This window comes from Trachurus trachurus (assembly GCF_905171665.1).
Source record: "Trachurus trachurus genome assembly, chromosome: 8".
In the NCBI taxonomy this organism is placed as follows: Eukaryota; Metazoa; Chordata; class Actinopteri; order Carangiformes; family Carangidae; genus Trachurus; species Trachurus trachurus.
Genome location: NC_139905.1, coordinates 21,509,553 through 21,633,444, shown reverse-complemented (window position 1 = coordinate 21,633,444; position 123,892 = coordinate 21,509,553). Strand labels below are relative to the sequence as shown.

Genomic DNA, 123,892 nt, shown 5'->3' with positions numbered 1-123,892 from the left:
GCCTGTTCTCATGACTGATGGATGTTTTAAAGAGACATTATGAAGTAACTAGTAATATCTTTACCCTGTCAACGTCCCTCACCATGATTGGGTCATGTTCATGATTTTGTTTTCGTTTTGTGATTTCATTTGGAGTGAATTTTTTGCCTTCAATAGGATATGGGGATATGAATGTATGATATGTATGTTCCACAACCCTATTCATTATGTTTTTTATTGTTCGGTCCGGTATGTATGGTGCTGGCCCACTCATGTGGGTCAAGCTAAAGTTCTGATCAAATGAGACACAGTTTATGGGTTAAATAACCATTACTGGGTCATCAGTAGTATTGTTATGTGATAGACTTGAAAAAGTATGAATGTGTCCTTTAAGTCAAATTTAAACAGAATTGTGCACAAAAGTCCAGTAGCTATAATGGTCCAATAAACTCAGAGGTATAGCTGCAACACTATAAACATAGTATATATACTGTATGTAGCAGTATTACACAACCTTTCCTTCACTTGGAACTTGTAAGCTCAACATTCAAGGTCAAGAGCTGGTTGTTATTCAGGTGGTAAGTAAGTCCTTAAGATTTTGAAACTTTTCTCTTGTTGCAGACCTCCAAACACAGCTGCATTACCAAAGATCTTCATCTGCAGATTCCGTCAAGGACTTCAGTCTGAAAGCACATTTCAGTTATGTCTGAGATGTCCGTTATATATATATATACTGCCTGCCTATTGATTCTTATAACATAAAAATATTTGTATGTTTCATATTCAGTTTCAAGATTAAGTTTTATTTGGAGAAAGTTATCCAAGTACAGTATGAATAAACATAATTTCCTACACAAGCAATATCATATACGTTTGACAGTAAACACAAGAAATGACTCAGGATTTAAAAGTGATAGGTTCATTTCCAAAAAGAAATATCAACAACTGGGGAAGAAAAGAGCACAGACTCTCGTCACTTACAGTCTGAGTGCTGGCATTGAAAGCAAGCACAGTTGCTGTGTTCTGACTCATCTTAAGACTTTTGCTTTCAAAAGGATTTTGGAGGATCATCTTTTGGATGAATTTCATGTCACAAAGTTTTCCAAGATATATTTAAGGTATTTTTGGAACGAAACCTATCAATTACATGACTCTGAGTCATTTGATTAGTGAATATGATGTTTCATAGAAAGAGTCTAGTAACACCTGCATCTCTCAGTATAGTAAATGCAGAGGGATGTATATGTGACGCAGTAACTGATGAAGATTCCTACAATGAATGCAAAGCAGGGTATCAATATTAATTAAATGAAAACTAAAAGAAATAAAAACATACCATAATAACCACTGTGATCATGGTATTGATCTCCCACCTGTTTTAAGGCCACAGAATCTAATTTTAGGACAGTGACAAAAGTAGTCCCAACTGATTCAAACTGTACACACACACATGCTTGCACACACACACAAATGATGGCAGTCAGCTGGCAGTGAATGACCTAGATGAGATTGATTTAGCTGCAGGACAGATAACAGCGTGTGCAGCTCATCCTGGACTCATCAATAGAAGGTTTACTGTAGATTCAGCTACCAACTTGAATCTCAATTTTTTTTCAACCTTTTTGGTTCCTCTTAGGCTTATCACATATTAATTCATACAACCTCTAATATTAGAAGTGCACATACCTGCATTGTTACATAATCTGTCTCAACAGCCAGCAGACTCAAATGACAAGAACTCTTCATTTGCAACGGTAACAGACATCAAGAGACATTGGTTGTGATGTAACCATACCTTGCCTGTATGAGTACCTGAATTGGCCTATGTCTATACAGTATAGACTGTGACACAATGACTCATCATTTTGTACATAAACGACTGATCTCTTTCATTTTCATCAATATACAGGATCTGATGTAACTATTCCCCAGGGCTACTGAACTAGGGCGAGAATCTATGCTCGCAAGTCAGACGTTGGATTCGCTGTGGACAAGAGAAGGTATGTCACTGCTGTTACCATCACCAAAGTCACATCACATCACTTAAAAAATATTGTTACATTCGTTTAACTACTGTCTAAAGTCATATGCTAATAGCTGTGTGAGGTTGCATGTGAGCTTTCAGCTGCATCCTCACATGAGTATTCTGGCACGTCGCAATGACAATGCTGATAGCAGGATAGCATTTTTACCAAGTCCACTTTTGAGCACAAAAGTACAGCTCAGACTAACACTAGCCTACTTGTCACAACCTAAAATGGTGAACAAGCTAACTATCCACAGAAAATTGCTGTTAGGATGTTAAAAAATAACACTTCCACTTTCACGTGGGTTGAATTAAAATACAGTCAGACAATGTGCTGACACAGGACTGTGACAGGAATGTTATATTTATCCAGTCTTTAACATTAGTCCTCAATATCATGTTTTTTTTGTTTTGTTTTCTTACCAGTATTTCAACACGTACCACTTGAACTTCCAGCTGCATCATAGAAGAGGTAGAGCACACGTGACACTAACCTTTTCTCACAGTGGGGAATCACAGGTGTAGCTAATTAGACTAACGATGGCTGTGGTTATCGGTTATTTGTTACACCTGTGCCTTCCCTGCGGTGAGGAAAAATGCAATGCAGCCACAAGATATATGTAATTCAATTCAATTCAAATAACTTTATTCATCCCTGAGGGGCAATTCAAGAGCGTGCCGAGCAGTTCAAGAGCACACGTAGAGACATGAAAACCACAAGCATGAAATAAATACAGCTTTAAAGTGCAGTGTATTAATATAGTGTTATTCATAGGATTTAGACAGGGCAGTGAGTAATTAATGTAGAATACACAGGCATTAGCACACTTGAATGGAGCCAGTGGATTTTGTTGTTGTTGTTATTTCTCGTGTGTGTGTGTGTGTGTGTGTGTGTGTGTGTGTGTGTGTGTGTGTGTGTGTGTGTGTGTGTGTGTGTGTGTGTGTGTGTGTGTGTGTGTGTGTGTGTGTGTGTGTGTGTGTGTGTGTGTGTGTGTGTGTGTGTGTGTTAAAGCTACTGCAATGAGAAAGGTCTGTGTATTGGCTTTGCGCTTTGCATTTTGGGAAATGTAGAGTGGATGTGGATTTCTAACAGTGAAGGAAATTAAGTAATAAAATTTAAACTATATTTAGGTGCGGTGTTTCTTTTGTCCTTCCTCAACAGTCTTTTTTTTGTAGCGTGTCACCTCTTTCTTATCGTCTTCTTCCTCTCTTTTTCCACCATCTCCTTTGTCTCTTTCTCCACTGATTTCCATCTCGTAATTTTCTGTTTCAGCGCTCCATCATCTGCCTCTTTCTGTCTCTGAGCATCTTTCCCCTCTAATCCATGCTCTTTTTTCTCATCCTTTTCTTCCTCAAAGGGAGGGAGCTGTTATATAAACCTGTTGTTTCCTTCGTCATCTACTGACTACAGCACAGAATGCACTGTGACGCACAAATGCAAGAACATTACACTTACACGCTTAGTATTCCGCTTTAGGAGTTTTGATCGGTTTCCTTGACTCAGTTTTCTTATTTTACCTTCAAGTGATAGGTTACATTATTATATTGTACACTGCAGTTTATATGAGTGCACACAAACTCACACACATTGCCAGCCATTAACATAAGTACAGCACTACAAAGCTATAACCTGAACACATTTTGTCCACCTACTCCCACACACCTGATGTACCGCACACACACGCACACACACTCACCCCAGAAAAGGTAGAATAAATATTCAGATGCTGTAGATGTCTAACATGGTGTTCTGAAATCCAATCCAGTTCCATTAGCTGTTATATAAATATTATCAAATGGCATTGTTGTTTTTATGTAAAGTACATTTTTGTTATCAGCAGGGAGACCTGGGTGTTAGGTGTTAATGTTCAATTCAATTCAATTCACCTTTATTTAAAGTGTAAAATCACCAAAACATGGTCTCAGAACACTTTACAGGACAACACACACAGAAGAGAGAATTAGAGATGACAATTAGGCCAACATGACAGAACAGCAACAACAACAGCAACAACAACAACAACAACAACAACAACAGAAACAGTGACGATAGTGACACGAAACAAAGAACAAAAATGAAGCAAAGACAAACAACAGAACAGAAATAAAACGTGCTATCAGGGTATACCGTATGTTTGAGAAAATAGATGGGTCTTTAGTCTGGATTTGAAAATGGTTATGGAATCTGCATCTCTAACTGATTGCGGGAGCCTGTTCCAGAGGAGTGGGGCACGGTGGGAAAATGCTCTTCCGCCTGCTGATTTTTTGTTGACTTTGGGGACCATTAGGTAGTTACCATTCTGTGAGCGGAGGGCACGTGTGGGAGTGTATGGGATGAGTAGGTGTGACAGGTATGGAGGTGCAAGTCCATGTAGGGATTTGTAGGCCAGTAGGAGTAATTTGAAATCTGATCTGGATTTGATTGGGAGCCAGTGTGAGATTAGAGCTGGGGTTATATGATCAAATTTCCTAGTTTTGGTGAGTATTCTGGCAGCTGTATTTTGGACAAGTTGTAATTTGTGTGTGCTACGGTGTGGTAGGCCGGAAAAGAGAATATTACAGTAGTCTAATCTGGATGAAACAAAAGCATGAACCAAAATCTCTGCGTCTGAGGTACTTAGGAGAGGACGGATCTTTGAAATGTTACGGAGATGAAAAAATGCTGTCTGGGTGATTTCCCTGATGTGTCTGTCAAAAGACAAGGTGGAATCAAAGGTCACGCCGAGGTTTTTAACTGTATGGTGTGGAGTGATAATACAGCCATCAATGTTTAGCCTAAGGTCGGTGAGGAGTGGTAGTTGGTTGGTCGGGCCTACGACTAATATTTCAGTTTTGCTTGCATTCAAACGTAAGAAGTTTTGTGACATCCAGTCAGTGACAGCAGCTAAGCAGGATTCAAGATTTGCAAGATGGGAGTGATCGTCGGGTGTAATTGGTATGTAAATCTGCGTGTCATCTGCGTAACAGTGGTAGTTAATGCCAAATCTACGAAATACTTCACCAAGGGGGAGTAAGTAAATGCCAAAAAGCAAGGGACCCAAGACAGAACCTTGTGGAACACCAAACTGCACTGAGGAGGATTCGGATGTAGTGTTGTTATATGAGACACAATGCCTTCTGTCGCTCAGATATGATTTTAACCAGGAGAGTGCAGTACCGTGGATGCCTACGTAGTTGGATAAACGGTCTAATAAAATGGTATGATCAACAGTATCGAACGCTGCGCTTAGATCCAGGAGAATGAGGAGGGAAGAAGAATTGGAGTCTGATGCAAGGAGAAGGTCATTGGTTACTTTAGTGAGAGCGGTCTCAGTACTGTGAAGTGATCTAAAACCTGATTGAAAAGGGTCACAGAGGCTGTTGTGTGAAAGGTGATCAATTAGTTGACTTGAAACTATCCTTTCAAGAACTTTGGAGATGAAAGGTAGGTGTGAGATTGGTCTAAAATTATTCAAAACTTCAGGGTCTAGGGAAGGTTTTTTGAGTAGTGGTTTGATCACGGCAGCTTTGAGAGTGTTAGGGACAATGCCAGATGACAGGGACATGTTTATAATGTTGAGTATGGGGGTGCCTAGAATAGGAAGAAGTACTTTAATTAATTTTGTAGGTAGTGGGTCATATAAACAGGTTGTTGGTTTAGATGAAAGCACTATCCTAGAAAACACATCTAGAGAAAGGCTCTGGACCCTTCCTGAGTAGATGGCTGCCAATTTCATCTCTAATACAGGAGATTTTGCCATTAAAGAAGTGAAGGAAATCGTCAGCAGTAAATGAAGAGCTATTTTCTGGAGGTGGTTGGCGAGTGAGGCTTGCAACAGTGTTGAATAAAAATTTCGGATTATTTTTGTTATTGTTAATAAGAGATGACAGATAAGATGTTCTGGCAGCGGAGAGCATGCGTTTGTAGTCCTGAAGACTGTCACTCCAAGCTAATCGGAAGACCTCAAGTTTGGATGAGCGCCATTTGCGTTCCAGTTTTCTACAAATGCGTTTTTGTGCACGAGTGGTATCATTGAACCAGGGAGAAGGTTTTCTGGAGCGACGCGTTTTTATGCGGAGGGGCGCAACAGAGTCAAGTGTGGTACTGAGGATTGAATTAAAACCATTTGTGAGGTCATCAAGAGAAGCAGATTGTTCTGGCAGAGAGGCAAGAGAGACGGGGAGCAGAGCAGCAAGCTTGTCAATGGTGGAATCATCAATTCGGCGGCTACTAAAGGTGTCAGTATGGTTTGATCGCTGATGAAACAGGTCAACTCTGAATTTAATAAGGCAGTGATCCGAAAGTGCTGAAGGATATGACAGAACTGACAGGTCTGAGACGCTAATACCACGTGTGAGTACACGTTGTTGTAGTGTTGGCTAAAAGTAGACATACAATTCCTCTGTACTGATTCTTTTTCATGTTAACTTCATAACACCATTACACATTGCTCCTAGGAAATACCCACATATTCATCTTGACAAAATCTCTCACCCTCCACCCACTCAGCTCTTATAGCCTATGTTATCCAACTTCCAGTCTTATAAATGGAAACATACAACCTTAAATAATGCCTTGAGAATGAATCCATTCAAATGTTTTACAGAGCAGCCACAGTTTGATTACCATTACAGTATGTTAAAGAGTTTCTGGGACTGTAATTGAACAGACACAGCTAACCAAATAGCTAACTGATAAAGTTATGAACTGCTGCCACTGACAACCAGCTCCATTACCTTTGGTTGTTTATTTTAATTTCACATAAAAATTATGTGTTCCTGTTGAGAACAGTTTTTTTCTAGATGTGCTCTTCTCACAGACTCTATGAATGGACTACACTACACATTGTCTGCCATTTTTGTACTGTTAACAGTCATCGTATGAATGGTAAAAGGTGATACTATTTTGACTTCACACTTGAAAATGTTACCCAACTATTTCATCAGTCCAGTGATCTGGCTGATAAGCTTCCTCATTCAGTTTGGAGAATGATTTTGCACAAAGTGCTGAGAGAAAACCACAAGTGTGTGTAGTGTCAGGAGATACAAACCTTTATCTGGGCCCTTTTAGATGTCGACCTGAGACTGGACCACTCGCCTGACCTTGTCGCCAGGTGGCAAAATTTGTAGCTGTACATGATGCATGTTTAGAATAAGATCACAGTGAAAGATTTAAAAACACAGTTACAGTTAATAATGAATTCACCTTAAGAGTGATTCATTCCCCCAAAATAATCCCTCTCAGTGATATCAGATTTCATTTGACCGGTAGTCAACAAAAAAAAAAACAGTGGCAGGGCCTGCTGTCTGGAGGTCCACCTGGTTTAAAAAAAATGCAAAACACCACAAAGTAAACTACACACTATCACAAATAGAGGTTCTCCCTTCATTATCATCTCAGACCAGGTTGGGGGTGAGCACAAAGGTTGGGGATAGCTTAGCAGCACATCATCCAGCGGAGGATGGATGACGACTGCATGCAGGGGTGGACAGGTGATGAGATTCTGGAGAGCTGTTTCCACCTGAACACTACATAATGCACTCTGCCTTCTTGCGCGTGAGTGGTGCTTGCGTGTTTATAAATCCAGAAAGGGCAAAGGATTTAACAGGAGAGACTCACGCATCAACATGCACATGTTGCCAGACCGGCTATGAAGACAAAGAACAGAGAAACTCAAGATTACAACATACAGAGAGGACATGTGGCTCACATTTCAGCTCAGGATGGTATCAATCCACTGTATCTGTGTCTCCACATAAAAAACAACTGTTTCTGTGATATTGTTGAAAATCTTCTCCATTTCATTTATTTTCTGAGAATATGCAATGGAGAACTGACAAAAACAAACAAAATTAGCTTGGTGCCTCTACTCCACTTTCTTTCTTACAAAATGCATTATGGAACCAACACACTTGACCCACATCTCAGGATCAATGTACAACAATGAGATAATCAGTCTCAACAAAACCTCATCCAACACACACTGATCACAAACAACGTAGCATTACAATAGTCTGCCACATAAGTCATTGGGGAATGAAATGAGATGCATCCCAGTTCATGCACTTTTTCACCCTTTTCTTTCAGTTCTTTTTAGAAAAAGCAAAATGGGGGAAATCACTGCTGGGTTTAAAACTTAAATTAAGCTGTTTTTCAAAATAGTAAACATGGGAAATTGACTATGTTTTGCTGGTGATTGAGTCTCAGTGAGAAAACAAATCCTGAATCCTGAAATGTGGTCACTTTTGTGTTCACTGAGTAAAAATTTGAAGGACTACTCTAGAAGCTGACTGTACTCAACAAATCAAATGATTTACTGTAAACTTGCTGAGCTCTGCACAGCACTCATGTTATATGGTCTCTGTCATACATACAGTAGACACAGAGACAGATTTGAACCTTTTTACTATGTTTGCATTCAAATAAATCATTTATGTAATTACTATGAGGCACATTATAAGAAGAAATAACAGCAGCTGACAAATTCATTTCCTGATACACACATATGCACAGGTGTTATTTGCAAAAGGTAAATGAAGAAACTGACTAAGCTTACAATTAGCTCACTTATGTAACTCTTGTTTATCCCTAATAATTAACCAAGTTCCTCTCTTACTTTCGGTCTCACTCACTATCGCTCCTCCTACTAGTCTTCTCTCTTCCCTTCTCTGCACCCCTCAACCCCCCTCTCTCATTTTTAAATTTGGCAGCTCGAACATCATTCGTCAGAAAAACCACAGAGAGTTCATTCTTCTGCTTTTACGCTGCTGCATTTGCATATACAGTAGCTGCTCTTCACTCCATCTCTTTCTTCTTTTCTTTCTTTAGCTCTGTGTGGTTGCATGAATGTGTTTATTTTGCATTACCTTTGAGTTTGAACGTTGTGCGATCGCGTCTGCATGTTTGTTTTATGTTTTAACACCTTTGGTACCACAGGCAGCTTAGGGCTGCTTACAGTAAGTGACCCTAAACTACCAAATAAGGAACCAGCATTTTATCTCTTTGCACTGAAATTTTACTTTTTTCTTTTATTTTCTTTTGTGTGTGCAAATGTTGGCAACAATAATGCATTATATATGTTATACAACCTTTGATGCACTTAAATATTATTAATACTAATCCCTTTTGTCCCATTAACACACTTGGCACTGCAGCTTTGAGGAATGTCATTCATGGTTTCAGAATGAATTTAATGGTTTGGTAAATTATGATTTGCAAAAATGACATCTGTGCATTCCCCAGTTTAGATGAATTAGCAAAGGATGACGGCTTCATTGCTAATGAGGTCAAAGGAATTCCTAGAATTCTTGCTGGCTCCCTCTGGGCAGCACAAACAGGTCGCTGTGGATCTGTACACAACAACTCTGAAATCACTCCATGTTTCTTGTCAGATAAGGTACAACATGAGGGATGGTCATTCACACACACACACACACACACACACACACACACACACACACACACACACACACACACACACACACACACACACACACACACACACACACACACACACACACACACACACACAGAGAGAGAGAGAGAGAGAGAGAGAGTGAGTGTGAGAGAGAGAAACACCCAAACATGCAAGCACACATCAAACCCAAGTGAGTGACAGTTCCACTCAGTAAGGACAGGGATGGTTTGTTGCTTATTTAGCTACTTGCATACAGAGTATTAAGTGTAATTATTAAATAGAAAATGTTACCATCTCAGAGAGTGTTTGCTTTTATGGTATAAGATATTACAAAACGTTTCAAGGCAAATTACAGGAACTGCAAAATTGCAAAACTGGTTTAAAAAATATCTTAAACAAATAAAGTTAAGCACATTAGGCGTGTTTAGGTCATGAGTCATGATATTACCTTTGCTTATATAACAACTGTCCTTATGAGGGTAGGAGCCTGTTTTGAGATACTGAGTGATGCGAAGTGAGTATCTTCTTCCATACAGGAGGCGCCATTAACTCTAACCCTCTACAAGAATTATAATGTTGTGCCATGTTTAATTCACTTACACCACCCTCCCCATTGTTTTCCAAGCACAATACTTACTACATATAACATCCACAACAACAACTACTAAAAAATACAAAATTATAAATGTTGAATCCTGTTACGCTCAGGCACTGAAACCATATTCTGTAAGAAACAAAAAGACAATGGGGATTTGACTGAATAAAATAAAACCAACAGTTAGTGATAGCTATTTGTGAATGTGTGTACATCTTAATGTTTGTGCACACCTTGTTGTTGGCAAACCTGGTAAAGCTAGAAGCAAACAAAGCAGTTTCTTAGAAGAGGAGCACATCTCACGTTCACCGTATTTTTCAGCATGTTTTCCCTTTTTGTCCCACAGTGGAGCAGCCAGTTCCCCTCACACTGTAGCTCATGTTACTGCTGACTCCCACTGTTGGCCCGGGGAGGGTGTAAACACTGTTTTGCTTTCTCTGATGCACATGGACCTCAGCCAGCTGCTTGTTTCACCTGTTGGAGAGAAGCTTCACCAGGAGAAAAATAACATGCACATTGTACTAGTCAAAAGTTTTAGATATTCTTAATTCTTACAGCTGATAGGGACTTTCAACAGCTTCAGAAGTGAAGGTAAATTATGCTTTATAGTTTACACAATTTCCCTCAGTGCAGATGCTCCAATCAACCTGTAGGAGTCACTAGTGTAATGAAGATCATTATCCCTCATTGGCACACTCAGTGTTCAGTGTGATACACTGTGACCTTTTACACACCTTGCAGAGCACCCACATAAAATCTAAATGCCAGAATGGTTCATCTGGCCTACAGGGCTAAATAGTTTTACAGGAAGTGATATTTACTTGTTACCTGCAGATCCTGGCGAGTAGATTTCTGGCAGCAGCTAGTTGAAAAGTAGGGATCATAGGCTACTCTGACTCACTGTTTGGTTGGGATGCCTATGTGGAGAGGGGACGTGACTGAGGGAGAAAGTGTGAGCCATGTATGCTTCGTTGTCAGCCTCTGTTGTTGCCAAGCTAGCTAGTGCAATGGTGCAACCTATATGTTACCATAAATCCAGCCTTCTTCAAATGTTCCATATTAAAATCAAAATGCAGATATTTCAGAAAGACAGTGTTACATTAACTGCTTATCTGACCACTTAACTTAGGAAGAGGTCACTGTGCAATGGTGGAAGGCAAATCTTCCATTACATCATTTAAATATATAAATGTGCATGCTAACATAATTACGGTACTATGCTGAAGAAATCATTTATCCCGAACATCAAATAAGCAAGAAACCAGGAGAAAAAGACTCATTACACTGTATGCAGCACTGCTATTTATATATGAAAGATTGTTTCTCATGGGAGACACAGAAGAAGAGAGTGAGAGCTGTAGATGGAGGGAAATAAAGTAAGAGAGGGGGAGCAGAGGAAGAAAATTGTGAGAGATTTTCTACCTCCAGCCTGGTGGCGATCTCCATTTCTCATCTAGCAAAACACACCCACACAGCACCTTGTTATGACCTCCCTCCAGGGCTGGACTGGGACAAAAATTCAGCCCGGGCATTTTCTGTCCAGACCGGCCCACTAGGCTACTGATCAGCGGACACAGCGTAGAAGTCCACAAATCTTGCAGCGTCTTCTCTAACGTATACTACAAAGGAGTCATATTCCTTGATGGCAGTTAACAAATAAAGCGTGTAGCTATGAACTCAAGGACTAAAATTGATCAATCAATACATCTTTATTCATTATAGTGTCAAATCACAACAGAAATTATGTCATGACTAGAGGTGGGCGCTACCTCTACCAATTGGAGCGAGAGAGAGAGACACAGGGAGATAAGGACAAACAGTGACAATAATAACAAAATATCCTGACAAATAATCTAAATAGAAACATATTACAGACAGTAGCAGCATTAGAGCTGAAACTCATTTGTATTAAAGGTGACTTAGTCATTATGAAACCATAGAGCATTGGGGAAAAAAAGTCTAAGAATTACAGGTCTAAATAGATATGCATTCTCATATGTGTATGTGCACAAGTATGTATTGCCCTACTTCCTCGTCTGCAGCCAGCCAGCTCCACTCTCACCAAATTTGTGACCTGCAAGAAACAGCAAACAGAACTTGTACTCAGTATTTGTGTTCTGACAAGTATATGTAGCCAAGTAGCCTTTTTGTGACGTGGTGACACCTAGTGAACAAATTTATCTGTCATTAAGGATGACTTAAAAGTCTCAAAAGAGGCCTAAGGCCTACTGCATTCCTGTTAATTGAACTTAAATGATATGCAGATGTTTGAATTTAAAATCATCATCTCTAATGCTTCAACAAGGATATACCGATAATCAAACCTTTTTTTCTTTTTTTAAAATCTGAGACAAAACAAGTTGCATAAACTCACAAAGTCAAGATGAAGGTCTCAGATGTATGATGGATGACTCACAGCCCTTCAACTAATGGGCTAATATGTTGTCACATGTTAATTTATCAAAGTTAGAAATCCCTGAGGAGCTACGTTAGCATTAGCGGCAGCTGCATTCACCAGTATGTAGTTAGTTATCACATTCAATGTAAAAACGTTTTTTGCTTTGTTTTGGACATGTCTCAAAAGTGTAGCCTAGCCAGCCCCAGGCTAATGTTACTTGCCTCCACTCGCTCATCATCATCGGGTCCTCCTCGCTCGTCTCCCGGCGCAGCAGCACCTGTGGCTGCTGGGGGGTGGGGGGGCGGCGGTGATCCCCGGCACAGACAAAATGATCAAGAGGGAGGGGAGGGGCGGGCCAACGAGAGCTGAGAGATTTCATTGGACTAGCCCAATGTCCTTCAAGAAACTCAACCAATGGGCCACGTTTAGTGTCTCAGATACCGTTGCGGTCGATAAAAAAACTATATCCTTTTTTTTTCTTCTTCTTTTTTTTTTTTTTTTTAAATTATGACAGTACTGGGCCGGCCCAAATATGTGCATCGGCCCACCGGGCATTGCCCGGTATGCCAGATGGCCAGTCCAGCCCTGCCTCCCTCTCTCTCTCCTCCATACTCACTGTCTCTCACTCATCTACTGCAAGTCCTTTTGCTTTCTCTCTCCAAAAAGCACATGGAGATTGAAGCAAAATGATAAAATGGTGAGCTCTAGTGGCTGTAACTTGAAGTTGTTTTTTTGTTTTTTTAAATCTTCAAGTCACTGTTATTTACGTTTATATAAATTTTCATATACTGCAGCTTTTTGGTATTTTTCCCACCATCTTTCTCTTTCAGTTTCTTTAGTTTGACACTTACACCATGCACCAACACTTCTTCCTGTTGTCATATATATATATATATTAGTGTGATTCTCTGAGAAGTGCTGTGGATAAGTCACAGCTGTAAAATTTCATAACAAGAGAGGAAATAAACTTAACTGATAAGTGTGTACATTAATATATGATCTGATAAGAGAGAGCATAATGAGAAGCATAATGCTACATTTTCACATACAATGACTTTTTAATGACTGGATTTGATCATATTTATTGTTTTATCATGTTTATTTTTGATGAATAACAATTTTTGAGACCAGTGCTTAGATTATGAGCTGCCACTAGAGGGTGGCAGAACTATGTTGTTGTCATTCCTGATGCTTCACTGTAAGCTAACACTGACTGTGCTCACTGACCTGCCAGCTGAACTGGCGTATAGAGTTGAGTCTTCTTAACCTTGATGTTGAGGAAACACAGGGGGTTACCCCATAAGCAGACTGACAAACTGACATTTATTTAACAGTGTGATAAGTTTCAGCAGTAACACTCCTGTATAAATCATTGGGGGCTCCCTCCATTATCTTTAACACAATCATATCAGCTGTAACATTAACTTTATAGCTCCATGAAAGACATATAGAAACCAAAGCATCATGGTCTGTAATATAATATGATGAAATAAGAAAAAATTTAAATGAGCAAAATGGCTTTTACCTTTGGCTCTGCAGCTTTTCTATTTATTTATTTTTAGCACCAGAAAAAATACTGATGCTTCTTTCCCAGGGCTCCACCCAAACTGTGAAGCATTAGGTGTGAGTTAGTAATTGTTAAGATCTATTTTCTTTTTTCCACCCAGTTCTAATTGAGGTGACTAAACAGAGCAGGTAACACTCCCACTGCACGTGTGCATGTCTGTTCTCAGAAATATAATCAGTATTGGATATCCCCAGTCTGTAATGTTCAAAATATTTTAGAGCTTGTTTTGTTGTCTTTGTCTGTAATTCTGCATCTTTCTCTCAACCTGTTTGTTTACTTTTACTCATTGGACTTTGGGATTTCCAGCATTAATCAGAGAGCTGTCACTCAGTGTACATCTCAGTATTTTTTTTTATATATATATAAATGCCAGTCTCTTTTTGTCTGCTTCACAGATCATTTCATCACTGAGAGCAGTGATTTAACCTTTATTTGACAACTGAAAACACACACACACACACACCTATGCACAGATTTCCTGTATAAAGGATTTTTTTAACACACCTCAGTGGAGTTATTCTGCACTGACCAGCAGCACTGACATGTGACCACACGTGAGCAAAGATAAAGAGCCTGATTGTTACAGGCCTTGTGTTGTCATTCCAACAAACCAGTAGAGCAGTTTTGATACCGCTGCTCTCAAAATGAAATCAAACCATAAAGGTTTATAAAATGTAAATTTTTATGCATATTTCATCAAAAAAGAAGGCAAAGGTGGACTACTGGTTGATAGAATAAAACAAAACAAAGTTGAGGCTCCTAAAAGAGCATGTGTTCTGTTCAATCCAGAGCAACAGTGCTGTGGCACCGAATGACATGTAGCTGTATGTGGAAAGGAGAAATTAGCTTTGTTTTGTTAGGTTGTCAGGTGATTGATACAAATTTGTTCATTATCATGGGACTCTCATTCATTCACCATTAACTGGATCTGTATTGTGTACAGCTGCCATATGCAGTTAATGAGGTGCACATTGTAACACAAGTGTTTTGTGCTTTGCTTCGAAGCAACATCTTAGCTAAGCACAAAGAAGATAACCCCAGGGTCAGGCAGACTGCCACAGTTTTTACTGGGTTTTCTGGCAACCTCATGGTGACTTCAGGAAACAACTGGACTCAGCCAAGAAATAATGCGACAAAGCTGTCAAAGATGCCCGAGTTTAGTGTTAGTGTTAGTGTTTGACAGGATAACTCTCAGTATGCTCAGTTGGGATAGTCTTGGGAGATTTTAACATTGATTGGTTGACTAAGGCCTCTGATTATTGAAAGGGGATTTCCCTTAGCCTCAATTTACCTCAAGTGATCAATGAGCCCACCAGGCATGATCTAAAGAACCCTTTATCTACACTAACTATCTAGTCTAATAAATTAAAGTTTCTCTGATACGCGTAATGGAAAATAGATTACACTATTGTGATTTTTTTTACTGTCATCAACCACTCAACCTGCTTCGCACTACAGACACCGCCCATGCTGTGCTCTTCTACCACAAACACCTGTGGTACATAAGGGGCCACCCCGGTGACTCAGGAGGTAGGGTTGACAAAACAATTGTAAACAATGTTTTAGAAATTAGTGATCACACAATTAGGAACACACACACCTGAAAAAAAAAATACATCAAAGGGTATTATAATAAGTAAGCTTTTCTAAACAGGGGCGTTTCTAGACACTGTGGAGGCCCCAGGCAAGAAGCACCTTGGATGGTCTGGGTGAAAGATGATGTGGCTCATTCACTTCCAGTTTCAAAGTAAATGCACATTCCCTGTGTGAAGAAATGTGGTTATTACTACTTGGTCTCTAGCTATTATTATGCAATCCTACAAAATCCAGGAATGTTTTACCAGCCATGAACACCACAAACTCAAAGTTCAGGACCATGTACAACAGTGTCTCTTACCATCTCTTACCATCTTGGTTGTCATTGATACTGTTGTTGCCTAAACAAAACATGGTACTCCCATCTGATACAGTTTTAACTGATGCGGTGAAACTGGGGAAGTGATGTCTTAAAGATGTAATATTTCTATTATAAATTGTAGTTTCTGTGTGTGTGTGTGTGTGTGTGTGTGTGTGTGTGTGTGTGTGTGTGTGTGTGTGTGTGTGTGTGTGTGAGAGAGAGAGAGAGAGAGAGAGAGAGAGAGAGAGAGACAGTCAGCGTCTGTACTTACTGTAAATGGTTTGCATAGATCCTCTTCTTCTGAAATAAAAAATAATTATAGAGAAGTCCCATTTCCTTCTTTCATGGCTCCACAGACCCAAACAAACTCTAACACACTGAGTATGAACAAACATGGACATCAGAAACATGATCACTTTAAAGGGTCATTGTTTTAGTCATTGTTCATTCCCGTTTTTTTGTAACATGACCAGCATTGACGCTGACTTTACTTTCATTTCATCATTTTGTTTCTTTGAAAGTGAAAAGTGTAATTCCAGAAGCATTACATGTAGGTTTCTGTGCAGACTCTTTTTTAGAACAGGACATCAAGTGGGTTCACATGATAAAACCAAAAGTGGGTGTCAAGTCTGACACCATTGTTTAACTATAACCCCACAGTCAGTGACAGTGGTTGACAGGATGACATGAGCTAAAGGCTAAAGCAAGGGAAAAAACCTTCCATGATGTAAATGAGAATATGTATCTGTCTGTCTGTTTTTCTTTTAACAGGCTTGAATGCAGAGATATCTATGAACAAAGTGCTAAATATGACCAAATTGACAGGACGTCACATGACTTCATAAAAGTGAGCCTCCGAAAGAGGGACAACCACAGATCTGTGGTGTGTGTGTGTGTGTGTGTGTGTGTGTGTGTGTGTGTGTGTGTGTGTGTGTGTGTGTGTGTGTGTGTGTGTGTGTTTGTGTGTGTGCATTAGCTTGTGTTTATTAAGAGTGAACTTATGACTGTTTAGAGGAAAGATTAAACTGACGATTAGGACTGTCTACGGTAAGCATGTAACTTGTGTGTGTTCCTGTAAGTCACTGGGTTTGATAGGTTTGGTCAGAGGCGGCGCTTGTGAATGCTACAAGATAGATCTCTGTCGTTATAAAATAACTTCAACGTCATCATCCAGCGATAAACACATAAAACAGTAGTAGTAGGATTCTTAGAAGTATTGTAATAACAGCCTGAGTACATGTGGTTGGTAGTGCACTAATATAAGGAGTAATGTGTAGCAAAGTAATCACTTCACATTTACTCATTTGACACTTCTTATCTCTTATAGTACTGGAACTAATAACCTGGTGGAGACTTTGCTACTAGTGATAGCAGCACCACCTCCTGTCACTGATGATGTGACTGATGCGATGCTGGTGGTGTGAGCTGATAATGCTGGTGGTGCACGATGGCACTGACTAACAGTCGCACTTCAGTCTGTGCATCTCGTAGGAATAAATTGCCATGTATTCTGTGTGAATTAAGACTAATTTTAAACTGGGAAACACCCTAACCTAATCACCTCCATTTATAGATAGCATGCGTAACAGTCAACGATCGTTGGTGTTACCTTTCCCTCTCAAATATTATTTCACTCACCCACCATCTCCATTTTAGTTTTATTGTCTGGACTCCGTGTTTGATAAGCCCCTCCTCCAGTTATCTTTTGTTTATGTCATTAGCCAAGGGATTCACATACTAATTCCAGCCTACATGGTGAATGTATGCCATATTCAGTATGGACAAGAACAGTACAATGATTTGAATGTATCACTTAAACCAACACTAAGTAACTTTTCAAACTTCATATACAGTAATATTTTCATAACTTTTATGATACATCGACTTACAACAAGTTGAATGACACCTCTGTCATGGCCTGAGGGGGTCTGTATCGCTTTCTCTGGCACTAAGCAGCTTTGAGGTGGATGGTAGGACACCAGCTCTCACTTAAGTTTCACTTTCACGACGAGGAGGGAGAAGGCAATGCGGCACGTTCCCGTCGGATTGTGTATGTGTGTTTACTGTGAAATGATCCACTGGAAACAGAAACTTAGTTTGGACATCTTCTGTTAATTTCCATGCGCCAGGAGATCAGAATGTTTACAGCGCTGTTCGCTGGTGCTCATGGGAGATGGAGTCCCCTTTCAGGCAAAACACTACCGCTTTGGTGCACTGGCGCCGCCAAACTCAACCATAACTGAAAGTTCTTTAGTACTGCTTTAAAACAGATAGAGTTTTCTGATCATATTTTAAGTAATGGCTGCAGTACAGGCAGCAGTGGTAGATTTCAGTAATAATAGATGATAGTGATGACTGAGGTGGTAGTAATACAGTGCCAATAGCACTGGTATTAAAGCAGAAGTAAGTGGTCCGGTCGTTTTCGCTAATGCTGCGTTCCAGGCAGGCTTTTGAAATCGTAAATTACAGCTTCAAGTCACAACTTACGACTTTGTAGCGTTCCAGGCAACCCACTCGTGTTTTTCCGACCTGTTTTACCGGTGAAAGTCACTATAACGGCCACTCGTAACTTCCGACCGGTGAACTCGTACCAGATCGAACTGGTACGACTTCACGGTCGGAAAAATACGAGTTTCCTTGAACGCACCATAACAGTCCTCGTCCCTACGTCACCACATTCACGGCGTTCCTTGGCTGCACACACAGCCCTGCATGCTGTTCTCTCTCCTCATTGGATAAAAACTGTAGGATACGATAAATGTTTTCTCCTTGGCTCAGAGCAGAGCAGAGGGACTGAGAGACCCGTGTTTCAGACCAAACACTCTATGTAAGTGATTGCTGTCGGAAGATATAACTATTTAAGACTTATATTAACACAAATATATCACTTACTTCTGCTTTAAGTAGAAGAAATTGCAGTAGCAACAGTAACAATGGGGTAGTGGTATACTGGTTGCCACTAAGGAGGGTCAGTTCTTCCACTCACAACAAACAAAATTAAAGAGAGTTTATCTCAGCAAATTACATTAGACACTCTTGGCAGGATGTTGACCATGATATTTGTAACTTCAGTGCTGCTATGACATAGCAGAGGTCAGAGCAGCAGCAGCACCCAACACCTCAAGACTGAGGGGCTCAGGAAATCCCCTGACCCCACTGCCATCAACAGCTCGGCCAAAGGAAGTGGCTTATGACCAGGACTAATTTAATTTAAAAAATATTAATTATAAAGTATCTGTATCTCCTCTGTTTGTGCTTCTCCCTTCTTCCATCACACAGACATGCAACCACAGCCGTTACAATGGAATATAACAAAGCACCTCACAGGAAAACAGGAAGAGGGAACTGCAATGTGGTCTTGGCTTTGTTACATTAATGTAAATCCAATCAAACTGAATTTAATGTGAGCCACTGAACAATACCAAGACAAAAGTGAGGAAACTGATAACATAATAACTCCTGGATTTTCCATGTAAGCAGGATAAAGACAGAACATGCACCATGGCTTTGGCCACTTATTCTCAGTTTGCTGGAGGAACAGGAACACAGGTCAGGTTCCTGCTATTAATGCATCTACCTCAGTAGGATGGTAGTTCATGTAAAACTAGTAATAACCTACATGCAAATTGCTTTCATTTCCATGAGCGTGCCTGAATGAACCAAACAAAAGAAAATTAAAACCAAGACGGCAGACTGTGTTTATGACCGTGCCCTCTTATTACAGATGAAGTACCTCTCTTTCACAAACTCGAATGGCCTCATGATCCATTGGCAATCAGTGGAGCAGATCCAGATTTGATCATGAGTGGGACTGTGTCCTTGTGTGTTTGCATGCATGTGCTTGCACGGCAGGGGACAATGCGTTGCAAAGTGTCTGGCAAGTATGTTATCGTGTTATCATTCAGACAAAGCAATGCAGGCAGCCAAGAGGTGAAATCATGTTCATGGCATTATGTTTTACAGTATGTTTTGATTTTGCAATGATGTCAGCAATGAATCACTGTAATGGTAAATAATATGTTGTTGTATGTTTAATGTTTAACACACACACACACACACACACACACACACACACACACACACACACACACACACACACACACACACACACACACACACACACACACACACACACACACACACCTGTATACATACACATCTTCAATATACTGTATACTATAATGTTGGCAAGTTAAAGCTGACTTAAATGCCACATAGTCAACTGCATCTTGCTTGCTTTTTCTCCAGCAGCGATCATTTGGCGCTGATAAACTACTCAGAGGTTGTCATGAGTATTAGGATTCCAAGAATTGGAAAAGAGGAACTATGTTGTTTGTTTGTGCTAATGTATTTTTCCTTGAAATAATGTTTGATAATGTTTTTTTTCCCTCATTTAACCTTTTTCTTCTGTTTCCCTTACTCCTGAGTATTTCAAATGAAATGCAGTTTCAGGACAACTTTCCCAAACTGAATTCCCGCCCTGTTCTTTGAACTTTTGCACAGACGTGACAAATCCCACAAAACTACCTCACTATTCCAGAAAAGACAAAAAGAAAATGGTGATGGTGTCTTTTCAATAGAAACAGCATTTCCCTTTGAGTCATGCTCTTAATACCAAACAAACAAACTTACACTGCAGAGGCAAAAGAACTGGCTAATGTCTCACCCCTGAGGCCGTTGTTGCTTTATTATCATGCATCTCCTCTGTGCTTTTGAATATTGTATGTAATTTACAACCCTTATGTATTTGCCTGTCTGTTGAAGGCAGCATAAAAAAGGGGGGCCAATCAGTGTCATGTGTCCTCATACGCTCCTGCGCTCCTGCGCATGCTTTGCTTTCACTTTCACATTCCTAGAAAAGAAGTGTTTCTAAGACAGCGCGGCTACTAAATTCGACACGGGCCATGAAACCGTCTGCAGAATGTGCAGGTGTGTCACATTGTTCTTTAAATATCATGTTTCTATATCATTATTATTTTTATGTTTGGGTGTTTATCCTGGTTAGAAGCTGTAAACAACAACACTCCTCCCAACAGCACTGCGTGGCTCAGTGCCAAAGCTGTCTTCCCAGAAAGTGGAGGGAGTACAGGAAACTACAACTCACTTTTTCTGGGCTCCTTATCACAACAAAGTGACAACCTTTGACCCACAAGCTTGTCAGCTAGTTAGTTTTCAGTTTCATTCTGAGCAGCACATTGATTACAGATGTACACACACATATTTTATGACTGTTATGTGGCTTATGTACTGTAGCTATGGAGGGAATATCTCATTTACAGACAAGGCAGGAGGCCAGGTTTTACAAAAATAAAAAACAGCAGTTCTGCTGACTGACCAGCCCAGCAAAGCCCTACAGGCTGAGCTGTTAGCAAGAAGATATGACTGCGAATTACTGCTGCTCCAGGCCTTTCAGAATTCCCATTGTGATGTAAAGCGTGAGCTGGATTGAACAGGACATTACGTATAAACCAGAGTCGGACTGGTTTGTTTTGGGATTCATTGCTGCACTCACTGCTAGCCAAACACAGTCTAGTGAGGATTAACCCTTAGTGTGGTGGAGCAGACTACAGAGCTTTGTTTTTCCACAAGGGCACTGTGCCATCACTAAGGAATCAGATGTTTCAAGTTGCCTTAAACCAATTATAACACCATTTAGCGATAGATTTATTGTTGTGTATTACTGCTAATTAAAAAAAAAAAGTTTTCTGGAATTGTTTCGTAAGATTCAAGATGTTTATTTGTCATATACATTGCATTGCCTCCCTTCACATTAGAAAAAGATAAGTACAAAGCAGATAACCAGAAGTTTTAACAGTAGTGGGAGAATGGATTTAAGAGCTGTGGAGGTGCTGGCACACCGTAGGAGTGGACTAATGATGAGCAAGGAGCTGGCTGAACATTTGGAGGAATACAGGAATAGTACAGTAAGAAACTTGACCAAGTTACAGGGAGTGGCCGACACATTGCTTTAAATAAACTGGAGCATTTGGGCGCCAAAATGTTTCTACCAGGACTGAGGATGAATGTCATCGTTCTATCTTTCCAGAGTTGTACCCTGTTACTTCATACTGTAACTTTATGAGCTGCTTTGTAATGTTTAGCACCTATACTAAGCCTTCAAAAAATATGGATTCATGGCTCAAACCAGGACAATCCAAGCCAAGAAAAGTTAAGGAGAAAATCTCAGTAGCTTTAAGCTGCTAAGGCACCAGCCATGACTGTAGGCCTGGAAGGATTAGCTGTGGACTCATGTCAGTTAACCTGGGTGATTGTCTGAAAGACCTGAAACACTTGATGACCCTCTGTTCTATCACTGCATTGATGCATAGTACATGCAACTGTCCAAGCTCTACAGTCATAATTTGTGATAAGCACAAATGAAACAATCATCATAAACACGGTGGGTGTGGTTTTCACTTCTTCACGATTCATTATGATTGCACTCATAAGGAAAAAGATTTTGCACAATGAGCAAAGGTTAGGTTTAATGCAACACTGCCACAGTATTATGTACTGTAAAGTTAGCAATGTGGCCAGTCACAATGAATCAGATGCCTAATTTATGATCATACCACATGTCATTTCTTGCTATTACGCAGAGCGCAGAATTTAACAACTCAATTAAAATGACATGGAGAGGGTGTCTGTCGCCTGGATACTGGATGATCCAACTGCCCATAAAGTGATGCAATGTTTTAACAATATATTTGTCTATAGATATACATCAGTGTATATATATCAAAATAACAAGTGTTAATATATTAATATTAACACTTGTTATTTTGATAATACCTCTTTTCTTGGGTATATGGTTTAAAATGTAGAACTTTTTACTAGGAGGGTTTTACAGTATGGTAATGGCACTAACTGTAAGTAACGACCTGAGCACCCCCTCCACGAGTGCTGTTGTAGAGACCAAAAAGTTCAAAATGAACTGACAAAATAAATTCATGTGTATTTCGGGCAGGATCACAAAGTAAAGTAAAGTGTATTAAAGTCTTCAAGCTGCAATGAGATGGTTAATTAAAATTCCATATCAGACACGTCTTTCCTCTTATGGTGTTCTCCATGATTTGTAATGCTGATGTCAGCCTGTGTGAACCCAAACAAAACACTCAGTGTGTCTCCTCGACAAGTCCAGAGCTGTTCACTTGGTTTTTCTTTTCTTTTCCTTGCCAGATGTGTCGAGTGATTCATGCAGATGAACTTGGCAAACACAGCAATTAGATATTCCCAGATCATTGAACGGTAATCTTGAACCTTGCCAGCAGAACCAGTGCATGTCTCATAATGTGTGAACCACATTAGAAAAGAAATGAATGAGCTCGGTGGCTGTGTGGTTCTCAAGTGGATGGTTGATCAGAGGTTTCATATCTTGATAGGGAAGCTCCAGTCAGACCTTTACCAAAACAGCTACTAGACTGGTTTTACAGAGACACTCTGGCTGTTCAAGGAAACATGCTCAATTGTTTTACTATAAACTGTTGAACATGTTGAATGACCTTTGTATCTTATCGGATAGGCTGCGCACGACAGCTCAGATTTGATTGTTTCAAAAACTTGAATGCATTTATAGTAAATGATATGTTGGGATTTCATGACAGAGAACCAAACCCAAAGAGTCTATGGGCAGTTTTCCTGCACAGAAGAGTAGAACAGTAAAATGTCATTGTTCTGTCAGAGAACATAAGAAACAAAGAGCCTTCAGTTACTAAAATGAATGAACAAATGAGAACAAACATAGTTTTTTGACTGAATTGATTTTCAGAACATGAAGTAAATTTGTTTAAATGATAGACATGGTGTTAAAAGCATCTAAAATCACTAAATGAGGCAGAAAAAATATATGTAAATAGCACATTTTAAAATGTTTTTTTATTTTGTTTTTTGTGTTTTTTTTTTTTTTTTTACTTTTTTCATGGAAACTACTGAAGCCAAACAGAGTTCCATAGCTAGTAGTAAATCTGAAATTGCTGAAACACTTCCCGTAAACATCAGGGATTCATGCAAGAGGCGTATACTTTCACATTTAGATGTGATTAAATTCAATGGTTCTTATCATACCTGCATATAGTCCAGATTGTACAACAGATAGCAGATTTATTGGACTGTGTTTTCCCCTCTGTGAATTAGAGATGAGTCATAAGTGCCCCCATGTGTTTCTAGAACCTCCTTATTATAAATCATAAAGATTCAGTGAAACATATTCCTCGTTTCACCTCTACTTCCACTTTCATTCCAGCTCATTGTGTTTTGACAGAAGGAAACAAGAATTACTGGATTAGATTGACTTGGATTGGAAATTAGTCAGGTGCTGCCAAGTTCCTCCTGGTCACACTATATGGTTGAACCATGAGGCTGAATTTGATATTCAGGTGTTTGGGTGGCTTGTCAGGATAGGTTTTGGCCCACTTAACAAAGAGACCAGGAAATGGCAAAACAAATAATCATTTACTCTTTCATGAGGCCTATGGAGGTTCCTTATGACAAAAAACACAATATGATAGGGGCACCGAGTGGCGCAGTAGATTGAGCAAGAGCCCCATGTGTAGAGGCTACAGTCCTTGCTGCAGGCGGCCCTGGTTCGAATCCTGCATCTTGCAGCCCTTTCCTGTATGCCATTCCCCCTCTCTCTGCCTCCCCATTTCCTGTCTCTCTTAACTGTCCTATCTAATAAAGGCATGGAAAGCTGAAAATATATATATTTAAAAAAAACAGATAAATCTAATGGAGCAAAAGCCTAATTTAACAATAAAAGCACAAAACGTTTTATTACAGATTTATGGTGAGAGATTACACATTATGATCCATTCATGCCTTATCAGCTGCAGTGATAACAGAAGCACCAAGACATAAAAATGAAATGGAAAGTGAAGACAGAAGACATGGCATGATAAAGAAATTCTGGATACATTCCCCTTTTTTTCAGATTGTCGTCAAATTGAAAGTACATTCTGCTATGGAGCAAGGTCTCACGACTGCATGACTGCATGACTGCATTGTGGACTTGAGTGTGTGTGTGTGTGTGTGTGTGTGTGTGTGTGTGTGTGTGTGTGTGTGTGTGTGTGTGTGTGTGTGTGTGTACCTGTGTCACAGCATGGGAAACTCAGTGGGGGTTCAAAGTGAACAAACACCACAGGCATTACTGTGGGAAACAGAAGACAGACAGAACTATGCAAAGGTTAGCACAGATAAATTGCATAAAACCATATAGATGTGATGTATTGAAGAACATCAGGTTCCTGTTTTTCATAAAGGGAAATGCAGAAATCTCTTTGCAGACGGTTGTGGGTTGATATCATGCCAAAGTATCCAAATTCTTCTGGGATGCAAAAGTTTCAATTTACCTGTAACAAAGTCACACATAAGGGCACGCACACAGACACGCAACCCCTATATGACCACTGGAACTCCTCGACTCTGCCTGCCATTGTTTGCCATATAGCTCCAGCAACCTGCAGTCTCACGGCTGATCACAATGTGGATCTACTGTACTGAGCTTTTGTAACTGAATGTTGAGGTTTCCAATGTAAAGCTAGTCGAGGTGATATCATAGCTCCATTGCATTGGTGCAGCAGAAAGAAAACTCACCCTGAAAAAGCCTCTCATCCCTGTATTTCCAATGCATACATGTAGAACCTGCATGATCTGGGTTTTCAGAAGCAACAACAATTGGAGACAATATCTTATCCCTCTTGCGTTTTTCCTCGATAATGTCGTGCTTTAGCTCCTTAGTCCATAAAGGTGTGATAGGGAGTGTTTTCAAAGATTATAAGAGTGAGTAGCAAGAGCCAGGTTGTTAAGTGGAATGTCCCTTTGCATAAATACAGTCTTACCAACCCCCTCTTACCAGAAATGTAATAGTAGCAATAGCTCTGCACATCCCAGAGTATAAATAACCCCATCAAAGCATCAACATGCTGGTGCAGAAACTTATTCAGTGCATGTGTTGTGTTGTGTCATGTTCATGTTGTCAATCATCTATTAAAACTACTGCTAATAATCAACAGTCAAGTCTCAGGATGCTCTAGAAGGAGTAACCATGCAACAATAAAAGAAGTCCAGACAGATTCCAACCAAGTTCATGTGGTTTACTATAAAAAGGACTAGAAACAATAAAAACGGATTTTCCCTGCTCTGCATTTTTCTCCCATCTGTAATCAATTGATTGACCGTGCAACACTGCACGCTCTCGTGCAAAAAAAAAAGTGAAAAGCATTAAGCAACAGTTACCAAAGTTCTCTGTGGTTATTGCAAAAAATAACCAATAATACCGTAATTGAAACTGACATAGTTAGATGGACATACTTTTGAGTGTTTGACATTCTCACATGCTCGCACATTCTATCTAACTATCTGCAGAAGCAAGGCACAACAGGCACTCTGTTGGGTTGGCTGAGTCTCTGCTCTCTCTCCCTGTTTCACAGAAATGAAACTCATGGAACGTGCGCACACGTGCAAACAAATACCCAGTGCACAACAAAATGCACACAAGATTCATGTCCACAAACTGCAAGGTACACTGATTCAAACTACAATACGCAGTATTTGACGACAATGTTATAGAATATGCACATAAGATATGCATGCACGTAACAAATGTCAGACGCACATGATGCAACACAAGCTGAGACAACAGTGGCAGACGTCCAGGGTTACAATTAGTGTGTTGATAACGTAACCACATTTGATTGTTTCTCTGTAAACTGTGCTTTAACATCAGAGTGGAGCCCATCAGAGCAGTAAACATTGTCCTCCACCTCCTGTCATCACTTGGATCAGGCCACACTGATAGAGTTCCATTCATTACTTCAACAGCCAAGTAACAGAAAAAAAAGATTATATTATATTTCAAAGCCACCCACAAAATACACAGATTAAAAACCATTTATATAAAAGTATAAACAAAGTGTCAGTATTTAAATGCTCATATGTGACAGATATCCTGCTGCCCAGTCTGCAGGACATTATGATAAAAAAAAAAAAAGTAAACAGTTTGTTCCACAGAAACATGACATCAGCTCCTAAAAACAACTGAGTAGCTGAACCAAAATGAAAACACGTTGATGGTTTAGAACATAACACACCTTCAACTCCAGGTCACCACTTGCATACAGCACGTTTACTATCTTAACAATGATCAGTTATGATAAACAATTCTCACACATGCATACCGCACAACAACCACACCCATGTTTTCAAGCTGGAAATGGGAAGAAAGGATGTTGTGTCTATCAGAAAGTCCAAGTTGGCACAATCAGCACCAGCAGCAGATACACATAATGGAACCATCGGGCTACTCTGAGTACAAATTGCGTCAGACTCGTCCTGCTAAAAATGAAACTAGCATGATACAACCTCTGACCTCAAACAGCTATCACCTGTCTGCCTGTTTGCTACTGCTACTGCTTCCTTAACAGCTGTCACCTGACTTTGTGTCTTTCCTTAACTTTCATTTTATATGTCCAGCCTTGTGTAATCAGGCTCCATCAGTCTCTCTCTAAATATGCTATGCTTTTTTATTTACTTGAGCTGTGATGCCCACACTTGCCGCCAGCAGACTGTTCATAACTTTCATTTCCCCTTTATAAAGCTCTATACTGTTGGCAATGCCAGCACGGTGTGTGTGCGCTCATAATTACAGGGCAGTGAACATGTGCAGATATTTTTAGGATTGGCTCTTTTTGTCTTTCATAACACCTGTTGCACAGCTATGCATCGAATACATGAACATTTGATGCACTGAACGTAGCATAGTCACGCTGCAAACAGAGATGTTGTGGGCATTGTGCACACAACTTTGTCAAATTCCGATGAAATGTTCTTGCGTCACAACTAATCACAAATCTATGTCACACATATTACAAAAATAAATAAATCAAGCTGAAGTGAGAAAATACCAACTTGAATGAAGCGTGCTAAATTAGTCTGCCGTTGTGACACGACCTGATTCAACTTGATATAATTAGAATTCACCATAATAGACTGGAGTTCATTTGTAAGCGCTACTGACTAACAAAAACAAACCTTCGTTATATTCGTGAATATAGTGAAGATAAGTCATGTAGCCACCACCACACAACCACGGCTTAATAAGAATATGATATATACTATGATTAGTCATCTGAATGCTATTAATATTTCACACTATATCATAAAAATGGGATTCGTGGTGGAAATGGCGGAGATGGAATAAAGTGTCAAAAACCAAAATAGTGAAATGACTGTGAGGAAGTTCTCTGATCTCTGAGATGAATCACCCCCATGAAAAACATTTTCTGCAGAAGAGCAGGCTACTGACAACAAATAAAGAAGTGCCCCTAGAGGCCCGGGCTGATTTCACTCTGATATGCTCACTACTGCTTTTTTCCCTCTTCTTTAAAAGACAAAACAAACATTTACTGTAAATAGAAATTTAACATTTCCATCAAATGCCATTTGATATTATGCATAAATAGCAACCATGGCTGATCCTTTCTCAACTTCTGTGTAATTGTTTGGCCACATAATCTCAGATGGAATGAAGATCATTATCTTAATGGGACTTGCCTGATTAAGTAAAGGGGAATTAATGTGGTGAGGCTGATCTTTATCAGCAACGTTATCTGCTTGTCAATCTGAGACAAAGGTCAGAGGTAAACAAGACAGACATTTAACTTGATGCCATTTGATTAAAAACTGTGAGGTCATCCCACATTATAAACTGAGCTCAACCCTGTGCTGTTTGTTGTGCTGCACCAAAAGAGATGTTCTTTGTTATTTTTCTCATAACAACAAGTCTGTTGAATTCATTACCAATTACTTAATTCTCTCCTGTAAATTCTTTATACACAAACACAGATTTCTCAAAACTAAACCGAAGTTTAAGGTGTTTCTACTTGAATTCAACTTTCATTTTAAGTCTCTCAGAATTATAAATGACAAAAAAAATGATCTATTTCTGCAGTATTACGACAGCCTGATGAATGTCTAATCTTAATATTATTTCTAATGACTTTATGGATTTTTGATGATCATAATCTTTGTGTACTCTGTATTCTATGCGTGACCAATGTATGTACCCTTTTTCTTTTTTTTTCTTTTTTATTTGTTTCTCTCCTCTTCTAATTGTTATTGTTTTGTTTTTTATTACCGTATCGCCTGACTTTTACCTTGTTCCATATCTATTTTTTGTCTTAAAACGATATTGTACTCTACTTGCTTGTCAATAAAGAAAAAGAAAAAGAAAAAAAAAAAAAAAAAAAAACCCTGTGCTGTTTTGCAATGACTGACATTTGATTGAACTTTTCAAAATGTTCCATACATTAACAATGGATGAAAAAAATAATGAAGAGAGAGTGAAAGAGTTTCAACTTGAAATGTAAAGAATTCAAAAATAACAACAACATAATAATATGAAGGATATTTAATAAGTGGCGCTATTACTCGAATCAGCCAGCTATATTTCTGTAAAAGTCCTATTGTCATGTGGCTTTGCGGTTTTCTTGTAATTCTACAAATTATATATGACTTCAAAGGAAGAAACCAGAGGGGACTCGTCATTGCGGATCTCTCTCTCTCTCTGCTAAGTTTCACTTTCGATTCATTCATTTATGAGAAACAGCAGCACTGCCGCGCAGCCTAGCTGTGCGGGCGACAGAGAGAGAGAAAGAGAAGGGGAGGAGCTGTAGAAGGCTAACCCCTATAAAAACGGTGTTTACCATGCTCCAGACAACACACAAGAGTATGATCTGACCGGTGGGAGTCACAGACAGCGGGTCCTACAATCACCTCGGCAGCTGTCAAACACGACCTCACCGCCCTGCACACCGCGCTACGACAAGGATTTATCTGCAGGAGACTCACTGGTCTGAGATCAGCGTCCGCGCTTTGGATTTAACACAGACACGGATCTTTAAAACGCCGCTGCTGTTAGAACAAAACGGTAAGAGGAAAAGAAAAAGAAAAAAAGCTGCTCTGCAACAGGCATGGCTGTTTTTTTTATGGTTAGCCTAGACCCAGGCCTTGGTGTAGCTGAAAAATAGATTTCTGGATGAACTGTGTTGAATAATGAATAAGGATAAGTGTACTGTATGTGAGTGCAGGGGCTGTGTTTTTGCACAGGGGGGATTATAGGAGGTGGTGTCCAGCTGACAGCTCAACAGCATCTTGGTTTGATTAGAAGTGAAACTTAAAGAGCCAGCACTTGTAAATGGACTCTATGGAGTTGATGTGGTCAGAAAATCAGATTGTATTCTGAATTGTAGGCCTATCCATGACGACCCACATGACACTGAAAAAACAAACAAACAAAGAAACAACTGCCAGAAATCAACCCACGTCATCATGACATGTTAATCATGACTTTTTTAGGGGAAGGGGACCACAACTGTTCCTGGAATCTAAAGCATTTCTGATAAACTTGTAGAACAAGTGTGAGGTAATTCACACTGAACTACATGAGTGAATCAGCACAAGGACACACAAGTCTGTTGACATTTCCTCACCTCAGCCTATTCTCTCAGGCTCAGTCAAGACACCAGGGGTCACATCAGTGTAGTATTTCAATCACCTCTAACCCAAAAAGTAAGAGAGCATGGAGTGTGCTTTATACGCTTGTTAACAACCAGGTGCAGCGGTCATTAGAATATTTGCACCATAAACTTCACTGTGTGACTGCGGTACTGATAGTGTGTAGCTGCAGCAATTTGGCTGCGGCTGACATCAGTGCTGAATTCCTGCCAAACCACTGATTCCAGTAACATCAAACAAAGAACCTCTCAGTGGAAACTGAAATGAATTTCTAACATGCCCACCACAGACATTCTTTTAAATCATGCACACTCACATACACAAAACCTTGCCTCTAATTTTAGACCTACAAGGCCTTACATGGTCCTTCTCTTCCACTTTCATTTCTCGGACAGTAAGGAGATAAGGAGACTGTAAAGTGTGACCTTTGTTGAAGCTGATTTAAAAGTGAAGGCACTGGCTTTAATAGTAGTAATCGATGGTTGTGTTCAAGGTACTAACGTGTCTTCTTCTTTGTCTCTCAGGATGACAGTGTGGTGGTTAGAGATGGGAGAGGGTTTGGGGCCTCTCTCCCCTGTAGGATGGTAGCCGACAGCACAGTGGAAGGCAATGGCAACGACAAGACTTGCCTCTCAAGCACATCGTCAGCGTCGTCATCCTCCTCCTCCTCCTCCTCCTCCTCATCATCATCATCTTCATCCTTCTCCTCATCATCTTCCTTGTCTTCATCATCCTCCTTGTCCTCATCATCGTCACTCCACACGGAGTCTGAGCGGCTTCAGCAGCGAGCCGCCCCGGAGCCGAACCCGAGGCGGGTGCCCTCTGTCTATCTCACCCACTTTCCCATCTTCTCCTGCAAGGAGGACTGCAAGATCATCACGGAAACAGCAGCCAAGCTCGAGCGCAGCGGCTTCTACTGGGGACCACTGGGAGTGGAGGACGCCCACCGCATGCTGCGGGACGCTCCTCTGGGCAGCTTCCTCATCCGAGACAGCCGGCAGAAGGACGTGTTCTTCACTCTGTCCTATCACGCCAAGAGCGGTCCGGTCAGCGTGCGCATCGACTACAAGCGGCAAAAGTTCTCACTGGCCGGCAACCAGCGCTCCTTCCCGTCGCTCTTTGCCCTGTTGGAGTATTACAGCACCTCTCCCAAGAAGAGCCTGAGCATCCCGTACAGGAAATGGGAGCCAACGCTGCAGGAACTGTGCAGGAAGCGCATCATGGAGTTGAGTGGCGCAGGAAAGATTTCAGAGCTGCCAGTCACCCATGTTGCCAAAGACTTTCTGATGGAATTCCCTTACAAACTGTGACCGGCTTGCTTTGCGAACTTCTGGCAGTTTTGTTTTTCATATCGGTAGGGCCGTTTTTACCAAGTAACAGCCAATCAGAGCGGTGGTCAAAGTCCGTCCCCAATGTACTGAAGGTTAAAACTGCATTTCCATTGTTGCCTACCACACCAGCTCCTTGTTTTGAGCTGAAACTGGAAGAGGAGGCAGTCTCCAGTTTGACAGGATTCACCCATAGAATTTCAACATACCTTACCTCTAGAGACTCAACTCCCACTTGCACATGGAAGGGGCAGCTATTAGTTTTGAGGACGCATGAAGAGTTGGAAAATGCTGCATTAAGAGAAAACTACAGAAGGAATGGAGCTATTACAGAGAGAAAACTGGAGGGATCTGCTGGTGCCTGCTTGTGGCCACTAAAGGCCCAGAAATATTTAAAAGTGGATTGTGGGACTATGAAAGCATCAACTGAATGGACTTATAGAAATATTAGAGGATGGAGGAGGGTACGGTTGAAACCACCACAATCGCTGGTGCCAGAGGGATTTATTTTTGTAGCAGATTTGAATACTCTAATGTTGTTTAAAGTTTACATCACACATGAATGTTTACCAGCACTGATGGCTCAATACCGGCTTGCATTAGAGAGCTCTGAAGTCATGCAGTCTGGTGTCAAGTTGTACTGTATGTAGACATATGTCACCTCACAGAGTTATAGATTTTTATATTTTATTTTGTGACATTATTTTTTGAATAAAAAGTATTTAACTGAACTCTCTGGATTTGTATGAAGTCACTTTTTAACTCAGGTGTTTCTGTTTCCCCAAAATCATGACATGGTGGGAGTGTAGGCGTGGAGTGAGGGGGAGGTACAAACACAAACACACACCCTTACAGACAATAGGACAGACAGACAGACAGACAGACAGACAGGAAATGTGACGAGGTAGTACAGTACTGTCGCCACAGTGAGTCATCCGTGTAGGGTAAAGTGAGAGGTGGGTGGGGTTACTTTGGTTGTAAATGGACTGTTACGCTTAGAAACACACACACTTACCAGAAACAGGGGCAGAGATGACACATAATGAAGCATGTGACTGTGTGTGTGTGTAGAGTTCTTATCTTGATGAGGACCCAGCACAGATTAAAATTTCTTAAAGAGGAAGTGGGAAATTCTTTGGGTTCGTGGTTAGACATAGGATTAGAGTCATATTTAACATTTAAATGTTGAGTTTTAAATAATAAATGAGGTGTATGTAGCACAGAAATAAAACAGTGATGTAAACAAGCAGAGTGGAATATTACAAAAAAAAAAAAAATCAAGTAAATGGAAAAATTACAGCTTTGTTCATTCATTCATACATTGAACTATCACCTGTCAGTATGGGTGCGGCAAAACTGAATCAGATTTGTATACCTGGTATAAGTGTGTGAGTCACACAGTAGAAATTTGTGTTTGACAAACATGCAGTACACATATTTTCCAAGCTGATGATAGATTTAGTCTTCATTGGTAATGAAGCGATGCTAAAAGTGTTGTAAACAATTACTGAACAGGAACCATACACACCTGTTACATTCTCTGACCGGGCTGGGTGCAGTAACTGCTGTCTTACACTTTCATTTTTGAACCATAAACAAATGAAATAGATTTTATTAACTTGTGAGCTTGGGGCGCTGTTTAGCTCAGTGGATTATAGTGAGGATATTATATATTATATATATATAGTCCTCGCTGCAGCCAGCCACATATCGAATTCCGACTCGGGCACCCTTTGCTGCATGTCATTCCCCCTCTCTCTGCTTCCCCGTTTCCTGTCTCTCTCTACTAGACTACCAGTTAAAGGAAAATAAGCCCCAAAAAATACTTAAAAACAAAACAAAGAAACAAGCTTTAGATGTTTGGCTGCTCCCAGTCTTCATGGCAAACTAAGCAGTAGCCTTTAGCTTCAACAATAACTTAGCACAAAAACATTGGAGTGGTATCAGTCTTTCCATATAAAGAACGGGAACGTGTTTGTGGACTTGGAGAAGTAATTCGACCGTGTGTCCCTCGTGGCATTCTGTGGGAGGTGCTTTGGCGGGAGTATGGGGTCCGAGGCCCCCTGCTAAGGGCTGTACGGTCTCTGTACGACTGGAGCGGGAGCTTGTTTCGCATTGCCGGCTGTAAGTCAGACCTGTTCCCAGTGCATGTTGGATTTCATCTCTGCTTTTCTTTCTTGTGGTCTTGTTCATGAGTGAGGGAAGGATGCAATGTGAGAAGTAGTGAATGTGTGTTTCCTTAATTGTGTCTTTTTAATTCAAACTTATCAGTTTGTATCAGTAAAGATTTGAATGCTGGTAAGGAAATGGTGAAGATAAAAGATTGAAACGACAACAGATATTACAGAATGTGCAGCAACTGTAAACATAATGGTGACAGATGAGCTGTGACTCTATCTTTAGTGAGCATCATAACTTGGTATAATTTTGCAGTTTCATGACATTTGTGAGAGTATGTGTCACTTTTTCAGGTGGTGTATGGTGTGCTTCTTTTCTACTCTGAGGTTGTAACCTGAACTAGCCTCCAACCCCTTCCTCAAACCTAACCAGAACTCCAACGCAAACAAAAACCAAACTTTACCATAAGGCTGTCTGATGTTAGTGGGGATTTTTTAAATTCTCTTGGGTCTAGACACATGTGGCTGCAAACACACAGCCTACTTGTACAGTACTTATATCTTTGCGAGGACACTCGTTGACAAAATGCAATAGCCCCTTACTCTTACCTTAACCATCACAACTGAACATCTAAGCCTACATCTAACTAGAAGCCAATGACAATCCTTAAAGTCTTAACCCCCAAACAGCCCGTTCAAGCTGTCTGAGTAGTAGTAGAGAAGTTAGTCTGTTGGGAAAATACTTGGTTCACACTTGGTAGCATTTACAAGTATACACACACGCACACACACACAGAAAATGTTGAGTCATACTGAGTATAATACCCTCATCTTGATTCAAGTAAAGCCTGACTAGTTAGAGAATATATTTATCTGAGCTAGAGCAAGAAGGTTATGAAGGTGTGGAGAACACACACACACACGCACCATACATGACATACCACATGAGTCAGTGATACAAACACTATGATTATAACATGTTGGGTGTTATCTATTCTTACTTGGTGAAGTTTTACCTAGAAATTCAGATCAGACAGATGTTGTGTAAGTGTGTGTGTTGAATCATATGTAGCAGTCTCATTCATAGCTTCTCAGTTTTCAGTACATTCCCAACTATTTTGAGAAGTGAAAGGTGAAGTGAGGTGTTTTGTGACTGTGTGCTTATCAGCTGATTTCCATAGAATCCTTAATTTGGAGTTTTCTGTCCTTTGTGTGTGTTGGGGGTGGGGGGCAACAACACACACACATACACAGACACAGGATAATCACATAAAAAACTTGCGACTCCTCATGAGAAGGATAAGAAGAGGACAAATTTGGTGTTTGGATAGATTCCGTGTTGTTTGGGATTTAAAGTGAAGATGACTGTTTTTGGCATTTTCTTTTATTTTACTACAGTTCATGACTCCTGTGGGGAAGACAATGGATTCTCCTCAGACTACTGGCTTAGATTGCAGCCCAGCTGGTTGCTGGTGTTCTCTTGGACAAGTCTTTCCTGTTACCAAAACTCTGGTTTGTGCGATTCTTGTAAACCAGTTCTCATAGAGATGTGATGTAGTGCACGTCCCTGAATCCTGTCATTAGTCACCATTTTTCTTTGTTTAGTTTTCTTGTTTAATCGCTGGATCTCTATTTCCACCAATTCTTCCCAGTGGGTTTGTCAGAATTTCGATCACAACTGATTTGCAGGAAATTTTGTGGAACTTGGTCATCGCGTAAAAAGCCTGTATCAGTTGCCAAATCAGTGCTGCGCCAAGAGGGTTAAAAAAAAATGTTGCAAAAACATCAAACAGCGTTTCTTCTTCTTCAGTGATGTGGAGGACAATAAAGCCGCCTTTCCGCTTTTGTCCAATCCCTCCAGGATTTCCCCAACTATTTTTAAACTCTGACATTAGCAATATCCCACACATTGTAAAACAGTTCATGTTTAAAGGAATAATTTGACATTTTGGGAATTTTGGTTTGATGAGAAGACTGGTCCCTGTTTGTTGTTTAAAAGGCTATAGCCTGTCAACAAGACCGGATACAACTGGATAACAATTAGCCTAGTAACCTAGCTCTCTGAAATGGCAACAAAATGGGCCCGTCAGCTTTCCCATCTACCTCACACAATTTAACATGTCATTTATTTAAAGCAGAAGTAAGCGATTCGATCGTTTTGGCTAATGCTGCGTTCCAGGCAGGCTTTTGAAACCGTAAATTACAGCTTCAAGTCACGACTTACGACTTTGTAGCGTTCCAGGCAACCCACTCGTGTTTTTCCGACCTGTTTTACCTGTGAAAGTCACTATATTGGCCACTCGTAACTTCTGACCCGTGAACTCGTACCAGATCGAACTGGTACGACTTCACAGGTCAGAAAAACACGAGTTACGGGTTGCCTTGAACGCACCATAACGTCTTGTCAGCCGATGGAGTTAGCAGCCCCCGCCCTCGTCATGGATCTATTGGTCCTCGTCCCTATGTCACCACATTCACGCGCATCCCTTGGCTGCACACACAGCCCTTCATGCCGTTCTCTCTCCTCATTGGATAAAACTTGTAGGATACGAGAAAAGTTTTCTCCTCGGCTCAGAGCAGAGCAGAGTGACTGAGAGACCCGTGTTTCGTTCCAAACACTCTATGTAAGTGATTGCTGTCGGAAGATATAACTATTTAAGACTTATATTAACACAAAAATATCGCTTACTTCTGCTTTAACTAGGCTATTGTGTTCGCCATTTTATTGATGTGCCCCTCTATTACTTGCTGGCAACTGCTCCCAACCAAATCCAAATGAAAAATTATCTAACACAATGGTTCCCAACCTTTTTTGGCTCGTGACCCCACCACACATTTCTGGCGACCCTCTCTTCTGGCGGCCGTCAATCAAGATGCGCCAGCTCAGATATTTTTATATGCTGCATTTTATTTGAACTCGATTTATATTTGGGAAAGTGAAAGTATAGAATACAGTTGTTTAGGATTGTGGGTGGTGTTTTTAGTCATAATTTTAAAAAGAATAATAAGGGTCCCGAACCCAAGGTTGAAAACCACTGATCTAACACGATCTTAACATCTTTGTTGACAAGCTTAGAGGCAGTTTAGGCCTATACCCTGGCAGGCAGCTTAGTGCTAGTTGACTCAAGCTAGTTGTTTTCCTTTGTTCTGTGTTTGCCCTAAGCTATTCTAAACTTTGTCTTGTATTTACTTTTTTTTCTTTCATTTTTCTTATCAAACTGTCTAAAAGTGTTTTTAAATGTAAGGTCTTCCTAACATATTCCAGGAGATAACAGAGGTAGCCGGTGCAGCTTTCAGCCAGTGGTGTCACTACGGAGTTATTGTTTTGATCAGTGAACCTCGTTTTGCTTTGTTTGTATCTTTGCTATCACGTGGACCAGGATGCACATGCATACGCACGAGCATTCAAGTGAAGCAGTACACAACCCTGACAAAGGTTTCATACAGGTGTTGGAGTCCACACAGCCAAAAAACAAAACAAACAAAACAAAACATAACAAGCAATGCACATAGGAAAATGTCTAGTCAGTGTGAACATTTACTGCATGTTGCAAAACACAACAAGAACCTCTAACACAACTATAGATTCAGATGTTATGAGGCTTATATGCAGAACTAACACACACTGGTTTTAAAATCTTCAGTGATCGTGACACAACTGCAGAGAGAAATGTTCAAATCCATCTACGATCTGTACCGTCAAAAACTTCAATTTGTTGCTGTGACTGTGGTTTGGTGCAGAAAAAAAACATCACACATACACACAACTATTTCGGTGTCGTTGCAGTACCAGGAACCCATTCACATGTTTACGCACACGCAACCAGACTTCCCTGAAGAGAGGAACCGCGATAAAAGAAACACGTACCGACCACAAGATGACAGAGGGCTCCTGCAGCAGCCACAGGAAAACAACGCAAAGGTAGAAAGTGTAAAGGCAACGTCATGATGATCTTAGCCTTTAGTTCTTCTGACACACACAAAAGAGGCTTTTAGGCCTGAGGCAAAATGCGTGCATCATATTTTACACTTGAGAAGTGCTTTCAAACTCAGGTCTGCACCTGATTGTAGAGCAGTGCAGGAAGTAACACATTCTGCTTCACAGAAATCCTTTATGGTGCAGTTTGAAGGTCACCATGTGGGTGTTTGTTCACCTGAGGCAGCCTCACTGTAGATCAGGGTCTTACTGCTTTCTTCTGTTTCTGTCTTCCATTCAACTTCCATAGAAATGTGAAGGAAAATATAGAAATGACAGCATTTCCAACCCATTTCTATTGTTGATGAAATTCCACCAAGCACCATTATCATCCTTAAAGATCTGTGCAAACCTTTAGCATGTGAAACTGTGAAACACTGGCCATCGAACACAATCAGTAACAGCCTGCACAACCTGGGTAATAATGGAGTAAACATGAGGCTGTGATGTGGGCCAACATAGCTGGGGCGTAACAATGGGGCTGGCAGCTCTTTTCTAATATTTCCTGTGGTTTTCTTGCTCGAGCACTAAGGAGAACCTCCTCTGCTGTTACTACGAGGGCGTGATTCTGTGAAGAAAGGAGAAAAAAAAATCACGAGGGGAAGAAAAAAAAAAAGGTGCAAACACAAGAACAAAGCAAATGCAGCAGTCTCGATGTTGTTATGTAGAATAATTTATTGCAGTTCTTTATTTATTCCTCTGTTTTAGTTCATTAACAATAATTACAGGTTTTAAAAGCCAAAAGCATTTACAGAGCATACAAACATATTACATACACACACACTACAATCAGAGACTTAATAATGGAAGCTTGTGATGGCATGTTTTGGTAGAGGTTGCCATGGTTATCAGGAACACGATGACATGTCGTCTTGTCATGGCGGCATGCTCCTCCAAACCATCACTACCAGCTCTACACATTGTGCCAAGCCTCTTCAGCATGTCAGTGATCATCGCTATCATTCTTCTGCTCTTTACAGCAGCAAGATGGAAATACTAAGAGACAGACTCAAAAAAAGAGAGTATTGCTCTGAATTTCTCATTTATAAATGTGTGGATGACTGTACAGAGTTAAAATATAAGAATGACCGAGCATTAAGACTTGAGCTGTGTGGCCAATGGCACAGAAAAGAAGGGAGTGAGTCGGAAAGCAAAGGGAGAAGAGAAAAACAGCGAGAATAAAAGCTTAAAAATTATTATTAGGACATGTGGAGAAATAATGATTTTAACTATCTTTGTGTGTGTGTGTGCTTTTTCCTAAGAGTTACAAATCAAGTTGAGGTTAAAATACACTGATCCCATTTTCTCAAAATGCTCAAACATCACGGCTGTTTGGAGTGATAACTTGTCTGTTACATTCGTCTCTCCCCTCATTGGTTAGCTCTTAAGATTATTGCAGCAGTAAAAACTTTACTCAGCTGTTGAAAGGAGGAGGGTGAGGAGGGAGGCTGGCCTCAGGACAGCATCTGGTCTCCAAAAACTCAACAGGAATCCTAATGTTTATTGTTCTTTTGGATTATGACTGCAGTAGTTAGAGGTTTCATCTCACTAAGACTAACATAACATAACTGAAACTTCATGTGTTGCCTTTAAAAAAAATGGTATCAACCACATCACCGTCCTTCTATTCTTTCCTTGTTCCATTGTTGTTTTTTTCACCCATTCATCCAGCTGCTGGTGAGTCACCAGCAGCTGGATGAAGCAGAAAAACAAAAAAACAGTAACTTGTCTTTACAGGTATCAGCTTATCAAAACTCAAAGGAAGTTCCCAACAGTTGGGTGGGTGGGTGGGAAACATTTAAGTTCTAGACATAGAGATTAAAACTGAGCTCAGGTCAGTGCCTGATGGGAAACCACTGTGATACATTCGACCAAGTGTTGCTGTGGTGATGTGCAGACCTGAAGACACACGTGTTGTCATATGAATTCTCATCACAGATCACTGTTATTCTGCATTACTATGAAGCACACAGTTTTGTTTTAACCATGCAAATTAACTTTTTGATCTATTTGTCTAAATATATCAAACAATCTAAAACACCTTTAATTCCTAAACTGGTAAAATAGCATGTTAGGTTTGAGTACAGCTGTGTTGCCATGGGCTGCAATGCTCAATGTGTAAAAAGAGTGAATGAACGGATCAATACATCGATCGACTCAAGATACTCACTTACAACCACTCAGTGAATGCTCTGCATTATGCATAACTGCTACACCCTGCTCGGCAGCCTCTGCTCCATTCAGACCTTTCCAACTGTTTACTCAGTCTGTGAAAGGTGAATGACTTCTGTGAATGAACGCACGGGATCTGATCCCCACACACGTCACTGCAAAATGTTTGGGAACTTTGAAACCAGGGACTGATCCGTAACGGAAGCCTGGACTAAAAGCCTGAATTTATTGATTTCTGTTGCATATCTTAAAATAAAACGCCTCTCCACGCTGCATTCAAGTACTGTAATACATTGACCCAACTTTCCTAAACTGTTAGCCCAGGACATTTACAACAACAATGGAGACTATCTGTGTGCTGGTTGTGATTGCAATACTTACTAATATACATTATAAAGCAGCTTTCACACTCCTCATGGATCAACCCCACACCAAGTCATCTAGATATTTACCAGTAGGGAATGAGATGAGAACTTTATAAAAACAAAAGGTTATGATTAAATGAATGTGTATAGTTTGACACCTGGGTGATTTAATACATATCATATTATCAGAAAATGGGAAATGAAGGGATTGTTACTTTAAATGTGGAAGAATGAAAACCAAACCAAATAAACAGAACACACACACACACCCCTACCCAGTGGCAGTTAGATTCGGCAGTAGCTGCTAATGGGACTCACATGCAGTGGATAAAAGGCTAGTGCAGCTGACTCAGTGTGTGTTTGTGTGTAAGCACAGTAGTGACCACCATTGCAAAACAGTGATGAACTGTTATGTGAACGAAAGACACGTAAATAGGGCAGGTCATTTCAAACCTTACAAGAAAGAGCTCACAACAGCAGCATGTGTGCGTGAAGATGTGTGTGTGTGTGTGTGTGTGTGTGTGAGCTGAGAAACAATCGATCAGAATGAGTAAAAAACGTTGCTGGTTGTGCGCGTTGACACACACACACACACGCGTGCTAAAAACACTTGCATACACACATGACCGGACACACTGGAGTGCACAAAAAAACCCAAATGTGCTTTGAGCCTTCCTTGAGTTGGACCAGTGTCTGTCTCGTCCTCTGTCCTCTGTCCTCTGTCCTCTCTGTGCGTGAGAAGAGTCTTTCTTCATGTGCAAACACAAATGTTGAGATGCCTCCAAAAGCCTCTGGGACTATCCACACCACACACACAAACCTACAGCTCGCAACATGAAAATATACTGCAGCCAAGCTGGATAGTTTCACTATCACACTTCACTGTCCTCTGTGTCAGTTAGAGACGACTTTAAGTGCATGAGCATGAATGTGTGTGTGTATATATGTGTGTGTGTGTGTGTGTGTGTGTGTGTGTGTTGTTTAATCCAGTTCGGGTGAGTCTGGTGTTTCAGTGTGTGTTTCTGTGTTTTCTACAGAGTCGTCTCTCTCCAGCAGGTCAATGTCCGCCTGTGGAGACGCGTCCTCACCCTCTGGCTCGTCTCCTCCCTCTGCTTCCTCCGTTGCCTCGTCGGTGGGCGTGATCAACTCCGTCGTCGTGGTTTCCTCTTTTACCGTCGCATCCGTCTCCGTTTCGTCCGTCGGCGACCCGTCCTCCTCCTGCAGTTCCTCCTCTTCTCTTTGTCCCGCTTCCCTATCTCCCTCCTCCTCCTCCTCTGCGATGGAGGCGTCTGGTCTCTGGAGGGAGCGCGTGGCGGGACTGTGGCTGGCGCAGGGATGCAGGTGCGGCGAGTCGGCGGGCGGCAGCAGCGTGAGCGACTCCACGGTGAGGGTGTCGGCGCTGTTGTCGGTGAGGAGGGAGATGGTGGGCTGGGAGGCGGGGGTGAGGCTCGGGGCCAGGGCTGGAGTCGAAGGAGTAGAGGAGACGAGCGTTACTTCTCCACCTCCTCCTTCCCCTTCTCCGCCCGAGGAGGAGGGCGGGGTGTGCTCCAAAAACGTACCGTCATCTAGTGGAAGGAGAGGACAGAGTGAGGCAGGTGAGCCAACGATCGCCATTGTGGCCTGATGCAGACTTATCTTAAAGGGATAGTTCAACATTTTTGGCAAATTGGCCCATTGCCATAATCCCTATAGTTTTAGGAGTAGGTTTGTTACCTTTAATTGTCGGTGCAAGCTGTTTTTAGAATGGCGGAGCAGAGCCGCGAGCTGCTCAGAGCTACGCTACGGAGGCTAATGGAATTTCTTGGTTTCCCTCATCAAACTCATCAAATACACAATCCAACAACTCCAAAACGCTCTCATGGACAAGTTCACGAGTTGTTTTAGAGGTAAATTCATGCAAAACTGTTGATGTGCGTTGCCTTCAGGGGCAGTTTTTCAGCAAGTAGCCTCTGCATTTGCCTCGAAAACAACTCTGTCTCGTAATGTTCACAACTTGTCCACCAGAGCGTTTTGGAGTTGTTGGATTGTGTATTTGATGATTTTGATGAGGGAAACCAAGAAATCCCATGAGCCTCCGTAGCGTAGCTCTGAGCAGCTCGCAGCTCTGCTCTGCCGTTCTAAAAATAGCTTGCACCGACAAATAAAGGTAACAAACCTACTGCTATGACTAGGGATCATGGCAATGGGCCAATTTGCCAAAATGTTGAACTATCCCTTTAATACAAACCCCCTTTACTGATTTTTCTGCACAAACAACATCTTTGAAAAAGGAAAAAAAGTCTGCTTTCCTAATACATTAATGCAAAATACATAATATTCCCTAAACTCAGTGGCAAATTTTATTACAGGAGAACTTTATGTAATACTAAGGATTTATGCAGGTAGGAGGCGACACACACGTGTTTAGACAGGTACATGCAATGATTGATGAGCAACAGTGCTTTCTATTCTCTGTGTACCTCCCTCTGTTTTTACTAATGACGTAACAAAGCTGAGCTTGTGCCAAATGTCTATTTGCTGCAGAGGGAGGAGAACACAGAGGAGGTAGAGGATGTTCACACTGCACAACTAGCCAGCGAAAACAGCTTCTAACAGTCCAGGGAGAACTACAAACTAACTAATAGTACGTCATACTTACATTGTAAGATTGGAAGAGTGCAGTGTGAAAGATGAAACATGTATGAAAAGTTAGACTGAATCCTGTGCTGTTCATTCTATAGTGGCGTAAAACTGAACTCATACAGTTCAATGTATTCTGAGTCAAATGGATAAAAACTGAGGGAAGAGTTTCAAACAATCCACATCAATTTACCTGTCATCCACAAGTCACACAGGTAATTAAATAAATTACATAGAATTTTGTAATGGGCAGTTATTATCATTGAGGGTGGAGAATAAATGTTACAAAGCCATTCAGATGAGTGACGCTTTGGAAAATCTACACATAGACACACAGATAAAACCCTGAGTGAGTCGCAACTTCTCATTTTAAATTAGTTTCTTACGCACTTAGTGCTGCTGGTGTGCAACCATTGAGTATATGTGCCATTATGTCAAAAGAAGACATGTTAAAACACATGAAACCATAGGAAACCCCTTACATCCTCATCAGAACGATCTGACCGAGAGCTGAACACTCCCTCAATGCACATTCCTTCTGGTGTAGCTTATACCTTCAACAAAGCCTGCTTGGTATACATCCTGCACCAATGATATGCTGTTCCTCTAAAACCAGCTGAACACAACCCTGACACAATGAAACGACCCACCCAGTGACCTCTATGACCCCGTCACAGAAGGAGCACAGGATGCAACCATATATACGTGCCCTATGCTACTTCTTAGATACTCATCTGACACCACTGGACGTCATTGTGGCTTTTGTGGTGTGTGTATACATGTAGTGGCGCTATAGCTGTTTTCAATCCTCTACACACGCATGTACGGTAACTGTAGTAGACATCGCCACGGTGATTTCATGACTTTTTGCCTGGGAGTTTTAACGCTCGGTGTATTACTGATTTATATCACAGTCCAGAATCTGTGTATCATAATGGACAATTATGTACGCTGTTCCTGTTTGTAAGGACTGTAGATGTAGTGAGCGTGCATGTGTGTATGTGTGTGTGTGTGTGTGTGTGTGCTACCTGTGGGACTCTGAGCTGATATAGTGCTTGCAGTAACAGAGTCACACCTTCCTGTGCTTCCACTCCCGCTGGAGGGAGGCGAGGGGGAGGAGAGGGGTGAGGGACTGTGCTGCGACACACAGTGAGCCACCGCAAAACCTGGGGATGGTGCACACGCACATAGACACACACACACACAAAAACGCACACTTCAGTAAAATGTGTAACAAATTTGTGTTTTTAGAGTCTGCGTTGACCTAATGAGAGCACCTTAATTTTTTAACCATTTATAACCTGATGTAATGATGTAAATTCCACCGAAAGAAAGGCAGTTACCATAGAAACTGGATACAAGGAAATACATGGTAACTTTTTAAGTTGCTTTGAATAAATTTCAATAGATAACAGCACAATAAAATCCCATGAACATTTTCACTGTGCTGGGACCTGGATTTTGGTGAGTTTCACATGTTAAAGCAACTTTCCAAGGAAACAGTTTCCTCGCTGAGACAAACAAGGAGCTCTATTCAGGAGCTGCAGCAGGTAATATAAACCTGTGACAGACAAGCCAACAGGAATGAACCTAACGTACAGCTATAGCAATACAACAAAGCACCTATTCACATTTAAAGACTTAAGTATTTTAAAAAACAACCCCGAGCAGAGTCAGCAGAGTTTTCGAGCGTATTCTGACAACGTCTATTCATTTGAATACCCTGGTAGAAACATGGCTGACTTACTGTCACACTGTCATACTCTCTAGATCAAATCACAAACCCATTTCCACCGCTCAGACTCTATCATGAGTTGGTTTGAAGATAAGGACAACTTTCTCTCTAAATTTTTTATCTATTTCACGTTCTCCGACTTTACTATAATATTTCCTCATAAAGCATCCAGTGTGTGTCAACCAGAACTCCCCTTCGGCTACTTTATTATGATCACAACATGGTTTGTGTAGGGTTAGGGTGAACCAATGAAAGTACAAAGTATAAAAAATGTGCTTATACAGTAGATCTCTCAAGCAGTGCATGTGCTAAAGCAAAACTGTGTGTGTATGCAGTGGACTCTGGTCAACTCTTTGTTACCTGGAACTTTATCAACTGTGGCAAAGACGGATCTATTTGCGGTTGGGTCGTTGGGAGCCCGCCTTGACTGCTCGTAGAATCTGAAAGGTAGGCCGCTGGGTGACGCGTTGGCTGTCTGACCGAAACCCAAAACCTCTGTTGCACTTGGCTGCACTGGCAGGTCCAGCAAAGCTGTATACACATGAAGCACAGAATTATAGAGAAATTACATAGAAAAATGTCTGCAGTATGTCTACAGTAACTGGGTATCTGGTTTGACTACAGTATGACTGAATTCCATAGAAGAACAATTATTGACTGTAATGCGAATGACTGATGTTTGTGAGTGCAGTGGCTATTTTGGCAGGGGCCACATCCACTTTGACTTGGCCGCATTGACAAGACTCCAGTTATAGTATATCTCATTACTTCTTAGTAATTCTAAGGAATCAGACCAAGAGGAGGGGGAAGTACAATGACTAGTGGGTAAATACATCAGAATTTACAGTAGAAAAGCATTCTCAATTATTTTGGTGTGCAAATGTACATGGGTGGACTGGACTACAGATTCGCCAGAAGTAGCTGTTGAGCTGCAGTTGTGTGTTACAGGTCATTGTTATATTTCATATAAATTCTGTTGTACATTCTTTCACTTTCTGTGATTTATACCAAATAATAGTTTTGATGTACCGGTAGCTTCTGTAACACTACACACTTAAGGACCAGTGGTCATGTTTACGGTTTCATTCCTAGTCACTCACCGGCGATCCTCTGCATCTTCATGCGTCTAGCCTGGATGCGACCTTTGGCGAGCCGCTGCTTGGCGATGATGCAGCGGATGTGGTCGGCGAAGATGAAGTTGGCCTGCAGGATGGGCAGGGGCTTGGCGTGGGGGTTGGAGCTGGGCTTATGGATGACGATGTTCAACGCTCTGCTGTCGTCCTCAACGCCAGACACTTGCATGTCCTGTGGAAAGAGGCAAATAGGAAAAAATGGAATGAACGATGCACATGGACTGTAACTGAGTTGAAAGACACATAAATAATACATGAGTTTTAACGTCAGTTATGATCATAAACTTAAACTCAATAACAGCAGTTCACATTACATTCATAAGGAAGAAGGATACCTTATAATTGCGTAGTTTCACAAGAACATATTATATTGTATTCTGCAATTCAGATTTCATAATTTCTTCGAAGAACGGAATGTACCACCACTGGAACTAATTTAGACATTGCAGAACACACAGTATCCTGTTCACATCACAACCACAGATGCTTATCTGAATGAAGTAATGGAGTTAAAGAGAACAGGAGAGAAACAGAAAGGAAATAAATGTGGTACTGCAGGGGGGGTGAGGTTAGGAAACATACGGCAGCAGAAAACAAAGAAACACACAGACACAGACACACAAACGTGCAACTTTTCTCTTACTTGCAGAAGTCCAGCAAACTTGACGACACCCCATCCGAGGCGTTTGGTTTCTGGTTCGACCAGACTCATCTGGTACACATCTACAGCGAGGAACCTCTGGGCCTGGCCTCCATCTTTACTGACTACCATACAGGCTATTAGGTCACTGTTATCTGAAAAAGATGAGTAACATGAAGGTGAATGTACTGCTATGTAATGCTATGTAATGCTGGTCAGGCTTTGACCATAGGGGCATTTCAAGTCGTGTATACACCATGGATGAATGTCATTTTTTGAGTTGTCCTAGTCTGAACATAATCATTGGTTGCAGAGATATACATGGTGTAACTGAGAGAACTTGCAAAGTATAATAAAGAATCAATATACGATACACAGTACACATAGACAACATATCCAAAACAACATAAAAGGAGGATTAATAGTGTACTTCTTCGTCTGTTACAAATGGAAGACAAATTATTCATCTTCATCAGAAAAACGGTGCAAAACATAAAAGTCCAGTATGACTAATTTAGATGGAGGAGAAAAAGGGACGCCGCGTAGCGGTGTTACAGGCTGTTGGCATTCAACCTAGTAGGAAGCTGCATTTATTTTGTGATATAGTGACTGAAACTCCGCTCAGACTACGTGTTAACCAGCAGACACTTCCAAGACACGTTCAAGCTGAGCTGCTGCTCTGTCTTATATCGTCGGACGAAATCACCCAACGCCAGGCATCGTGATCTTTATGAAGTTGTTTAGACTGCATTTGTTAGCTGGGTGTTATATAAAGAGTATATATATAAACATAACACTGTATACAGGCAGACACAAGTCAGACTAGACACTGCAACAGTGATGAAATGCTGTGCTCAGCATTGTCACTTTAATTTACCACAAAACGGAATGGGAAGTAAACATGAAATATGGAAGTGATCATGATCTGATTTGACGTCACCAGTTTTGGTTGAAATTATCTCATAGCCTGAATGACTTCAGTGTAAAGAATTAAAACCACACGGACGTACAACTCTTGCCTAACTCATTAAGTTCACTCTTTCTCTCAATTTTTCTTCTTCTTTGTTCCATAACAATCCAGCTTTAAACCTGTGATCCACGGGGACTGGCTGGATGTGTGTAACTGAGTACACTCAGCTCTTTGTTTGCTTAATCAGCCCCTATAGCAGTGTGTGTGCTTTGAGAGAGCACCATTCTTACTCTACTTTCACTATTCTGCGTTCTTCCTAAGTGTCAGACAGATGTTGGTGTACAGACGGCCGCTCTTGGTAAATCATACATGTGGTTTTCTGTTTACAAGACTTTCTTTCTAACCAATATTAAAAGATCAATGGGGGTTACCAGGAACTTGACTCTACACACTGAAACTGTGAAGAGTGTAAAGTACCTACAGGTGGAAAGGTAGTCCCCAAACCTGTAGCAGCAGTGGGGCATCAACTGCTAAATGGTCAGAGAAATTAGGGGAACTCTTACAGGCTGAATCCCCAGGCCAGCCGGGAAAAAACCTTCCCACCCCCAACTTCAACTTAACTTCTGATCAACTTGTCTGGTCAAAAAGTGAGACAATAAATAGATAGTGACATCAATCCCACAGCACCTTTCGTGATCACTGGAGCAGTGACAGTTTCAGCCACTGAATTTATTTTCAGACAGACACATTGTAGAGAAACACATTTCTATGAATGATTTGGTTTCAGGATGTAGTGTGTGTTTCTAAGTATTAGTCAGGTTTTTAAGAATCACTCCCTTTCCCAGAGGACGGATGTTGAGAAAAGACATCTTTGTTTAAGCAAACAAATTAACACCAACATAAGAGTGTCAGGAGTCTTATAAGGTCAGCTTCTTTTTAGCTTTCATCATTACGCATCGTTCATCATTGAGCAAAGTCATTGAATGTTATTTTTTATTTCATGAGGTCGTAGAAATAACCTATTAATAAATGTTTGACCTACTACTCCTTCCCCCGCTGTTATCAGCACCCAAACAAGCCAAGAAGATGAGATACGAACAGTGTTCAGTGACAAGCACCGAACAACAGTGCAGTGAGCGGCTGACTGCTCTACCTGCCTGTGTGCACTCAGCACTACGTGTCCCTGAAAGTATGTGACCAGCAAATTCTCAGGAAAACAACAACAAAGTATCTTGGCCACATGCTGGCTGATGAGTTTTCTCTGTAGGACTAACAGCTTCATAAAATCTTTTATCCAATTTCTTCTCTTAAATTGCTTGTAATCATTTATTCATTTGATCTCGCTTGCTTTTTTTTTCTTTCTTCTTTTACTGTATTTATCAGACCCTTGATCCCACTATATTCCTCGGTATTTTACACTATTTTATTGTTATGGTACTCTTTTTATTGTATGCATCAACTGCTTGAACCAATTGCCCCTGTTGGGATCAATTAAGATGTATTGTATTGTATTCCCTAAAGCTATCAGTGTCCCTTGTTAAGCTGCCGAGTTCTAAATGACTAACTGCTGGTAGACAATGTGCTGACTTTATCCACTGGTATAAGAGAAAAACAAGACCAAGTCAAAACCTGGTTGAGACTGGAACGCTTCCCCCCTCCTTTCTGTCCTCGCATATCCAGTATTTTGATACTCTGCATCAGAATTTAATCTGATTTGCATGTTTGAGTCCAAGGAGGTGCTAATATATTTAATAATGTACACGACAGCCACTGTAAAAAGTTTGTGCTGAAAAATGTCTGTCGTGTAACATCCAATAAATCATCCAATACATATAAATACAGACTTCTCATGTCAAGGTATCACTGTGCATTACTGTTTCTGCTTCTTTAAATCATGTGTATGCAACCAAGACTTGGTGACCTTGCTCAAGCACACTTTCACAACAGAGGCCAACCACATATTGACTACTCTGTTGAGCCAATGTAGAGGTACAGACATTAGCACATGCTTTGTAATTTAACCATTCTTAGTACAGAGGCGTGGTGAAATGGAGGCAGTGAAAGCCCAAGGGTCAGAAATAGGAATTTGTGGGTGGCAGGTGGCAAATTTAAATCCCCCAGCCAATGAGGAAAAACCCTCCCTCTCCCCACAGTTACTCCGTAAGAGTGTGTTCTTAGTCAACCGTCCTTGCTTAAATGAAAGTGACAGTGACTTTGTTAAAAAAGAAAGAAAGGGGGAGTAGGAGCAAGAGGAGCCGTAGTTAAGTGAAATACAGATAATCCTAATTACGAAACACTTTGTTTTAAATGTGCCTTTTTAAGTGGTCTAAAATTACTGGAAGCCCAGTCACGCCTCATATGACAGCTCTCAAAGACTATCATTTCCTCCATCTGCAACAGACTCTTTCGACTGGCATTTGGAATCATGAAAACAGTCACAGTTTCAACTACTGATTTAGATTTCAGAGTAAAGCTGAAGTGAGACATTTGGTTCCCCTCTCTTTGTCAAGTCATTTCTTTTTACAGATGCCCACTCCCCCTCCTGGAAGAGGGAAATTGAGAAGACACAGGAAACCTTATGTTTTCATTTCATGCAGTCTAATATTTTAGTAAAATATAAAATGAAAAATGAAAGTGCCAATATTCGGATAAAGAAACAAACATCTGGGGGCTCAGACACTAGTTTGTCATGGTTTTGATCAGGTCAAATAACACCGGGTTACATAATCAATTCTTAGGTTTTCAAGAAGTTATGAAACTGCAGCCCAGTCATCACAGTTAATATGATAACTTTAAGGCTACGATTACCTAAATTTGCCACTGACTGTACAGTCATCACTGCTACGTTAACAACTCAGTGGAATTTAAAACCAACTCCTCGGTTCATGTGTTATTCTCAGAAGGGGTTTTAAAGGTGGACTACCCCATTTGAAACATTTGAAATTATGCAAGGGATAAAACACATACAGACTCCTACAGTGGCACAAATAAAATCAAGTGTGTGGTTTTAAAGGGATATTCCGGCGTAAGTTTAACCAATGGTCCAACGCACCGTGACACCGAGTTAGACCCCCCCCTCGAGGCATGAAGTCTGCTAACCGCTAGCTTCTCTAGTTGTAGCAACTTCAGCAAAGACCGCAGCATAACAAACGGCGCCGTCTATTGATCCACGCGCAACCGATCAAAAAGCCACTCATAGCCACAAATAATGCTCGGTGCGTTGGACCATGGGTTAAACTTACGCCAGAATATCCCTTTAAAATGTTCATCCTGACAATTGTCTCTCTAGTAGGTGAGATGGTGACAGATGGGGAGCGTCACAAGGGGAGCTAAGATGGTGTGAAAGAGGAAAATAAAACAGACTTTCTTTTCTTCCATCAAAAGATAGGACTATGGCTGTGGGGAATTTGTGGTGAACTTTACTTTCCTTCTTATTAAAGACAAATCTGAAATAAAATTTGGGGAACAAGCTCATTTCAAATCGAAAGGTGAAATTTGGGTCTGCTCTCCAACTCTCCACTCTCAGAGCGAAAGCAGTGTTTAATTTGAATACATTACACTGGAATCATGAAACACACCAATACAGTAATATAGTGCTGGATCATATCACTTAAATACACAGTCATCCAGTGCAGGGTGATGGGGGCGTTGAAGCGTACCCAGGCTGACACTGGGTGGGAGGTGGGGCACTCCACTGACTGGTTGCCAGGTTGACACATTTAAACTGCAATTCACACACCTACAACCAGGCAATTTAGTCTAACTGGAATCTGGCATCTTTAAACAAAGAACAGCGACCTGACTCCAGAGATCCAGAGACAAAGAAGTAGACACTGTGACTGCTTATTTCATTGTTTTACACTATGCTGAATCACACAATGACAGCAGAACATTAGGTCTATGTCTTTCCTCTGTTCCAAGAAAATGCTATCTCTGTATCTGATGATTATTATTTTGAGAGAGTCATAGCAACAGTTGTTTCCTGGTAAATAATCAAACAGATATTTCTGTCTTCTAATCCACACAAGATATTGTATCTGCTGTGCTACATCATTCTAAACTTTCAAGTCTGACATTGCTGCTTTAACTTCTTTAACTATTTCTGCTGCTATTTCAGACAAATAAACCTTTGTACACATGTTCCACAAGATCACTGTACAACACATCTCGATATTTAAAGGGGACCTATTATGCTTTTCCAGCTTTTCAGACTTTTATATATGTTTAAAATGTTGGATAATGGTTCTAGAGGCCGTGGAAGTGTCATATCCTGAGGTTAATGCATTTGGAGGTAAACCCTGCAAGATTATTGGGATTTCTCTGCACACCTGTTACACTCAGTTGCGCTGACTTTTTTTTGACATGAGGTCGCGTTGACGTCATGGCGTGCCGGACTCCCCTACATGGTCATGCCGAGGTCTCTGCTCCAGCCCATGGACATATGCTCCAGCCGGCCCCGCCTCCTGCTGCTCTGTTGTGCCTGGTGTCACAGCGGAGAGCGGAGCGGACTACTTTTTCCCTGCCTGTTGTAGCGCTGTAGCGTCACTTTACAGAGTTTTATTTAGAAGTTTACGCCAACGTTTCATGTAAGTGAAGCTGTACCTGTGTGAGCAGCGACATACCGCCGGGGCGACGTTGTTCGTCGGACCGACGTAACGCTGGACTGCCGGAGCACCGGAGCTGCAGCGGCTCCTCACACAAGCAGAGCCCGTCTGCAGGCCTCCTTGGCCGGGCGGACGTCCGTGCTCATCGCGGTAGAGAAAACCATCGCTAATAAACACATACCCGCATGTTTTTTAGACGTTTACCGCCGTGTGGTTATTGTTTTTAGGAGATAAATCTTGGTCTCATTGATGAAATCTTACAATTGTGGCAGTTGGATTAGTTTGAATGAAAAGTGAAGCTGTGAGAAGGAGAGGAGGCGCAGTGCTGCGGAGCTCTGTAGTCTATGTGCACAAATCACCACATTTACATCAATAAATAACTGTTTTACAATGAACTGACCAGTCTGCATATATTTTTAATTTATTTTATTAAGTTATATTACATGTTACATGGTTACAGTAGCCTACATGGCAAAGACTACTCTATACCATCTTTGGTTAGGGTGAGACTAGGTCATGGGCACATTTCATTACACAGTGTAGACTGGTCAGATGCATACTGGAGATACTGCCTACTGCAGATTTAGCTTTTGTTTGCATACTACATTTTGGCCAAATCAGTATAGGTACTAGTAGTAGACAATACATCGTCATGGTAACGCAATGCTGAGGGAGTGGTTCATTTGCATTTAAAGGGAGGGGCCACTGAAACAGACCGTTTTGCACAGCCTTGTTTTTGAGAATGCTGTGATGTTTGATCTTTGGGGTATTTTGACCGAAGCACGTCACAGACATGTCTTTAAGACACCCAGGAACTATTTTAGTTTGTGCAAAAAGGAGCATAATAGGTCCCCTTTAATGTTGATCAATAGATCGGATATCCTCTGCTCCTGCCAGTTCTGAACACAACGTGTTGAGTTTGCATGTTGAAACTGTCTTTACAAATCTTGTTAGGTAACTTAACTTCTTATTCAAAAGCAGCACTGTGCAGAAACTTCTCATAAATTATGCAGTAATATCAGGAAGGTGTCTGATAAGAGTGCAGTGACCTCAGATTTAAGATCCAAGAACCATCTTAGCAACAAGAAGGGTCCTGAAACCTGACACAGCCCAAATTTCAACAACCACTGAGGGAATATGGAACATTGGAACAACCTTCCTGCTTGTGAGCTTGAAAATCTGTATGCATGCTTACTGAGGAGAACTGCTGCTGATGTACAGGTGAATGATGGCCATAGTAGGTACTGATATGATTTTGTTTTTTGGTTCTTTTCTTTACATAAAGCTGACTGAGAATAAAAACTATTCCTGACATTATTTTTGGAAGCATCCTCGTTTTATATTTGGTGCTTAAAACTCCTGCACATTGCTGTATTTAAGCACATGGTGGCACTGGTCATTGTGGCTGTGTCAGTTGTTTCCTCTCAAACCTTCTGCTTTTGCCCAACCCTTGGATGCAGCCCAAATTGTTTGGCAGTGGAGCTGTAAGCTGTGGTAGACTTGGCCAACAATATAAGCTAATTGGATAGAATCAATGTTAGTTTTGGTGTTTTTGTGGGATTTGTTTGTTTGTCTTCTGTTACAGCAGGAACATAATGCCTGCTTCACCTAAGCACTGCAGCTGACGACACCAAGCTGCTGCAGAGAAGCAGGCGCATGCGGCTCTACCTCTCTCTACATATACAGCTTGTAAGGTTACTCTATTGTTAGGTTTCTGTTATCTATTTCAGTTCAATGCACCAGGGAGCCAAAACTGCTTACATGCACACGCACACAGATTCAGAGTTTTGCAAAAAAAAAAATTGAGCGCAGCGTTTGTGAGACAGTGTTGACATTACTGTGCAGTTGTACTTGTGATATCCTGCCCGGCAGCAGTAACCACGTGCAAGTTTCCAAAACATCAACACACCTGTGTAGATTAACAGAGGATCGTTCAGGTTATCGTGGTGTGTGGGAAGCTGCGCGCATAGATGCCTGTGAGTGTGTCCATGTGCTCGTCTCGCTGTGGTTGTAGGTGCTTGCATGTGCACATTTCTTGTTTTTTTTTTAAGATTGTACTCATAGGTCTGTGTTTTGCACAGAGAGAGAGAGAGACAGAGGGAGAGTGAGTGTGTGAGAGAGAATCCCTAATATGTGTCAGACAACTATGCTATAATTGTAGACTTATAGACATTCTTTGTGAGGAATTATGGGAGTGGTTGTTTCCTGTTTTCTGTCACTGTCTTTGTTTAACCTTCTTAAGTTACAGTTTTACTGAACTATTCAGATTTATTGTGTAACTCTTTGATGTTGTTTTTACCGATACAAAAGTTGAACTCTATTTCCCATGAGGGTAAAAATGATAGCTCAGCTACAATCTGATTTTGAGACATTGTTTTTATGACAGTGCAGTGCGGCCGTGTTCCTCAGTGTGGGACTTACTGAGGTCTAAGACGTCGTCTGTCTTGATGAGGTCTTCTGGTCTTGTCAGAGGAAGCTGTGTCTCAGGTTCTCCCTGTAGCTGAAGCGACAGCGACCGCAACATGAAGAACACACGGATCGCCTGTGCAGACATTGGAGAGGTCCCACACAAACACACGCCAACACAAAAATGATAAGTTAAATGGATTTCCTGTCTGAAACTGACAGTTACAGCAAACAATTGAAAAAGAATAAAAGATTGACTGTGCTGCAAAAAATGCAAACACAACATCAACGTTCTTATCAGTGTTAGAAACTGGGGTAATACATTTTGTCTTTCATCTGGAGTTAGGAGTGCTGCAGAGTAAAAAAGCAGAAGATGACACCTGTAGTGTGATTGCATGGGACAGTTATTATTTAAGTAAAAAGTAATTTAGATTTTTAAAATCCCATTAAAACTCAAACTCTCCAAAGGAAGAACACATTTCAGCTACACGATCTAATTTTGCAGGAATCTGATAATCTGTCCTGACATGTGAGGCCTGAGTTCAAGCATGTGAGTGGACGCACCCTGCGTGTCTTCTCCACGTCTCCACACGGCAGTCTCTTGACAAAGTCGATGCCAGTCAAAGGGGTGCCGGTTGGTGGAAGCAGTACCGAGGCATCCATCATTAGATACTCCACATTCAGAGGTTTACTCTGCAACATACACACGTGTGCATGAGTCCAGATACAGCCACCCACAACCACAAACAGATTAGTAGCAACAATTTGCAAGCTCAGGTTGATCATGTTTTTCAAGTTATATGAAGCAGAGAAAAACCAACATCAGATCAAGCCAACTAACCGTCATGCTCCGGTACTCATCTTCAAACATGTCCAGGAAGATCTCCTCCCCCTGTCATGGCATGAGACATGAGAAATGAGTTATAAATAAGCCGAAGAATTGAGCTCTGGCCCCTTTATTCATAAAGCCTACGCCTCAAAATCAATAGTATGTGTGTGTGTGTGTGGTCCAGGTATAATAAAAAACAATATTTCATGGTTATTTTGTCACTATTTTCTAAAGTGAAGACTTTTTAATGTTAGGTTTAATGAATTTAAGTCATTGTAATATCCAATGAAGCAAAGCAAACACATCCTAAGAGCCTTATCATTTATGTTTGTGTTGGGCTAACATCGTACAGCTTCTGCTAAAACAGTCACTACTACAGTAAAATCTAACCATCGTCTGCATATGTATATGTTTTTATTGACATCATATATAGGCCGTAGAGAAAGAGAGAGAGAGAAATAAACAGGATTCCATTATTAAGGTTTTTCCTTAATTTTCTCACTTGTCTATACAAGCATGGACCGGAGACTTGCGAAACAAGGACAACTTGTTTACTGGAAATACAAAAATACGACAAGCTTCCTCGTTTGCTTTAAAGCTGTAATTAAAATACGTGACAATGCAGGGATAATTTCCCTAATTGTGAAACTGACCATTTACACAACTGGACAATGAAGAGTCACCTAAACCAAACATCTGTGACTGATTCCAAAACTGATATCCAAACGCACTCAAAGAGAAACAGAAAGCCCAGACTGACCAATAAGCATATGCTTACGCATACAAATCCGACATTGTATAGTATTATCTGCTTTCAGTTTGACCTGTAACAACTTAAGGGAAATGACTTCATTTATAATTAGTGGATGATAGTGAGTCAGGGTCTTCCTGCCTATTGAGTTCAAGAAGTTTTTTTTTTTTTCAAGGTTTTTCATGCTATGATGCCGTCAATCTGTTTTCCCAGTGTTTTCAGTGTGTGTGAACTTGAAAGGCTAAATGTCAGGTTGTGTTATTGTCTTCACTCACCTTGTAGAATCTCCTCAGTAAATGCAGACTTTCTTCTCTCGCACCCTTCAAGCACAAACAGAATGCAATGACACCAAATACACAGTCTGAACCAACACTCATGTAACAGACACATTCAAACTGAAATCCTCAGAGTATCTTATTTGGCTCTGACTCACTGCCAGTCCATAAGTGGCCTCCATGGAAGCTGTGGACTGTTTGTGGACAGAGAGTGATATCGAGCTTCTCTGCTTGAATGTAAATAAACACATTTCCCATCCTGAGGTGCCATTCCTTGAAAGGCTTTCGTAATTCCCATGACAGGAAATAACAGAAACATGTCTGTGGGCTGTGGTCACAGACTCATTGAGCACCAGGTTCATTCACATTATAGATCCCCTTCGATGGGAATTGTGTCTTTCATGTTGTTCACATTTTCATGTGCCATTTTACTAATGTTACAGGACATCGACTTACAACAGGTTTAATGACACCTCTGTCATGGCCTGAGGGGGTCTGTAAAGCCTTCACTGGCACTAAGCAGCTTTGAGGAGCATGGTGGGACACCAGCTCTCACTTAAGTTTCACTTTCACTTTCGCGAGTCACGACGAGGAGGGAGAAGGCAATGTGGCACGTTCCCGTCGGATTGTGTATGTGTGTTTACTGTGAAATGATCCGCTGGAAACAGAAACTTAGTTTGGACGTCTTCTGTTAATTTCCATGCACCGGGAGATCAGGATGTTTACGGCGCTACGTGCTGGTGCTCATGGGAGATGGAGTCTCCCTTCAGGCAAAACACTACCGCTTTGGGCCACTGGCGCCGCCAAACTCAACCTAAACTGAAAGTTCTTAAAGCAGATATCAGTGGAATGTTTTTGTTAATATAAGTCCTAAATAGTCCTATTTTCCGTCAGCAATCACTTACATGAAGTATTTCAGCCTAAACACGAGTCTCTCCGTCACTCTGCTCTGCTGTAACCCGAGGAGAAAATTTTCCTTGTGGGATACAAGTGTTATCCAATGAGGAGAGAGAACGGCATGAAGGGCTGTGTGTGCAGCCAAGGGATGCGCGTGAATGTGGTGACGTAGCACGAGGACCAATTGATGCCTGACAAGGGCGGGGGCTGCTAACTCATGGTGCGTTCAAAGAAACTCGTACTTTGTGTTTTTCCTTCCTGTGAAGTCATACCAGTTCGATCTGGTACGAGTTCACGGGTCGGAAGTTACGAGTGGCCGTTATAGGGAACTTTCACAGACAACAGGATGGTAAAAACACGAGCTACGGGTTACCTGGAACGCTACCAAGTCGTAGTTGTGACTTGAAGCTGTAACTTACGGTTTCAAAAGCCTGCCTTGAACGCAGCATTAGCCGAAACGGCCGTGAAGCTGATATCTGCTTTAAGTACTGCTTCAAGGTTTCATTCCAAATGAATGAGCTGTCGACCAACAGCTATTCCTCAGAAAGTCTGACCAGTCATATTTACTAATACTGAATCCTTCACTTAATAGGAAACTGATATGATCTAATTCATGAGTACAATAATGTAATGAGTCACTCCAGTATTTTTATAGGAGACAAGGAAGGCCCAGTTATGTGAAACAAATGTGCTTCCTGCAATGGCCACAGTCAACTAAAGTACTTTTAGATACACGACTAGTCCTTGAACAGTGATGCAATATGTGATTTCCACCTAACAAGTTGAAACCTGGAAACACTGGTTTGATTTCCAGTCAGAGGTTAGAAACACAGCATGCCAGTTATTTCCCCTAAGCAGAACAGGAAATAAAATAATCAGTGGCCAGAGCTGTCCTTGTGTTATATTAACATAGCCATTGTTTGACTGACGCCTTTTGTTTGTGTTGAATATGACAGTGGAGCCAGGAACCAAAGTCACAAGATAACAAAATATTAACAGGATTATCTAAATATATGGGAATAGTACCTCAATGTTAATATTTAATAAGGAGCATTGCGTTAATAGACAGACACTTGTCATTAATATTTAACAGTGTCACAGGTGGGAAATTCTCCCAGCAGAAACTCCCAGCCATGTCACACCTCTTGCAAGAGATGCTAAACAAAGATCCATGCAAAATGGCAAAGGGAATGTTTTGATTCACTTTACAAATTGTGAATTTCTTTTTAATATTAAATCCTGGAATCACACAAGCATTAGCACAACACCATATTCCTGTAAGTCCGTGGAGTAAGAAAGAGGGAGGGTGTGGGGGGGTTGCCCTGAATTAACGGAAGAGGAAATTATAAATGTTGCAAGTACCATGCAAACCTTGGTGAGTTAGCAGAAGAGGGAGTCAGAGGGAGTAAATGAGGAAGGAGAAGACAGTTAGTGAGTTGCCACGTGTGGTTTGGACAAAGGGGAGGAAAAGGGAGGTCTAACTTGTCAACGTTTTCAAACCATCAACTGAACACCATCTGCTGAAAAAAAAAAAAAAATGTTGTGGTTCATCACCACAAATGAGCACTCGCTAAGAAACTGTTTTCCTAAGGATTCTGAGGAAGCGATCGTGTTAAATGGAAAGAAGCTGTTTCATGGCAGTGGCAGAAAAAAAAACAATAACGTCTGATCCAATTTTCCACCTGCCTGATCTGATACCTGAGATTCTAGATTTTTTCTGAAATGATGGCGTCTCTGAGTGTCACATGTTGACGGGGTGGTATGTACTCTATGAGGGAAATCGTGCACATGTGTGAGTGTGCTGTACCTCCAGGCAGGCCAGATGAACGTCTTTGATTATACAGTGGATTCCAGACAGCACGGACTGCTTTAATAAGAGGCAGCTCAGCTCCAGTGTAGCGAGGCGCACTTTACCGTCTACACACATACACACATACAAGAGAAATACAACACATACATAAATAATGAGTATAACGGTCTAATGGTTTTCTAGTGACTTTACCAAAGCAAAGTGGGTGTGTGTGTTACCTGGCTGTGCTGCCTGGCTCATAACTCTGATTAGTCTCTCTACCAGCACTAAGCTGTAGGAACTCCTCTCTTGGTCAGGAACTGGCAGCTGCAGCCGCTCCAGGAGATCACGGTTTATACCTGCAGACAGAACAGAGCTATGGAAGTTGTAGGCACATTTCCTGGCATATACAGTAAAGGTGCATCTCAATAAATAGGAATATCATGGTTTATTTATTTCAGTAATTCAATTCAAAAAGTGAAACTAATACATTATATAGATGATAGATCCATTACATACAGAATGAAACAGTTGTAAATTATTATGGCTTAAATTTAATGAAGCCCTAAAATTCAGTATCTCAAAAAAAATTGAATATTACAAAGGACCAATTAAAAAAAGGCATTTTTATCATGGAAATGTTGGCCTTCTGAAAAGTATGTCCATCTATATGCACTCAATACATGGTTGGGGCTATCTGACTTAAACTACTGGGAATAGACGTTTCCACTATATCCAAATTTATTGAGATGCACCTGCACATAACCATTGTGACACGTTGCACGTTTGCTCATAACTGACGTCAGTGGGATGCACCTCATCTTTAGCCCTGGTGTGTATAGGTTGATTATCATGTCAGTTAACCTGGATTCTTGGAGTTAGCGACCCTAGCTAGCTGGATATTTGAACATATTATATGTTCAAGTTTCAGTTCCTGAAAGGTTGACCTTCAAAAAGGCAAAATGTTTACAACAGTATCACAGTGTGATCACATTAAAAGTGGTGGTTGTTACCAGCAAAGGAAGAAGAAATGAAAATAGAATAGAAATAAGAAAAGCGATACTGCCTTATTTATAGTGCTTCAACTGATCAGAAGATGACCTAGAAATACATGAGGTGCCTGAAACTGCAACTTAAATAAAATCAGTGTCGGTTCTGTTCAGTCACTGAGACCTCTAACACGCCCACTGTGTAGCTTCATTTCAAAATGTGGAGATGAACAGAAGGACTCACCTTTGCTGTGTGAGACAGCATAGAGCAGACAGAGGACGAACAGGGCGTGGTAGTCGTCAACGGTGCAGTCGAGAGCGCTGTACACCATGTCTAAGAACGGCCTGCAGATAGAGAAAAGGGGTCATCGGTCCAGGCTTGTGTCTTTCCCCCGTCCACACTAGGCTGAAGAGTTTAGAAAATGTGCTCATTTACCTGCTCCTCTGTGCGTGTGTGCGGGTGGCTGCAGCAGTCTTCTCCTCATCAGTGATGTTCTGCTCCGTCAGCTCTGACACCATACACTTCTCCATCACCACCATCTCTATCTCTATGTGCGCACGTAACACAAATGACAAAAGGAAGCATGCATGAATGTGGAGTTTTTTGTTTCCTTATTCTAAACATTTAGTTTTTTTATTCTATACATCTCAACGTCACAAAAAGAACGTCAAAAATTAGCTCTTTTCTCCCGTGATCGTGAATGTACAGTCTGATGAGTTTCCTTCTCAGCTTTTACTGGTTTTTAAAGTGATGCAAATGTACTAAAGGAGCAAAGACGTGCAAACCATGTGTCTCTTTGTTATTGATTAGAGAACCACACGCTGATTTTCCATGCACAAAACTAACTATTTGATAGCATGTAGATATGTTGATAATGTTTCAACCAACAGCCTGCCTGCCAAAGTTAGCAGTTATCATTGATCATAAAAAAAAGGCTTCTTAATTTATCACCTTTTAATTTATCTGTTGACATCTGTAGGTGTCATTTTTCCACCCTAAAGGGTACATTGCTTATTGTGAAACCATCTGTTCCTCTGCAGCCCACAATGTTTTTGTTAAAAACCCATGCCGTTAAAAACAAGTCTGTGGCTTTGATCCTTCAGATGCATCAGTTTGTGGAGATCATGCACAGAGACTCCTGTGAGTCTATCCAGTCAAAACACAGAAGGAATAATCTTATTTCTACTGAACACACCTACGCCCAGACACAAACAAACACGTATGCACACAGAACAAAGGTGAGAGACAGGCGGAGAGGTGAGGAGCACAGGATGGATGGTGTGCCACCGTGGAAATGGACAGTCAGCTGCCATGGAGATTGTTGGGCATGTGTTTGAAGGTAGCCATGGTGACCATGGGGAAATTAAAAGGTGCTAAACAAGGGGAGCAGCAAAAAGAGGGAGGCCTCATCTCAAAACTAGCCAAAGAGGAATTTTGAAATTAACTTCCTTAACTTTCACTGTTTCATTCTGCAATCTCTTTTAGCCTCAACTTTAACATGTTTTCCTTTTGACAACTTAAAAAAAAAAAAATACTGTTCATAAAGAGCCAGAATAGCCTAATTTGAATTTGGCAATGCAAGGGAAACGCAAGGCAATGGCGCACTGGATTTGGATCACTTAAAAAGCAAAAGTGGTAGTAGAGCATTAGGCTTTTATGCTGTTCTGTGAGACTCTCTCTTTTCTGTTTGGAGACGAGGGCTGCTGCTGTGGTGCTGCTGCTGTTGGGTAACCAGGGTGCATCATGGGAGACTGTGTCTGATTGATGGGAGTAAAGGAACACTCACAAACACAGTCCTGTACTGCTGTGTCCAGTGAGACACACACTCACCTTCCGCCGTCTCCCCACTCGCTCTGCTTCCCTTAGAACTCCCACCTCCTCCTCCTCCTCCTACTCCCTCTGTACCTTTTCCCTTCTCTCTCTCCCGGCCTCCCTCCCTCTCTCCTCCTCTGCCGTTGTCATCCCAGCTCTCCTCTTCCCTTCCGAGTCCGCCGCTTCCTCCCCCTCCCCCTGCCCTTTCATCGTCCTCCTCCTCGCCCAGGTTCTTGTAGTTTGGTCTCTTCTGGGTCCTCTTGCGGCCACGGTGGCGGGACAGTTCCAGGGAGCGCTCCAGAGACTCTGGGGGCTTGGTGAACCGACGTACGCCTCCCGCACTGGCCTGGAGGGTTGGAGGAAGACAGAAGACATGATTCAGAGAGGTAAAAAACACTGCATGACTGGAAGTGAGCATCACAGGCTAATCATTTTATCATCTTATCATAACATCATCAAAGTGTTCAGTCAGTTTGCGCTTTCAAATGTGTTTTTGTGCTGAATACACATAGGAGATAATGGTTAAAAACAGATGAGAGAAAAAAAAGGGAGCGTGTTTTTTCACCAGGTAATGAAAAAATGTAGAAGAGACCAACTGTTGTGTTTCCAGAAAGCAGTATCACTGCTAGCCTTAACTGTTAGAAGTGCATACAAAGAGACACACAAGAGAACTTATCGAACACAAGCGACCACAAAAACACAGATATAACTGATGTGCCTATATCTGGTCACACATGACCATAAACACCATGCTTTACAGTAAATCCTTCTTGCATTATCGTGCTGATCAAAGTCACTTCCTCCCCGATACGCTTTATCAGAGTAGAGACTGACCACTTCATACACAACCACACACAGACACTGAGGCAAAGTGTCAACATGACCCAATAAACTGGTGCAGTGTCTCCACGATGCAACTATCGCACAACATCAACTGCACACACACACACACACACGGCTATATATTATAATTAGTAAAAGTGTCAAAGCCTCTCCCCCTTCCAGTCCAGTCTTACCATGGTGACAAGTCTTCACAACTAGTCAGCAGCAGTTTCCTTCACAATAGGTGTGAGCAGTTATTGACAAGCTGACAGCTCATTAGTCGGTTTCCACAGCACTGGCTCACAACCTCTGTGGTCCTCACCAAGAGACTTTTTCCTCATTCCTCATTAGAGTGCAGAGACTATAAAGTGCTCTGGGGAAATAATGTACAGCAGAATTAATTGCAAAGTTAATACAAGCAGACCTGGGAGAGGGAGGATGTCCATTTGAATTTTCTATTGTGGTAAACTGTGCTTTAATCCTCACTTGAGATAAAATCTGAACTTAAACAAAAGGTGCTAAACCATGAACAAATAATTCCCTCAGACCACGTCTATGCATTAATCATGGAGCTAGATCTTCTGAATCATCTGCTCAACTGTTCCTGCAGCTGGAAACTATTTTATAAATGCACCTATGCACATGCACTGTGCTGGCTGCCTTGATACCAAGATGGCAACAAGAAGGTGAACAAGCAGATGTCCCAAAATGCTGAACTATTCATTTTAGAGCTTTAATTGGAAAATCGTAATTCGCGTTAGGATGTGTGGAAAATCTGACTCAAAGTTCTGGAGGATCATCTGAAGGGTCAACTGGCAGCAAACTAGGCCAGAATCGAGAGAATACAGGAGCTCCTCAGAAAGAGCAGAGTGGCTGAATAATGGAGGGAAAAAAATACTCCCAGGGTAAGACAGATTCAGGTATGTCACCTTCTGATCTGGAAAAATTACATAGTGGATTGTAACAGCTTGTTCATGGTTGAAACCTGGATTCTAACAGTAACTACTGAATACACAATAGGGTCTAAGACCTCTCAATGGGAACAGGAAAGTGGCCTCAGACTTTTGGACCGCACTTCATATTCTGCGTGTTTTTTCAGTAGCTCGTCCAAAAGATGGACAAAGAGAGGAGTGAAGAGGCAAAAGAAGAGACAGAAAAGAGACTGAGATGAAGAGGAGAGAGACACAGGTGATGGAGCAGAAAAGAGAAAAAAAACACTTTTTAAAAATTGAGTAGGAAAAACTAAAATGAGATGAAAGAAAATGAGTAGAGAGGGGAGATGGATATGAAAAGACAGGGAGGGAGGAGAAGAAGAAGAAAGAAGAAACCCTGTTCCTCATTCCACCCTCAAATTTCCTTGAAGTCCCCTCTCTCAACCACAACAGCTGCTGTCTGATGAACAATGATGTCTGATTGTGACTTAAAAACAAGTGCTACTGTGGCAGTAAAAACTAGTAATCATAATGACACATTATCAGTTCTAGGAATAAAAATACTGATCTGGAGCATGTTAGATCACCAGACAGTTCCTCTAGTTAATTAACTACAGACTGTCATCAACAGCACTGCACTGAGTAATGTCAAAATTTGACTGTTCTACAATTCAAGCTATTTCAGTCTTATCGGACCAAGGCAAGAATCGTGTTAAATGTGGACCAATCAAACAGTTACCATAATGTTCACATCTCAGGTGAGGGTAGACCAGGTGTGAAGCTGGGGTAGACTAGAAATGCTGATGGTCAAATGGTTCACGACAGGGTGACCGATGTGTGTAGTTGGTTGCACTTACCACCCCATAATGACAGCACAAGCCCAGAATTTTAGACATTTTTGTGAATTACCTCTCCAACCAAGGCTCTTCTCCCCTGACTGTTCAGTTTGGCCAGACAGCCGGCTCTAGGAAGAGTCCTGGTTGACCCAAACTTTTTTGCATTAAAGGATGATGGAGGCCACTGTGCTCTTACAAACAATAAGTGCAGCAGATGTTTTTGTAGCCTTGCCCAAATCTTGCTCTGATGAGCTGTGAAGCCTAATTTAGACAGGTGTGTGCCTTTCCAAATCATGTCCAAACTACTTAATTCAACACAGCTGGACTCAAATGAAGGTGTAGAACCATCTCAAAGATGAATAAAAGAAATTGACGGCACCTGAATGACCTGTGTCACAGCATATTAAAATTCTGGGTTTGTGCTGTCATTCTGGGGTGCAGAGTTTAGATTGATGAGGGAAAAAAATAATTTTATTGATTTTAACATAAAGCTGCAACATAAGAAATGGTGAAAAATTGAAGGGGGTCTGAATACTTTCCATATGCAATGTATACATTTATATGCATGTGACACTCCCTTTCCCACTTGTGCAAACCCCTTCATCAGGGACACATACCACTGAATGAACACAGAAATACAGTAGAAAGTCCAGTGGTGTTGCAAAATAGGAGGCGATTGAATTTCTGGATAATCCTGCTTCTGTCTAAGCCTGAACTTTGTTACAGAGAACAAAGAGGAAGAGGATCGGGTCTCTCACACTGAGAAACTAGGTGGCCCTATTTCACTGAACTTCTTACGCTAACACAAACCACTAAATAGACAGATACGCAGGTGAACACGTAGGCACAGACCCATGAACAGCTGATGCACTGTAGTCAGAGGCTTTAGAAACTCGTCCCCCTTATTCAAATTTTTTTGCCAAGAACAGACCCACTTGCAGTTTCTCAGCATCTGTCCTCACCCTGCTCCAGATGAATCAAAACCAAAAGTTAACATTGTATATTTAACTCAGTTTTTCTTGCTAAAAAGATTTACTGTGTGATGTCTGTGAATATCAAAGCGTGTTTTCCTCAGGAGGAACTAATTTGAAGTTTCAGCTTCAGTCTGTACAAAGGTATTCACAGAAATACTCTTTGATAGGACTGTGAGTAACAAAATGGTTGGTGGCTCCAATTAAGTCAGTCCTATTTTTTTTTAGAATTATTCTGTAGCCTACTAGAGCCACAAACTGTACCAACCCCGTTCCACAGAGTAACCAGAAATGTCTTTTTAGCCCTTCTTGTAGCCAGCCACACTTAAAAAGCACAGGTATCTGTATCATCTCTCAGTATCACTAGGAAGAACTGTACTGTAGCTGCTGCTGAAAACACGGTGTGTGTGTGTATGCTGTCAGGCAGAAACCACAAACTAGTATCAGTCAGATCAGTCTGTGTGTGTATGTGTGTGTGTTGCACCTGTTAGCTGACTATGTTCTGGTAAACCGCTCACACTCAGAGCCAATGCTGAGAAATTAATGGAGGTCAGGGAGCACATAAGACAAACCTACACACACACACACGCTCTGGCAAACTCCAACACACCTGGCAGCAAATCAAAATAGAGCAACATTTTATGGTTGCAGATACATTTATAAATGCACACAACTAAAACAGCTGTATGGAAGAAAAAAAAAAAAAAGACTGCGGTGCACACATGCAAATTGACATCATGTCACTAACTGGTGCACTTGCAAGTTAACACGGGCATGCTAGAGGGAGAGAGAAAGAGAGAAAAAAGACTTCTTTCTTCCAGGAAAGAGATCTGGGTTAGGTGAGCCAGCTCAGTGTTCCATCATGTGACCTAATTTCCTGCCACATCACAGACAAACAGGAAGTGCCATCTGACCACCTGTGCAAAGACAGCACCCATGCCTCATCTGTTTCATCTACAATAAATCAAACAATAACAGAACCATACTTCTATCTGATGTGGCCGACACAAGAAAGCATTCACACCGGAAAAAAAAGAAAGAAAGAAAGAAGTCTGTACAACCCCAACAATCTTTTTAAAAACTTCAGTGCTGGAAGTTAAAAATGCAGCTTTTGCAGCTTTAATATCTACAAAACACAGAGTGAATGGATGGCACAAACTAAGTCCGGGTCTGGCTGCGTCCTGTTGTGGTAGACCGACATTGCTAAGACATCGCGCCTCAACTAACATTCACTGAAAAGGTAGGCTGCTTCTTACAACAGCTACAGGTCTAGGAAACACACACACACACACACACACACACACACACACACACACACACACACACACACACACACACACACACACACACACACACACACACACACACACACACACACACACACACACACACACACACACACACACACACACACACACACACACACACACACACACACAGCACAGAGAATAACCACAAGGATTCTCAGAAACGCTCACTACCTCACACCCACCTGACTTAACACACAGATGGTCAAAAAAAAAGTCAAGCTGTGAGGTGGGAAGAGGAGGGGGTTAGAGGGAAGAGAAACTAAATCATAGGAAGAGTGAAAATGAGATGACAAGACAATTAGGGGACTCAGTTGGGGAAGGTTAGGGGGAGAGGAGGGGAAGAGGAGAGAGAGATAACATGATGATACAGACACAGATGGAAAGGGGTCACTGAGGGGAAGACTTTATAAAACTCTGCGGGATTGTTTCAGTCCAAAGCCTGGACAGTAAAAAAGATGGAGATGAGGAAGAGTGTTTCAAAAATGAAAGATGAAAGAACAATGTTGGTAATTTGCATACTGCTGCCTTGATGTGGGTGAATCATGGAGAAAACCATGACCTTGCCATCTCATAACCACCTACACGCACTTCTGGAACTCCACTGAGTGTGTGTGTGTGTGTGTGTGTGTGTGACTGTGTGCACATGCACGCAGACATGTATCCATGCGGTTGCTTGCGTGGGTTTGCTTGTGTGCATTTCTTGTTTATGCGCTCTTCTGCCAACCTGTGTTTGTGTTTAGTCTATATGACAATACACAGTAGACTGTTTACATTAGTGCATACACTGTGGTGCTTTTTAAATAATGTTTCTCCAAGTGCTGTTCGTGTCAGATAATCCAGTGTTTCTTAGCATATTTGTCAGTACAATGTGTTATTAAGATGATGAAAACTTTTTTTTTTTTTTCTGAATGTGAGTGTGTATTTTACCGTGCTCTTAAGTGTGCTGCTGTGTATGTCCATCTGTGGGATGAAGACGGACAGGTCCCCGTTCAGAATAACCTCGGCCAGAGCGTTGACCAGTGGCTGATAGTGGATGATCAGGAACACCTGGACAGCACACAGACAAACTGTGCGCTTAGCATTTCTAAAGCAAGGACCGTTAAATGAGAATAAAACTGCACTTAAACAATATGGAAAAAATGCACCGCAGAGTTATCATATGCCAGAAAATGCATTTGAATAATGCAAAACGTTTTCCTCTTCCTCTGCAGCCTCCCATCAGGCATATTAAAAGGTTAGACCGCTTGAAAACGTCACTGCACGGCAGTGGTCTACTTGGATTGCCATGTATTCCATCTTCTTAACATTTCCTTTAACTAAGCAACAGGCAGTAAGTGTCAGTGTGGTGTGCTTACTTGAGACAGCAGGTAGAGGGACACCTGAGGGTTGATTTTTCGCTCCTCAGACTGAAACACAGGAAAAAATAACAGGCCGGTCAAGGTCAGTCATGTATGTTATGCGATGTTGAGTAACTACAACTATTAGAGACTAATCCAGAAAACAGAGTTTCCAAAGATTACAACAAATGCAACGCTTCAATATGTGAATGCAGCATCAGGAAAGACCCCATGATTTTAACATCGTCAAATCTACATAACTAATGGGAATCACTGTGGACATGTGTTTCATGATGAATCATGAGCTCTGCTGAGAAAGTTTCGGACACTAAGTTAATATTGATAGTGTGCAAAAATGAAGTGAAACCAGTGGGCCAATGGAAGGTCAGGAGAACACATTCTGGGAAATTGCTGTCAGCAGTGTGTGCAGTAATTGGTTACTAAAAACTGGACAGCTTTCTGCTTCTGTTGTATGTTTGATATCTTTAGAAATGCTGCTGCATCGTAAGAGATAAATTTAGACTGGGCCTTTTTTCACTTTCACTCACTTTTCTGACATTCAACATATTAAACAATTTAGAACTGCAAAAACCACCACCGGATTAATCAACTGTGGATTTATAGTTGGGGAAAAAACAGTTGACACATCAGCACACAGTTTCTTTGATGTGTGTGTAACACATTAGCACACATAGGTACCAATGTGTCACAACACCTCATCTACTTAGCATTTAGTGTTAACATGGTTGGCTTCTACACCACAAAGGCTTTCTGCTTGTTCAACTCTGGGTAACCTAAATTCAATTACTGCGCATCAGGGCAACACACCGTCTCAGGGATGACCAAAGAGTACACATAGAGGGGCAGGAACAGACGGTTGAGGAGGTGGTCCGTCAATACGTCGTTAAGGAATTCACAGTTGATTGTGAGGATGTCGTTCAGGTAGTGGAGGTGGTCGAGGTGCTCTGCCACCAGGTCACTTAACTTCCCCCTATTCTTATGTCTGAGGAACAGCAGAGAGAGACAGAGAGATAAGATATTATTAGGCTAGTACAACTGGTTTGTTCTAAATAGAAAGTAACACAATAGGTATCATGATGTACATAGAGATACATAAAATAGATGACTTTTCTTACTATAAATTTACATAAGAAATTAACATTCTACATTGACTGGTTTCATGAATCAAAGAACATCCACGGCCAACAATATAAGCACAACTATGTAATAATACAGTTTATACAATCAATCACGATAGAATTATACATTATTAGGTCCTTGTATATACCCGTAGATGTCATGTACTAGGATAAAACCAGAGACAGCCCTGACCCCTAGAGGCTGAAGGGAGAATTACACTGAAGAAGATAGATGGCACTCACTCCTCATCTGTCTGCACACACTTGTCCAGTTCAATGACATGGCTGCCAATGAACCACACCAAGTTGCTGAAATACGGGACCGCTGTCTTATCTCGGATGTAGTGCAGCATGTGCTGGTTGTCCACTGGAGAAAGGGAGGTGTAAGGCAGAGAAGTTGTAGCCACCACAATGAATAAACACTCACACTCAAGACATACTCCTGATCCTGGACAATTACCAAGATGTGACACTTAAATATGATTTAAAGAAAAAAAAAAAGCAACAAGCAAATTAAGAGACAAATCAAGATAATCAATAAAGCACAAGGTCAAATTAAACACAGGACTTACTTCACTTAATCAAATTTTGTTGACAAAAAATAAACGGTAGGCTACTGTGGAGTGGGATTAAGAGCAAAGCCAGTCCGGTTTTTAATTGAAACAACAGCGTGACCAGTGTGACTGGAGCCTCTCATCCTGTATTAGTTAAATAAAAACTACTTTTCTTCTCTGTCCATTTAATCTGCACCGGATATTTCAGCTTTTTTGAAGTGGGGTTGTATGAGCTACAAATGCCCATTAAGTACAATCGATGCAGTAGAAGGGTCTCTGCTGTCCCTCACTGAGAAACGCAGAAGTGCATTGCACCTGTGTCTCAGTGCAGCGCGATGTGCCGGTGTTTCTCAACCCCACTTCAAAAAAGCTGAACTATCCCTTTAAGCAGAGTTGTCCTTAAAACAGAAAGAAGACCTTAGCTATGTTCAGAACAAAAAAAAACTTAACAGGTCACATTACAATTTGTAAGATTGGTTGGAGTGCAAAAAATGGGATAAAAGTTAAAAGATATACAAAGGTCGGCAGTATGAAAAGCCCTAAACTGCAAAAATAGTTACATAAAGGAAGGAAACTACTGAACAGAAAAATCAGACACATGCACAGTTCAGTGCATTTCTGGAATAAAAGCTGACTGAAGCTTAAAGACTCATATCAAAACCAGAAAGTGTTGAAAATCACAGGAGACATCTGAGAGCCAGATTCTGACACTTCTGCTCTGTGTCCCGCGGTTTATCTGACCGGAGCAGTGGCCCCTTTCAACCGCAAATAAAAGCTGGCTGTAATATCACAATGCCAGTCCACGTAGGTCAAACAGAGACGAGTAACAATTGAGCCAAACCAAATTAATGGATTATTTAACAGCAGAAAAACAAATGGTCTCTTAAAAGGAAGAACGGAGGATTGACGCATTGGGAGTTACTGGCTCAGTGACCAAAGCATTAAACCCATCACCAAAATAACAAGCGACGTGTGCGGCTAAAGTCTGTGGGACAATTAACCCAAGAAAAACCAAATTAAAGGGCATGCAGGTTTTTCTCCATGTATGAAGGTGGCTGATACAGAATGGTCAACAAGAACAAGAATCGCAAGGATATTCATACCAGTACACTTAGAACAAATACACCATTAGGAACAAATAGGGCTGGGTATCAACAAACAGACATGTGATGTTTATGCTTATTAATAATAACTCATTTGAAACCAGCTTTTAAATTTGAGGCATTTAAACCAATCCACATGACAGCTCCTCTAATAAGTTAACTTGTATTTTATCAGCCAACTGGGCAAAACGGTGACATCATTTAGGCAAATGTAGATATTGTATAAATGCACTGTATTTAAGCAACTGGTACAAGTCTTAAGGAAATAACAACAAAACATGTTTTTTTTACAATACCAAGCCCTAAGAAAAAGACTGAATGAATGGAACCAACTTACATGAAACTGGAGTTAGGCAGATGGGGCGCGCAGAGGGAGGAGGAGAGAGACAAGGAGAGGGAGAGTAGGAGTGGTTGTTGAAGAGGAAGAGGGAGAGGGGGAAACAGACACAGGGTTAATGTGAGTAAAGGGGGGTGGCTGTGGGGGTGTGAGGGAGGGAGGGGGCATGGTGGTTTGGGGGGGGGGACCCTGCAGGTATCTTAACAAATAAACTGCAAACAATTGGCTGACAAGGAAAAAGAACACGCATCCTGATCCAGGTCGTCATTCGTTGCAGTGCATGTTCCAAGGAATCAGTGGGAAGCATCAAAACAGTGACATGTTCAACATGATGCTAAAAAAAAGCCACAAATATAGAATAGTTTCCATTGCAACATGCTGATTCATTTTCACTACTGTGGATCACTGGTAAATTCTAAAATGAGATTTATTTTTCCTCATTATCTTAACACTTATGCATTAAATTGAATTAGAAAGGGCTTTCAGTACAATAAATGACATCTCTGATGCTGTTGAGAAGAGCTTCACAAACAAACTTGCCTTTCACTGCATAAGTGTAATTACTATTCAGCATGTTTACAGTATCACCACCAGCCACAGTTGTTCCAGGGAGTTGATGCTTCCCTCTTTATTAGATTCCTTACTATAGCATAGCCCATGGCCAGCACAGCAGTAACGGTCAGTATTCCCCACACGACTAAAGTTCCTTCATTAATGACTTGTATCTCTAGTGTGGTTCAAAGTCAGCTGAGCCAACTGTAATGACGTCACTTGTGGGAGAAACAGAGTCAAGACTTCATGGTCGATGTAAGAACGCGAGGTTATACGGTACAAAGTGTTACATGCAAGACAAAACACAGAAGTACCGACATAGATAGGGAGCCACGCAGTCGATGCGCTGCAGTGATAGTATGTTGAGACAATGTAATGTTATGTATAGTGAGGAGAAGCGTGATGTGAGAGAAAACCCGTCCGAAGCACCACCCCCCCCCGCCTCCCCCCTGGAGTGACAGCGACCAGCTCAAGGGGCCCAGAGGCGTGGTGGGAGGGAGCAGCCGAGGCTGACACAGCACAGTAGCACGAAGCAGCGCAGCCATCAGAAACATCCTGTCGCTTACAGTCTGAAAGCTGCATCACCGCTGTGCTGCTGATGCACTCTGCAGACATTTAGCCTCAAAAAACCTGCAGTGCTAATGTAAAACAGATTTACTGGTGAGGGGATTTCACCATTTGCATGCTGGGTAGCGCAGCTAAAGAATTACCCCATTTACAGTTAGTAAATACGTCAATATGTCATCAGTGAATGATGCTGAACGTTGTGTGGTTTTGTTAAAATAACAAAACTGAGTTGAATTCCTGCTGATTTATGTCGTTGGATTGTTTTATTAAATGCAGTCTTAGTAAGTAACGTTGCTGCTCCTGATTTTCTCTATCTGACTTTCACATACTTTATTATTTATTATCAATACCATCTATTATTTATCATCATAACATTTTTATTATTTGATATTGTCATTTTGTTTGGTCATTTGTTTTATGTACTGTCCACCTTTGGGCTAGATTACTGCACATTTTCCACTGTGGGACTAATAAAAGAATAACTAAATCTTAATTTTTTGACATAAATATAAAAGAGAGCAATAATGTTGGTCGTAAATGTGTGTGATGTGTTAATAAACTTAACATATTTAGTACTTCCAAATACCTTTTATGCGTTATATATTTGATTGGGGGAGCATATATTTGATGCGGGCTGAGAATCCTTATGACTGCACTCAGAAACAAAAGCAATGGCAAATTAGTAGATGTTACTAAGCTAACAGCAACTATGTAGAATAAAAGTGATTGTTTTCATTGAAATTTGACATTATGGAATAAATAAAAACGTGTTATCCAGAAAATGAATGAATGTACTGTAAATATTTCTGCATATTTTCTGCTGTGATCTCACTTGAACAGGACCTCTACATTATGACGGACATTTTTTTAAAAGAAAAAAACAAAACAAATAACTGATTCACTTAAATCAAGGGCAGTTCTTTGACTCTTACCATTTTGCTGTGAATATTTGGTTTAGATAATGGCTTAACAGATCAGTTGCAACACCCCTGGAAAACTAATGAGAGCATGTTAAATGATGCCTTGAAAGGTTGTAATTACACTTCTTTTAAACTGATGTTTTCTCACTAGTAGTAAAAGCCAACAACACATTTTAGGCCAAAGATTCAGCAGACTGTGTATTTGTGTGTGCTTGTCACAGCATTACCTGTTAGTCATGCTCATGCACCAGAAGCAGCAGCGAGAAGAGGGAAGTACAGAGAGAGGCAGCAGGCAGTCTCAGCATCTCGTGAGTAGGTTTGTGTGTGTGTGTGTGTGTGTGTGTGTGTGCGTGGTTCCATCGATATCAAAATAAGCAGACACACGCAGCAACGTGTGTGCATGCATGATTAACTTCGTAAATTTTGTTATGCGTGCGTTGTTACGTGCAGATTGTATATTTGCGCACAAATTTTGCGACGTATTGACCGGCATAGTGTGTGTGTGTGTGTGTGTGTAGGTGTGTTTTTGTGTGCGCACGTGTGTGCATGGTTAGCATGTGCGCATGCGAGTTCCTGGCACTCACCTTTGTAGACGTTGAGTGTGATGGTGCGGACTGCGATGCGGACCATGCTTTCAGGGTGGTTGAAAAACTTAATGGCCTCGGTGTACAGGGCAAAGTCATTAGTGTGCTGTGTGTGGGAGACAGAGAGGGGGCGCCGGTGAGCAGGGCACGGCATTGTGCCACCAGGGGCTCAGGCCATAAACAACCAGAGAGAGCGAGAGAGGGAGCAGGTAGCTGGCGTCTCTGGGCAGTATCACATTTTAAAGAGAAAGGGCTTAATATTTTGGTACAAACATACAGATTGAGCAAATACATACAGGTCAAAATTAAGGAGTTAGAGAATTAGTGTGAGACATATTCATAATTTTAAAAAGCCTGACAGTGTTCACCAACTCAGATCCTAGGGGATTTATCATAAATCTCTTATGATTCTTTAAATCGCATATGGATTTATTGAGCTAATCAACCAATATACTGTCCTAGTGGGTGGACAAGAGAGCATGTCCTGTTCCTGCTGACAAAGAATTTCATATAATTTTCATATAAAAACATTACACACTGTAAGGTAAAGGTGTTAACTAAATAACAGTATTCAAACAGCACTAGGTGGTAAAATCATTCCTAAAGAGCCAGAATAAAGATTTAGTAATCTCCCTTGCTTCCATGCAGCTTTGAAGAGACGTGTTGGCCAAATTAGTGGATGTAAATGTAAAGGGACATTTGTTCCTAACAATCTAACAACACTTAAGGTTGTCTTCACGTATAAACATCGCCCGATGCTGCATCTCTGGCAGCTACAGTCATCTCTCTCTGTGCCAGTGCCCAGTCCTCTACACAACCATTCCTCAGTCGCTGCGACCTCCGACCAATCACAGCTGAGGGTCGGTGAGTTGACAGTCACCCAGAGGTCACGGCAAATGAGGAACTCTGACCCTGACACCAAACCCAAACCCACTCCAGTTTTAGATGTGTACATCTGAAAGCAACTTAAGAGACCAAATTCATCACCTATCCTATGGCGCCCTCTAGGGGGAAGAATAATAAATCACCAAATATAAATTAATCATAATAAATGAAATGAGAGATGAATTACAAATATAAAAGACACTGACTATTTAAATACCAAGTTACTTTGCTTCCAGTAATTACAGTGTGCACACTGCGAATAAGACATGGAGAAACACATTCTATCCTATTTGACCCCATGTCCAGATATATCATCCTGTTTACTCCAAAAAGGCTGAATGTGCTTTTATTTTTGATAAATGACAAACATTCAATTATCAAAATTAATTAAAAAAAATACCGGTATATTCATGGGTTCTCAGATGTACAAGTTGGGTCTGGTTTTGGCTTCAGGGGGTTAAGCTTCCATCAACAGTACACCAATAACTTTCCCCAGCACACACAGGCCAATAAAAAAAAAACTACAAATACTGCTGAAACAGTGAAGGGCAGAAACATCAGTGATTATACAGGTGTCAAGTACTCTTTGGTACTGTCATCCTTTACCAGAAAAGCACATGATTGATGATGAAGTTATAGGATTATTGTTCAATTAAGAAACACACAGTGGGCATTTTTATGCATAACTATAATAAATAAAACATTCCCTCATGTGAAAGCAACGTCAGCGAGACTTATTTGTTTGTTGCAACTAATGCAGAGAACAATGCCTATCTGCACAATCAACCAATCTTCACAGGAAGCCAAAGTTTTGACACGGGAAGTGTGCAAGCCTGATCAGTATGAGCAATGTTGCCTTGCACAAAATCCAAGTGACAGATTAACCTGTTGATTTTTTAAAACCAATATAGTGTATGTAGTATTTTTTATGAATGTAATTACATGTAATATGATGTAATAAAGTGATTCTGTATGTCACTTATTAACATATTAAAGTTGCACATTTTCAGTAACAGACTTGTCATTTCACTTTTACTACACACTTTTACTTTTATCTTTCGTCTCTTCCTTCATCTTGACTGTCACTGAGTCTGAATGGTAAGTATTGCTGATACTGAATGATAGATTCTCTATGTTTCACCATCCTTTCCAACTTACACCCCCGCCCCTCCCCTCATAGAGGCCTCACCTCATTGTAGAAGAAGTGCACTGTGTGGTTGTTGAGTTTGAGCGACAGGGTCTTGAGGAAGGAGATGTAATAGGCCATGATCTCCTCGTCTGAGAAGTCAAACTTGTGGACGATGATGGAGTTCACGTGGTTGTTGGACAAGAGGTAATCTGAAGAGAAGAGAAGAGAAGAGAAGAGAAGAGAAGAGAAGAGAAGAGAAGAGAAGAGAAGAGAAGAGAAGAGAAGAGAAGAGAAGAGATAAACAACCGGATGATACTTAAGCAGTGCAAGTCATTCAGAAAAAATAAAGTGTATGAAGCTCAGACTGGATAGCTTCACTGCACTTGTTTCATTTTTTCTTTAGTGTTGTATCAATAATATAGCTGAGCAGAACCCCTATACAGTATATACTGGAATATTATTTCTGTTGACAGACTATCACAACTGTGGAGTGTGTCGACAATTAATCTAAATGCAAATCTCATTTTACAGAATATATCAGCCCATTGTACTGACAGCAAATCATCTGCTGAGTTGTCTGTTATCCAGCAACAACAAAAAAATGCAGCAGGCTGCTTTGCATTGTATATTTCAACAAAGACAGGCAGTGCAACCCGGCTTGCATTGTTCAGTCTGCAAAACTCATCAAAAAAACATGTACATATATACAGATCTACACACACTGGAAAAACGATATTGGAAACATATAATGGAAGTGGATTACATTGACAAGTGTTCATAATACACAATATACAACAGGTTGACCAGGTAAAGCAGCAGTCTCAAATAAAACCTCTGCCTTGCAATATATATCATACCTACATATTTTTTCTGCCAGTCAGTGTAGAACCAAATACTTACATAAGGATGTCTCATGGCTGATGTTCTCAAACAGGATGTTGAGGGTCTGCAGGAGCTGGACGCAGACATAGCGTCCCGACTTCTGACGCAGGATGTTGAGGAAGAAGGCAAACATGTTCTTCTCCAGGAAGAAGCTGGACACATGCAGGAGTGCACACACAAACACATACAGGCTTCATCATTACTTCATCTTGAAATGTATTATTATGATATATAATTCTCAAAATGAAGATGTTTCTCTTCCACAGCATCACAATGGATTAGTAGTTCAGACAAACACAGTATACATACACACAATGTTCCTTATTTGATTCCAACAAATGAACAATTTCTCATTGTCTTTTTATATCCCTCTGTCACAATCTAGTAAAGGCAATGTGCCAAACACTAATCTAAAAAAAACTGTAATTACTGTTCATTGGCCTGGCCTAAGGCATGCTAACTCTAGCTACTCTACAGTAAAAACTAAATTTAAGAGACAAGAGATAGTACTTAGACTAAAGAATGAAATGTTTTCTTTTAATGTCAACATCATTATTGTAATGTACCAAATAGGTGGCAGTTCTGAAAAAAATGTCATAGCTCTACAGTGTACACATTACAACATGCCAAACAGCTACTCTCTAAAAAAATATAACTATCCATTAATGTCTATGTTAATTCTATGGATTTACTGATAACACCGACACATCCTCTGTGGCTTTTCTGCTCTTCAAAGCCTTTTCCGGTTTCAGATTATCAGCCAGACATGGCAACTTCTGATTAAAAATAAAACAGTATAATTTCATGTGTTTTCATGTATAAGTTCAAGAGTGTTGGATGAATCATTTTGTACATTTTGCAGTGCTCTTTGTGGTAGCATATAATGCCTGCTCAAAACGCAATGTAATGACTGTGTACAGAGTCAGCATGTCGGGAAGCAAATCAGAAATGGCTTTGATACACCCATAGTTTTGTTCAGCTTTGAATGGTTTGCAGTCAGAGGGTAGGGCAGAGTAGTGGCACAGTTGTGGGCGTAGACCTGTAAAATTTCCCTCATGAGTAAATTGGAATATGATTATCTATTTGTCTTGGCTCTAGTATTGAAGAAAAATGTTTCCAAGTCTGTTTGTTCAAAGACATATTCTTTTTAAATCAAGGAAGAGCAATCTCCCATGGTTGACATCAATATGCTTTTTGTTCGTTAGTGTGCATCTGTTCAAATGCATAGATGTATAGATTAAATTAGAAGTAAATCCACAGCTGTACATTTGATTCCCATGCACATCACATCTGCACTTTAGGACAAATCCTAGGGATTTGGCTTGAAGACACTGACTGGGACTTACTCAAACACGGAGCTGTCATTCTGGTCCCCCCAGATGAGGATCTCTGTGATGGAGCGAATTGTTTCCACCAATAGATTTCGGTTGTGGTCTGTCACTGTGGTGTTTTTGGTCAGGACTTGGTACATATACCTGAAACACAGGAACAATGTGTAGAAGAAAGTGTTTAATATGCAATTCAGGTTTAGTTTCTGAATAGGTACACATTTGTCCTTAGTCTCTCGAAAACAGTGGAAAGACATAGTTCAATCACACACATCTGGAGTGGAAGCTGCTACAAAATATAATAAAAAAACAACTTACAGGACATTAGCAATTACAGTGATTATTCTACTGAGCTATGAATTGGTCCTGTAGTAGGCGGTGCCTTCAAGTACCACCATACGAAAGTCACTATACTGTACACCCACACACGTATTTCCACTTATTCGGCCTGGTTAAACGTGGGAGGGGGGGCGTATGCACGCTAAGTTTTCCTTATATCAACCATTCTCTGTCATTTCTATGATGCACCTGTTGGGGTGGGTTAACACTTCAGTTTTAAGGAGGATTTCCACCGAGAAGCTAACACAATTACAAGCTAGCTCACACGCCTATGTTCGTGTCCGGACAGAATAGAGACGCCACTGCCATAAAAAGACATTTTATCTGACTGGACCTCTGGACTGTTACGGTGCTCTCTGCTGTAGTTTTAGCTGTTTATAACAGGACTAATGTTACCGCTGACAGTAGCTCTCAGCCGGGTCATCATACAGGCTAACCTCCGCTAACCTAAAGCTAGCTACTCACTTCAGATGGTCCAAGGAATGGATGTTTTTCGTTCTTCCTTGTCCTCCAACCCAACTCCGTGACCGGCCAAACATGGTTGAGGTTTCAAGGGGGCTGATGTTTTAGCCAGGCACGTTATTTCGCTGTGGTTAGTGTCCGCATCTATCCATTACACCCACTTTCCCGTGCAGATAGCTACTTAGCAAACAGAAGGTGATAGGCGGTGATAGCAGCAGCGACAGGGGCCGTTACGTAACAGCTTCAGCGGGTAGGTTGTGTGGGAGTTGTAGTTTTTTGTAATATATATCCTCAATGGTGGCACACAGGAGCGAGTGGAGGAAAAACTACATTATTTATTTCCTACGTTATTGGTGACGGGTAAATCACGCGACATGTGCTGCGAGCGAAGGGGGCGGGGCTCAGTATGTTGACTGATGGCATTAAGGGCCAATCACAGCGGAGCCTGCCGAGCGGCGAGCCAATCACAGGCTGAGGCTTCAGGTGTCGCTTTGTCGTCAGGACTGTTTTGATGCAGTTGTTGGCAAAATTGTAAGAAGGGACGTTTAACTGTGGGAACATCGCCTGAAGCGTGTATTCATGAACGCTATCCCAGGTGCGGATGAGTATAGAAGAAAACTGCAAATCATTCTCTTTCGGAGGTGTTCGCGTTTGTCTCTGCTAGCACCGCATGTCACTGTTTTTAGCCATAGCCAGCTGGCAAGGCGTGAATTCCGCAAACCCAAGAAACCAATGTCAAGAATGCGTCGAGCTAGCTAACATGATATTTTGATACTGTCCGTCGGTATTATTAGCTATGAACGTTATCTATTCAAGTCCAGCTTTTCTCTTGTCGTTTTCCTCTGGCCCCGTCAGATAGAAACCACTTATTAGCTGCCACCCCCCAAAACACTGTTTGCAGGACGGGCACAAGGCGAAATGGACGCCCCAGCCCCATCACCCCAGACACATCTCTAGCGGTGACACCAAAAAACAAACAAACTCGAGTCCGCCACATCTTGGCCTCGCACAATCACGAGAACCCAAACCGTGGCTGTCTTTGTTTTCTATGACACAACAAATTTATGCCCAGCTAGATTCGGTGGAATCGCTCCTGGACGATCTCCCATATATGTTTTATCTGGGCTTGTTCTTTGTGAACGTCTTGATCCTCTACTATGCCTTTCTGATGGAGTACATCGTCCTGAATGTGGGGATAGTGTTTCTGCCTGAGGACATGGACCAGGCGCTGGTGGACCTCGGGGTGCTGTCCGACCCTGCCTCTGTCCCGTATGACACGGACATGGAGCTGGATGTGTTTGAGGGCTATCTGGAGTGACACGACGGGCCCGGAGGGAGGGGGAAAAAGACATTTGAGGAGGAGGAGGAGGAGGAGGAGGAGGTGATGATGATGATGATGCAGAGTTCCAGCACAGGTTGGGCCAGCCTGAACACTCCCTGGTCAGTGATGTGGGGGAAACGTCCTTCCAGTTTGATACTATTGTTGCCTTTCTGTCGCACAGACACATCAGTGAAAAAGTAAGAAACAAAGAAGTCTACTTGTTTTCTTCCATGTTCAGAAATTTAAATGTTGCATGCACTAAATAAGTGACATATTTTAAATTTGATCACCTTGTATAAGCCTATCCCCAAAGAAATTTAAGTCAAAAGCAACTGGACTTGGTTATTTGTCTAGGAAGACGTTTCACCTCTCATCCAAGAGGCTTCATCAGTTCATGTACGCATCTGACCAGGCTGGGACTGGTCCAACTATCTGGTGTGGAGATACAGGTATTTAACCTCTTGTGGGGGCGTTCACAAGGCCGATGATGTCACTAGAACCCTTTGTGCTCCATGTGCCAACGACTGTCAGATGCTGATGCTGATGAAGCATCTTGGATGAGAGGTGAAACGTCTTCCTAGACAAATAACCAAGTCCAGTTGCTTTTGACATAAATTTCTTTGGGGATAACGATGACCTGGACAAATGAGAATATTCACAGGCCCCTTGTATAAGCCTGTTTTTTGTGACTATATATATTATTTTGTGTCTCCAGGTTGTCTCGGCTCAAAAGAAGGTAGCCTGTGCAAGAGATCCTGCACCACTAGCCGCATGATGAGCGACTCTCCCATGGAAAAAGCACTCTGCACTGGATAAGCTATCAGTCAGTGCGCGGCCAGTCTAATAGCTATTTGACTCTAGTTGGACACCAGGGGATTCACACTGGCATCTTTGTCGTTCACTGACACAGTGGAAGCTATATGGGAAGCACAATGTGCTACAGGTGCAGACTAGAGAGACAGCTGTTCCCTACATGGAAGTTAAAAAAAAAAAAAAAAAGAATGTTATAAGAGGTGTGGACAGGTTTCAGGTTGTCGGCATTGCAGCCAGTTCAGACACAGCAACCTGGCAAGTACACCCAACAGTTATCCGGATTGTGTAAGATCTGGTGGCTGACTGCAGAAGAAAATGAACAAAACACCCGCCACTGGAGCCCCAGTGTGGCAAGACATCTCAGAAGAACTGGCAACGTGCAGGAAAACACTGTGCACTGTAGGTCTGTTGCAAACTTAACAACTCACAGAGCAATTTGTTTAACTTTGACGTTTTCAGAATACAGAATGCATCGCTGCTTTGCAGGCTCACTCATCCCTGAGGCAGAATTTGAAATGTCTCTCCTGAGGCCATCCATATTGTGTGTGTGCTTCAGGGATATACACACTCTCAGGAGCACAGTCAGGTACTGGCAGGATGTAACACTGACACTGGACACAGGCTGTGAAACTATAGGATACAGGGGAAAACTAAACTCTTCAAGCTCTCTTATAAATCAGGAACACCATACTGCACTTGTCACACTCTTTCACTGTAATGCAGAAAGTTTTTAAGTATTTCCTCTGTGAATTCATGTCACATTAGATAATTGGGGTCATATGCAAATTCAGTTTCCCACAAAATAATTAACAGTAATAGATTAGTGATTAAAGCAGGCCAAATGTGCCTAAATCATATCAGTATGAGTTGTGTCAAAGGCTGAGACCTCACACGGAAGAACCTTAAAGGATATTTTACATGTTCACCCTCTGTTTGTCGCGTACGTCTTTGTTGTCATAATTCTACAAACATGTGTTAGATACATAGAGGAGACTCAACGCATGATACTGGCTGTGTTGTTGTTGTTTTTAAGTTGTCAAAATTGAGTTTTATCGCACTCTCTTCTGTTTACCTTCTTATGAACTTTGAATTCAGTTCATAAAATGTGTATTCTTGGCAGCAATAATAAACTGTCTTTCAGCAGCGGGGCAATTAAATGGTCAAACGAATGACGTAGAATCAGGTAATTATTCCATCCGTCTTCTAGGTTTGGTTAGGTGGTGGAAGAAAAACTCATGTCAGTGACACTTGTCAAGGGATACTTCACTTGATTTACTAAGCTCTGAAAGTTCTGTATGTACTGTTGATCTGAGCACTTCCAGCCCAGCTACTTTGAGCTAGACATTGATTTTTGGAGGCAATACAGACAAACCAGTATTTTTCTCCGAGCAGACTGTACCTGTCTACCAGAATAAGAAACTTGCGCTTCACAGTCATTGCATTGTGGTTGTTCACAAAATAACCAAAGCTGTAGAGATGAAAAAAACATTTCAGAAATATTTGTTCATGCACGTTTCATACTCTAAACTAGTTTTAGTCCAGAATCTCATTGCCTGACCACCAGTGTTATATGATTATTACACTCCACCATATAACCCTCATGACACTGCTATAACTGTGCTCAGTGCATCTGCTCACGTGTCATTAGGAACAACACTTTGCCGACTCAGCTCAAATGCTACACTAAACATGGCAAGGTGCTTTAATGTGTTGCCACATTATGTTTTTTTTTTTTTATAGTGTATTTGAGAAGAAAAGAAAGATCAAATGCAACAATATCCATGTAGCACAGATTCTCTGTTATTCTCGGTTATGGATTACCGATAGCTAATTCCTTCTTCTTTTTGTATTATGGCTGCCATTCAGCGATATTTCAAGGTACATTTACAATGTTTGAATTTGTCCGAGTCTGTGTAAATCAGTACGTCCATAACTCTATTTTTGGCAAGTTAAAAATTCCTCTGAAACAACATTAAGGCCACATGACGCTACAGCTCAGGATACTAATGCTCTATATTATATAAACAAATTTGTATGAAATCTGATCAAATTATCAGAATCAGGTAAGGGCTTCCAGTTGATAAGGTAAACACTGGAGAAGGTATGTTCATCAAGCTGCATCATGCTGGAAATGGACGTTAACAAGCTGATATCTTTTTGACCAAAGCTTTAATATCAGTGGATGAGTTTTGTCATTTCAAAGTCACTCCCTGTAGGCTACTGGTGAAAGAAATATTCCATTTCCCAGGCATGATGCTGCGCTGCTTTGGCCAGGCTGTGGTTATCACTGTAAGCTTCCCACAGCATCTAGATTCATTGAAAAATCCACGAGGACTGTGATAGATTAAAGTCTCTGCTTGTTTTGTTGGGTGTCATCATCATCATCACAATCCTCAGCATACAACCTTTACCCAGTGCTTGTGTCCTCCCTCCACAACTGCTCATTTGCAGTCATGCACACACGCTGTAATAAGCTATAGATCATAACAGAGTTTTATTTTCCAATGTGTCTATTTAATAAACTTTGAGCAAATGCCAGCTTTTTTTTGCATCATTCTTCTTCTTGCTTTAGGTGGATATTTGTCTTTTTAGCTATAACTCTTTGTCCAAAGGAGGGCAGCAGAGCACCAGACATACCACTGATGCTCAGGAAACCATGAAACGGACCAGACAGGACATCCTCAGATTGTTGGAGGAGATTGCTGAAGACGTACTTTAAATATTATGTCTGTGAATGACCCCTGACTCCTGAAATGATGCAGCAACTATGAGGAAATCCTGGATACAGCTATGAAATGTACAGTGACCAGAGAGGTTGTATTTTATATCCTGTTGATGTGTTTAAAAAAAAAAAATATATATATATATACATATTATTAGGCTACTTATAATATTATTAGCCTGTTTTATTTTGGTATGTCTAACATTCCCCTCTCATTGTAGCTTCACCTTTCCTGTTTTAGGTTTCTTGCTCCTGTGATTGACAACCCTGCCCCTAATGTGTTGCCCTTGTGTCTAATCTACATCCTCCTTCTCTACCAGTTCTTGTTTCTTTGCTCTTGCTGGTCTTCCAGCACATTCAAGCTTTAGCCTTATCGTGTATATGACCAGTTTCTTTCTTGACCTAGTGTTTTGCCTCACCTCTTGGATTTATTTGTCCATCCTGATAAACTACCTGTGTGCCCAACCAAGTTTGTGTTAAACCCCCTCTCCTTTTCTGAGTTGTGCATATTGAGTCAGTAGGCCTATTGCAAATATATTTTGATTAGAAAAGATGACAAGAAAGGAGGTTTACACAACCAAGTGAAAAAAGAAACATGAAAGAGTCGACTGGATTCCTACATCTATGACATGGTGGATGAAAAGCGAAAGTGAACTGTTCAAGCTGTTGAAAGGCAGCCTCATTTTGAAAACAAACATGGACCATTTTAATCTGACTGAATTGCCAAATAAGGTCACTTCATTCAAGCAAGGAGATGACGCTGGAGCACAAGGTCAGTTTAAAGCTGTTTATTAGGGCACCTAATAAACAGCTTTAAACTTTAAAGCTGTTCTTTAAGCTTTAACACCTGTGTCTCCTTGCTTGTTGCTCGTCTGTCTCCTCCCCTGAGACACACCAGTCTGCTATTCAGTTCCTCAAGATGAAGTGCGAAGGTTCTCCCTCTAAGATCAAAGCACTGGCACCTCATTTTTAGTCACCAAACATTGAATCCTTCATTAATAAATTGTAGTATCCAAGCCTAAATTTAATGCTGCTTTCAAAGCCACGGATCATACAATTTGTTTCAAACATTTATTAGCACACTTGACACTCATTTCTAAATACTCATTTAAATACTGTACTGTAGATAAATCTCAACAGACACCAGAGGTCACCATAAGAAAAAGTATATGTAATAATCAAATATGCATTATGTCAGTGCAGTTAAGTTTTTCACACAATTTATTTAAAATTAACTTAAGTCCGTCCTAACTGTTTCACGTCAACTCTATGGCTTAAAGGAAATTAATTAATGTCATCATCAACTACGTGTTAAAGAGTTAAAGGTCAGTTGTTATCAAAATAGAGAACAGAAATCCTTTAGAAGGAAGTGAAAAGAAGTTAATAAACAAGTGAAATGATCAGTGAAAAGAACAGACACAAGCCATGTGACTAGTGACGAACATGACACTTTTTATTTATACCAAAGTGTCAGATGACTGTGAGTATATTGAAAAATAACACCCACAGAGAGCATGTAAAAAAATACATCATTATTTTCACTATACACAAAAATAGAGGTGTATACCATTTAGAGAGAAAAAGCCCACAATTTACAATAAAAAATGTAAAAATACTTGACAAAATGATAGTGCAAATGTGCTTTATAAGTTTGTTCTAGCATTACCACCACCCCCTACACTTTGTGCAGTGCTGTGTGGTGCTGAGGGATTCATTATATCCAGCACTGAGTGAAATCTTAAAAAGAGCAAAAAGCAGCAAATCATTTTCATTCTCTTTTCTAAGTTTGTCCTTGTTGTCTTTTACACATTCATGTCCCAGAGAAGATGCTATGTAGTGTAAATGTGTGCATGAAATTGATGATAAAAACAGTTTGCAGTTGTGTGGTGAAGAGGTTTCGTATTAGTTTAATGCCAGACGATGCGGTTGTCCTGCTGCTGAAGATGCTCAAAGACTCCGTATGGAATACACTGGTTCCACATCCTGGGATGAGATGAGATAAGATGAGGTGAAATGAGATGAGAAAAGTTATATTTCAACAAAGATAAAACTATACTATTAAGTGGAATGACATGAGAGGGAAGAAATGTGATAACAATACTTTAGTTTGTGTTTTAGTTGTGGAGCAATTGAACATCTTCACTGAAAAAAAGAGGCAGTGATTACAAACTCACAGCTTTCTCACCTTAAAGTCTTGATCTTATTACAATTTCTCAGACTGGCTCCGAGGCTTTGTGCTCCAACATCTGTCAGCTTGTTATACATCACACTGTTAATCAGAGGAAAACAGGTTTAGATTTAAACTGTCTCTTCTGCTACTGATCTCTGTACACACCACTAAAACCCTTCCAAACATCCAGTAGCACTTAAACATATTAGCATAAGCATTAAACATTAAGCAATGGATCATTAGGTTAAATGTAAAAAAAAGTGAGATACAAAAACTTACTCAAGCTCAGTGAGAGAGGCCATGTGTGGGAGGACAGCTGCTAAACTGTCTGCCCCTTCATCAGAAATCACATTACTGTACAGGCTGGAAAAAATGGGAGGGAAGTGAAACTTAATTGTGGATTTACAGTGTGCGTCACCGTGGTTATGTAGGCATATGTGGCATATGTCTACTTTATTTACCTCAAGCAGTGTAGTTTGGGCAGGCCACTCAGCATGGTGGTCAGTTTCTTCACCCCATGGTCACCGATACAATTCTGTGATAGACTGGAAACCAGAAGAGAGCAGAGACTTACACGTGGAAATCTTACTGAATAAAAAGCTTAATAATACTCTTTTTGTAGTGTCAGTTCACACATAATGCTTTTTATATCACCACAGCCAAGGAGTACATTAAAAACAGGATGAGATCGGGGTCGAGAAGTTGTACTCACTTGAGAATCTCCAGGGAACAGAGTGAAGCTAAAGCATCAGCCAGTTTCTCTGCACCTTTGTCCCCTATCTTACTGTTCTCCAGACTGTGAGAAAACACACACACACAGAGATAGAGAGAGCAGCTGTCACTGGAAGCAAATACAAACAGACAGAGACAGATACACTGAGAAGTGAAGGTGTATATTTACTCTAAGTGCTGTAGATTCTGTAGACCTGGCAGGAGCTCCCATAGTAGAGGAAGACCCAGGAGACCTTTCTCTGGACCAAGTCTATGAGGGCACATCATCATCATTATCATCATCATTATCATCATCATCATCATCATCATTATCATCATAATCATCATCAAATCAACCAATCTGAAAGCCATGGCTTACTCAAACTCCAGCTTGTGTAGCTCCTTGACAGCTGGTACTCCCTCTGCCAGGATGGAATGTGACTGGCTGCAACAAGTTAACACAATGCACACTTCAATGGCTAGACACACGCTGCTGCAAAGTATCATGGACAAATGAATGCAGGTGCGTTTATGTGTGTGTGTCTCATATTACCTGTCCGACAGCCTCTTTTGCATATGGATGTTCACCAGCTTTGCCAGGTGCTCCACATGACACACCTGCGTGGCTTTCAGAGGGTGGATATTCAACTTGGACACGGCCACTTGTAGGAGCTCCTCCTCACCACTCTGCTCTAGCTGCTCCCACAGGGTGATAACATCAGCAATGCATGCCCTAGGGGGACAGCCAAGAGTTCAGTTTCATGCATAGATAAAAGAGTGAACAACATTTAATAATGTAGCAAATCAGCTAAAATGAGATTAACATTTGTAAGGCTCCTTCAGCAGCACTCTGGTAGTAACTGTGGCAAATTCACCCCAGGCTTTTAAATCCTTTGCCTGCAATTGTCGGCTAAGCGGAAAACACTGGCAGATTATATCAGATGTAACTAGCTTGCTAAATTTAGCATATGTAAGCGTCTTGCCCTGTGATAGGGCCTCTTGGGCCTCTTGGCTCCATGTTAGCCTTTTTCAAGAAGAAATTTGTCTACTGCACGTCATGCACATAAATTCTGGATGTGGATATGATGTGCCTCATTGGGATTGTTTGGTGCAATAACCAGTGAGGTTATATTTTCAATCTTATTCATGTTTGTTGTATTACTTCCCTTTTTATTTTGTTGTGTTTGCACTTGTAGCTTCACACTTCCTGTAAGTTTCCTACTAATGTGTTACACATGTCTCTAATTCTCTACTAGATCTTGTTCCTGCAATCTAGCGGTTCTTTTAGTACATCCCTGATTGACTGGACAATTTACATGTTGGGGGAGGAGCTTTACGTTAGCAAGAAGTTTTGTGAACTATACCATTACCTGTATGTGTTGATGCTGTTGATCCCCACCAGTGCTCTCAGTCCAGAGACCCGTATCCCAGAATCCTCCAGGTCCAAGCAGAAACTTCTGCCTTCCCTTCCACCCCTTTCGAGAACGTTCTGCACAGTGAACACATCCGGCGGGTTGAGTGGGACTCCATGAAATGTCAAGACTTCTGGAAGATTCTCTGCCAGGTGAGTGTCCAATCGCACACTGGCAATGCCTCTGCTATCATTGCCACGCGTGAAACTTGCTTCACAAACATAGTGACATGCCTCCAGGACCTGGGCCGGAGTCAGGTCGCTGTGAGAAAGACCCTCAAGGTGTTTGGTGACTAAAGCCTGCTTGTTGACCACCATATCTCTAAAGGATGTCTCTTTGGTTGAGTGAAGACTCTGCAGCTCTGTTCTGTCATGGAAAAGGAGGCCGGCTGCGAATCGCTGGGTGAGCTCGAGCTCCTCTCGTTGAGGTCGTCGACGTCCCTTCGGACCGGACTGGAATGGGAGGGTCTGGAGGAAGTTTCGGTCTGATAAAGTCCTAGGGAAACAGAAAATGGGAGCGAGTTAGGGAAATTCAATCTACAACACACACATCTAAGAAAGGACAGAGTTCTCTTTAACGGTCAACCACATTTTATTGACCCTGTTATTCTAATAGAAACTATTTTTTGTCTGATAAAATAAAGTTGAGTTGAGTTGATAAACTGTTGATTTTTACCTTGACAAAGAGAGATGGAAACCTGCCAAGTAACTCTGTAGGAAAGGGTTGGCCCACAACACAATGTGTTCATCTTTGGCGTCAAAGTTTTCCATATCCATCCTTTTTTCTTCCTTCCTGTCTTCTATCTCTCTTCCTTCTACTTCATCCTTGTCCTGTCCTCCTCCTTCCTCCTTTTCACCACCCGACACAACCGGTCTTGTCCTCAGAGTGTGAGAGAGGAGGAGCCTTGTTCTGAGGCCAAAACCTTTAAGTTTGGCAGACAAGGTTCGTCCTGTGGGAAGGACGGACGAGTTGGCTTTGACCCCCTCCCAAGCCAAAGAGCTCAATTGGGTCAGCAACTCTCTCTCTTCCTCATTCATCCCACTACTCTTCATATCCTCTCCATCAACCTGATTTTCCTCTTTCCCCTGCTCTTTTTCCCTCCTTGATCTTTGGCTACGAGAGCGAGCACGAACCTGTGCTCTGCCCTTTGCCTGAGAGTTTTTTCTTGTTTGAGTACCATCTGAGGTTTGTGCCTGTGTTTCTTCCTCGGCTTGCAAAGACATTTGTGTTGCATCTTCAGCCTGAGAGTGTGTGCTCTTATTGTCCTTGTCCATTTTCAAACGAAGCACTTGATGGCAAAGCCCGGTTAAAGTTCTTGGTAGGACCTCCACACCTTTGGACTCTTCCAGAACCATGCACACCAACCGACATAGTCCAGGGTTCCAGCAGAGGAGATGGAGATAGCTGCAGTTTTTTAAGCAGTCCAAAGCAGATGCTCTGAGGGAAGGATCAGTGAAGTACTGGGACAAATATGCCTCTATGTCTGTTGGAGTAAAGCCACATACCTCCAGAAAGCTGTCTGCCCGCCGCATAAGCTGACTGGCAGTGCCTCTTGGCCGTGTAGCGAGCAGAAGGGTGCATCCTGAAAGAAGGACCCTCTGAAGGATGGCAGAGTATAACTGTCGTACTGTGTAGGTCTGTGCTTTACTGTCTTTCTGTAACATTGTTATCAAGTCTTTTTCTTGAGTCTGTAGGAGACTTTCGTAGTCCCGCAACTCATCAAACCCATCAAAAATAATGAGCACACGCTTAGGGGCTGCAAGGATTTGAGCGTACACTGCTTCAGGGTCCATGCAGGAGGGGGCAGAGGAGGAGAGGTTTAACAGGAGGGTCTGAAGGCTGAACGTGGGCTTGGTTAAAGTGAGTGCTTTGCCGTCTAGTAAGAAGACAAAGTCAAACTGAGGGATGCAGTCTTTGGACCAGTCAAGGCACAGCTTTTTGATCAGGGTGGTTTTTCCCATGCCGGCATTACCAAATAGCAATATGCAGCGTTTGGATTTATCTCCATTTGAGCCTTCAAAGATCTGAGAGGAAGAAGAGCAACATAAAGGTACTTGTGAGTTAAGGCCAGCAATTTCTGGGAGATGAAAATATTCAGCATCACAGTGTTGACTTTGTGTGTGTTGAAAAAAACCTCATCACTCGATGACAAGTTTTTTTTCTCACCCAACTGTTAGCTATCCAGTGATGCTTACCTGACTCCGTCCCAACAAGCTTCTTTGACGATCTGTATCTCCCATGATAATTAGCTCCTTGTCAAGACATTTGTTTGTATTTTTTCCAGAGCGAAGAATCTCTCTCCGGCTCACTGGCACATCTACATAATGGGAGCTTAGTTTAAGGCCCTCCTCCATATCCTGGCAAGTTTGACTCATGTGGGATTTGACTTCCTGAATGTAGTCCTGGACAACCTCTGAAAAAGAAACACAATTGAATATCAAGCTGGCCTTCCCCGAAATACAAAAAAGAACTTTTTAGACACAATTAGAAGAGTAGACTTTAAGTATATGGTAACTTACGTGGAATATCGCGAACAATGGGGGACTGAGGAAGAGGTGATTCTTTACATGGTGACATCTCTGAAATGCAAGAAGTCATGATATTTATAACATGACAGTAACTCTAGTGGGTAATTTATGCACATGGAGTTGACAGGTACACACCATTACTTGGAGAGACAGGTGAGGTACAAAGGGGAGGCATGGCTTTGCTAGCAGTGTCTGACAGAGATCCTGTTGGTGATGAACTCATTTGGACTGGAGCTATTGCCCCGTCAACTACAAACAGAAGAGAAGAAAGAAGATGGCATGTTAACATAACAAGAGTAGCTAATTGTGGTTTATATAGCCTACATTTGTAGAACTTTTATTACTCACCCGGGGATGGTGGTTGCACTTGCCGTTTGCAGGGGGGTGAGGTGGCAGGAACTGTATTAGAGAGAAGGGTTAGAGACAGAGTGTACTGTGTACTGTTGCCACATGTGCAATAAATAGACATAAAGGTGTGAAGTAGAGTCACACAGTGTGTACAGTTGATTTCATAGAGTGAGTGCTTATGCAGAGGAGCGATATGAAAAGGGTTCGTACCCATTCAATTTTCAGTCTTATGCTAATGAGCGTTTCTAGCATCGCTACACTAGCTCAACCACAGTGAGCATTGGATTCTTGGTCACCTCTCTTACTGAGGGCCTTTTCCCCTGGTTATTCAGTTTGACTGGGTGGCCCTCTCTAGGAAGAGTCCTGGTTGCTCTACTTTGTCCAAAAAGCCACAACCCTCTGGTAAACTGGTTTTTGCTTAGACATGCAGTGTCAGTTGTAAGACTTTGTCTCAGGTGTGTGCCCATCAAAGTCATGTCCAATCAATTGAAATGGCCACTTCCTGGACACTTTCTGAACACAAAATTGGAGGATGAAAACAGACATGAGTGGAACGTGGAAGAAGTTCACATGATGATCTCACTACAACCACTAGGAGTCAGAAAATTTCAAACCCTTTTCCCGGAAAGGGTGTTGGGATATTCATGTTGTTGTTTTGTTATGTCACCAGTTACATAACTTCTGATAGAGACAAAGCTAATATTAAAAGGTGTGTGGTACTGGTTACTAATCACAACTCTATCTGAGGCACTCTACAAGAATAACCAAAACATCTCAGCTTCACAAACAGGTTTTGTTTGTGAAGCTTGTTTGTGTGTGTTCTGTGTTGTGTTGTGTGTTTGTATTGGATTGAATAAGAATAAGTAGGAGGGAACCCAGTGTTTGTCAGTGCTTAATTTACCTAATAATGGAAGCAGGACTGGAAGACCAAAAACTGATGGAGAGAACTTCAGAGTCTGAACATATCCTGGATGATCTGGGATGATAATTTGAATGGGGTGAGGGAGGTGTACAATTCTTGGGGGAGTGGTGGTGGGGCCCACTGCCTCCACGGGATTTGGCTCCAATCCTGTGTCGTTGCCTGTCAAATAACAATGCAACAGATAAGGTTGTTAACATACTGTACCCTCGTTTTGGTAACCTTGACCTTATCAAGATGGGAGTTTGCACAAAGAAAACAAGTTCATAGTTTTTGTTTCACAACTAACAATATTGAAGTCAAAGACTTTGTGTATTGAATGAAGCTTTCAAATTTGTGGGCTTTTTGAGTTTGAATTTTACCAAGCAAAGTATCTCAACCCCCTCAGTTGGTCTTTTCAATTATTTACAGTAGACAAAGGCTATGCTGGCCGTGTCTGGGAAGGTAATCAACCACAAACACCATACTAATACGACTGTCTGTCTTTGTCTGAAAACTCACAACCAAACTGTACTAAAAAAGTACCAAATTAATAAGGAGGAAGTTTGATGTGGTGATGACAGTTCTTCTTTTGTCTGATCAATGTGCCCACTCTGTCTGATGACTTCAAAATCAAACATCCTGTTTCTTGATCTGCTTTCCAGTGCCAGAAAGGAAACAAGTCAAGCAAGACCAGCCAACATCCCCTTCACCCATCACGCTGAAGTCACTGCTGTTACACTTGTCTGCATAATAGCACCTGCAGTAAACCCTCATGTTTCAAAACACTAATTTAATATCACAGCCGACTTGTCCAGTTTGTAGCCAGATTGATACAGCCTTTCTCATTTATTTCTCCTAGGCCCCTTTTGACAGTGACTTGAATTAGTAGATTTTCTTTTCTGAGGCACATGAGTTTTTTTTTTCTTTTCAAAATGCTCCTTTAAGTGTCTGTTGCTGAGCTGCATCAAGTTGCACAAGGTGTGTTGGACACGTACTTGGAGTGACAGCTGGCTCATCCTCTGCCTCTTCCCTTTGTGGTTTATCTGCAAAAGTTGTAGTATGAACATTAGGCTCTTCAGTGTTAATTGGCTTTTAGCAAACATCACATGAAGACAGGCACACACCTGTGCTATGCTTGCTATGGTTTTTAATTGTTTTTAAACCACAAATCATATCAGCATATTAGCATTTTTTTTCCAATTTTTCCTACTGGGCCTGGAAGCCATTCTTATTATATGATTTTGTATCTCAATAGTAATTTAAACTATATTCTTGACTTTCTAACAACAGGTTCTCACATGAAGGATCACTGTTATGATCTTGCTATGACCCAACAGAGAAATGAATAACATCCACAAAAAGCATGGCTTTCATCATGGGCTGATTTATTAAATTAATCAAACATGGCCCTGGACTCTGTTCTTGAACAATATAACTGACTATAAAAATGAGAAGTGCTGTAACTCTAACTATCTGATGGACAGGTGGCCAGCAGGAGATTGAGCAGGCTTTATATTTCACGGTAATCTAGATATCGTAACTGGATGTGGAAAATGTCATAAATCATCAAAAACCAGTAATGCAAACAAACATGCTGGGTATGTCACCTGCAGTTCTTCGCTTTTTTGGTTTGGATGGTGTGTTTTCATCAGTGCACCGCTGTGACCGGGTAGACCTGGGGGTCGTTGTAGCTGCAATTCCAAAATAAGGTTTTATGTATATGACAAAGGGCAGTTTTCACAAAATTGAGCAGCAGCTGGCACTTGCAATCTACCTCGCTTTCTTTCCCCCCTTCTGTTTGAGCGGCCTTTCACTTTGTTCTCTGGACTCTGCTGGTAGCTGCCTGGGCAGGGCCGCTCTTTTGGCACATCAACATCACCTGAAATGCATAAAAGAGGAAGTAAACAAGTCAGTGAAGCGCTCAGCAGACACAGTAACCAAAAATGGTTGCTATTTTAGTGCATTCCAGAACTGAGAAAGAAGATAGTGAAGCTTTTTCTGTAAATGTCTAAAAGATTCAAAAAAAAAGGAAGTGGCACATGGGGTAAAATTTAGATCACTGAAACATGCCATGTCTAGTTTATAAATGTAATAGAACAAAAGCTTTCTGTTGACAGTCGTCTTTCTTTTGGAGGGTTTGAACACCATTGCCCCTTGATCTCTTCAACCACCGAGTGTCCCTTTTTTTTCAAATAAATCACTGTATTGCTTTGGGCTAATTATAAAGACAGAGAAATCACCGTGGGGTGTGAAATACTATGGTGATACCTAATTTTTTAAGAATATTTACTGTTACATCACGCAGCGGCGTAGCCATCATTTTAGAAGTGAGGGGGACAAATTGTTCAAAGGTCTATTGAGTGATTTATCATCCTCTCGCATTCAATTGCACCTCTCCTTAGCAGCTAAAGAACCACACAAACAAACAGAACAGCACCAGGAAACCGACTTTAGCTCTTTAAAAATGATATACAAAGTCAAAATCTAAACTAAAATTGAGTTGACATAGAATGACCCTGAAGTGTGGGGGACATGTCCCCCGTGTACCCCGTGCGTCCGCTACGCCCATGACATCACACATATGTTGTCAAAATGAGGCTTCAATCAGGAGAAGTATTTCCCCGTCTCATTATACTTCCTCATCTCTCTGGTCCCGTAATCAGCTGAACATGTCCTATCACATTTCACCAGGATCCCAATCGTACAGTCATGTTGTTGTTAACCCGTTGTTGTTAACCCCACTCATCTAAACACACCGTCAGCAAGCATTTCTTGTTTTAGGACATGAAATGATATTAAAGCTTTGCTCAATCTAACATATCCAAGACTTTCCTAATAAAGTAACTTTAACACCTTTTGAAAATATCAGATGAAAATTTAAACTTCTTCTACAGTTTTAAACCAGTCCATTTATGGACATGTTTTCTTTTTCTGCATTAGTTGCCTGCTGATTGATTCAACAATAATTGTAAAATGAAAACGGCGAGATTCTTACTGAAGCTGTTGGATTCCTCGCCAGGATTCAACCATGCATCTCCAAAGAGCACATCTGTGTCTAGGTCAAGAAAAGCATGAAGGGAATCAGACCATAGATCACCTTTTCATTGCCTCTTTAATATTTGAATTTTGCCATTAATCATTTGAATGAGAAACTCTGTCAAAATCCAAAAGTGTGTTTGCAACTTACCGATTGTGGGTAGGAAGTCATCTTTCATGTATTCAGCCAAATCTGAAACAAAAATCATCAGCATTATTGGACAAAAAACTAGCTACAGTTTTCATATAACTCATTCAGCTAATTACCCATTCTAATTGAACAAACCTATGGACCTGCATTATTTTTCAGATGCTGCTTTCTTAAATACAGTATTTGTTTGTTATAATGGTTTTATACTGTACTGGCATCAGTATCATTTGAGTCTCTATTCTGCTTCCAAATGAGATCTCTCCACAGGCCTTTTTTCATGTGTTCCTTCATGTAAATTTACTCTGCAGAGACAGGTCAGTCATATTCAAACAATACTAACCTGGTAGATCTGAGAGATCTAATGTGGTAAACGGTTCGTGATCTACTTCATGCATCTTGGCACCTGATGACACACACAAAGAATGAAGAAGAATAATGAAAAAAAATGAAGCTACTGACAGATGAAAAAACAGATGAATGAAAACATGGTGTAACATGTTGCCTCATATTGAGTTGATGCCTGAGTGCACTGATCCTGTTTGTTTCACAAGCTAAACTCAGGTGCAGATTCAGCAGTGTCATTCCTGCTACCACAAATAGTTGTTATCAAGCTTCACACATGTTCCCACACTAAGTTTGAGAGTTTCCTGGTTATCAAATCTCACTGAAAACACAACACTGTTGTCATTGTTCTCTGTGTAGATGTAACCAGAGAATATAAATACAATAAATAAATGCAATCCTCTGAATCACAAGTGTCAGTCCCACGTACTGCCTTTGTTGTGTGCTGGGTAAAATGTGTTTACATTAGCATGAGATTTTCCCAAATGAATCAGTACCATATTGTCATTTTAAAGGCAAGTCATCTCTTGACTTTTCACATTTGTCTAGAGATGACTCAATCAACAACAAAACATGTGAACATGTTGGAGCGATGTTTAGCTCAATTGGTAGAGCAGCCACCCCTTGTGTTGAGGCTACAGTCCTCACTGCAGACAGCCCCGGTTCAAATCCTGCACCAAGTGGACCTTTCTTGCATGTCGATCAAATTATAGGAAACTAGTCAAAATGAACCTACAAAGAAAAATATTTTTTTTTGTTAATTAATTGTTTTCCACCAATACAATAAACATGCAGTGCCTAAATACAGTGCCACATACTCCTTTCCATCACAGTCCAAAATAGAACAAAATTAGTTTTTATTTTTTTTAGATTTCACTCACTACACTGTAAGTGATTTTATGTATCGAGACCCAGGACTCATATTTTGTTGGTCTCCCAGTGCCTTGCAGAAGTACCAGAATAGTCATTAAGTCCAGCTTTACTTTCCTTTCTTCTGGACAACCAGGCCAGGAAGCACAGAGAACAAGCTCTGAGGAAGGAAAGTAAGGATGAAGGAAGTAACTGTTGAAAAACTACTGCTTTTACCGTTCAGTGACGTGTGGAAAGAAAGAAAGAAAGAAAGAAAGAAAGAAAGAAAGAAAGAAAGATGATATTTAACACAGTCTGTAATTTTGTGCAGTTACAAAAAACAGTGCCAATCATATATTTATCTTAACATATATATTTATAACATCAGGACCAACCAAAATAAGTCATGGAGATGTTTATTCATGAATGAATAAGATAGGCAGCAGTGTGACTGTGACTGTGAGGTTAGCACTTTCACCTGTTGCTCTGAATGTTTTTGATCAGACGTTTTCCTCGCCTTTCACTGCGCTGCTCAGAAAGCATGACCCTGAATATTGAGTACACATACACACACACTTGTAGCATCAGGAACTGCAACTCTGTTTTCACAGATACAGGAAGACCAACGTGTGAAGACTGACTTCGAGTGCATCTTGATACAGCGTCAGATTGATGCTCTTTGGAATCATAAGTGCTGGTGCAAACTGGTTTTAAGTCTGCTTGTTTTCATGAGTTGCCATCTTGCAATAAGATGACCTGATTTAAATAAAGTTGGGTTGTCAAGCTGATTTCCAGATAATCGGCTCATCACCAATTAACCCTGGAAAAGGTGCTTCAGAACCCTCCATCTTTAGTTGTTTTATGTCAAGATGCAGAGAGAGTGAACCACTCAGTGCTGCTCAGTTCGGCAGAAACTCCTCTGATGGGACGGAGTGAGACCGAGTGTTTGTCTGTCAGCTTTATGGCACACTCTCTACTATCCAACCGATCACACTTTATCATGACGACCAAGCTCAGACCACTACTCCACATGACAGCACTACTATAGCCTCCACCAGATGAATCACCATCAAATATTACTGCAATACAGGTGACCGTTTTGCTTATTATTATTATTATTATTATTATTATTATTATTATTATTATTATTATTATTATTATTTACTGTAATAAAATGCAGTTGCGGTAAACACAGGAAATATTTAAAATAAAACACATCTTTCTTTATTTCTAGAACTTTAGAATATAATCAACCGCCCTCTGGACAGAGGACATTCTGTCTTTGAACGTCTTAGGCAAATGTTCTGAGAGCAAAAATGAACAGACTACAGAACAGTTTTTTATGGCAGTACCATTTTATTTGTTGCTTTGTTTATTATAGTTTTTATAGCAGGACTATTATTGCACGAAACACAGCAATAAAACCATGCCACTAACATTACAGAAGGTAGATGTTTGTGGGTTGCGTGTTTGCTTATTATAAGTTACCTTGTTGAAATATTCACTCATTATTCATTTTTACATAATTTTGGTAGATAAATGATCTTTTGTGGTCACAATAAGGATTGCATTCCAATTTTGTTGTTTCATACAATGACAATAAAGGTATTCTTTCTACTCTATTTAAAAACATGGACCTATTATAAGACCAGTATCTTCTGCCTCATCTTTATATAACAGCATCATCATGCCACATTTCGACTGAGCAATAACAACTTGGCCAGCAGTGTGGGAGTTGGCTGTGAAGTTTATAGTCTGCAAGTAAAACATTAATTCACATATTAAGAGCTTTGCTTCAAATGTAGAAGTAAAATATTTGTCTTGTAAGTGCATAACTGTATGTGCAGTACGATTTTACTATCCAACCCTGAAAATAGACAGAGGGACAGAGTTCCTATACTTTTCTTGGCAATAGCAGGCAGGTCACATTACATCACATTGAATCACATTGAATCGCATCGCATCATCAGGTAACATTAGCAGCAGGTCATGATAGATAAGTGACTTGCTGCATGTAACCATCGAAATAAACTCATCAGAAGTCTGTCCGACAGCCAGGACACAGACATCAACTGTGGACTTTCAACTCTATTGTTGATCTCTACTTTTGCTCAAACAATACATTTCAAATGTCATAAACTTGTTTCCTGTCCCCACTGTATCATCATGCTGTGTAATGCTGAAAGATTGTTCACCAGGTGTTAATGCTATTTTAATCTACTTAATGAGAAATAGCTGGTTTAACGCTTGACAACACACACAATAGCAGCCTGGCTATGAGGAACTTACCAACCAAAATACACACCATGCTTCATACTCTCACAACCACACTTGACCAGCAAAAAAGCAGCCCCATAACACATGCCCTGCTAAAGAACAAGATGGAAAAGGAAATAAAGAAAATCCTTAAATATGATTAAATCTTCTTATCAAAGACTGGAATTTCTTGGTTTCTCCAGTTTCCACACATGATGACCAAAGCAGTAGTGACTTAAGGAAATCGTATAACTTTCATTTAGTTCCTTGGTAACCCCCTACATTAGGCTACCATGTTTCCACTACTTTGCCTAACAACAACTTTGGAAAAAGGGGGGCCATGTTGTGGCAAGACCCTGATGGAAGTCATGTTTCACACGTGCGTAATGGAGTTTAGCCGCCTTATGATTTAAGGACACAAAGAACCCAATCAAAACTGATATGTACAAATCTCGATATTGGCATAATTTAGACAATTTAAAAGCAGGAATGCAGGATGCGTCTTTAGACTTCATTTTAATGCTCCTCGCCCAATAATGCAAGTTATATGGACCATAAACTTTAACATCGCACAAAATTCAACAAAACAATTTAAAATGACAACAAAGTGACTCATATACCTGAAACAAGTGCGGTTAAATGGGAGAGTCCCGACGCGTGGTCAGAGTCAAGTCTGCGCACTTTGGATAAACGTACCCAAACTGCTCCATCAGAGCCGGGATAACATTTACCTGTTGGGGCGGCCTCACTGGGTGATGCTGCGGTCCTCTGACCTCGGGCTATATATTCCCTGCGTGATTAATTCCCGACTGTAGTGAATCAACACATCAACATCAACCGCGGTATAGACTGTGTGTCCTCAAACGACCTGCATCTCTCGGTGCGCACAAACCTGCCGCCCAACAATAAACTCTTTTACTTTCACTTTGGCCCTATAGACGCCAAGCTGAGTTTTGGTATAAGGTGGGCGGGGGTCTGTTTCTGGAATGAGCAACAGTTTTGATTCAGTTTGTACAAATCCATCACTGCACCTTCAGTGAAACAGATCATCAATCAGTCCAATTTTCTATAAAAATCATCCTCTCCTCTCCTCTCATGTCTGTCTCTCCCCTGGGCTCTGGGACCTTTAAAATGATCAGAATCTTAATTGATCATTAATATTTCCATATATTCCTCCCATACAGTTACAGGAAACATACCTCTTGTAGACCCCCAGGGACCAACCTGCAGCTGCCAAATGCATTAACACATTTTCTCACCTAACTCAAATAGCTGACATCATATTAGGATAACTTTAACTGTGTTCCCATCAAGTCTTTCCTTTCTATCTAACCGTGCCCAAGGAACCACCTGTTTACCCTCCTGCCTTCCGGAAAGCGCTTCAGGTGATTACATAAATCTTGGACAAACAAACTAAAGAGCAGTTTCTTCCGCACAGCAATACACACCCTAAATAGACAATGACACACTCACCTGTGTAACTATCCCTACTTCATGGGCAATGTGCAAACTAACCAAAAAGAATAGCACTTTGACTCTTGTATAATTTTTTCTGTTAAAACTATTTATTAACATGTGCATGATGTCTGCATGAGTGTGTGAACGGCTGCTGCAGTATTTATTTGTATGTTTTTCTTTCATAAGCACCTTACACGAGAAGCACTTGTAAATTTTGTTGTATATTTCTGTGATACAATGACAAGACTTGAAAAGCACTGATCTCTTCCTAAGTGCATGCCACGGGCTGCACAGTACATTCATGTTTATTTTTCAGAAGCCTCCTGCATTTGTCTTTGATACTGGGTCCTTAATTACATCGTGAACATGATCATCTTTAGTTTTATTAAACAACTTGTGTTGTTAATACTGCAGCTACTGTTTATTTTATAATGAACTATGAGTTACAGTAGTGAAGCTCATTTTGCTCAGCTAAGTTACTAAGCCACTAACTGCCCTCGCCACCACAATGTGTGAAAAACAACATGAAAAACCTGTGACCCACTGGCATGGAGGAGGAAATTACAGTAAGTTTTGGTGACGCAGTGGAAAGTACCTGTATTACCTGTTCATCAATCAACAACTGATAAAACCCTTATTAAGTGCTGAATATTTCACCAGACAGGCTCATGCCTTTAATACCAGGCACTCCATCCTGGTTATTTACCGGCAGAGTTATTTCCTTTAGAAACACTGAATGTGCATGCACACGCACGAAACTGGACCTAGCAAAAATGCTGGCAGATTAACTGCAGATGCAGCCCAGACGTGTTGCTCTAGCTCCACCCTTTTAATTGAGAGATAACCATTCATTAGGTCAGACATCCTCTGCCAAAAATGTGTGGTATGCAACGACAGCAGAGGTTTATCGTGCCTACTAATGACCACATAAATTATACAGAGACCGTGTGGCTTTCGGACAATTTTAAACCCAATCCGGTCTTTAAAAGATTTAAAATGAAACTGAAAGCAAACCCTCCCAACCTGCCAAACCCAGTTTTGGCATTAGCCAACAAAAGGAGCCACATAAGGGCTGTGTTGACTTGCTGAATGACATAACCTATCCTATTAACAAGAGATGTTGCCTTCCTTTTTGTTTTGGTATTTGTAATGGAAAGCACCTAGAAATTATGAGCAGTAAAAAAGTGATGCCCAGGTGCACATGAAAAGAAGGTTTTGACAGTATTCCTGTAAACCCACAAGTTTCCTGCGAAGAGAAAATAGAAGACCAGACAACAGTGAAAGTATCAATATATAACATATGTGATGTATGTGGTGTAAACTTACCCCAGTGTGGATCCACTCTCTCCTCATCCTCTTTACTCTCATGGAAGTCTGATGAGCCATCGATGCTGCATCTTGCAGTGCCATAAGCAGTCCTGAAAACATTTTCTAAGTTGTCTTGAACACCTAATGTAATGCTATGATCAGTTTGTGAGTAAAGTGAGTCATCATGTGTGTTAGTGTCTGTTGGAGTGCAAGGTGACAACAAATCTGCCACATCTCTAAATCCAGCATCTACGTAACCTGTCAGACGCATCAGGTCATCAGTAGTGTCAACTGTCCCGTCAGCTACACAACAGACACTGAGGTGACCCCCTAGGCAGGTGTCTGTGATGTTGTTGTTAGTGTCCGTCGCTGTGCACGCCTCAACAGGTGAGACATTTCCTGCTGCCGCTCCACAGTAATTGAAACGATCCGCGATCAATCCAGTCATCGCCAAGCTGTCGAACGCAGAGAGGCAGAGGCCTTTCAGGGAGTCAGCGGCTACTCTTGTATCCAAACCGAAGCCTGTGTCTGTGGCCTCTACGTCCGTCAACTCCAACTTGTCAGTGTACAAACCCAGAGACCTGCAAGCCACTGTGAGCTCCATTTCCTCTTCCAAATTTAGTTCAGGGCATTGTGCCTCACGGTATGGTGCTGTGCTTTCACTTGTTGCACAGTCAGTTGTTATACAAGAAACCAGAGGCAGTAACATCCTCTGTCCTCTGTCCCAGTGCTGCCATAGAGGAACGGCTATCCTCCTGGCCGCCTCCTCTACTCTCTCTAACCACTCCCTTTCACCCTCCAAATTCCCCCAATCAGTTCTTTCACTATCACTTATTAGCTTCTGCACTGATTCTGCACTTGTCAGCAACTCTGTGATTTCATCACTGAATTTAAAACTGTACTGATCATCACAGGCGATGGTAGTAGAGCCCCTCGAATTTAATGAACCACATTTCCACACCCGGTTGAGGTGACCCTGATGGGTGATGGGTCCTTGAGGAATGATCTGACCAGGTCTCGCTTCCCAAGCTGGATTGCCGTGGACAGACGCGGCGGTGATCCCCTCAATGAGCCGATGCAGACTCAGGCTCTTGCTGTAGGCTTCTGAGACGATCCGCTCCTCCACCAAACCCTGCAGCAGAGCCTGGATCTCAGCAGGACAGGCGCAGGTCAGAACCAGCCGCACGCCCCCCAGAACCTCTTCGAACTGGGTCATGGTGACAACGATGTCTGATCCCGGGACATTGACATCTGACAAAGGATTCAGCTGCTTGTAGGGGTGATCGAGTTGATACTTTAAAGGGACACAATAGTTTTACTCAAGAGGCGTTCACATCAATAGAAGGAGGTGTTTGTGCAGTTTAATGGGCGGTCCGTCTGAAGAATTCTTCACTTTTTTTGCGTGTGGGAATGAATCTGGGAGAGGCTTTTACTTCCTGTGAACAGTGATATCATAATTATAAAGAATGTTTCATGTTCACACTAGGAGAAAGGGAAATGGACTGTCTTTCAGTTTTGCATTCTCGTCACTATACAACTTACCAAACTTACTTAATCAATCTTCAAACTTTTTATTCGCACTTAATTTCGTTGGAAGGTACCTAATTTTTGATCGCAGAAAACAAACACACATTACTGAGTCCACTATCACACAGTCTCTGTGCAACAGAAAACCACAGCAGAGGAAATACACTTTCTCATGTCGCTTATAAAACCACACTTTCAGTTTAATTCGGTGAGACAGGATCTAACATTTTCTTATTCCTTGTTTGCGATCATAAACACCCAATACACACCCACATCGTTGACAAGTAACAAAGTGTCGTTATAAGTTTTGTCTTTAATTTGTTATTCAAACGCTAAAGTGCAAACCTGTGTTTCTATGAGCGGTGCATGAGTCAACCCAAGTATCTACAGTATTTAGGGCATTAGAACTGGTTGGGTGAAAAAGCTTAGGCCTTCCTGTTAAGACCTGGATTTATAAAGAAACTCGATACCTTAGTACAGTGTTTTTCAACTTTCAATTTTAACTAATTATTATTCTTTTTAAAATTATGATTAAAAACGCCATACACAATCTTAAGTGTATTCTATGCTTTTACTTTCTGTAATATAAATCGAGTTCAAGCATATAAAAATATCTGAGCTGGCGCATCTTGATTGACGGGGTCGTCAGAAATTTGTGATGGGTCATAAACCAAAAAAGGTTGGGAACCACTGCCTTAGTATCATCACACGTCCTGCAAGTGACAAATATGGACACTGAAGTAATGGGGAGACACAGCTGCCTTTATAAAGATGAAATATTATTTCAGTTTTTGATGGGTCAGAAACCTATTTTGTAGCCTCTATGTATTAACTCCTTCAGACACACTGCCTTTTTAGAAGTGAGCCTCAAACATTCAGGTCCTTATTGTCCTCTTGGTGAAGATTACACATGAACTTGCCCGTTTTTTGAGAATATGGTGAAGGATGACTCATCTGACCATATGACATTTCTCCCCCATAGGTTGAACCAGTGACATTGATCTCTCATTCATATCCCTCTCTTGCTTCTGTTTTTACACAATGCACAAAGACCAGAGTCATCAAATGTGCTGTCCATCAAAACCTCTGACCCTATTTACATCTTTCCCACAGATCTGCAACTTTTGTCACTGTCTCTATTTCAATACTGGAAACTATCCCTTTAACGGTGTTAAAGGGATAGTTCAACATTTTGGCAAATTGGCCCATTGCCATAATCCCTGTAGTCTTAAGAGTAGGTTCGTTACCTTGAATTGTCAGTGCAAGCTATTTTTAGAACGGCGGAGCAGAGCCGCAAGCTGCTCAGAGCTATGCTACAGAGGCTAATGGGATTTCTTGGTTTCCCTCATCAAACTCAAATCAAATACACAATGCAACAACTCTAAAACACTCTCATGGACAAGTTGTGACCTGCACATTCACCACGCTATGAGATAATAACGGAATGTTACGAGACAGAGTTGTTTTCGAGGTAAATTCATGCAAAACTGCTGATGCGCGTTCCTGTCGGCGGCAGTTTTTCGGCAAGCAGTCTCTGCATTTGCCTAAAAAAAAAAACTGTCTCTTAACGTTCCGTTATTATCTCATAGCGTGGTGAATGTGCAGGTCACAACTTGTCCAAGAGAGTGTTTTGTAGTTGTTGGATTGTGTATTGGATGAGTTTGATGAGGGAGACCAAGAAATCCCATTAGCCTCTGTAGCGTAGCTCTGAGCCACTCGCGGCTCTGCTCCGCCGTTCTAAAAAATAGCTTGCACCGACATTTAAAGGTAACAAACCTACTCCTAAAACTATAGGGATTATGGCAATGGGCCAATTTGCCAAAATGTTGAACTATCCCTTTAATGACTGAAGCTATTATCAACTGTGCCAACACACTTCTTTTGCTCTTTCCACCTTAATACAAAATCATGCTCAGCATTTTTATATCCGTCACAGACGTTACATGATAACTATGTTGGTGGTTGCTGGGGGAAGCACTTGCTTTCATTATGGTTCTCCAGTTGTTTTTTCTAGCTTTTCCTTTCTTTCTTTCTTTAAAATTAAAGTTGTGTTTCTATAGTGGACTTAAGTTATCTAAAAAAAACAACAACACCTAGAGCTTCATGTCTGAAATGTGTGAAAACTTTTTGGCCACTGTTGTTTGTCTGTTAGCAGGATACAGATGGAGTTTCACATGTGTTTTTTAGTGAACCCTGAAGGAACTGCCATGTACAGCAAGTACACGAGAGCACATACACAATTGTGTTTCTGTCATTTCAGGGGACATTACATCTACTTGCCTTTAGTTCCTCTAGACCTCAGTTAACCCTTTCACTACACTAGCTATCACAGCTGAGTCCCCCCCCCCCCCCCCCCCCCCCCCCCCCCCACACACACACACTTCAGGTAATTAAACAGAAAAAATGTTCATTATTGGTAATTTATTTTATAAATCAGTTAACATATATACATTATTATTTTTCAACATATAATCAAATCATCAGACCAGAGACAACAGTAATTCCAAAAAAAGGGAATCCACATTCACAGAGTATATTGTTGCTGGTGTATTTATTCTAAATGAGAAACAACATAGTCATTTGATGATGTGATGGCAACTCTAAAGAAAACTATCCTTATTTGAGAGGTGGAATGATAACAATAACAGAGAGAATGTTTAAAGAATTGGTGAACTGGTCACCTCTTGGGTTAAATTTCAGTCAAACTGGTGCAACATTTAGCTTCCTGCACAATTAATTAACTACAACCAGGGTCAATGAGGGCCAGTGGATCCAAAATCACAATTGAGACTCAAAACCTCTCTTTGTAGGAAATGGTTAGTGTCTCTACTGCTTGGGTTTTAACTTCCTCTAATACTTGTTTGTATGCATGATTACCCGATTGAGCTTCTCATAGTGCATTTAGTTTGACATAAGGATGAGCCTGGTATATGTCTATATTTCTCATGTTGTCAACAAATACCATAAAAGACCCAAACTAACAGTGAGGGCTGTCTGTGTCATCCAGGGTTGATCTTATCCACTGTGCCGTCGAGCTTTGTTTTCCAATGTGGTGTTGGCTATTTTAAACATCAAGAAGTGGTGCTGTATGGTAAGTCCCTTTACTTTCATTACCATGTGCACTGAAGTTTATCTGGAGTCAATCCCAAAAACACTGTTCTGCTGCTGTAAATATTCACTTTGACAGCTGTTTTAGGAACTCACCTACTCCATCAGTGAATAATATATTATGTACGGTAAATATATATTCTAACGTGTCTAAAAATCAACATCTTCAGCAGGGGAAAAATGTACCCAAGTGCTTAATAGGCCTGTTCACCAAACTAATACTAAAAAATACTGCTGATATGGGTTTTCATATGTGTGTTTAATATCTACTACACTGCCATCATGTGATCTGTCTCAGTGCTGTGGTTCAGTGTGGCCACCTTCAAGTGGAGCTCTGCTCCTCTGTCACACGGTTGGAGCAGTAGTCCTGGATACCTGATGGAGGACAGAAGAGTGGGGCTGGTGTTAATGAAATGATAGTTTGGTTAACTCAGTGATGATCTCCATGCTCACAAATTGACCTATGTTGTTTGTGTCTTTTCTGTATGCGTCTACCAGGCAAACTCCCTGACAGACATCATCAGTTACACAAACATTTGATCTTGAACTTTAATCTCTTGCAGCACATTTATCCAATTTCGATACAAACCTCCTTCTTCCCCTTTGGTCGACTGGTTCCCATTTGTAAAGTCATCACTTCTTCTTTCATTGAATTCAATCAGGAATCGGGATGTCATGTAAACCATGTAGTCATCAAAAACAATGAGGGACTTCGATGGAAGTCAAATTATATCTTTGCGTCAAACTTCCCTTACTCAAGAATCCAGTGAAATCCACAATATGATGAAAGAGGTAGTCAGGTCGGCAGTGACATGTATGTGCATGAGTGTGTTGTAAGTATTGTAAACACTCACTCTGTACAATGTTCTGGTAGACTTGAGCAGCAGGAGAGTCGGGTACTACATTGAGGAAAGATCTGCCTTCATCACAGCTTCGTGCTATCCTCGGGTCCAGTGGCACCTTTCCTAACAGAGGCAGGTTCAGATCCGCACACATTCGCTCAGCACCTCCGCTCGTAGGAGGGAAGATCTGTGATGTGTTCTGTAAGAGAGAGGACAAAGGAAAGTTATTGGTTCATTATTAGATTCTGTGGAGCCTAAATTACATTAGATCTGAGTCTCTCTTTAACATGTTGAGTCCAGGAATGGAAAAGAAATGGTTCAGTGGTAGAAACTGGTCACTATAATACAGGTACAATGCATACAACAACTGTATACTTTAGAATTACATTACTGAATGTATATTTGACTGATTGAAACATGTTTATTCAATGACTACTGCACTTTATAGTACAATGTACTGCTACATGCACTTTATTAAGACTGATTGCACTTTGTTATTCATTGCACTTCACCAGACGTCTCTACTGAATTTGCTGTTCCTTTGTTTTAAGAATGTGATTACCTGTTTTTATTTGTCTCTACTTTACTCAGGGAACATCTGCTAGGGACAACAGATGGAAATTAGCCAATGGCTACAATCTGTCATCTTTACATTTGTAATTTTTTTTTTATTTGTAATTTATTTATTTATTTAGAAGTCAGGACAATGCACATTAATAAAACATGTACCGTAGTACGTGCAAATGTGATTGTAGCCCGTGGGCTAATTTCCATCTGTTTTTCTGATAGGCACATTCAAACAGTCTCTCTTGAGTGTCTGCTCCTAAAATGACTCCTTCTTTCACAGCACTATTGAAATCAGTCACCATGGATTCTTGCTGACTACAGATTGAAAGCTTTTTATACACATAATTTTTTCTCTCTTTTCTCCTTTGTTGTTTGTAGTCTCCACCTCATGTTTGTAGATGTGTGCTTGATACAAGTTGAACATTTCTCTATCTGGTCAAGTGGATAGTACAAGCGACAGAGCAAGAAAAAATAATTCAAAATCAGGGCAGTGTAAGCTAGGATATCCCAACTTTGAATCTTTAGTGCAAATTAAGATACAGATATAAGATACTTGCATGCAACTTTGTGGTGTCTTTTGTTGGATCTTTTCTTACTGGTAAACACCAGGGCAACACCCCAAGTTTGGCCTACTTTTGTTCTTTCCTGTCTGTAACCCAGGTCCAAGACGACCCTAATGACATCACTATGACATCATCAGGGTTATATTATATATATATATATATATATATATATATATATATATATATATATATATATATATATATATATATATATATATATATATATATATATATATATATATATATGATCATTATTAAATATTCAATAATAATTAATATCATTTTGTGTGATTTCCTGGTTGCTTGCTCAGTTTATGTTCTCGCAGTTCCATGCTTTTTATCTAGTTTCATTGTGTTTGTACGTGTGTGTCTGAGCGTGCCGAGCATCTGTCAGTGACCTTGCATTTGGGACAGACAAAGCCGCTCATGTTCTCCACCACTCCGATGATGGGCAGCTTGACCTTCTGGCAAAACCTGATCTCCTTTCGCACATCCTGCAGCGACACCTCCTACAGGAAGAAAATCATAAAAAAAGAAATGGACATAAAGAGCCAATAAAGGAAGATGGGGAGGGTGGGGGAGGACCAGTGGAAAGAGAGAAAGAGAAAGGATTAGTTTTAATAGTTTTTCCTTCCCCCACGACTGCTTTCAGTGCTCCGTTAGAAAACCTTTTAGTTAAGCTCCCTGATTTCAGTGTGCTGACATGTTTGAGTATGAGAAAATACTGTTTGATATGAAGAGCCAGACTACTTGTTTCTTGAGATCAAACAGATTCCACTTGCTTCCATGGGCGATTCCCACCTCGGAGGCGGTCACTGTTTGGTCAAGTAAGAGTTGATGGAATGAGGAAATGACTCCTCTGCTGGCTGGCATGACTTGATTTAAGTATCTAGATGTGTTTTCAGGACAAAAACAACTTAATTAGAAGCGGCAGAATAGATCAGTTTTAAAAGTCTGCTCCAAGACATTGTAGAATGGATGAACAAGTTATCCAGTCACCTACACACACAAGGGACAGAAAAAAATCTTTTTCATTTAATTATTTATTTATTCTTTTAATTATTTATTTTTTTAGTTAGTTTGGTTGGTTATAATTTGTGTATCTATGAAGACCTTATCAGATGTAAAAACCTGTGAAGTCAGCAACTAGAGCTTCACAGTATTGTGTTGCATGGACGTGTCTGTTAATCCACATCGATTATTTTTCCTTATGCTTCACTGTTCTGTATTTATGTTGCTATGGTTTTGAAGCTTTTATTATTTTAAGAGTAAATGAATAACAGTGGCTCTGTATGGTGTCATGATAGTTTGTGTGGGCACCCTGTGGTCACTTGAGCATAGGCTTTCATTAGTTTATGATAAAATCCTGCCCTGTATTCGTTGCCATTTTGTGAAAAGCAAAATTTCACCGGAGACGGCTCCATGTTTGTGGCTGCTTCAATAGACTGCACACAGTGTATTCAGACCCCGTTTTAAAAAGTCCCTTATCAGTCTCATGTCAGTACCAACAACTGCTGCGTCTCAGCCTTCGTACAGCTGCCCCACACTCATATGGGGCTATGGTTTTGCCTTTCCGCACAGCAGATGTGCAGTCTTATTTTCTGAGTGTTCTTGGGCTGTTGGATCGTGTCTAGACTTGCACAATACCCCTCAACTGCCATCTCATCTTAATGACAGAAAGTGGCCACCTCAAACTGGAAGTGCTATGCGTGCCTTTTTATAGCCTCTGCTCCTTTGAAGGAGTCAGCTAGCATCTTTTTCAGATCCTCCATTGCCTAGAGGAGCCACTGTTTGTTGAGTGTTACCATCAGTTTTAAGGAGTCAAAGACGTTATCAAGTCTGGAAATGTTGTCAACCGACAGCTTCCAATGAAGACTCTTGGCTTTCCTCACAAGCTGTGACAGGACAACTGGGGGTACTAGTAGGAAGCTGTACACTCTTTTGCTCAAGTCACAATTATTTTACTGTACTGAAACAAACAATGCCTTCATGTTTTTTTGTCTGTTTACTAAAGAGGTATACTTCCTCTCACTTATGCAAATAGTCATTTTGAAGGCTGTTCCACTGTATCACAGTCTTTGTAGAATTACTTTCTATTTGCCCCCCAACACTGGCGGCTTACCGTAATTAGCTGTGGGTTAATCGTGTAGGCTGAGAAAGAACTGGTGGCAGTTACAGCAGTATGGGGAGTAAGGGGTTTTCCAGTTGAGACAAAAATGATATCCTCATCCCATCCTCCACAACTTCACCATATCATGGTCAGCCATTGTACAGTCATCCTTCTTTGCTTCTTTTTGGTTGTGTGGTTTGTAGTGTCACTATCGCTATTAGTTGAATTACATAAAAATCAACAGCTAAACCAACACCTCCAATTGTTCATCCTGTGAAACATCACCAAAGCATCACCAACTGAAGCACAAGTAGTATTGAAAGTAGACTAGCGATGGGATTTCCCTTTACAGTTGCTACTTAAGCAATTAATGTTAGTGTAGTAAGTGTCATGGGTCTTATGCATGTGCATGTAACTGCATACCTGTGGTGTGGTGATGATGACAGCTCCATCAACGTGGGTGGAGCTAAGGTACTGGACAATCGACAGGTGCTCATCAGAGGTGCCAGGGGGCGTGTCCACGATGAGGTAATCCAGGTCACCCCAGTCCACATCCCTCAAAAACTGCTTGATCATCCCTGATTGGAGACAAACACCACTCAAGTTAGCAGTGTAAGGAGAACTAGAAGTCACACTCTCTGCATCCCCTCTCTCTCTTACACACACACACACACACACACACTCACCATTCTTCTTGGGTCCTCTCCAGATCACAGCATCATCTGGGCTAGCAAGCAGGAAACCAATAGACATGACTGCCAGGTTGTCATCTACATACTGCAACAGAGACACACACACAAATCATATATAGGTGTGTACAAAAAAATGACATTAAAAATGTAGGCAGCACTGTTTGAATTGACTCACCACAGGAGACCAGCCTGAGCCACTCTGGTGAACCTGCACATAAAACAACAGAGCATTTCCACCACTAATAATTATAATAACAAAATAACGATAAAGACAAAACGATATATTTATCGATAATGGACCCATTAACAAGTGTGGGTAGCGTAGATTCATCCACATTAATATGAGACTTTGTTATAACGAAATACAAACTCCTCGTTGTCCCTTTAAAGAGAAAAAAGAGCGAAAACTAAAAACCAAATTATGTGTCAGAAAAAAACGAGTTTAAAAGGTCCAGTGTGTAAAATGGGGGTAAAACCGTGATATCTAGCGTTTAGATTCTAGATTGCAGTGCACACTCGCTCGCTCAATCGCACTCACCCCTCCCATCGGCAAAGTGGTCGTGGCCTCTGAGGACAAAAAAACTTGTTTACCATGACTCAGACGACTGGGAGTATTTCAGGTGCATGGAGCAATGAGGTGAAGATCCAAACCATTTTACGATATGTCTTCTGTTTCCTACTTCTCCTTCTTCTTCATTGGTTTATTTATGAACGCGAAACTCGCTCTCTGGTTGGCTGGATTTTCTGTTTGGGCTGCCGTACAAACATGGCGACACTCTCTAAAGGAAGACCCTTGCTATATGTAAAAGAATAATTATAAGGCTACGAAAACAAAACAAATTCTATTTTATAGTGATTATACACTTATACAAATACATTCATGGGTAGTATATTCAGATGTTGCCAATGAAACTTGCCAATTATTACACACTGGACCTTTAAAATGTCACAGAAAATAAGTTCACTGAGTATTTTATGTGGAAAAAATTTCAATCCTGGAATCCTGGACACTATTCAACTTTTTGTTGAATTCGGTTATTTGTTGTGTTGAACTTTTTCTTATTAATCCATATACTGCCGTAAGCCTAAACTTACTTGCTCTCCCTCCAGGCCCATGATCCGTGGAATGGATGGACCACAGATGTCGACATCCAGCAGGGCAACCTAAAAACAGAACCCCCTTTAGTCTCTGATGTGGTCGGTTCTGTGACAGACTCTGATGTTAAACCTTGCAAACCAGTACAAATGTGTACAGTGAGAATTGAGGATAAGGTCAGAGACCTCTTGACATTTGTCAAAGGCTAAACCAAAGGCATCAGGAAGACGAGGAAGATGAGGAGGAGGAGGAGGAGGAGGAGGATGACTCATAAGGTTGTTTCCACAGTCTTTGCACTAGAGCAGTATTTGTGCAGCTGAAATTGATTTTGGACACAAGTAGTTTTAACATAGATGATGTCAAATGTTCACTTCTATTGTTATGTAGTAACACATCCCACAGACTAATATATGGCATAAGGCAATATGGTAAATATCAGGATTCAGGTCAGTCTGAGAACACACAGGAGTAATCCAGCAATGTTCCATTCGCAATAAGAACCACTACTAACACTAAATCTGGAAACTTCCCGGGCACCAAGCTGTTAATATGTTAGACAAACATTATCCTAAGTTAAACACTGAACTGAATGGTGTTACTGCTGTTTGGCTGATTAACTTATCTGCAATTTCGCTAAAGTCTAACTTGTAGGGGTGTAAAATGTACCGGTATGTTCCCTGTGCCAAAAACAAACCACAGATTAACAGCAGCTAATCTGGCTACATAAGGAAGTTACCTTGATTCATAGGAATGCAACACAACTCATTGCCCAATTGCATCAAAAACATGAACTCGAAACAGACAAGGTAGTGAAAAACAATCTAAGGATATTGTAGAATATAAGGAGCACGACATGTACTCTGGGATGATTCAATCAAAATCAATCAAAATAAACTTTATTGTCCCCGGAGGGAAATTTGTCTTGGACAATCAGTGCTGTGCGTCCAGCAAAACAGTTTAAAAACCATACACACACGCACAACCAACAGACCACACTTACAGACAGTACGACTAAGTTCACAATTCATCAGGAGTAAATAAATAACTATTGCACTTCTCATATATTGCATCTTGCCTCAATATTCCCACAGTCTCTAGCTCTTATTGCACCATGTTCGTATGTGTGGACTCCACCCAACATTGATTTCCTTTTGGAGAATTTGTTGGTTCACTTGGCTGAACTGTACTGGTTATATTATATGTTGTGTGGTGTCTGTCAGTTGTGCCATTTTATGACTTTACTGTTAAGCTGTTTGTGTACATGTTTGTGTTACAGTGACCTGTAGCACATCGTTATACATGGGATGTGCATGAGTGTCTGTGTTAAATGTATACAGGTGCGATATGTCAATAACTATGATTATGTATTAACATAAATGTGAGTCTTGGTTTGAATTGCACTGGGGACCCCAGGAAGAATAGCTGATGACACGACATCAGCTAATGGGGATCTAAAAATAAATAAATAGACAGTAATGTTATACATTAACCTGGGAAATGTTAATTGAGGAAACCAGTTTTCTAATTTTGCAGTTCAGAGAGCAGATTGGTCAGTGCTACAGAGACCACCACTGGAACAACAGACCCTGTTGTGACTTTATCAATGAGCTCATGGCCTGGTTGCACATTCACTCATTCTATTATGCATGATAATTCATTCATTATCACAAAGACGTGTCTTTGTGACAAAAAAATGCCATATGAAAAAAAAACCATATGATAGAAAACATTTCTTCTAAAGATTACTGCAGTATCCATTTAACTATCTCAGTAATATATATATATTTCCCACCATCTATATTGTTCCCCTCATATGATTTAAGAATACACATTTGCCTGTCTACGGTACTGTCCTTTCATGACATCTGCTGGTGCAATCTTTCATGGTATGTGGGTTAGGTTAGGTGGTTATCTCAATATTTCTTGATGCATATTTGGCATCTTGTAATAACACAATATATATCGTAAGTAGATTCACACACATGAGAGGCTTTAATATAGTAATCTGAGGTTAAGGATTTCTTCATAGAGATTATTAATCAAATAAGAATCTGGTCTGAAATCTTATGCTCAATTTGATGATCTCGCACCATGTCAGCAGTGACCTCTAGTGGTGTTCTGTGAGTTCTGCAGACCACAGTGACTGAGTTTAGGCTAAACCTTAGACCAGCCAAGCTATTCCACAAAGGGGCCGGTGTGGCTGCAGGTTTTTGTTCCAACCAACCAACCAACCAACCAACCAACCAACCAACCAACCAACCAACCAAGAGCACACAGTTTGACCAATCAACTGTCTGAAGATTGAGATTGGTTGATTAAATGAGTCTAGTCTGGTGTGCTGCTGCTTGGTTGGAAAGAAAACCCACAGCCCTGTGTGGAATAGGTTGCCCATGCCTGCCTTAGACTGTGTGAACAGATTTAAAAAGCATAGAAGAAGTTAAACAGTTCACGTGACTTTGACCCAGACAACACAGGTTTAAACTCCTGTTAAAGGTCCCATAACCCAGACAGTGAAAATCTGTGCCTTTCTGATCACACAGTAAGTCTAGGTTCTATAATAATACTGCAAAATTATCTTATTATTGCAAATGCACAGAGAAAGGATCTATCAGGACCTATAACTTAGTGATGTCACAACAAAACTGCGACCACCTTCAGCTATTCTCCCCGTTTGGATCACTTAGACAGATATAATGTAAAACATTACCTCCTTTGTGCTGTCACTTGCCAGAGCGTGGGCCAGGTGGGCACTGAAGGTGCTCTTCCCCACTCCTCCTTTTCCAGACAACACAAGGATCTTGTGTTTGACTGTCGCTAGCTTTTCTCCTATTTCTGCTATGGCTGAGATGAGAGACAAGGGAAGGAGAGTTTAAGGATGGAGATGTGTAAAGCAGCAGAATGAGACTCTTCAGCTGGTTGGTTGTGACTTTTCCTGCTGAGTTATTAGCTTGGATATAAATCACTAGGCTCAAATTTAGGTCAGATTTAAAATGAGGTAACAGTCTTACCTGGGTCTGGGGCCTTGGTGGCTCCAGAGGCACACAGCTTCTGGTTGGGGCAGCCCTGACATGATGACGTCTTTCCTGCTTGCTCACTATTTGTACCTGGACAATCTGAAAGAATGAAAGAGTTCAGTTACTAGTGTGTCACCCATGACACATTTTAAAACCAAATGAAACCTGGTCTGGGTGGCTAAAACCCAATTCTTTTAGCTACTTTTCTGAAACCCCACTGGACACTGGGGCATTATATTGAACTCCCACTGTGCAGAAGAAAAATCCACACAACTTTATTTCGCATTGTGGATTCTTTAGTTTCAAAATATAGATAAAAAACAACTCAAACAATAGCCTAGTTGAGAACATTTGCATTTGATTGACTGGTGTCACCGTCTAAAACATGAGATTTCAGCTTTGAATATTTCACCCTGAGCAATATTACAATATACCCAAGCTAAATAAACTGAGAAGATCACTATTTCATTTATTATCAACCAATAAAACTTGATTTCTAACAATTTAGCAGAGCAAAGGTGTCATGATATCTTGACATATAAGGTGGTCGACCCCTTAAAGACTGTGTCACAGTGACTCAGCACAATTTAAGGCAGCAATGTGGCGTTTCGATACAAACGCATCAAATATTCTTCAACTGTCTTCATCAAATTTGTTCTGATAAATTTCTGCTTTAGCAATAGGCTAATACATTTGCGTTTCTCTTATTTAATACAACACTTTAATAAGTGCGTCACTGAAATTCACACAAGAAGACAAGCAAACTGTTACTCGCTTTACATAAAAAGGCACCAGCCCTTCACGGCCAGGTGCAGATATTTTAACTGATTAACGTGACAGGACGTTAAAAAAAAAAAACTGTAAAAATACAGGAATATTTCAGGTTGTAGTTTGTGTTGTCAACAGCGACAGATGTTTATTTAAAACACAACGCGCTCTTACAGTGAGACAGCATCACAAAAAGCCAAATGGTGAACCATCACTACAGTTATGGAGATAAAAAAAGAGAGAAAAAATAACATTATTGTCAGTTTTTAAAACTTACGTTCATTTGCGTTGTCTGGTACGTCCGACATCTTTGAACGGGGGTCCGTCGTGTAAAGTCGTCCCTCCTCTATGGTTCCGGTTACGCGCAGCAAGAAGAACCAGTGGGGTCGTTTCTTCACCTCATTCACCGGTAACTTAACAGCTATGTGAGACTTTGTGAGACAACACGTTGTATAAAACAGTAAAGGTGTCAAGCTTCATTACATTTCTGATTCTGCCGGACTTTTTAAAGGAAATATCTGTTCAATGACACGCCCCGTCCTCAATATTACAGGATGATTACAACCGGTAACAAATGCGTCATGTCAGTTATACAAGCTACACGTGATGACATTTTGTAGCATTTTTATCGTAGCCTATTAGCGACTAAAATAATTATTGTGCTCTGTTTATCTGAAACTACAATTTAATCAGTTTGATGTATTACATTTGTTACATTTGTTGTTACACACTGGGAGTATTTGACAGTAGCCTATTAGTATTCAGTATTTCTCAACATGGTGTTCAGTGCATAATCATTATTATCAAACAGAATTAGGAGTATGGGGCTGATGCAAAGTCGGGGTTGTTGCTGTAACTGTGCTCAAGATGAAAGACTCTTCCCACTAGGGGGTGCTGGTGATTCAACATGCCAGCAAGAGTTTGGTCACATAGAAAGAATGAAGGAAAAGGAGGTTGTATAATTGTACATGTTCAACTTTTATAAGTAAATTCAAGTCAATTAATGCAAGCTCCTAAAATGAACAATGTTTTAATGCTGATATATTTGGTAACCTATTTAACATAATTAATTAGGCTATGGAAATATGATGATGATTTTATTTTGTACATTTAGGAATTCAGCAATTTAGGGGAAACATAACTTGGGGGACAAAAATATTAATGTCCTCAGGTAGCAATTAAAAATGCATTTTTAACCTTTTCTTGCTCACATGATGTGTGTGCCTCTGAGTATTGCATGTTTTGTCATGTTTGTAAGTCTTTGTAGTTGGAAAGTGACACTATTCAAAAACATTAAACATAGTGAACAAGTTGTTTTACTGGCTCGTTGGCATTTCAGTAAAAGGTGATTGGCTGGAGGAGTATCAACTGTCTAGCAATCAGAGAACAAAGAGAGGTGAGATGCACCTGTGTGTGCGTCTCTGTTCGAGAACATCTGTGCATGTGTGTGTGTGTGTGTGTGTGTGTGTGTGTGTGTGTGTGTGTGTGTGTGTGTGTGTGTGTGTGTGTGTGTGTGTGTGTGTGTGTAAAACATTCATTGATCCACTGGGGGCATGTGCAGCTTTCTGAATCATCAGTACTATCACTATCAGTATGTTTCTACATAAACATTTCATAGGGTTTTACTTGTGCATACTGTACATAAGCGCCTGTGTGAGTGTGTGTGTGTGTGTGCCCTCTCCTCCCCCAACCATTTGCCTTGTCAAGGCTGTGTAATGTGATATTTTCTTTGTGTCAGCCCATCTATCTCTAACTGGCAAACATATTCACACGAACCACGAAGAAGCTTTATTCACTGCTTACCATTGTTTTCAGATTTGTGGTAGCTTGTTTGAGCACAGCGTGTTAAAACTGGATCATCTCATTGTGTTTCTGAGCACTGATTATAGCTGGAGACAATGGTAAAGATTATAAATGGCATTCAGAACACAGGTAGCAAATATTAGTTAGATTTGCATTGGTCATTTTCCATAAAGCATGCCTGATATGTCATGGCTATGGACCTGTCCTTGTTTGTAGTTACAGATGTGTCTCCCGTAGATTGAGTCACTGTTATAGGTTGAGTTGACACCAAGGACAAAGACAAAAAAAGAGAGGATATGTGTCATTATGTGTAATTCACTCCTCAATACTGCATAAAAGTCTGAGCAAATAAAAGCAACAGTGCAGCTAGGGGCTGTAGTTAGGAGTGGTTTGTAAAATAGCTATGATATCCTTCCTCTTTCCCTTTCACTAATTTATCCTCTGCCTCTCAACATCCATTAATGGGAGTGTTAAAAAGGTTGAACTGGCTCTTAGAGAGTGTGTGTAATGTTCAAGACAGTAGGAGGAAAGAAAAAAAAAACCGAAATATTTCACTGACTTTATTTATGTCACTTAGTGGCTAGCTGACCATACGTACAGAACTCATTGATCTATGTACAATACAAGATGAAAGTATACTGCAACTTAATGATTGATAATAACAAGACTGTGGTTGAAAACAGACTTTCCACCTGAACTTTAAATGCCAAACCTAATGATTAGGTGCATGTAATAAACTGGTAGATCAGTGTTGACAATATAATATACACAACTAACACCAAAAGTTTCACATAATGAAACAGAAAGTGAGATGAGAAGATACATATGGGCAGCCCTATGTCTTAAAAAAATGAAACATTTTAATTCTATTCAAGTACAACATACAGTATCTTTTTAAATTCACACAAAAAATGAAGTACTGTATGCCATTTCTAGGAGGCTGCTATGTGTTGAACAATTTCTTACCCTAAAATCAATAGTTTCCCTCAGTCCTTGTTGGTTGGAAACAGCTCAATAATAAATTCACCACTGTTTTCAACCTTTTTCTTTTTTCGTAAAGCTAATCAATCAATCAGTCAATTTATTATTTAAAGTGCAAAATCACCATGGTCTCAATACACTTTCCAATAAAAACAAGTACAATAATAACAACAGATAAATAAAAAAACATTCGAAGAAACAGCAGAGGAAAAGGATAAAGCAGTTAAAAGTTTGTTTACAATAATGACAGTCAATAAAACAATAGTAAAACACCAGAGGTAAATGCTAAAATAAGTTAGTTTAATCAAAGTATTGGGTAAAAAGGTATGTTTTAAGACGGGATTTAAAAATTGCGATGGATGTGGCGTTTCTGATATCTTGTGGGAGGCCGTTCCATAAAAAAGGAGCGCGGTAGGAGAAGGCCCTGCCACCAGCTGATTTTTTATTGATAAATGGAATGACCAGGAGGTTTGAACCAAGGGAACGAAGAGGACGTGACGGAGTGTAGGGAGTGAGCAGTTGAGACAGATACAGAGGTGCAAGACCATTCAAGGCTTTAAAATCCGCTCTAGCCTGAATGGGCAGCCAATGTAGTGATGCTAGGACAGGTGTTATGTGATAAAATGTACTTGTTTTCGTTAAAAGTCTAGCAGCTGAATTCTGGACAAGCTGAAGGCTCCTGGTAGTAGAGATGGGAAGGCCGGAAAAAAGGACATTACAATAATCAAGTCGGGAGGACACAAGGGCATGGAGAACCACCTCAGCGCTACGCAGGGACAGAGAAGGGCGGATTTTGGCAATGTTCCGCAGGTGAAAGAAAGCTGTCTTAGTGATATCCTTTATATGGGACTGGAAAGTCAAGGTCGGGTCAAAAGTAACACCAAGGTTTCTAATGAGAGTACTTTCAGAAATAAAACAACCATCAATATTCAGACCAAGACCCTCAGATAAATATTTATAATTAGTAGGCTTGATCACCAGCAGATCAGTCTTAGCAGTATTAAGCATGAGGAAATTGTGAGTCATCCAGCTCTTGATTCGGTTTACACATGTTTCAAGATTTTGAATTTGAGAGGGGTCATTAGGCTGCAGTGGAATGTATAGTTGTGTATCGTCAGCATAGAAATGGAACTGAATACCGTATTCAGCAATTATCCTACCCAGAGGAAGCATGTAAATACAAAACAGCAAAGGGCCCAGGACAGACCCCTGGGGCACACCAGAGACAACTGCAGAACATTTAGACAAAGAGTTATTAAAACTAACACATTGGGTTCTGCTAGATAAGTAGGACTGGAACCATGAGAGCGCCAGCCCATGAACACCAACACAATGCTCCAGTCGGTGTAGAAGCACACAGTGATCTACAGTATTGAAAGCCGAACTTAAATCAAGAAGCAAACTGATCCGGAGTCAGCAGTAACAAGTAGGTCATTAACTACTCTAGTTAGGGCAGTCTCAGTAGAGTGACAGGAGCGGAAACCAGATTGAAAGTTGTCCAAGAGATTGTTGGCAGAAAGGTGGGCCGCTAAGCTACATGTTGCTTTAGTAGTCTTATATTTAACGGACAATTATGAGATTTGTATTGTGTACCCATCCCAGTCTTTACCACAAAGCAAACAAGTTGTGTGTGTTACAGGATTGATTATCAAAACACCCAACGTAAACAAACATGTAGATAGTGCAGGAGGAGGACAGAGGCCAGTGGTTAGTTAAATCTAATGACTGATTGAATAAATAAATTTTGAAATGATTCAGTGATTTCTGGCAACATGTCAGTGTCCGTGGACCAGATGGTTTGGGGGAGCTGATCATTGAGTCCTTCTGACCTCAGTTTGTTTTGATACTACATGTTTTAACCAGTTTCGCTGTGTCCACCACTATCCTTCGCCACGTTGAGGGAGGTTTGTTTATAGGGGCGTGTCCCAGGGCAACGTGACGTAAACGCATACCCTCTATAGTCCGAAAATGACCCACTGTTCCAAAATCATATTTCGACATCCCATTGTTCCGATCATATTAAACCCATTGTTCCGACGTTCCGTTGTTCTGAAATCTCAATGTTTCTAAACCTAACCCTAACCCTAAATCTAATATTCCTGAGAGCCATCTAATAAAAGTGAAGGCCTGTGCCTGTGCATGTTGTGTATTACACAGCTTCCATCCCCAAAACCTAACCCACCTGCCGGGGGCCGGTCAGCACCGCGGAGAGCTCCCCAAACAACCCTAACCCCAGCGCGTCATTTGCGCACAACTTGCACCAGAGTTGATAACAGGAGGTCTATCTATGACACCTGGTAGCCTATAATCACATATCAGAACAACGGGATGTCATAACATGGGTTTAATACGGTTGGAACAATTGGATGTTGAAACATTGAGATTTCGGAACACTGGGTGATTTTCGGAATAATGGGATGTCGGAATTATGAGCGGACGCCGGACCCCCATGGTAATGTATGGTCACAGTGACAACTAACAATGTTTAGTAGAGTATCTTTAGATTAGTGTGTTAGCATGCTAACATTTGCTAATGAACAGCTGAGGTGGATGGGAATGCATTTGGGTTTGCCAGGGAATCACTGAAGTCATTGATTCACCACTGTGTGTCCAACATTTCATGGCAGTTAATGTAACATTTGCTGAGATATTTTAGTTTGAACCAATATGGTGGACTGACCAACAGGCCAAAATTACGGTGGAAAAGTGGTGTATGTGTAATAAGTACTGAATTTGTGTTTTCCTTGATACAACTGTGGGCTACACTCATCATTAACTGTAACTGCTGTGGGCTTTTCTGTGTGCACATGAGCAATGACATCACTTGTCAGATCTCTCTCTCTCTCTCTCTCTCTCTCTCTCTCTCTCTCTCTTTCTCTCTCACACACACACACACACACACACACGCACGCACGCACGCACGCACGCACGCACACACACACACACACACACACACACACACAAAGTATTTAGTTGAGCAGATATCCCATCATGAAGTCAGACACATTCTGTCCATTCAGCAAGTGATCTACACACACACACACACACACACACACACACACACACACACACACACACACACACACACACACACACACACACACACACACACACACACACACACACACTAATGGACTCAGGTCAGATTTTGGTCACAGAGTTACTCAGCACAAAAGTTAAGCCTTGACTGCACGCGCAAGCAGTCATCACACTGGGAACAATGCCACACACACACACACACACGTGTGCGTGCACGCGCACACACATACACACAAAACTCTTTCTGTTAATTCTTACAGGGAAAGTGAGAGTTATGTTAAGGTTATGCATGCGTGTGTGTATGTGCGGGAGAATGAGTGTGGCAGGGAAGAAAAGTCCCACAACTGAAAAGGGAAGGGGAAGTATGTCGTTTATGGAAAAAAGGGTGTGATCAGGACATGCTGCTGTTAATGAGCTGTGTTCACCCTTCCCTTTCTGTCTCTCATCAATAGATCAAGTACAAAACAAACCATCACAAAACTTTTGGATGGAAATTTGAACCAAATAAATTTGGAACTTATGTGGTTGTGTTGGAAAGATCTAGTGAGAATTGACTTCATGTTTTAATCCACTCTTTAGTCCAAGCCAGTATAAGCCGTATTGATACAATCAGTTATATTGCCTATAGTGTCACTCAGATATATTATGAAACCCAGTAAAAGAAAAAAGACTCTACAGTCCTCCAGACAAAAACCTGGAAAAACAACAACAGGGACTGCCTTTGAGTGTGTGTGTGTGTGTGTGTTTTGGTAGTATGCAATGTGTGGTTAGCATATATCCCTGAAATATGCCCCCCCCCCCCCTTTCTTTATTGAGATGGTCTTTTTTTTTTTTTAATTACGGCAGAATTTTCTATTTTTTTCCAGTTAGCACTCGAAGCATATTTTAATATTCAAGTGACAAAGCTCAATTCTCGCCTATCAGGAGAAAAGGATGAAGTTGGGTGACGTTACTTTAGTGCCTCAAATTCAGCAGATGGTCAGGGTGGATGAATTGCACATCAAAAGTTCAACATGGGAGGTCACTGTTTCCCTCCAACAGTCATCAATTAATTATTGTAACCAAGATATTCCATAACTTGATTATCTTTCCATCAACCCAACAGAGTTGTTTTTGTGCTAAAACCAAACAAACCTAGACCACAGTCAATACATGATGTCATCCTATTGACACAAGTATCAAATCAGAATATTGATCTGAGGGGCCAATACAGTGTATATTTTCTTTTTTTTCCCCCCCAAATCTTTTTATTGAGATTTTCCAACAATATCTGACACAGTATCTAACAGTGTGGAAAAAAGACATTCACAACAGTAGGCTATGCCGTGTATATTTTCATTTTAATTGTCTGGATGAGCTCTCAACAACAGCAACGCCTCAGTGGGAGTGAAGGTGGCCTGTTAGTCAGAGAGCAGGTTTTTAGTTCCCCCTACATCGTTCTTCTGTCTCTTCCCTCCATCCTCTTTCCCATCCTCTGTTGTGAAATTCTCAGCTGTTGCGGTCATGTCGGGTCATCACCTTGGAGACTGTTTTACATTTTTCTCTGCATCTTGTTGGCATCCAGTCTGACGTGTCTATGGAGGGTGTCAAAGGTTTTTACACTCAGGGTTTAACATTTTAATCTAATAAACTGCAAGCTGTTCACCTTGTCTTTGTTTAAACTCTCTATTGCACTCTAGAAACAGGAATGTTTGTTTTTCTGTCTGCACCTAACGAAAATGCAAAGTTAACCTGCACCCACAAGCATATGCAAAAGCATTGCTCAGTATCATAGGGAGCACATTGTGTCGATGGATACATTTTTGTTTATGTGAGCGTGTCTGGGTGTGTATATTAATCACCCAACTGGATCTACTTAATTGTGGTGTGCTTTAGGCCATATATTTTCCAAAGAGGAGTCTCAGAGAGAGTTCCTGGGTGGGTACTGTAGAGATGAAACAAATGAGACGTGTTTAATTTAAAAGTATAAAGTAAATACTTTTCTCCTACTGTCCAGTCTTAAATGCTAAAGTAAGCTCACATGATCCCTCACCAGGTTCCCACTAACACCAGAGGCACTGCTGTCCCAGTGTCCCTCCCCAAACTCTAATACCTTGGCACACTATCCAATAAAGGCAGGTAGAAGCAGTTGCAGTTATTCGACATCTCGAAATGACAATTTACACTCGTAAAGCTCACACACACACGCACAGCTCAAGTGGAAAAGGAATTTCAGATGCTTCTTGCAGTTATTCTGGTCAGCCTGCAGCCAAAGGAATCCCAGACATCAACTCTATTTTCATGCCTCCATCCCCCAGCCTCCATCTCACCAGCCCGCAACTTGAACCATGTGACCACATACAGCCCCACACTGCGGAGACAAAACTCATCAAACAGCCCCCCTTCACCCTAAACAGCTAAAACCAGATCTCAATATTTCACAACTCAAGCTCAGAATGCTGAATGCTGCTGTGGTCGATGTTCATGGATGAACATTTTTAACATCTGGTACAGTAGATGCTCCTAATGTGGCTCGATGTTCAGTATTACAGTAAGACAACACTGTCTTGTGAGGAAGAGATCAGTCAGTGTCAACATGTGAAGCCCTTGAGAAGCACTCCTTTTGATGTTGGAGGAGTGCGTGTTGTTTGTGTGTGTAAATATGAGAAGGTGGTGCATTATGGCCGGGGGGTAGCACCCTTATTTGACGTTTGACCTGCCTCAACCTTCACACTTTGACCACTCATCATCACAATGCTGTGGCAGAAAG

At 40.9% G+C, this 123,892-nt stretch overlaps 5 protein-coding genes across 5 annotated transcripts; 2 read left to right on the top strand and 3 right to left on the bottom strand.

The window, feature by feature from the left end:
• Positions 1-29,582: 29,582 nt before the first annotated feature.
• socs1a (suppressor of cytokine signaling 1a) lies at positions 29,583-32,360 on the top strand. The gene is made up of 2 exons (XM_083976842.1): positions 29,583-29,783; positions 30,895-32,360. Exon 2 carries the CDS (start codon positions 30,952-30,954, stop codon positions 31,678-31,680), a length of 729 nt encoding a protein of 242 aa, XP_083832968.1. The 5' UTR covers positions 29,583-29,783; positions 30,895-30,951; the 3' UTR covers positions 31,681-32,360.
• Positions 32,361-38,469: 6,109 nt separating this feature from the next.
• clec16a (C-type lectin domain containing 16A) lies at positions 38,470-78,913 on the bottom strand. Its single transcript, XM_083977596.1, has 23 exons — positions 78,711-78,913; positions 77,925-78,053; positions 76,597-76,730; positions 75,757-75,905; positions 73,683-73,788; positions 69,309-69,432; positions 68,755-68,929; positions 67,945-67,995; positions 67,517-67,636; positions 61,812-62,064; positions 60,342-60,453; positions 60,150-60,250; positions 59,156-59,275; positions 58,935-59,044; positions 56,231-56,275; positions 55,217-55,267; positions 54,940-55,068; positions 54,391-54,511; positions 46,459-46,610; positions 45,783-45,987; positions 45,043-45,213; positions 43,976-44,113; positions 38,470-41,893 (listed from the first exon to the last, which is right to left on the bottom strand). Exons 1-23 carry the CDS (start codon positions 78,782-78,784, stop codon positions 41,310-41,312), a joined length of 3,354 nt encoding a protein of 1,117 aa, XP_083833722.1. The 5' UTR covers positions 78,785-78,913; the 3' UTR covers positions 38,470-41,309.
• A 316-nt stretch (positions 78,914-79,229) lies between these two features.
• Positions 79,230-82,634, top strand: dexi (Dexi homolog (mouse)). Its single transcript, XM_083976863.1, has 2 exons — positions 79,230-80,225; positions 80,744-82,634. The coding sequence occupies exon 1, from the start codon at positions 79,756-79,758 to the stop codon at positions 80,023-80,025; it is 270 nt and encodes an 89-aa protein (XP_083832989.1). The 5' UTR covers positions 79,230-79,755; the 3' UTR covers positions 80,026-80,225; positions 80,744-82,634.
• Positions 82,635-85,242: 2,608 nt separating this feature from the next.
• On the bottom strand, positions 85,243-102,249 carry ciita (class II, major histocompatibility complex, transactivator; the record flags this gene model as incomplete). The annotated part of the gene is made up of 22 exons (XM_083977706.1): positions 85,243-85,546; positions 85,749-85,832; positions 86,013-86,096; positions 86,195-86,278; positions 86,446-86,529; positions 86,635-86,715; positions 86,824-86,889; positions 86,998-87,177; positions 87,815-88,351; positions 88,532-89,880; positions 90,052-90,269; positions 90,376-90,435; positions 90,520-90,633; positions 90,733-90,783; positions 91,634-91,813; positions 92,629-92,676; positions 93,241-93,324; positions 93,408-93,512; positions 94,629-94,688; positions 94,821-94,862; positions 95,161-95,223; positions 101,052-102,249. The coding sequence occupies 22 exons, from the start codon at positions 102,247-102,249 to the stop codon at positions 85,471-85,473; spliced, it is 4,848 nt and encodes a 1,615-aa protein (XP_083833832.1). The 3' UTR covers positions 85,243-85,470.
• A 2,717-nt stretch (positions 102,250-104,966) lies between these two features.
• On the bottom strand, positions 104,967-115,822 carry nubp1 (nucleotide binding protein 1 (MinD homolog, E. coli)). The gene is made up of 10 exons (XM_083976817.1): positions 115,598-115,822; positions 114,547-114,651; positions 114,246-114,379; positions 111,538-111,606; positions 110,618-110,650; positions 110,437-110,527; positions 110,174-110,328; positions 108,039-108,149; positions 106,523-106,709; positions 104,967-106,043 (listed from the first exon to the last, which is right to left on the bottom strand). Exons 1-10 carry the CDS (start codon positions 115,626-115,628, stop codon positions 105,991-105,993), a joined length of 969 nt encoding a protein of 322 aa, XP_083832943.1. The 5' UTR covers positions 115,629-115,822; the 3' UTR covers positions 104,967-105,990.
• Between the last annotated feature and the right edge of the window lie 8,070 nt (positions 115,823-123,892).

Bases quoted from the DNA above. Each gene is read 5' to 3' on its own strand.
- socs1a (XM_083976842.1), top strand. From the start codon at position 30,952: ATGGTAGCCGACAGCACAGTGGAAGGCAATGGCAACGACAAGACTTGC.
- clec16a (XM_083977596.1), bottom strand. From the start codon at position 78,784: ATGTTTGGCCGGTCACGGAGTTGGGTTGGAGGACAAGGAAGAACGAAA. The intron at 76,731-77,924 runs GTAAGTCCCAGT...GCATGTGTCCAG, and splicing joins AATGACAGCTCCGTGTTTGA to CTTCTTCCTGGAGAAGAACA. The intron at 44,114-45,042 runs GTAACAAAGAGT...CACCATCCCCAG, and splicing joins CACAGTTGATAAAGTTCCAG to GTTTTGCGGTGGCTCACTGT.
- dexi (XM_083976863.1), top strand. From the start codon at position 79,756: ATGACACAACAAATTTATGCCCAGCTAGATTCGGTGGAATCGCTCCTG.
- nubp1 (XM_083976817.1), bottom strand. From the start codon at position 115,628: ATGTCGGACGTACCAGACAACGCAAATGAAC. The intron at 106,710-108,038 runs GTCACTGACAGA...TCTCTCTTACAG, and splicing joins TTGTCTGTCCCAAATGCAAG to AACACATCACAGATCTTCCC. The intron at 106,044-106,522 runs GTGAGTGTTTAC...GTCCTCCATCAG, and splicing joins CTACCAGAACATTGTACAGA to GTATCCAGGACTACTGCTCC.